Source organism: Rhea pennata, unplaced genomic scaffold (assembly GCF_028389875.1).
Source record: "Rhea pennata isolate bPtePen1 unplaced genomic scaffold, bPtePen1.pri scaffold_32, whole genome shotgun sequence".
Classification (NCBI taxonomy): Eukaryota; Metazoa; Chordata; class Aves; order Rheiformes; family Rheidae; genus Rhea; species Rhea pennata.
The window spans coordinates 3,599,815-3,736,821 of NW_026907679.1; the positions used below are offsets into that span (position 1 = coordinate 3,599,815).

Genomic DNA, 137,007 nt, shown 5'->3' on the forward strand with positions numbered 1-137,007 from the left:
CAGCACAAGAGCCCCCACCCTGGGGCTCCTCTGGCAGCTCCTGCTGCCCCAGGGACACAGCAGCCTCTCATTGGACGACATGCAGGGAAACAGATTTCTCTTTCTGACTTATTCCTCCTTTCCAGCACACAACAGCTCCTTTCCTCTTCTCTGGAGACATCCCTGCTCCCCAAAGAGCCCTTTCCCGGGGGGTGCATTGGTACTGGCCTGCCTGGCCATTCCTACACCCACCCCCATCCTCCCCATGAGGCCCTGAGCTGCTCTGCCGGTGCTGCTCTGCAGAGCAAGTGGCTGTGGGGCAGCAGGGCCACAGGTTGCCTCCACTCTGGCCATGGTGGTCATGATGGGAAGCAGACCCAGCCGGATAGGCATCATTGCACCTTACAGCCCCTACCAAGGAGTCTGTGGCCGTGGATGATGCTCTGAGCAATCACAGGGCATTTCAAATGGCTCAGGCTGTGTTTGGGTGTGTGGTTTAATGTAACACACGAATTTCATTGAAGGTGACAAGAACCACTCTCCAGGCTCTCTTCCCTGTTCCTGCAGGGTCCACACTGCCCCTCATCAGACTGCAGAGCTCCCACTAGCCTTGGGTTTACCCTTTACCTTTGGATGACTGCCCCAGATTTTGTGAAGCTCCATTCACTGCTCACCCCAAGGCACATGGTGCCCCTGGAGATGCCCTGTGCTCTCCTGGGGGCTGCATGCTCTCTTCGGGAAGCACAGGCCTCTGTCTCCCAACCTGTCATACTGGAGATAGTAGGGCCTGACCATTCATCACCTCCAGGAGCACTGAGCACCCGCAAATGAGAGCTGACTCTGGTCCTCATTCTTAGCACATCGCCGATAAGCTCATCACCTTGAGATAAGTTCATCAGCCTGGATGGCCCTGGAAAAGCAACAAGTCCTTTCAAGGTGAAAGGCCTTGAGCACATTTTAGACTGCAGCTTTGGAAGGAGAGCACAACCTTCAAGCACTGCACTGAGGAAATCTTGTTTTATTTGAGTGAAGCCAAGTCTGACACAGTGGCGGGCACATTTAAAGCAGGTATTTCAGTCAGACAGACTGAGTTCATGCAACTGGAGAAGGGAGATGAATTCAAACACTTCTGCACAAACATGATTATCACAGAGAGACCATCCAAAGCACAGGAGCTGTTTCAGAGAAATTAGAAGCCAACTGTGAAGAGGGGTGGGCAGCTTACTTCTTCTGAACTAGGACCAGCTGAATCAGTTTGTTCAGTGCATCTCTGAGCTCCTTGTTCCTCATGCTGTAGATGACTGGGTTGAGCATTAGAGGCACCACTGAATACAGAACAGCCAGCACTAGATCCAGAGATGGGGAGAAGACAGAGGAGGGCTTCAGATAGGCAAACATGCCAGTGCTGATGTACAGAGAGACCACAGCCAGGTGTGGGAGGCACATGGAAAGGGCTTTGTGTCGACCCTGCTCAGAGGGGATCCTCAGCACAGCCCTGAAGATCTGCACGTAGGACAGTACAATGAAAATGAAACATCCAAAATTAAGCTGGCAGTAACCACAATAAGCCCAACTTCCCTGAGGTAGGATTCTGAGCAGGAAAGCTTGAGGATCTGGGGGATTTCACAGAAGAACTGGTCCACTGTGTTGCCTTTGCAGAGAGGTATTGAAAAAACATTTCTAGTGTGCAGGAGAGCATTGATAAATCCACTGGCCCAGGCAGCTGCTGCCATTCTGACAAGCTCTGCTGTCCATGATGGTCCAGTAGTGCAGGGGTCTGCAGACAGCAACAAAGCGGTCATAGGCCATGATTGTAAGAAGAGAACACTCCACTTCAACTGAAAATACAAACAAGAAGACCTGAGCTGCACATCCAGAGTAAGACATGGCCCTGGTGTTCCAGAGGGAATTGGCCATAGATTTGGGGACAGTGGTGGAGATGGAGCTGATGTCAACGAGGGAGAGATTGAGGAGGAGGAAGTACATGGGAGTGTGCAAGTGGTGGTCGCAGGCTATGGCTGTGATGATGAGGCTGTTGCCCAGGAGGGCAGCCAGGTAGATACCCAGGAAGAGGGAGAAGTGCAAGAGCTGCAGCTCCCACTTGTCTGTAAATGGTAGTAGGAAGAACTCATTCAGGAAGCTACTGTTGGACATCTGCTCTGCTGTGGTTCAGGGGACTGTCCAAGGGGGAAAAGACATTGATAAGTTAGAACAGGCTTCTCTGAGCAAAACCTGCTCCACTCCTCAGAGAACCCCCCCATACTCTCTCTCCCCTTTGCCTTCATTCACTGCCCTTTCCTGATCACCGGTTCATGCTGAGCATACAGTGCCAGGGCCTCTGTCCATAGGCTCCACGGGAGTCAGCTCTGCTCTGGTCAGAGGTGCAAATGGAGGTGTCAGACTGCTTTGTGTGTTTGGTGGGGATACTTGGGAATGGGCACCATGAGCTGAGTGACGAGGACTATGTCCAGTGACTCAGTGGGAATATTCTCTTTTTTCCTGTGTGAGAGACAAATACTGCACTCATGGCAGCTGATTCTGAGAAAGAAGATCCTTGTGGGGGATTCATCTCTCCAGACCTTGCCCTCTGCAGCAGGGGTGTCTGTATCTGGATCAGTCACACCAGCTCTCACTCTGCCAAGGGAGAGCAACAGTGCAGTGAAGGCAGAAGCTGACCAAACACTTTCCAGATGTCTCCGTCACAGTGGGATGGACCCTGTCCTCATGTCAGTTGATCATCGTCACTCCTTCTCCAGGCACTCTAGTGGCAGTGGAAAGTGACTTGCTCTGAGGTACACACCCTGCAGCAGATTACATCCACCTGTTTTGAGGAAAGACTGTGAGCATTTAAACACTAATTTTCTCCAGTAAATGGGCTGCAGTGGAGGGGTCTGTTTCTGTATTTCCTGAGTTTTCAGATGTCTCCATCAAACCATGGGAACATTTTTTGATGGAGTAGAAATCTTTGGCATTACAGGTGTTCTCAGCATGACTATTTGCATATCCCGAGGGGAAGAAAGGGCTCATGTTGACATTGTACAAAGTTACGGGATCTAGTCTATCCAGGACTCTTGCCCCTCACTGCCCTGTGTTCACATCTCTCTCAGGTGAAGGACAGTCACACTCAAATTACTCTGTGAAAGAAACAAGATGGAGTTGAGAGTGGAGGAGTTCAGTTTCAAAGTGAAGATTTCCAAGTTCCTCCCTCTCAGCCCACATATGGAGAGAGTGCTCTTCAGAGCATTTGATGAGGTTTCTAACTCACATGAAGAGCACAAGGACTCTCAGCTCTCCCTCATATGTTACAGGAGAGCTGTGGTCTTCTGGAGGGCAGCTTGCAGCCTGGCAGGACACCCCAGAGAGACAGTCAAGAGTGCTAACGATGGGGCTTCTCCTTACAGGAGAGTCAGATCATTCCCCCACCAGACGAGATGGCTTGCTGCCTAGAAAGGTAGAAGGGGACTTTGACACATGCCCCTGCTATGAAACTGCTATGAAGACAGCTCCACACAGGACCCATAGGGTCAATGCCCTAAATGCAGCTGAACTCCCTCCTGCAGCCTGTAGAGCATGAGAGCAAGGACCAGAGCAGAACAGAGGGGTAGAGAAGCAAGGAATACCGTTACCCTCCTACCAAAGGGAAAGCAGTGAGAGACAGACAAGCAGTTTGGAAAGCTTTCCCCTCACCCAACTGAGCACATGACCTCCCAGATGGCAACATCACAGGACAGTTGCTCCCACTCCTCTGTTGCATAGTGGGAAATAGGCACATCACAGGAGAAGTGCACCTCTCCTCTGCTGGAGCTCAGGCTGCTGAGGAGGGTGCTCATTCCCTACACCCCTGGCCCTGAGGGCAGAGGCTCTGCTGGTGGGAGAGAAGATACAGGGGGCTTATGTAGAGGAAGATGTCTGCATTGCAGGGGATGACAGGGAGTTCTCCAAATTCCTCTCCCCCCACCCCCAACACGCACATTTCTGCTTCTTGTTTCCTCTTATTCACTGATCATATCTTAACTGCTTGGAGCTTTTCCTCCTGGGAGCTGTTTTTTTCTCTCCTAGGTCTTTTCCCAGCCAGCACTTAGCAAACAGTAGGAAAATGCAAGACCCAGGAAAGCACTTATCATTAAGGTAACCCCTGTCCCTGCCTTGATTGTCCTCTAGAAAAGGCCTTTCAGAAATACCCTGGAGGTCAGCTGGAGCTGTGAGCAGCCCTGACCCACGCAGCACCCTATCAGCAGGAGAATGAACCTGCCCTGCCAGGGGTCACTCCTCCCACTCAGAGCTTCTCCCTGCAGTGCTGTTGGGAGTCTCCTGGACAGGCTGAGCGCTGACCCTCAAGGGCAGCAGAGTCACTCTACCGGACACACAGCAGACTGAGGCACAGGGATATTGCTCTGAATTACATCGCTGGGTGGAGCTGGACGCATTCTCTGGCTTCACATCCCTGCACCAGCCCTGGAAGGAAGTAGCTGTGATGTCCTGTCCCTCTGACCACTTAGCAATGAATGCCTGCTCTAAAGCACCACTTCCTCCAAACAGCAGAAGCTGGGAGAGCTGCCCTGAGAGACCCTTTCAGCTGTGGAAGGTGTCAGCTCCAGAAGAACCCGCTAGGAACCACAGCAGCAAGGTGGCCCTGCAGCCAGAGACTCACCGTGTCAATGGCTGTGAAGATTCCTCCCTGCAGAGACTCTCAGTTGTCCTCCCTTTCCCAACTCTCTGTAGTTTCTGAGTCGCTCATCTCATGCTGGTGCCCGCAGGCAGTGCCCTTAGTCTTGTTGCTCCTTTAAGAGGAGCTGCTCCTGGACAGAGCTATCTCTCTGTAACACCTGCCAGGTTGCCCTGGGACCCATGGTCCCAGGAGCCAGACCCAGCTTAGGAGCAGATCAGCCAAAGATGTGACTTTCCCTGTCTGCTGTGCACCCTCAAGATGTTGCTTGGGCTCCAGGGCTGGCAGTTCCTGAAAGGCCAAGAGGTCACCCCCGAGAAATGACCACTGAAGTAGACTAAAGTAATCACCAATGGTCCCTGTCTAAACCGTGGGGAGAAACTGAGTCCAGCACTGCAGTTTGTCTCATACAAAACCGTTTTCCAAGAGAGGTGGAAACATCTCTCTCTAGAAGGCCCTGCTCCCATCTGATAAGAAGACAGGACACCAGCACCAGGACAAGAAGGAAGTTCATTTCCTTGTGCTTCAGGGACTGATTTACAGGAGTGAATCAATACATCTAATGCCCATTGAGAAGCCCCAGGGATAGAATGTGATTCAGGTCCCTCCCATGCACTGCACAAACTCACAGGACATGGGATTCCCCATGCACAAGTTGTAGTGTGCACTAAAATGCCTGTCTGCATGGGACAGAGGGCCCTGGACAGGCAGGAGGAAGGAGTTGCCAGGAATCTCATGAAATTCAACAAGGATAAATACCAGGTTCTTGCACCTGGGACAGACCAAGACATTGCAAAGATACAGTTTGGGGACTAGGCTGTCATGGAGCAGCTCTGCTGAAAGGGACCTGGGGGTCCTGGTGGGCAGAAGGCAAAATATGAGACAATCGTGTGCCCAGGTAGCAAGGAAGGCTGAGGGTGTCCTGGGCTGTGTGAACAGCAGCACAGACAGGAGATTGGTGGAAGCGGTGACCCCTCTCTATTACTCACTCCTTTAGAGCAAATGTACACTTCTGCATCCACTTTGGGGCTCCCTGGTACTAGAAAGATGGTGATAAATGGGAGCAAGATTAGCAGAAGGCCCCGAAGGTGGTCTCAGAGCTGGAGCACTAGATCTGTGAATGAGCAGTGCTTGTTCAGCCTGGAGAAGAGATGCCTCTGTAGGGACCTAACGGCAGCCTTCCAGTACCTAGGAGGACGAAGCGAGGCTCTCTGTCATGATTCATGCTGCAAGGACAAGAGACAATACCTTCCCATACAAACATCCCACCCATGTTTATTCGTCCCCATTGGCCCTGGTTTTGCTTGCTTTATACCCTCACTTGGTATTTCTGAGATGATTGCCCTGTTAAGTCCTATTTGAGGCAGGAATTCCATTAAACTAGAACCTCCTTTTATTACTTGTGCTGCCCTGCAATTCTATTTGTTGCTACCTTCTTAGAGGCACCGCAGGTCAGCCTGAGCCCTCTGCACATGCACATTACAAGCTGGTATACCCGAGCTTCATTCTGGAGGACGTTGAGAAACCTGTGTATTCGGCCAACAGAAACCTCATGAAGTCTTACAAGGAGAAGGGTCAAGTCCTGCACCTGGGGCAGGGTAACTCCATGCTTCAGGGCAGGTTGGGACCTTATCAGCTGAGAAGTGCCCCTGAGGGGAAGGGCCTGGGTGTTATGAGAAATGCTACATCAGCCAGTGAGGCACAGTCATTGCGAGTAAGGCCAAGTGACCATGAGCTGCATGAGGAGGAGTGTGGCCACCCACACAAGGGGAGCCATTATTCCCCCACAGCTCAGCCCTGGGTTGATGATACCTGGAGTAGTGTGTCCCTGAATGGGTCTCCCAGGCACTTTTCTTGGTAGTGAGAAGCAGCACAAGTAAGGGAAAGAGTCACAATCTGTTGCTTGGGAGGTTCAAACCAGACATTAACAGGAACCAAAGTCACTCGAAGAGCAGTGCTGTGGTGGAAAAGCTCAGCCAGAGAGAGTCTGTGATCAGCCCCTGGCTCTGTGTTTCAAGGAACAGCCAGTGAAAACAGGGAGACATAAGTTATGGGAGGGAGATCCCGAGGTGGGAGCAAGGTGGGGAAGCATCTTGAGTGTCTACTGTCTGCAGGCATCCAGTAGCAGGCGTGGGACAGTGTAGGACAGTGTGGTGGAGACAGTGGAGGGCACTGGCATGCTGAAGAGCCTGAAAGAGCAGAGGTCTTTGTTCTATGGCTGTTGTCTCTGTCACCATGGCCTACCAGGAGACTTCATGACCTCACTGTCCCCTTGCCCACCAGAGGACCCCAGGAGGTGTTGTGTCATGGTCTTGCACTTGAGCTTGCACATCTCCACCTGCGCACTGCCCCCAGGAGCAGCCCTGGGCAAGTTATAGGGGGAAGGATCTCCCTTCTCAGGAGCTGGGTGTCTGCGATCGGCCATTTTGCTTGATAGAACACGTCAAGGGGAGATTCGGCATCAGTCACCTGCACGTTGCCTTCGCCTGCCTGTAATCAGTGCCTCCAACTTTCTGCTCTAATCAGCCCCCAGGGAATCTTTGTTGCTAACGGCCCTCAGTGGGACCCATTAATGCTCTGTGTAACTTTGGGCTCTGCTTCTGACTGACTTGAAAGCTTTGTTCAGTCTCCTCTCAGTAGCTGAGGCTGGTGGACTCAGCACCAAATACACCATGGGGCTCATTAAAATGCAAAAAACCCTGGGGAACCTCGTCTCTCTCTGGAATTTTCTTCTAGTCTTGTATGGTTAATTGTAGAGGTTTCAGGAAAGGAGACTTTAACAGCATGGAAGTATTTCTACTATAAAAATTTTATTACTATCATTATCATTATTATTTTTTCAAGTTAAAGACTAAATGACAGCAACATTCTCCAGTTGATGCTGATTCACAGTGTCCCTCAATGAAGTCAGGACATGTAGGAAAAGGAGCATCCCAGAGGTCAGACATTGTTCAGACAGTATTCCTCTCCATCTCCCCAACCCTACTATTGCTCTAATCAACCACCTGGGACTGCCATCACTCTTGTTAAAGCCAAACTTTTCCCAGCAAAGTTTTCCAACTCAACTGTGCAGCTCATATGCCCCAATTCCCACCTGCTTTCCTTAAACAACTAGTTGCAGACAGACGTAGAGGTTTGCATTTTGTTTAATTGCAAACAAACAAAGAATAAAGCATGATAGAGTTTCATTAAAAAATACACTCCTCCACACGATGCTAAGTCTGAGCTGCCTCCAATGAGGTCCACATTCCACAAGGGACAGCCTTACTAGAAACCGTTTGGAGAGATAAGAAATGATAGATATGATCACAATTAAGGACGCGGCTAAAGGGACAGACTAGTGAAAGATGAGCAAGCATAAAGCTCCCTGAAGGGCAAATCAGCAGCTCACTATCAGAATGACCCAAGAGTAAGGGGAGGAGAAAAACTGGAAACAATGGAAAATTACAGCGTCCACCAGTGTGCTGTAAAGGTGATGGTTGAAATTGTCCATTTACTCAAGGGATGTGGAAAACGAAGAGAGAGCCATGCAGCTCCTGGGGGTCCTGGGTCATGCTGGGGGCTGCGCTGCTCTTGGAGATCTCTGACTGGGCTGTGCTGCTCTAGAAAAGTCTGTGCCAAGACAAGGAGAAACAGGAAGGTTGGTGGTAGGGAAGTTCCCAAGCTCCAGCAGCTGCAGAGGTGGGAGCTGGTCACCTCCCAGATTTCTGAATGAGCCAAAATGCAGGTCCTGAGGCACTGCACTGCCTTACAGGCTCTGCACTGGAGCCTGGGCAGCAACACTGCAGCGTGTGGGCATGTCCTGAGAAGCCCAGGGTCAAAAATGTGGGAGATGCAGGGAGCCAGGACTGTACAGACCCTTGAGAGAACCAGGATGCTTGGGGGGACCATGGACTGTACTCAGGAGAGAAGCACTGCCCTGAGGCAATGCTGAAAAGCCCAACTGAAGAGCAAAAATAGCTTTCTGCAGGCTCAACAAGAAGGAAATCTGGGCAAAATTCATGGGAAATGGGAAATCTCCCCCAGGTTTGCTACCTGGCCTCATCCATGGCTTTGGAGCATAGGATGCACCAGGGTCCTCAAGAAAGCCTTCTGATGGATGTGTGATAAGGACATATTTACTTTTTTTCTGGCTTATGACCACTATTTTAAGGACCCCAGACCCAGCTGAGGACTTCTGAAATGAACGAGCCTGCTTTGATGCCGGTGGAGGAAGGCTGCGTCCTGCTCCATATTGTCCTACCTCCTGCTTCTATGAGGAGAGAGCAACCCACAGCAGAAACACATGATTATGATCCTGTCCTTGGAAAATGCCAAACGCCAAACAAATCCCCCAAACCCTAGATAACTGCAGAGGTCTCCTCTGTGCAGACACTTGTCGGTGCAGGGCTGGGAGTGCTGGTGGATGACAGATTGACCATGATCCAGCAATGTGTCCTTGTGGCCAAGAAGGCCAATTGTGTCCTGGGGTGCATCAGGAAGAGTGTTGCCAGCAGGTCGAGGGAGGTGATCCTGCCCATCTCCTCAACCCTGGTGAGGCCTCATCTCAAGTACTGTGTCCAGTACTCAAGGGGGCTCAAGCCCACCAGGGAACACCAGCGCTGCCTGACCCCTTTCCTCTTGCAACCTGCAGGCACATGAAGGTCTTCAGAGGATGGGGGGGGGAAATCCAAAAGACGTGCTAGAGTTGGGGGGAAATAAATCTTTCCTGGGCCCAGCAGGGGACCACTGGGTACTCAAGGGGTTGAGTGAGAGTGATGACACTTATGTTATACAGCCTTGCTGACAGCATATCTTCATATGCCATTTCCTGCGTTGACTGGGTGCTGCATCTGGCACTGAACAAGCTATGTATGGGAGCTTTTGGAAAAGACTTCAACAGCCTTCTCCTCCTGCCAGAGGAATGACTGCAGTGTGTGAAGGACCAAGGTTACAGCCAGCTTTGAATCTGAGCCTGCTCAGAGCAGGAATTGGGTCAGACGACCTCCAGAGAACTCTTCCAACACAAATTCCTCCACCATCCTGTGGCTGCACAAGGGCTGCATCAGGTGTGAAATTCAGCCTGTTGCCTTCCCAACAGGAAATGCCTGGGCACAGTCTCCACTGCCAGAGGAATGGCTGCTGACAGCGGTGGGTGGTGTCCCTGTCCTTTCCCAGAGGAGGCATGCACAGGGCAGTGGTGCCCAGCAGTGCAGCGTGCGTACGGCAACAAACCCTGCAAGCCTGCTTGCCTTGGCCTCTTTGGGACAGCTCATCTGATGGAGCTTAGAGGAGATCTGGAGTTGGAAGATGCTTACTGTCCACTGCTTCTCAGAGAGTGAAAGCACTGCCATTGCTGTCACTTGTCTCTGTTGTCTGTGTCTCTGGAGGCATCCCAGGCAGAAGAGGAACTGCCTCAGCAGTCTTTCCGAGGCATGGTGTATGGGAAAATGCAGAAGAATGTCAAGAAGACAGGTGATGGAAGGTATCCAGCCTGTTCTGTGGGAAAGGAGCATCAACAAGGCAGGTTGACCCCTAGTCGTGATCATCCAGCTGGGCCTGTGCCAGCATGGCACTACACCTGGACTTTGAATCAGAATTCACTGTGAGCTCTGTACGTGTACAGTGCATGTGTATAGGACATAAAAACCCCTTCTAGTGCCCCCCGCAGCGTTCCTCAGCATGGACCGATGCTGAGAGTTCCTTTGGATTCCCCCACACCTTTATTGACTCAATCAGGAAGCTGCTGGGAAATCCGCATTTAGACACAGAGGTAATAAATGCTCAGTATTGACCACAGTGTGCCTCGTGTTTGTGTTTGTGTCCCTGCTGGGGGTCCAGGCATTGCCTCCATCTTGCTCTTACAATTGGTGCACTTGGCAGGATACACAACCACAATGTTGTGGCTGAGGAGAGCAAAGATAACTGGAAACCTGCTGGAAAGACAGGACAGCTAGGCACAGACAGTGCAGGAGGCCCCTGCAGAGCACTGATGATAACGTCTTGACACAGGTGGTGGAGGAGCCACCGAGGAGGGGTGTCCTACTGGACCTTGTGCTAACCAACAAAGAAGGACTGGTTGGAGATGTGAAGGCTGGGGTCAAGCTTGTCTGCAGTGACCACGAGATGGTGGAGTTCAGGATTCTACATGGAGGAAGCAAGGCAATAAGTAGGGTTGCAACCCTGAACTTCATGAGAGTGGACTTTGGCTTATTCAAGGACCTACCTGGAGAAATCCCATGGGTTAAGGCCCTAGGAGGAAGGGGTTCGAGGAGAACTGGCTAGTATTCAAGCATCACTTGATGCTTCACTTGATGCATCACTTGAAGCATCACTTCCTCCAAGCTCAAGAGCAGTGCATCCCAAGGAGAAAGAGGTCCAGCAAAGGGGGCAGAAGACCTGCATGGATGGGCAAGGAGCTCCTGACAAATCTCGAACAGAGGAAGAAAATACATACTGCCCCATCCATACAGTGACCCTGGGGGTCCGTACAGCACCCAGAGCACTAACAGCACCCAGGCCATACTGTTGCCCTGCTGGCCTGTGTGGCCCCACTGAGCAAAGGGGAAGGGGCGTGTGTGCTGGGGGGGTGGCTCTGTGCAGCTCTCCCCCTGGGGCAGATCTGTCCTCCCACCCAGGGCCAGGTTCTCCCCACCCCAGAGGGCTCTGGGATTCCCCCAGGTCATGGATCCCTTGGAGGGCTGGGGATGCCCCAGTGCTGCTCACCTAGGCCAGGTGGGCTGCAGCCTGGTGTCTCTGGCGCAAGGGCAGCTTCAGATGCTGTGGAGAAAGGGATTGTTAGGGACACATTGGGGTGAACTGGGTTGTCCTGGGAGGCAGGGAAGGCCCTGGGAGCCCTGGGGAATGGGGTCTCCGGGGAAAACACTGTACTACGTGCATGTGCACAGGGCTCCAATGGCCACACTGGGCTGCAGTGTGGTCCACTGAGGCACACTGGGTGCACGGGAGTAGCCTAGCAGAGGAGGGGAGGGGAAGGATCTTGGGCCTGCAGGAGCTGTGGTACCTACCAGAGCCCTCTCCTCTCGCACAAGGTCAACCTGAGCAGGAAAGAGACAATTAGTCTGTGCAGGACACCAGCATGTCCCCAGGTCCCAGCTGTAGACAGGGGGGACCAGACCCCCTCCAGCTCCCCAGGCTAGCTGCACCGCAAGTGCACCCTGTTACTTACTGGCACAGCAACATCTCCATCTACAAGCTGACCAGCATCTCCCACCTCCTAGGCAAGAAGCATGTGTCAGTCTGGACTGGGCTGCGGTGGCTTCCCCATTACACCCTGCCCCAAGGCTCCCCCTGGTCAATTGGGGGCAGGGATGGGCTTCCTTGTCCCTCTGCCCCTTGCACACCTGTGCCCTACCCAGGCCAAAAACAGGAATAGGGATGGGGGTGAGATTTCTGGACCCAACGGGAGGGGATCTGGCACCTGGAAAACAAGGAAGGTGGCTATCAGGTGGATGGTGTCAAGGAGATGTGATCTGGAGGGACCTAAATGCAGGGTCTGGAGTGGTGAGGGGCTAGAGGGAAGGGATTGAGGCCCCCAGAGCATGGTATTGGGGATGCTGAAGGGACAGGATTGTGGGACATTGTAGGGAGGGCAGTGGGATTCAAACAGAGGGACTTGGAGAGGGCAGGAAGGGTGACGGGGGTGAGCTGAGCACAGAGGATTGGGGGAAGCCAAACCAAGGGCTTTGGGGGACTGGAGGGGTGGGATTTGGTAGCCTAGGTGAAAGAAGGTTCATTTGAAGAGCACAAGGACCCACTGGGGGAAATCAAAGGCAGAGGACTGTGGTGGGGACTGAAAGGAGGTGTCTGGGGGAGACTGAAGGGAGGAGGTTTGGGAGTGTTGGCTGGAGGGAGATCAAAGGCACGTGGTCTTGGGGAGACAGCAAAGAGGGGATGGAGATCTCCAGAATGAAGAGATTTCTGGCCTCCCAGAGAGGGAGTTCTTGCCTCCTCTCCATCAGAAACAAGAGTCATAAGGGTGGTGAAAAATCCCACCTCTGTTCCTCACCCAGGGCTCCCCTGTGGTGTCTGGAGGGGAATCTCCAGGCTCTTTAAGGGCCCCAGGCTCCTACCTGGTATCTGGGGTGGCCATCAGGACACTTACGAGAGAGTTCAACACAACGCCTTTGTCTTCCACCTGAAGCGGCCCCACTTGCTGGAGAGACAGGAGAGGGTCAGGGTGCAAGAGGGACCCAGGAGTTTGGGCATGGGTCCATGTCCCACACTGGGCTGGGACCCAGCTGTTTGGGGGGGCACTGTGACTGCCACAACGTCCACCTGGCAGCGGAGAGCCACAGCCCCGGAGGCTATGGTAGCCACAGCGGAGCTGGCAGGGCCCCAGCAAGGATTATCCCCCTCCTCTCAGCTCGGCTCAGCTCATTGCACTCATGTCAGGGGACTGCAGAGGAGGGACCAAGCTGGAGATGGAGACCCATTGGTGAACCCCATTTTGAAGGAAATAGCACCGAAGAAGTTTCTGGCCTAGTTCCCCACCAGGCCCCTGCAGCAGCTGTGTGTCCCTCTGCCCTCCGCAGGCCCAGGAAAGCCCTGGCCCTGCAGCCACCCCCAGCCTTGAGCTCATCACCGTGGCTTTGGGGCTCACCACTGCATCTGCTGAGTAGCACAGGATGGCAAGAAGCAGGGCCACGCTAACCACTGCGACCTTCATCTTCCTCCCAGGTCTGGAGAATCCTGGATGAGGCTGCAAAGGGTGAGGAGCAAATTTATACTTCTCAGGACTCCCCGTTGCTGCCTTCCACCCCTGTCCCAAGAGCCCTGGGGCAGCATGGGTCTTGGCAGCGACAACCACCCTGGCAGCCATCCCACCCTTGGCACTGATCCCCCTGCCTCCGGCAACAACACAGCCACCTTCCCTGGCACCAATCCAATATCCTGCATGCGGCAGCCTCATGGAGAAGGACCCAGGTGTCCGGGATGGGCAGGGGACTGTGCCCCTGTGACAGCTGGACCCCCTGCAGTGGCATTCTCCTGCCCAAACCTGTTCCCTTCCTCACAGCCCCACAAAGTCACATTCCCCCAGTCTCCCAGGGCCCACATCTCCCTCCCTGCTCCTTGTCTCCCAGCACCCCTCACCTCCCAGGACAGTTCTTCCCCCCAGGGCTTCCCCAGAGCTGTCACCAGCCTCAAATCTGGGGTCTCCAAGCAGAGCCATGCCTGGCCCCCTCTCCAGATCTTTGGGGTAATGGGATGCTGAGACTGAGTCCTTTTCTAGGGGTACTGAGGACGGTGGGAAATGGGGAGCCTTTGAGGGAAGGGTACTTAGACACATGGGCAATGTGGACACCACAGTGACTGGGCACTGAAGGTCAGTGGGAGTCCTGGGAGGGGGGGCACTGTAAATGAGGAGCACGGTTGAGTGGTGGGCACTGGGAGAGCAGGGGTTGTTGGGCTTGGAGCAACTGCTGAGGATGGTCTCAGGGCCCAGCACCAACTCACCTCAGCTCCATTGCTCTGGGGACCCAAACTGGTCCCGGGCTCCAGCTGCAGCCTCCCCACAGCACAGCACAGCAGAGCACAGCACAGCAGAGGAGGAATCAGAGGGGAATAGTCTGTGTCCTGGACCTGCCACTGACCTAGAGACCGTGCCCTCCCAGACAGCCAGGTCCTTCTCTGCAGAGCTGGCCATGCCCAATGACTCCCAGCACCCTGTCTCCAACTAGGCTCCAGCACCAGCCTCTTCCCTGGATGGTGCTCAACCGGGGCTTTGTCTCTTCTCCACGGAGTGTCCTTTCAGTGCCCTGGTCCCCTGCAAAGGCCTCTGCTGTCCCCAAACAGGATGCGGCTCTTCAGAGGGCACGCAGTGAAGCAGGTGCTTGTCCCTGGGCAGCCACTCAGAGGAAATTGTGCCCATGGAGTGTCTCTGATAAGCCGTGTGTGCCCAGGGCTCCGGGTACATGGACTCTATTCAGGGAGCCGGCCACCTCTGGAGAGGGCCCATGGGCCTGACCCAGAGGTGGGTGTGGGCTGGAGGGGTAGAGCTGCCCGGATGCCTGGGTTTGTGACGGTCTTGCTCCTGGTATGCACTGCGTGCCAGCTCTGAGACATCTCACTGCAGGTCAAGGCTTGCAGAGAGCAACTGCACTAAAATTTATTTGGGAAGTATGTGAGGGAATAAGGTCACTTTCTCAGGGAAATGACTCTACAAGAAAAATGGGCAACCTTCAGATCTGGCGTAACCCTCCGTTAAGTGCTCTTGACCCTTACTTGTGAGGGTTCAAGGAGGCAAGACAAGCAGCAGCAGCTATGCCTTGAGGTTCCAGTGCTTCAGAGCACTAGAAGAAGTTGCCCAGAGAGGTTGTGGAGTCTCCTTCTCTGGAGATATTCCAAACCCGCCTGGACGTGATCCTGTACAATGTGCTCTACATGACCCTGCTTGAGCAGGGGAGTTGGACTAGATGATCTCCAGAGGTCCCTTCCAACTTCAACCGTTCTGTGATTCAGTGACTTTTAAAGTCTCCTCTCAGCTTTACATCGCTGTGAACGAGGCAACTCTTCATGTTTTACTATCCCAATATTCTACTGCAAAAAAAAAAAAAAAAAAAAAAAAAAAAAAAAAGCACACATTTTTGGATACTACTGAATTGGCTTTTGCTTCTGTCAATGTATGATGTATATGCTTATGTATCCCTAGTTCACACCAGGGCAGGGCAGACAGGGCCTCCCTGAAGAGCACTTTAAAGTCAAGTGAGGACCGAATGCAATCAGTTTGCTTTGGACTTCTCTCAGAAAGAGTCTTGCCCTCTCTTAAGGCAATATTCCTCAATTATGGCCATGCATACACTTCATTAATTATGTTCACAATAACTTCAGAAGACCAATAGTGTCACAGCCTATTTAAGTACAAGCAATAATTCAACACTTTGTAACTCAGCTTTCCAGCAAATAACGCAAAAAGCAGAGGCAGTCAAAATGAAAATTTTCCAGTCGACTGCTTCCTTTCTGGACAATTTCCAAAGCAAATATTTGAGTCAGTGCTGGGTTGCTTGAGTCTTTTCACAAGCAATCCACAGCAGCCCTCCTTGTTATGGTAAGCCTCCCATAAGGACAAGAGCAAACATCCATCCTGCAAGAAGTAATCTTGCAAAATGACATATAATGTTTCATGAAATAAGCCGACTGATTTAAAGCTCTTGTGAGCCATGTCTCAGTGTCTTTCCTTTATCTCTTTTCATCTGGATAAAACTAGACAGAGTCTCTCTGAAGTCATGATGGAGTCTGTACCATGAGGGGAACTAAAATCAGTATGACAGCTCAGATCCCTGAAACTGGGGAAAATCTCCCACTAGGTTCAAAACTTAAACCAGTTTTTAACCACCAGCCTTTGGTTCCAGTCTTGGATGTCATCAAAAGAAATTATTCGCACGCACTCACAGATGGAGCAAGCCCAGAGTATTTTACTCTCAGACAGGTGACACAGGCTGCTGGCTGTTTTTAGGAGGGAGTAAGAAATGGGAACCAGCATGATATATTGAATTACAGTGACACTTAGTAAACAGAGGAGGAGTTTACAGAGGAACGTGCAGTCTCAAGGAGGCATTCATGGCTCTGCTGTGGCAATTTTGATCTCAGGCCACTTTCCTGCAGGACAACTAGGCACCTGAGACAGTGCAGGAGCATTTTAACAGCCGTAGCCAGCACCTTCCCTGTGGAGCAATTAAGCTGGAAAGGACGATCAGGAAGAAAATCTTGGCTGGACGCAGGGGGCGGCTCTCACCCCACAAGCCATGGAGGTTGGAGGGGGCAGGGGGCTCCGCCTGGCAGATGCTCCCTGTGACAGCTGTCTCTTTGGGACCAGCAGCCTCTGCCCTCTTGTCCATCAGGACAACAAGTTGGCTGGGAGGAGAAGCGAATGGCAGTGGAGAGAGAGAAAAATCTGAGCTGATTTGTCAACGTACCTCAGTGGTTACCTTTCAGAAGGCACAAGAGGTGATCCTTGTCCTGACCTGGAAGTGGTCAAAGCTTTTGCTAAGCTGTTTAGGGTGCTCTCAGTATCCTTCCCATCTCCTTCTAGTGTGGGGTATGGGACAGCATTTGGCAAATGTAAAGGGCCCGAGCTTGCATGGAGGGTGAGGAAGGCTGTAGAGTTTCATGGTAGTTCGTTATCCTAACACCCTAACAGCACAAAATGAGCAATATTAGTGTTTGAAGAACATGCTTTATGGCTCTACTATGTTTTAGGTTCGTGCCTTAGCACAGCCTGGGTGCACTACCTGTAAATAGCCATGAAGTCATCGTGTCCTCTGGCTAGGCTATGTGTCCCCATTTATCTGACAGCTTGATGTCTTCTCTGTTTGTAACTCAGTTTCAGATCCTTGTTTCCTGCTTGATCCATTTAGTAACCGAAAAGAGACGTGCGCTGAAGACGGTTCCTCCCTCACAGGCTGGTCGGTGGCCCATTTCCCTGCAGCAGGCCAGCTAGCAGCTCCTGCTGCCCCATGGGCTGTGGTGCTGCTGCTGCTGCCTGGGTTCACTCGCAGGAGTTTCTGCCTGGTCAGGGTGTGCTCATGGCACACTTTCTAGTTCTCAAAGGCAATTGAGAAGCACCCGCTTTCCTAGTCTTTTTTTTTAAATAATAATAATATTCCTTCAGAATCAATGAACTTGACAAAAATTAAACTCCTGCTTTGAGGTATGTGGTTCAAATAACGAATATGACAAATTAAAAAAAAAGGAAAGGCCAGCGATGAAGGAGGTGGGACCTAATACAAGCAGTGGAAGAATATAGAGGTTCTAGGAGACTCTCCATTGGTAGTGTACGAGCTAAGTCTGGCACACAACAGAAGGAAATGTCACCTGTGGGAGGAAGAACTCCATAAAATGCCTTTGCTCAGAGCCCACAGTTCATTTGTTGGGCAGTGACAAACTCAGTCCATTCATTAGTCCCCACATTCGCGTAGGTTAGAAATGGATCCCTCAAGACTGCTGTGTAGAAGAAGCCACAAACCACCCCCACAGAAGGAGGGAGTTTGGAGGGGAACCACCAAACGAGGGGAGCGCAGGGCCATTGCTCCACATGCTCCAGTGGCTCAGGGTGTTCAAAGAATGGTGCACGGGGAGAGGATGGAGGCATTTGGCTGTAGAAGTTAAATGAAAAGAGTTCTCACAAGCATGAGGGGAACTAAAATCAGTATGACAGCTCAGATCCCTGAAACTGGGGAAAGTCTCCCACTAGGTTCAAAGCCTAAACCAGTTTTTCACCACCAGCCTTTGGTTCCAGTCTTGGGTGTCATCAAAAGAAATTATTCGCACGCACTCACAGATGGAGCAAGCCCAGAGTATTTTACTCTCAGACAGGTGACACAGGCCTCAGCATTACCATGTCCTACAGGATCATCCCTCCCGGGTTGCTATTTTAGTTGTTTCATGCACTTTCACCTCTTCTTTTCCAAGAAGAACTACATGAAGAAGAGGTCACTTTTGAGTGAACGTAACATTATGTATTTGCTTCTCCATTTCCAAAGCAAGGCCGTTATTCTTTGCTGCGGAGGGGAGCTGCCGTTGTGTGGAAAAGCATTTCTCACACAGCTTTTCAGTCAGCCGGGGCCGGGGACTATCTTCTCCTCTCCTTTCCTGTGTGCTGAACATAGGACTGTGGCTGAGGTAGTTTATGCAAGCGAGGAAAAAGCATTTGGCCATCTGCAAGTTACTGGAGACAGTCGGCACTTTTCTGTTCTCACAAGGGCCCAGACGCCAGCAGCAACGTGACAGAAAACGCCAGCATAGTGCTGGCAGTGTAACAGCTGGAGATTAAAGGTCTCAAAGCAGGGAAAACAATTAGCATTCTTTAACTCTGTAACTTCTGATGCACATAGGAAAACCGCAGAGGTACTGAAGAGGCCTGTTACGGGAGCAAACATCTGCATCACTCCCGAAGGAGTCCTCAGTGGTTCGGACAGGAGCCCAGCCTCCCCCTGCAAGGCTGGAGAGGAATCGAGGCATACCGGCTCCCTTTCCATTTTAAGCACAGCACCCCAGATGAGTAAAGGATCGCAGCGTCTGGGCTGCCTTGAGCCATGGGATGCAGCCCCAGTGGGGAGGAAGCCCAGCGGGATGTCTCACAAGGGCTGCTGGCTCAGGATAGGATGGGAATGAGGGCTCAGATACCTGATTCCCTCCTCTGCCCTGGCTAGGAGAGTGGGACTGTAGATAAAAACCTCCTGTTCCCCGGGCCATCTAGGCCTTCCCCACTTTGAGGGGCAAGATGAAACAGTATCCCAGCTCCTATGATCCCCCTACCCCACACAGGCCCCATACCCCAGGGAGCGTAGGCCTTTCTAGGTGATGGAAGGAACCCAGGCATCCGGGCAGCTCTACCCTCCAGCCCACACCCACCTCCGGGTCAGGCCCATGGGCCCTCTCCAGAGGCGGCCGGCTCCCTGAATAGAGTCCTTGTGCCTGGAGTCCTGGGCACACACGGCTTATCAGAGACACTCCATGGGCACAATTATCTCTAAGTGGCTGCCCAGGGACAAGCACCTGCTTCACTGCGTGCCCTCTGAAGAGCCTCATCCTGTTTGGGGACAGCGGAGGCCTTTGCAGGGGACCAGGGCATTGAAAGGACACTCCATGGGGAAGAGACAGAGTCCTGGTTGAGCACCATCCAGGGAAGAGGCTGGTGCTGGAGCCTAGTTGGAGACAGGGTGCTGGGAGTCATTGGGCATGGCCAGCTCTGCAGAGAAGGCCCTGGCTGTCTGGGAGGGCATGGTCTCTAGTCAGTGGCAGGTGCAGGACACAGACTATTCCCCTCTGATTCCTCCTCTGCTCTGCTCTGCTGTGCTGTGCTGTGCTCTGAGGAGGCTGCAGCTGGAGCCTGGGACCAGTTTGGGTCCCCAGTGCTGAGCTGAGGTGAGTTGGTGCTGGGCACTGAGACCATCCTCAGCAGTTGCTCCAAGCCCAACAACCCCTGCTCTCCCAGTGCCCACCACTCAACCGTGCTCCTCATTTACAGTGCCCCCCCTCCCAGGACTCCCACTGACCTTCAGTGCCCAGTCACTGTGGTGTCCACATTGCCCATGTGTCTAAGTACCCTTCCCTCAAAGGCTCCCCATTTCCCACCGTCCTCAGTACCCCTAGAAAAGGACTCAGTCTCAGCATCCCATTACCCCAAAGATCTGGAGAGGGGGCCAGGCATGGCTCTGCTTGGAGACCCCAGATTTGAGGCTGGTGACAGCTCTGGGGAAGCCCTGGGGGGAAGAACTGTCCTGGGAGGTGAGGGGTGCTGGGAGACAAGGAGCAGGGAGGGAGATGTGGGCCCTGGGAGACTGGGGGAATGTGACTTTGTGGGGCTGTGAGGAAGGGAACAGGTTTGGGCAGGAGAATGCCACTGCAGGGGGTCCAGCTGTCACAGGGGCACAGTCCCCTGCCCATCCCGGACACCTGGGTCCTTCTCCATGAGGCTGCCGCATGCAGGATATTGGATTGGTGCCAGGGAAGGTGGCTGTGTTGTTGCCGGAGGCAGGGGGATCAGTGCCAAGGGTGGGATGGCTGCCAGGGTGGTTGTCGCTGCCAAGACCCATGCTGCCCCAGGGCTCTTGGGACAGGGGTGGAAGGCAGCAACGGGGAGTCCTGAGAAGTATAAATTTGCTCCTCACCCTTTGCAGCCTCATCCAGGATTCTCCAGACCTGGGAGGAAGATGAAGGTCGCAGTGGTTAGCGTGGCCCTGCTTCTTGCCATCCTGTGCTACTCAGCAGATGCAGTGGTGAGCCCCAAAGCCACGGTGATGAGCTCAAGGCTGGGGGTGGCTGCAGGGCCAGGGCTTTCCTGGGCCTGCGGAGGGCAGAGGGACACACAGCTGCTGCAGGGGCCTGGTGGGGAACTAGGCCAGAAACTTCTTCGGTGCTATTTCCTTCAAAATGGGGTTCACCAATGGGTCTCCATCTCCAGCTTGGTCCCTCCTCTGCAGTCCCCTGACATGAGTGCAATGAGCTGAGCCGAGCTGAGAGGAGGGGGATAATCCTTGCTGGGGCCCTGCCAGCTCCGCTGTGGCTACCATAGCCTCCGGGGCCGTGGCTCTCCGCTGCCAGGTGGACGTTGTGGCAGTCACAGTGCCCTCCCAAACAGCTGGGTCCCTCTTGCACCCTGACCCTCTCCTGTCTCTCCAGCAAGTGGGGCCGCTTCAGGTGGAAGACAAAGGCGTTGTGTTGAACTCTCCGGTAAGTGTCCTGATGGCCACCCCAGGTACCAGGTAGGAGTCTGGGGCCCTTAAAGAGCCTGGAGATTCCCCTCCAGACACCACAGGGGAGCCCTGGGTGGGGAACAGAGGTGGGATTTTTCACCACCCTTATGGCTCTTGTTTCTGATGGAGAGGAGGCAAGAACTCCCTCTCTGGGAGGCCAGAAATCACTTCATTCTGGAGATCTCCATCCCCTCTTTGCTGTCTCCCCAAGACCACGTGCCTTTGATCTCCCTCCAGCCAACACTCCCAAACCTCCTCCCTTCAGTCTCCCCCAGACACCTCCTTTCAGTCCCCACCACAGTCCTCTGCCTTTGATTCCCCCCAGTGAGTCCTTGTGCTCTTCAAATGAACCTTCTTTCACCTAGGCTACCAAATCCCACCCCTCCAGTCCCCCAAAGCCCTTGGTTTGGCTTCCCCCAATCCTCTGTGCTCAGCTCACCCCCGTCACCCTTCCTGCCCTCTCCAAGTCCCTCTGTTTGAATCCCACTGCCCTCCCTACAATGTCCCACAATCCTGTCCCTTCAGCATCCCCAATACCATGCTCTGGGGGCCTCAATCCCTTCCCCTTAGGCCCCCACCACTCCAGACCCTGCATTTAGGTCCCTCCAGATCACATCTCCTTGACACCATCCACTTGATAGCCACCTTCCTTGTTTTCCAGGTGCCAGATCCCCTCCCGTTGGGTCCAGAAATCTCACCCCCATCCCTATTCCTGTTTTTGGCCTGGGTAGGGCAGAGGTGTGCAAGGGGCAGAGGGACAAGGAAGCCCATCCCTGCCCCCAATTGACCAGGGGGAGCCTTGGGGCAGGGAGTAATGGGGAAGCCACCGCAGCCCAGTCCAGACTGACACATGCTTCTTCTTGCCTAGGAGGTGGGAGATGCTGGTCAGCTTGTAGATGGAGATGTTGCTGTGCCAGTAAGTAACAGGGTGCACTTGCGGTGCAGCTAGCCTGGGGAGCTGGAGGGGGTCTGGTCCCCCCTGTCTACAGCTGGGACCTGGGGACATGCTGGTGTCCTGCACAGACTAATTGTCTCTTTCCTGCTCAGGTTGACCTTGTGCGAGAGGAGAGGGCTCTGGTAGGTACCACAGCTCCTGCAGGCCCAAGATCCTTCCCCTCCCCTCCTCTGCTAGGCTACTCCCGTGCACCCAGTGTGCCTCAGTGGACCACACTGCAGCCCAGTGTGGCCATTGGAGCCCTGTGCACATGCACGTAGTACAGTGTTTTCCCCGGAGACCCCATTCCCCAGGGCTCCCAGGGCCTTCCCTGCCTCCCAGGACAACCCAGTTCACCCCAATGTGTCCCTAACAATCCCTTTCTCCACAGCATCTGAAGCTGCCCTTGCACCAGAGACACCAAGCTGCAGCCCACTTGGCCTAGGTGAGCAGCACTGGGGCATCCCCAGCCCTCCAAGGGATCCATGACCTGGGGGAATCCCAGAGCCCTCTGGGGTGGGGAGAACCTGGCCCTGGGTGGGAGGACAGATCTGTCCCAGGGGAGAGCTGCACAGAGCCACCCCCCACACACACACGCCCCTTCCCCTTTGCTCAGTGGGGCCACACAGGCCAGCAGGGCAACAGTATGGCCTGGGTGCTGTTAGTGCTCTGGGTGCTGTACGGACCCCCAGGGTCAAGGTATGGATGGGGCAGGGCTCTGTGGTCTATACAGACCTCCAGGACTGCCACGTGGACCAGCAGCAGCTCTAGGTTTTCAATAGACCAAGGATATCCCAGCTCAGCCCTGGGGCCACTGGGGGCTCCAACCCCCTTCTCCTTCTCCCAAGCATTTCAGAGGGACCTGGTGGGGAGATGACCTCTCCCTTCTCCCAGCAGAATTTGGATTAACAATCTGTGCCCTGTCCTTGAAGTCTGGCATTGTGGATGACCCTCTGCCCTGTCCCCCTCCAGCGGCATGAGGAGATGGTCATCCCTGGATGCCTCACGTGATCCTCAGGAGACCGGGACCATTTTCCCCCAATGATCAATAAATGCAGTCAACAAAACTAGCCTCTGTGTGTGTGGGGGGGTGGGGAAGGGTATTTATGAGGGCAGGTGCCTCCAGGTCCCTTCTCCTCAGACAGTGACTGCACAACTGGGCTCTGCCTGGCAGCATCTCCTAGACTTGCAGCTCCCTACCAGGGCTTTGGAGAGGCAGAAGACAGTAGGCTATTGTGGGGCCTTGGTGAGTGCCCTGTCCCAAAGGGCTCAGTCTGGGGCTGGGGCAGTAGGTTGAGGAGGCCAGGCAGCTCGGGCACTGGGGTGCTGTGCCCAGCTCAGGGAGTGAGGGTGGTTTCCTGCCCCAGAGACTCAGGACCCCTGGGTTCATGGGTGCTTTTGGAGCCCCACACTGGGGCCAGGCAGCTGCTCTCCCTGAGCCCCTGCCCTGACAGGTGTGCACACACTGGGGTGCCCGTGCACAACCACAGAATCCCAAAATGGTCAATGTTGCATTGGACCTCTGGAGATCATCCAGTCCAAGCCCCCTCCTCAAACAGGGTCACCTAGACCATGATAGACAGCATAACATACAGGCAGGTTGTGAATATCTCCAGAGAGGGGGACTCCCCAACCTCTCTGGGCGACCTCTTCTGTCACTCTTCCAGGAAAGAAATTCCTCCCCACATTCACAAGGAATTTCCAGTGTTTCAGTTTGTGCGCTTTGCCTCTTCTCCTGTCACTTGGAATCATTGAAAAGAGTTCTGCCCCGTCCCCTTGACACCCTCCCTTCATGTACTTGTACACATTGGTAAGGTCCCCCCTCAGTCTTCTCTTCCCCAGGTTGAAGAGGCCCAGCTCTGGCAGCAGTTCCTCAGAGGGCAGATGCTCCAGTCCTCTGATCATCTATCTAACCCTGCGCTGGACTCTCTCCAGTAGCTCCACGTCTCTCTTGTACTGAGGAGTCCAGAACTGGACACAGTACTTGAGATGAGGCCTCAGCAGGGCTGAATAAAGGGGCAGGATCACCTCCCTCGACCTGCTGGCAACACTCTTCCTAATTTACCCCAGGAGACCATTGGCCTTCCTGGCCACAAGGGCACATTGCTGGCTCACGGTCAACTTGTCATCCACCAGCACTCTCAGGTCCTTCTCTGCACAGCTGCTCTCCAGAAGGTCAGCCCCCCACCTTGTACTGGTCATGGGATTATTTCCCCCTAGGTGCAGGAATCTGCACTTGCCCTTGTTGAACCTCAGGACGTTCCCCTCCGCCCAACTCTCCAGCCTGTCCAGGTCTCTCTGAATGGCAGCACAGTCCTCAGGTGTCTCAGCCACTCCTCCCAGCTTGGTATCATCAGCAAACTTGCTGAGGAGGCACTCTGTCCCCTCATCCAGGTGACTGATGAATGAGTTGAACAACACTTGCCGCAGTACTGAACCTGGGAAACTCATGAATTCATGCTCACTACTCCTAACCTCCTTCTCCTCTTCCACATGCTCGGAGATGATATCCCAAATGAGCTATTCCATCACCTTTACAGAAATAGAGCTGAGGCCGACTGGCCTATAGTTGACTGGGTCCTCCTTCTTGTCCTTTTTGATGACTGGAGTGACATTGGCTTTCTTCCAGTCCTCAGGCACCTCTCCAGTTCTCCACGGCCTTTCAAAGGTGATGGAGAGCGGCCACGCAATAATATCCATCAGCCCCCTCAGTACTTGTCATTGTATCCCATCAGGCTCCATGGATCTGTGGATGTTAAGTCCGCCTAAATGATCTCTAATCCAATCCTCCTGAACCAAGGGAAAGTCTCATCTCCAGGCTCCCAGATTCTTGAGGGCTTCCTTGCACATCCCTGCACACTCTGAGAACATGCCTATATTCCTGCCAAATGGCCTGTCTCCTTTTCCATTTTTTCTGTAATTTCTTCTTCTGTCGGACTTCTGCCAGGAGCTCCTTGCCCATCCATGCAGGTCTCCTACCCCCTTTGCTGGACCTCTTTCTCCTTGGGATGCACCACTCTTGAGCTTGGAGGAAGTGATGCTTGAATACCAGCCAGTTCTTCTGGAAACCCCTTCCTCCTAGGGCCTTAACCCATGGGATTCCTCCAAGTAGGTCTCTGAAGAGCCCAAAGTCCACTCTCCTGAAGACCAGGGGTGCAATCCTGCTTATTGCCTTCCTTCCTCCATGTAGAATCCTGAACTCCACCATCTCGTGGTCACTGCAGACAAGGCTGACCCCAACCTTCACATCTCCAACCAGTCCTTCTTTGTTGGTTAGCACAAGGTCCAGCAGGACACCCCTCCTCGGTGGCTCCTCCACCACCTGTGTCAAGACGTTATCATCAGTGCTCTGCAGGGGCCTCCTGCACTGTCTGTGCCTAGCTGTCCTGTCTTTCCAGCAGGTTTCCAGTTATCTTTGCTCTCCTCAGCCACAACATTGTGGTTGTGTATCCTGCCAACTGCGTCAATTGTAAGAGCAAGATGGAGGCAATGCCTGGACCCCCAGCAGGGACACAAACACAAACACGAGGCACACTGTGGTCAATACTGAGCATTTATTACCTCTGTGTCTAAATGCGGATTTCCCAGCAGCTTCCTGATTGAGTCAATAAAGGTGTGGGGGAATCCAAAGGAACTCTCAGCATCGGTCCATGCTGAGGAACGCTGCGGGGGGCACTAGAAGGGGTTTTTATGTCCTATACACATGCACTGTACACGTACAGAGCTCACAGTGAATTCTGATTCAAAGTCCAGGTGTAGTGCCACACTGGCACAGGCCCAGCTGGATGATCACGACTAGGGGTCAACCTGCCTTGTTGATGCTCCTTTCCCACAGAACCAGCTAGATACCTTCCATCACCTGTCTTCTTGACATTCTTCTGCATTTTCCCATACACCATGCCTCGGAAAGACTGCTGAGGCAGTTCCTCTTCTGCCTGGGATGCCTCCAGAGACACAGACAACAGAGACAAGTGACAGCAATGGCAGTGCTTTCACTCTCTGAGAAGCAGTGGACAGTAAGCATCTTCCAACTCCAGATCTCCTCTAAGCTCCATCAGATGAGCTGTCCCAAAGAGGCCAAGGCAAGCAGGCTTGCAGGGTTTGTTGCCGTACGCACGCTGCACTGCTGGGCACCACTGCCCTGTGCATGCCTCGTGTGGGAAAGGACAGGGACACCGCCCACCACTCTCAGCAGCCATTCCTCTGGCAGTGGAGACTGTGCCCAGGCATTTCCTGTTGGGAAGGCAACAGGCTGAATTTCACACCTGATGCAGCCCTTGTGCAGCCACAGGATGGTGGAGGAATTTGTGTTGGAAGAGTTCTCTGGAGGTCGTCTGACCCAATTCCTGCTCCGAGCAGGCTCAGATTCAAAGCTGGCTGTAACCTTGGTCCTTCACACACTGCAGTCATTCCTCTGGCAGGAGGAGAAGGCTGTTGAAGTCTTTTCCAAAAGCTCCCCATACACAGCTTGTTCAGTGCCAGATGCAGCACCCAGTCAACACAGGAAATGGCATATGAAGATATGCTGTCAGCATGGTTGTACAACGTAAGTGTCATCACTCTCACTCAATCCATTGAGCACTCAGTGGTCCCCTGCTGGGCCCAGGAAAGATTTATTTCCCCCCAGCTCTAACATGTCTATTGGATTTTTGTTGTTGTTTTATCCCATTCTCTGAAGACCTTCATGTTCCTGCAGGTTGCAAGAGGAAAGGGGTCAGGCAGCGCTGGTGTTCCCTGGTGGGCTTGAGCCCCCTTCCAGAGCTAGCTGGGAGTTACAGTTTGTTCACATGCACAGAGGACAGCTGTCTGCCAGCTGGGCAGGGGCAGAGATGAAAGGAATTTTCCCCCAGAACAGACTGACAGCAGTCTCTGGGAGGCAGGAGTCTTCTTCCTCTGTAGCACTGAGCACGGCCCATTCCCAAGGCTCCTCTGGGCCATCTCAGTCTAGGGACTGCTGCTCTTGCAGCACCAAGACACCAGCTGTGCTCTGCAGCTCAGTGTCTCTCCGTCCTGGGGCACCTTGGTAGCAGGAGCTCAGGCACTTCCATCTCTTCCACGTTCTTGGCATGTGCTGGCTTTCACAAAAAAAATGTAGTGTGAGAGGTTGAAGGCTTGAGGCTCCATCAGGAGCTGCCATTTGTCAGCTGTCCCTGCACTCATGCAATAGAAGTGCAGGGTTGTTCCCTTCTCCTAGCTGTGCTTTTTGTGTCATGCGGGTGCTGGCTGTGGCCCAAGTGCTTGGTCCTGCAGCTGTGCTGTCAGGAACTGCCGATACCCTCCTGGCTGTGGGGCTTATCATGCTCACAGAGGGTGGCCAACAAGGGTGGCCACCCTCTGCAGCAGGGTCACACAAGGGACAGGACTAGACATGGCAGCAGGCAGGAAGCACACCAGGAGTCCCAAAACACACAGAGTCCAACTCTCCTGCCCCTCCATTCCCTTCCAACCCTCCAAGGCCTTGCAGCAGGCGAAGCCCCTGAACAGCCAGGCACAGCCCTGCGCCTGCCCACTTCCCACCTCCAGGAAGCAGAGGGCAAGTGCTCTCCCAGGGGCTCACCACGCCAGTTCTCATCTCCTTCTTTTACCTCACATGCCCTCACAAGCGCAGACCCCCAGCAGGTCCCTGCTGCTGGCCTCAGGGCTTCTGAGTCATCAGTTTCCTCAAGATAACTTCCCCAGCCATTTGGCACTGTTGCCACATTAGGTACTTGGATAAAAGAGACCGCCCAGTCAACATCCATGACTGTCTGCCTGCTGCTGGGCTCTCAGGGACCCAGAAGGAGATGACCTCCCAGTTACCACCACAGACATGTCTCTATCACTGGTCAATAACCCTCTGAGACAGCAGGAACCTCACGATAACTTCCCCCTCCATGAGACAAATGCTGACCTCTCAGCTGCTCTGGCACAAGTGAGCTCCAAAGCACATGGCCCAGCCATGGACCTGCTGGTGCCCCATCAGCCACTCAGCTGCAAGTCACCTCACAGTCCCCTCTCCAGGCACAACTCTGCTGTGATCCAATCAGTTCAGCAGTCACAAGTGACCTCACCATCACCAGCCAAGCCTTGTTCCTTCAGCTGGCCTATCAGGTACTCAAGCAGAAGTGACCTCATCATCAAGAGTGGAGCCACGTGCCCCCAGCTGGCCTGGCAGCTACTGCCAAAGAACTGATTTGATACTAGTTATTTTCTGTCATAGCTCTGGCAGAGAGCTGTGACCTCCCTGCTCACACCCTGGTTACACAGGTATTGCTGCCTGCAGCTCCCCCTGCCTCCTCTGTAGCTCAATCAGCTCCTTAACAGCCTCCCTGACTCCCCTCCTGGCCTCACAATGCTCACAGCACAGCAAAACACCCTTTGGATACGAGTTACTACCCCAAGAGAGGACTACCTTCGGCCTATGCTTTGAGAGCTGCACAGGGGCTGCAGGACACGCCACCGCCACCACACTGGCCAGAGCCAGATCCCAAAGGCAGACCCACTCCCAGGGAAACCTGGCCATGGATTGCTCCCCACCCTCCACAAGAGGAGGGAGCTGGCCCCACAGGAGCCCTGGGGCTCAGGGCATCTCCAGCCACAGGACCCAGGAATCCTGGCTGCCGCCTTGTCCCCTAAGACAGATCAGACCCTCAGGCAAGGCTCTTGTGGCATCCACACCCTGTCCAGCTACTCCCACAACTCAGGAGCAAGAGCCATTTTTGCAGTTAACCATCTCTGAGCAAAACCTGGGCCAGCAGTTCCTGATGCCCTTATCCTTTGTGGAGAATCACAGGAGCATTGGGAAGAAGGAAAAATGGTCTCGGCTGATGGGCTGGGTCCTCCACCTTGCTTGCCCCCTTGCCCTTGGCTCATCTGCCCAGCTGGAGAAAAAGGTCGCCCTTCCTGTCTCATCACCCCAAAATCCTCTCCAATACATCCTTGCTCCTCTGACTGTCAACAAGAGGCCCAATGTACATCTTCTTCCCCCTCCTTAACCCTGGATCAGCTCCAACGGACAGCAGTGGGGAGCACATGAGCAGTGCTCATGTGGGAAGTAAGGACACGGCTGTGTCACTGGGGAGACCTCCCTGTGATTTGGCATATCCCATTGTGACCCCTGCTTGTGTCATTTGGGGGGGCTCAATAGGTCACTGCCATGTAGATGGCATAGCCAGGGAGAGAGCTGAGACATTTCCCCTCATGTCCTCTGGATCAGTCCCTGCTCCTCATGCCAGTCATGTTCCAAAAATTTCCAATACATCCATCAGAACGTCTCCAAATGATGCCAAAGGCTCTGAAATCTCTCAGATGGGGCACTGGAGAGGTCACTTCTGTGGCCCTGCACTGACAGGTGTCTGCACTGGGGAGACCTGTGCAGTTCCCTGGGCCTTGGGGATTGGTTTGGGGTCTGGCCTTTTTCAAGGACAAGATCAAAGGCATGTGTTTCTGCTGTGGGTCGCTCTTTTTGTAGAAGTAGAATGCGGGATAATATGGGGTAGGATATCGTCTTCCTCCATTAGGAACCAAAGCAGGCTCTTTGGTTTTAGAAGTCCTCAGCAAGGTTTCCGGGTCTGAGGCACTTAAGAGAGAGATGATAGGCCAGACAAGAGCAAACATGTCCTTAACACACGTCCTCTGAAGGGCTTTCTTCAGAACCCTGGGCAGCAAACCAGGGGACATTTTCCCATTTCCCATGAATGTTGGCCAGGTTTCCTTCTGACTGAGCCTGTGGAAAGGTATTTCTCATGTTGGACCTCAGTAGGTCGGTGGGCTTTTCAGTATCACCTGAAGGCAGTGCTTCTCCCCTGCATGCAGTCCCTGGCACCCCGGATCCCCCCCAGCATCCTGGCTCTTTCAGGGGGGCTGTACAGTCGCAGCTCCCTGCATCTCCCACTTTTTTGACCCTGGGCTTCTCAGGACATGCCCCCACGCTGCAGTGCTGCTGCCCAGGCTCCATGCAGAGCCCGTAAGGCTGTGCAATGCCTCAGGACCTGTATTTTGGCATTGTGTCTCTATCTACCATTCTCATCTATCCAAAATGTTTCTAGTAGGGCTCTGTCCCTTGTGTAACTTTTACCTCTTCAGAGGCAGCTTGGACTTAGCATACTGTTGATTATTTTTTAATGAAATTGTATTGTGCTTTATTTTATTATATTTTTGCAATTAAATGAAAAAAACAATCTGTGTCTATATGTGGCTAGTTGTCTAAGGAAAGCAGGTGGGAATTGAGGCATATGAGTTGTATTCAGCTGCTGCTTTCCATGGAAGAAGGTTAGCTTTTAAGACAAGTGATGTAAGACTCAGGTAGCTGATGAGAGCAATGGCAGGTTTGGGGAGATGGAGAGGAAGCTTGCCCATTCAGTGCCTGACCTCTGGCATACTGCTTTTCCTACATGCCCTGACTTCAGTAGGAGACACTCTAGATCAAACACAGAATTGGGAAGCTGAAGAATGATAATCATAAAAAAAAAACTTTAAAAGCATAAAGATCTTGTATATTATTGAAATCTCCATCTTTCAGCTACGCTCCTGAAACTTACTCGGTTAACCATGCAAGACTTGAAGAAAATTATAGGGAGAGATGAGGATCATCAGGATTTTTGCATTTTATTGAGCCCCAGGGTATATTTGGTACTCAGTCCTACCTGCTGTTGAGCGCTGTTTCTCTCCTCCATCTTGACTGTTCAGCACTCATTGGTGCCTCAAAACATGACCCCCCTCACTTATAGCATGAGGAACAGGGAGCTCCAGAAGGCACTGAGGAAACTTATTCGGCTGGTACTAGTTCAGCAGCAATGAGCTGCCCATCTCTCCTCACAAATGATTTCCTGTTTTTCTCAAGCAGCTCTTGTGCTTTGGGAGTTCTGTCTGTGATAGTCATGTTTGTGCACAAATATTTGAATTGATGACGCTTCTCCAGAAGCACAAATCCCCTCTGTGTGACCCAGAGGCCTTCTGTAAATCTGCCTATCACCATGTCAGAGCTGGCCTCCCAGGTAGCGTCTCTGTAATAAAAGGGGATCTCCTTACTACTGTGCCTGAAGGCTGGGCTCTTCTTCCCAACTGGAGCCAAGAATGTGCTCAGGGAATTTCACATGAAAAGGTCCTGTTGCCATACCTGGGATTCCAACGAACTAAGGGGCATCAGCTTGTCAAGTGATGTGTGTGGGAAGAGGGCTGGAAGCAGAAGCCCTGTTGTCCCAAAATCTGGGTTCTGGTACCCGGTGTGCAAGCAACCAATAGACACACAGGGTTGAGATATTTGTTTATTTCATTTCTGCACAGAGATGGGGGCTAGGTGGTAAATCCACAAAGCTAGCACACCTTCTCCCCCTCTCATTCTTCATTTATACACACTTTTCAGGGAGTGAAAAAAGATTTTTATACAAATCTTTCTATTGGTTACAGTTTCATTACCTCAGGTTATCGCTCTGCGCTTGCGCTTTCACAATCTTGTTAATTAGCATAGGAAGCGAAGAAGAGGCAGTAACATCATTCTCATGTCATTTCCATCTCATTCTTTATTTAGTGATGTGAAATTTAATAGGTTAATAAGCCTTAATGAACCTACGGTCACTTCTGGGGTATTCTGCTGTTTTTGTCTTACCTACCCTTAAGTTTATTTACAAAAGAGAAACCAGGAAAAACAGAGCAGAAAACAAGCAAGTCGGAGCCGCCAGCTGTAATTTGCCTGGCTAGAGGCCAGCACCCAGCTGTGCATGCCGTGTTCAGCCTCTGCGGGACTGTGCCCTGTGGGCAAGGGCACCGCCTGCGAGGGTGTCAGCCTCAGCCCCGGCTCACCTTCCCGTAGGGAGCAGTGAGCCTTGGGCTGCCTGTGAGCTGGGGTGCCCAGCGTGAGGGGGTGTCCCTGCGCCGTGGAAGCTTTACACAGCTCTCTCCCGCAGAGCAGGGGGCTGGAGCTGCCTCCTGCCGCGTCCTTCAGCTTTTTCTCCCCCTCTCTGATGTGCCCGTCCACTGTGCTGCTGGTGCAGCCCTGTCCATCTCCTCCTGGCCTCCGCCAGGAGCCCTGTGCCTGGAGGTTTGCTCTGTCCCCCACCCCCTGGAAAAGACCCACTTGCTCTTTACAACAGAACAACCTAGGACGTGCCCCGCTGCGTGCTGCAGTTGCTAGGGCAGCGATGACGTGCAGAAGCTGTCCCTGTTAGCTGGCTCACTTGTCTGATGACAGCACAGAGGCAATCGGTGACGTGTGGCCGATGTCACTGCCGGCTGATTGTGACCTGCCCCTTGGTGGCAGGGGGCCAGCAGCCCCTCCCAAGGCCCCGGGTTATTGCGCAACCCTGCATGGTGCTGTGCTAGCCTGCTCCCTGTTGGGCACGGTCGTCTTCTCCTGAGGTACCCTGTGTACCCCAAGGGCGCTGACGATGTCTTGTGCCTGGGACAGAAGGTCCAAGCACTGCTCAGAACTCGGGGAAGTAGCTGCTTACGTCCCCGACCTCATTTTATCTGAGGACTTGAGGCACGAAGCCCGTTGCGTTCAGAATTTTCATGGAGTACTGCTCTTTGCGGACGTCTCAGGTGGGTCCAAGGCTTGTGAAGGGTGGGGGTTGAGAAGAAGTCAGAGACACGAGGCATTGGGGCTTTCTGGGCCTTTGGGAGCCCCGGTGCCACCTCTGGTGTAGAATGCATCAGAGGAGGCCTCTTTGCTGCTGCCATCTTCCACTTTGGGGGAAGTAGAGCTCAGAGGTGGCTGACGTCAGGAGGAACAAGGGGCTCCAAAAGAGGGGAGGCCTGGAAGAGGCCGGGATTTGGCTAGTTGGGCTCAGCAGAGGTACCCAGTGCTAGGCACTCCTCCACGGGCTGCAAGAGCGCGTGGGCCAGGGGCCCCTGCTCCAGGCTGTGTGGTGTGGGAGAAGGCACGCTGCCGGGAGCAGTGGCCAATGCGAGAGTGGTGGTTTCTCTTGGGTGGTGCAGGCTTGTTGTCACAAGCCAGGTCAGGGCACGATGTAATGCGCACGCTCTCTGAGGTGGGAGCGTGAAGCTGGCGGCCAGGTAGGCACCTGCTGATTCCTCTGTGCCTGTTTGTGCCTCTTTGAGGTTTCACTGCTCTGACAGAGAAGTTTAGCCAGAGCGTCAGCCTCGAGCGGGGTGCGGACGAGCTAACGCAAACGCTCAATGACTACATGGGCGACATTGTGGAGGGTAAGTGCCGTTCTGCAGGACTGTCTGGGACGGTGCCATGAGGCTGCTCTTTGGGAGAGCAGAGAGGTGCGCTAGGCAGCCTCCTTGCGCGTGCTGGGGGTTTCTGTGGGCGCCGAGGGCCACCGAGAGCAGGTGGGCTCTTGTGATGGGGGACACTGGTGCTGAGAAATGGGTGTGTTATCTTCACTAGCTCCTTTGGGCAGTGCCCAGTACCGTAGGCACCAGTGCTGTGGTGCCTGTGAGCAGTGTAGAGGCGGGGCTGGAGCTGTGCTTTCCTGAATGGTACCCCACCAGGCACCACTGCCCTTGTGCTGCTCGGGCAGCAGAGTGGCTGCTTCCGTGGCTTGCTTGAAGAAGGTGCAGAGGCAACTCTTCTCTTGCTTTCTTTCGCCTGCAGAGCTGCTGGGCTTTGGAGGAGACATCTTGAAGTTTGCAGGTATGTCTTTCTAAATGAAACTTCTCTCTGTCTGCTGCCACTGCAGAGGCGTGCTAGGGGAGAGGACAGAGTGAGCTGTGAGCTGGCAAAGCCCAGAGGGGAGGCTCTGTTGGCACGCAGGTGCTCCTGGGGAGCTGCCATCGCAGGCCCCAAGCGGGAAGCTGCAGTGGGACAGGGCTGGTGTGGAGGTGTTGGGGAGGCAGCCTGGGAGCTTGGGGGTTGAGGCAGCATGGTAGGAAGGAGGGGATGAGAGAGGCCTCTCACCTCTGCCCTGAGTGGGACCGGCTGCGGGGTGCCAGAGTTCCTGTAGCCACACTGTGCACCTTCATCCTCTGTGGCTGCTGTTGTAGCTGGCCTGGGGGAGGGGAAGGCATCCCTGTGCCAGAGAGCTGTAGTTGAGGAGGAGGCCTTCCGACGAGTGCCTCTTCCTCAGCACGCCTGCCGGTTCCTGCTGTCCGTGCAGGGGGTGCAGCTCAGGGAGCGTCAGGTCTCACGAGAGCCTTCCCCCGTTCCCCTGCTTTCTGCAGGGGATGCTGTACTGGTGCTGTGGAGAGTGAGGGAAACACAGCTGAGAGACACCATCAGCCTGGTGCTGCAGTGCTGCCGGCAAATCCAGGAGAAGTACAGCGTCCGTGACACAGACGTGGGTCTGAAGCTCCGACTGAAGATAGGTACGGGGTGTGCTGGATTAGCTCTGCCGTGTGTGGCTCCATGGCCCTGTGCAGCGCCACAGGGTGCTTTTCCGCCTGGGGGAGAGGTGGTGATCCCTCGTGGGGCCAGTGGAAACCTTCTGCCTGGAAGGCTGTTGTGTGCTCTCAGGCAGCCGCTTATAAGCTGCCTGCACGCACCCTGAGCAGACGGCCAGCAAAGGTGCTGGTGTGCTGGGCCTCTGGGGTGCTGTGGCTGTGAAGACTTTGTCAGTGTCAGCTTCACGTGCCTCTTTCTAGGCACCCGTTTCAGGCCCCTCTGTTGGCAGGCCCCGCTTTGTACCCCCTCCCCCATCGACACTCCAGCTGGACTCCGTAATGAAGGATGGGTGCCTCCAGCTGAAGCAGCTGAGAAGAGGAGCCTGTCTCCAGGGTTGAGCTTGAAACGGAGCCTGTGGAGAGTTGCCGCTGCGGGCGGCTGCGGAGGTGCAAGTGCTCTGCGCCTCAGTCGTGCTTGTCTCTCCCCAGGGATCTCTGCAGGGCACATGTCGCTGCTGACTGTGGGAGACCGCAAGGAGCAGCACTTCCTGATCCTTGGCAAGGCCGTGGGTGAAGTCTGGCAGGCGCAAAACCTTGCAAGTGCAAGTGATATTATCCTGTCAGCCAGCTGCTGGGAGCTCTGTAACCAGAGCCAGGTGAAGAGCAAGAGAGTGAAAGGCAAAGGAGCTGTGAAGGTGGGTGAGATGGCCTCTAGAGCTGTTTGGAGCACCTGGAGCTGGGGGTGAGGGAGGAAGGTGTGCGAAGGCTGAGGAGATGGGCGTTGTGGGGGTTGTAGCTGTAAAGCGGAGGTGGAGAGCTGTAGCTGTTGCCCTTCCAGCAGAGGGTTAGCTGTGGATTGTGCTTGCTGGGTTTGCGGTGGGGTCAGGAGGGAGTGTCAGGGTTTGGCCCTGCTGGGGTTGTGGCGGTGTTCTGCAGACGTCGGGGGTGCGTGGCTGATGGCTGCGCGGCTTGTGTGCTGCTGATGCCAGCGTTTGTCCCAGTGCAAATCCAGCAAGGTGGCTTTGCTACACGGGGATCTCCTCCTCTTCTCTGGGAAGCGAGGGCGGGATGGAGGGAGGATAGGACGCGTGCCCTGGGACTCCTGGGGAGGCCGATGGCAGTGCTTCTGCTGCGTGTGCCTCCAGGTTACAGGCATGCAGCGGATGTCTGTGTCGGAGCGCGAAGACCTTTTCTCCAAGTTCACACGAGCCCAGCTGAACTGCCGTTCTCCGGAAATGCCAGGTGAGTGCCCTGGCTTTGCCTTGTTCTGTGCCTGCCCAGAAAGATGGGGACTGGCTTGCGGAGGGGCTGCTGGGGCCTGGCCTCTGCCCTCTCCCCCTTGCAGTTAGTTAGTGGTTGTGCTTGGGGCGCAGCTGCGCTGCAGCAGAGGCACTGGCTGCTTCCTGCTGCTTCCAGGGGACTGCTGTGGCTGAGCACCTGCAAGAGGAACACACGGGCAAAGGGCGGAGGATCTTGCTCCCCGAGTTGCAGTGCCAGCCCCTGCTTTGTGAGGCCCCCGTAGCCAGGCTCGTAGCGCCCTGCTGCCAGTGACCGCGTGTGTTTTCCTTGCGTAGGCGTCCTGAGGCCTGCTGTTACCTTGGCCCCTCATCGTGCTCAGGGGAAGGTGCTGAGGAAGTACATCCCAGCCAGTGTCCTGCGCAAGGTATGGCCACGAGTGCTGGGAGGTGCCTTTTGGGGGAGAGGGAGGGGAGAAGGAGATGTGTGTTGCAGAGCGGCAGTTCTCCAGACAGCAGGTAAGGCAAAGAAAATGCCCCCGTATGCAAAAACCGGGGAAGGGAGTGCTGCAGGGGCCAGAAACCTGCCGACTGTGTGCTCCTGCAGAGAGCGCCGAGGGTGAGGGCGGGGTGGATTGCCCTCTGCATTTTCCACTGGTGTTGTTCTGGCCATGGCCCTGGGGTAAGAGAGGGATGCCTCCAGAGCGGTGACAGCATTGCTGAGGGTGGCCCCTTGTGTCCATCCATGCCCAGTGCCACATTGCACCGTTGCGTATCTGCCTCGCGCAGGCTGACGCCTGCTTTGCGCTGCGAGGAGGCTTTCTGCATTCCTCTGAGAGCGCCCGCTGCTGCCGCTCTGTGCGCTCTGCCTTGGTATCTGCTGCAGGCAGGAAGCGCCCAGGGCGAGCTGGCTGGTGGAGGTGGCCCGCTGCTGTCTTCCAGATTGACGACAGACAGCCCCTGGCGTGCCTATCCGAGCTGCGGCCGGTCACCTGCCTCTTTGTGAAGCTGCAGTTTGCTGCCAAGGTCAACCTAACGCAAATCTGCAAGGCTATCCAGGACAGCAGCGTGCTGATTTCGGAGATCCTCCGTCCTCACAAGGGCGAAATCAACAAAATCTCCATGTTTGATAAGGTGAGTGTGGAGGAGCAGTGCCCCCGCGCACGAGGGCGAGGGTGGTGGTGGAGAGGAGGGAAGCGGCTCTGTCTCTCGCTCGGTGGGGAGAGGAGAAGCAGCTCTGCCTCGGCATTGGGAGCGGTACCCTGTGTCCTGGGGCTGCCCTGAAGCTCTGCTGCGGTCGGCGGAGGCTGGAGTCTCAGGGCGGGAAGGGTTTGGTGCAGGCGTTGCGGCAAGGTGTGCTGTCTCTGTCCTCGGCAGGGCTGCACGCTGCTGTGTGTGTTTGGCCTCCCTGGAGGAAAGCTGCCCTGCGAGAGCGTTTGCGCCTTGGAAAGCGCGATTAAAATCTCCACCGCCTGCTCCGGGAGGCTGGGGAAAATCGAGTGAGTGGGGAGGCATGCTGCCTGGGACGGCCTGGGGCGGGGGGTGCGGAGGGGTGCCAGAGCGCCTGGCTGCTCTGCACACGCAGCCCGCTCAAGCTGGCGTGTCCGCTGCCGGGCTCTGCCAGTCCCCGAGGCCTGTGCTGCCGGGGCAGACGGCAGAGCGCGGGGACGTGGGGAAGGGGCGGCGGTGGGCAGGCAGGACTGCGCACGGGCGCTGCTGATCCCTGCTGCTCTGCCTGCGCCTCAGGGCAGTGTCCATGGGGGTCACCAGCGGGACGGCGTTCTGCGGAGTCGTCGGCCACCGCGTCAGGCACGAGTACACAGGTACGAGGTGTCCGTCTGCGGAGCGGGTGCCCGGGCCGCGTCTCTGACGGGAAGAGGCAGAGTGTCAGGGAAGAAGCTGTGGGCCCTGGGCGCCGGGCCAGGACGAGGGCTTGGCCTGCGGTGGCGCGTCGGGACCGGCGGAGGCGGAGCGGGTCCCGCCGTACGACGGGGGACGGGCTGTGAGCCTCCTTGTTGCTCTCGCTCGTGCTCAGCAGGGTTTTGTGCTGGCCTGTGCTGCGGGGGATGCAGCCGGCAGCCTGGAAGGGTGGTGCGGGTTGCTCTCCTGAGGACGTCAACGCGTGCTCTCTCTCTGTGGCAGTCATGGGCCAGAAGGTGAACCTGGCTGCCCGGCTGATGGAGCACTACCCGGGGCTGGTGTCCTGCGATGCGGCGACCTACGCAGCATCCCGGCTGCCCCGGTCTTACTTCAAGGAGCTGCCGAAGGCCCAGATGAAGGGGGTTGGCGATCCTGGCACTGTCTATCAGTACCTGGGGATGTCGCAGAAGCTGTGAGTGTGCTCTTTGAGCAGGCTGCCTGGGGGCGTGGAGGCACCCAGGGTGCAGCTTTGGGCAAAAAGAGGAGCTGTGCAGAAAGAGGCCAAGCTGCTGCCCTCCCCAGGCCTCCCACCACTGTGGCTGGGCAGCGGGAAAGCCATAGCACGGCCATGCTTTTTGCCTGTTCACCTTGGTGCCTGTTGCTGTTGGGAAAGTAGGAGTGATGGCGTAGGGGTGGAGAGGGCTCTCGGGAGTCCGTAGGCCCAGAGGGGCCTGTCAGCCCCTGCCCAGAGGGCCTGCAACTCTGCTTTCTGCCCTGTGCTTGCTTGCTGGCACACAAGTGGCAATGCAGTGGCACTTGTGACCCACCCAGGGGGTATTATCTTGGCAGCTTCTGAGCAGGAAGCTCTTGGAAAGCACTTTGCTCCATGCTGGTCCCCTGGGAAAGTGTGGGTGGCCGGGCCTGTCTTCCTGCTTGCTTGCTGGTGAAACTGGAGCTGTTCCTCTGGGCCAGGCTTGTAGGTTCTCTTTGGATGATGTTTTGGCCTCTGTTGCTTGCACGTTGATAGCGTGTGCTGTGCCAGTGTGGTCAGAAGCCCTTGGGCTTCCATGTGCTGGCAGTTTTTGCTGTGCTTTTTTGGTGTTTGCACTCTCTGCTGAATGAGCGTGAACTTTGGTGGTGGGAGCGTGGGCAGGCTGCCATTATGCTCAAAAGAAGAGCGGGTAGGCAAGAGTGTGTCCTCAGCTGCACGCATGACTCTCTGTCCTCCAGCTTCTGCCTCCTTCACTGACTTTTGTTTTTCTCTCCCCCTGCTAGCGTATTTGGCCTGGATCTTATGGAGGAGAGGTCAGAGTACGGCCCCTTGCTCGGTAGGTGAATGCCTTGCTCTTGTGTATACCCATTTCTTGCCCTTGGGAGCTGCTAGTACCAGCCTGGGAATGGAGATGCTTTTGCAAGGGATGGTGTGGCCTGCAGTGGCTATCAGGTTTGGGCTCATAGCTCGTTCGTAAGGTTGGAGTTGGGCCAGAAGTGGAGGTGGGAATCAGAGTGAGACGCCTAGTGCTTCCTGCCTTCCTGCACCGTTAGCGTGTCAGGAGCTTTCAGGAATGCAGTTGCTCCCAGGCTCCAGCAGGAAGATGGGACTGTGAGTGCCCTATGGCAGGCCTAGCTGCAGAATTGTAGCTGTTGGGGTGGGAAGGAGCCCTGGGTGCGGGCAGGCTCGCAGGTGCGGTGGAGGGAAGGTGCAGTGGCAGCAAGAGGGAAGGCTGCCCAAGGTTGTTGGCTTTTGAGCTCGCTACAGCAGCTTGCTTTTTGTCTGCCTTCACAGGTCGCAAGGAGGAGATTGCCCTCTTTGAAAGTGCCTTGAAAGCCTACAGGACTTGTCACGAAAGCAGCATCCTAGCGTTTGAGGGTGTGCTTGGCTCTGGAAAGAGCCATTTACTCACTGAGCTCGCATCTTTGGGCCAGGCTGCTGGCCACAGGTGAGTGTTTTGGAGCGCTACCCGTGGGACACTTCCCTTGCCCATCCACTGATGTTCGTGGCATCCTCGAGCCCCTCTGCTAGTGCTGCTGGCCGTTGGCCTGCAGCATCCCTGAAAAGCCTCCTGGAGCCGCTGGTATGGAGCAGCTGCACGCTCTCCTACTATGTCTCACGGGAGCTGGAAGTGGCTTGTGGAGCCAGGGCTGTTGCTCTTGCAAACTTAGGCCAGGCTACAAGGGCTAGCAAGAGCCCAAGCTGCGTGCTTTTCATGCAGCTGGAGAGTAAAGAGAAGAAAGATGCTGGGGGAGGCGGGAGTGGTGTGGTGGAGCTGCCAGAGAAAGGCTGCTTGCCCTTGGGCTTCTATCCGCAAAGGCCACTGGGGCGGCCAAGCCTTCCCGTAGTATAGGAGGCAGATGGCAAAGCTGTGGCATTCAAACACAAAGGCCCAACTTGCTCAGCCCTTGCTTCTTCAGCTGGCAAGTTGCTGTGCAGGGGGAGGTGCTGAGAGCTGTGGAGACACAGGGTGTGGTGGTGGCTCTGCCAGGGGCTTGGCAGCCATTGCCCCTCTGTGGCTTTTCCTTGTAAGACGCGGGAAAAGCTTGGCCCTCTGTGAAGCACTTGGAGGTGTGCGGAAGAAGAGTCCGTCTGGGGCTGTGTGTCCAGAGCTCCCTTGCAGACAGCCCTGGATGACGTGCCTCTTCTCTGACAGTTTTGCCTTGGAAGTCTGCAGCTCTTTGCGTTGCTCTCTGAATCTCGGTCCCTTTTGCTTTTGCGTGGCAGGGTAGTGGCCGTGGAACTGACAGAGCTAAACCTGAAGCAGGTCTACTCTGCCCTCCGTATGGTGCTGGCCATGGCCCTGGGCCTGCAGGCATGTCAATCGTGCAGTGCCAGACAGCTTGTGCTGCAGGCAAAGCTCCAAGGGCTGATGGCAGAGAGCAGCTACTGCCTCCTCAACGACGTCTTCCTCGTTAAGGTGAGAGCGAGGCCCTCTCTGGCCCTGGCAAAGGGCTGCTTGTGAGCTTTTGTAGTTTGGAGGCTCTGGTGGGGAGTCGCTTGGCTGCCTGGAGGGAAGAGCAGGGTCATATAGCGCAGGCTTCTGTTCCTGAGCGCGGTGGGCAAAAGGCACTGAAGAGCAGCTTGGAGATGGGGCTGATGACCTTGTGTTGAGCTGAGTGCTGTGTGAGTGGTGCACTGCCTCCCGGGGCTGCCATCACAAGCGAACAAGCAGAGGGCTTCTGTTCTCAGCTCCCGGGGGTATCTGCACTGCGTTGTCTCCTTGCAGCTGTGTTGGGGAGAGGGCTGATGGTGAGGCCAGGAGAGGCATTTTGCTGGGTTGGTGTTGTGTGGTGGGTAGGTGTGCTGCGAGCCCTGGAAGGCTGTTTCTCTATGACTGTGCTTTTCTGGGCAGTTTCCCCTCTCAACGGCAGTTTCCCAGATGAGTGGCACTCAAAGGCAAATGGAGCTGGAGTTGGTTTTGAAGAAAGTGCTCCAGAAGGTGAGCTCTCCTCTCCCTCGTGGGTCAGAGGAAGACACCAATGCCACAGGCGGAGGCTTCAGGAGGAGAGTGGTGGGAGCTGGCGGGAGGACGATGTACCTGAGTCCTTACCCTTCAGAGCCCAAGCACCCCTGCCCATACCCCCGATACCTTTCCTCCCATAAAGTTGGTGGGCACGTGCTCGGGAGGAGCAACAAGGTTCTTCTGTCCTACTTTGCACAAGAGGCCTTAAAGTCTCAGAGAAAGTGCAAGTCAGTAAGATTCTGCATGCCTAAGTAGCTGGGGAGAGGAAAGAGGCTTCAGAGCGTTCTCTCCGTCTCTCTCTCTCCCTCTCTGTCTGGAGAGGGAGAGAAAGAGGCCAAAGTTGATGCTATGGAAGCTACTTGAGAACCCATCAGAATCCCCGCAGAGCAAGCTGTTTGTTTCAGACTGTTGAAGAAGATGGTGTTGTATTTGTCATCGACAACGCCCACTGCATCGACTCTCCCTCCTGGAGTCTGATGTGGAGCGTGCTCAGGGATGTCTTGATCTTCATGGTGATGAGCTTCACTGCCAGTCACTGAAGAAGACAGAGGCTTTGCCAAGCTGCCGTAGACATCCTGAAGTTGCAGAAAACCAGTTGTGTTCGTCTGGGAGAGCTGAAGCCTTCCGCTGTAGTGCAGAAAGCCTGCCAGGCGCTTGGAGTTGTCAGCCTGCCCCAGGATCTAGAGACGTAAGTCACAGGCAGGGCCTGTGAGCTCTTGCTGAGGGCTTGAAGCTGTGCAGAGAGCCAAAGGGAATGAAGCCCTAGAAAAGGCAGTGCAGAGCTTCTAGGAGGGCCAGTGCCTCTAGCCAGTGGGACATACTGGCAGTCGTGAGCTGCGAGTGGGCAGCTGCCTTGGCACAGAGCACAGGAGGTGTCCAGCCTTCTGTGTTGCACTGGAAGGCAGGAAGGAAGTGGTCCTGCATGCTGGCATGGCTCAGGGGAGGCAAAGGCATTAGTCTGCGTGGTGAGGCTTTGCGGGGTGATTCACCGGGGCAAAGGTTCTCACTGGTGCCGTAGAGCATCGAGGCTGTTGGGGACACGAAGGACAAGGCTTGCTTGGGGCTCTATCTGCACTGCTTTTCCCGAGGATTCCAGCAAAGGCTGTATCTTCCGGGTGACTCAGGCGCCAAAGCCCGTGGGAGTCGTGGCCCTTTCAGAAGTGAGGTGGAGCTGTGGTGAAGACGTTGGTTTCTGTGCTCTGCCCAAGTGGCTCAGCACCCACCTGACCTGCCTTTGCCTGTGTCAGTGAGTGCTGGATGTGCTCCTTTGCAGGTTGCTGACAAAAAGAAGCTACGGCATCCCCTATTACTGTGAGGAACTGTTGCGCTACCTTCTTGGCCATGACATGCTCTTGTTCCACCCACTGGGGAAGGATGAGAAACGAGAGGACAAGTGGGAGAGCCTCTTCAGTAAGCACCTTTGTGGCTGACTGCCTAGTTGCTGTGGTGCATTTTCCCCAGCGCATTCTTGCCCGAGGCTTCCTCTGTGAACTTGGCACTGTCAGCTCTTGCAGCCATAGAGATCGTGGTATGGATCAGGTGTGGGTTTGTACAGGCCTTGCTGCTGGGACAGCCAAAGCCGAGGCCGGGGAGTTCTGGTGTCTTTGAGAGGACAAGTAAGGGTGCTGTGGCAGCCAATTTCAAAGGAGGAGCAGAGCTGCTGCCTGCACTCAAATGAGTGCTGGTCTTGTCGTGAACTCATAGGAACACAGGTGCTTCTTCTGGGCCAGTGTGCTGAGTCCTGTGGCTGGAATGTTCCTTGTGCACAGCCACAGGGCTGGATTGAGTCCGTCAGTGACACATGGTGCCAGGTGCTGTAAGGCCTGCTAGGGGTGAATGCTGAAGGGTTGAGGTTGGAGGGAGCTGAGGGATGTGTGGTGGGAGGCATTTAGAGGACCAGACAGAGGGCCTGAAGAGTTGAGTGTGTTAGCGAAAACACTTGAGGGCAAGGGAAGGCAAATGGATGCCTGGAGTCCACAATGCCTGGTCTGCTGCTTCAAGGAGAGCTCCTGCTGGGGTCAGGCTCTTCTCTATATGGGTATACGGCATTGGTGCACTTTATGTTCCTGCCGCACACCGTGTTTGTTGGTTAGAAGAAACTTCTTCATCAGCAGGTGGTCTGAGAACTCTGGCTTTTGTGAGCCCCTGCTGTCCTTCTCCTCTGCCTGATAGGCCAAAGCGTAGTTTGAAGCCTGCCTGAAGGGGTGGGAAAGAGCAATTTCTGTCCCTGAGCACAGCTGCTTACGAAGCTCCGTGTGCGGGGCGAGGGCAGGCAGGTGCAGAGCAGCATGACCGCAGGCTGGCTTTGGGCATGCTCTGGCTAAAGAGAGCGAGAGATTAAACACAAGACCCCGGCTAGGCACAAAGCGGGGCATGCTGCTTCTGCCTGTAGCATGCCCCACGCGGGTGGATTTTCATGGGGACGTCGGAGGTGCTGCTGTCTGACCTGTGGAAAATCCCTTCTTTGGCCCTTTGAGTCACCGCCCAAATTCTTGGGATGCCCTGGAGAACTCTGCTCTCTGGCCGATGTAGGCGTGTTATTTAAGAGGCATTGGAATGTGCGAGTATTTCCCTGGGCAGAAGGCAAAGAAGGTCACTTGCCAAGAAGTCTGACATCAAACCCAGCAGAGGTGAGGCACAGGCCTTGGGAACTTGAATGCCAAAGTGTGAAGGCCCCCAAAGGTGCTACTAAGTGAAGGCGGCAGTGGTAACACGACCTAGGGATGAATGCCGACCAGCTTGCCACGGCTCTGGCAGCATCCCTGAGTGACCCCCGATTTTGCATTTGCACTGGCAAGGTGCCTGCCTCTGGGATGACAGCAACACTGCTGCCTTCTGCCTTGAGGCGTTGCCTCCCCAGTCAGGAGGTCTGGAGCCTTTGACTTGGGAGTGTTTGGGGAAACTGCCTGGCAATAGCTAATGTTAGGGAAAGGCTATGAAACAAAGGTATGCAAGGGAAGTGCTTTGCTCGTCTTAGCGAGCATGTTTGGTGCAGGCCAAGTGCATCAGCCCACCTGAGGCAGGCCTTGTTCCCGCTGAGGTGGATTTTGGAGTGTTTGCAAGCAGGAAGTCATGACATGAATTGTCTCCCTTTGCTAATCGCTTTCTCCTGCTCCCTTGTGCCGCTCAGCTTCTGTAACGGAGGCTTCAACCATCGCAGCAGCACGGAGCTCCAGCGCGGGGAAGGACCGCAGGGTGTGCACCATGAGACCGGCTGTGACCCTGCAGAACACTGTACTTCCCCCTACATTGAAAGGTGAGGGGCTGAGCCGCGCTGTGGCAGCTGGCAGCAGTGCTGGGTGCCTTTGCCAGGGCATGAGCTGGAGAGTGTGGGCCTCGGTGTGCTGCAGAGTTGAGCCTCTCCCCTCTGGGACTCTGCTGGGCAGGTTGCTTTGGTGCCGTGGGATTGTCCACAGAGAAACCTGCACGTTGTCTGCTCTGAGAGGGGGGGGTGGGCAGGGAGCGGAGAAGGGAAGGTATTGGGAGCAGACTGTTCTCAGCAAGAGAAAATGCATTGCCAGGGGATATTTGTCATGGCTCCGATTGAGCTTTGAGCTAGGCTTCGCACCTCATTGTTCTGTTTGTAATTTCTCCTGCTCATGCAGGCCTCAAGGCACTGAAGCCCAAGCAAAGCCTCTTGCGAATCTCTCTTTGGCTGTTGTTTTCTGGGCTGGCCCAGAAATCGCCCCATTTCTAGGGGGTGCTGATGGGAAGCTGTGAATGAGCATGGCTGCCCTCGAGCCAAGCCCTGTCCGAATGCGGGTGGCAGAAATGTCCCCCATGCCCAAGTGTTCTTTTTGAAGCAGCTGCTTTGTCCAAGAAGGGGAAAGTCTTGTGTGACCAAGGGAAGTGTGGGGTTGTGGGGAGCTCTGAGCTGGCCTCAGCGGTGCAGGAAAAGCTCTCTGTCTGTGTGCCCTGTGGACATAAATAGAGCGCAGAGCTGGCAAGCTGCATGCCCGGACATATGCATGTGCTGGATGCTGCCCTGCTCATCCGTGGTGGGGGAGCGTTCGTCTGAGCATCTCTGCTTTCCCGCGTCCTTGCTTCCTGTGAGTCAAGCAGGAGCAGAGGCATCTTGAAGACACGTGCCCTGGGTTGCAGTTGTCCAAGGGGCTGGGTCCCTAGGGAAGAATCTACCCTCTCGAGTGTTGCAGCTAATGCAGGCTGTGATGGTGGGGAGTGGGCAAGGGAGAGACGTGTGGCTTGCTTTTGGCAGGGATTGCGCTGGCTGAGCTGGACAGCATGAAGCCCTCGGAGCAGATGGTTCTGAAGTGTGCAGCCATCCTAGGGCCGCTGTTTAGCACGGAGCTGCTGTTCCACATCCTTCCCGGGTGGAGCAGGGCCAAGCTGAACAAGGCGCTGAATGCCCTGGTGAGATGCAACATCCTCAAGTGGCTGAATGCTGCCAAGGGGGCAGAAGAGAGCAGTGTTCCCACCGAGGGGTCAGGCACCTCTCTGGAGGAAGAGAGCGGTAAGAGGTGGTAAGGGGAGCCTGGGAGCACTGCAGGCTGCTGCTGCCGCTGTCTGTGTCCCTGGTGGGGCTCCCCAGAGAATGCTCCCTGCCCGGAGGAGGTGTGTAATGCTCATGGCACCCCGGGGAGTTAGGGATGGGTTGTTAAAAGCTCTGACAAGTCCATTTCCGAGGAGCCTGTGCTTTGTGCTTTGTGCTGGAGGGCAATATTGTAGTGAGGTGCTGCGAGTCCCTCTGCTGCCCTGCCTGCAAGCGCAGCTCATAGCCCATGTAGGAGAGGGAGTATGAAAGCCCTGACCTGCTGACCCCGCCTCCCGCTGTGTGCAGATGAGGGATTTTGTGTGCGTTGATCTTTATTGTCCCCTAGTGCCGGGGGAGTGTAGGAGGCTGGGAGTGTCTTGCAGAGTGGGCAGAAAGAGCTGGCTGTGTCTTGCTTCTGCTGCTGGCAGCATTCCCAGCTGCTGCCTGGGGCGCAGCTGCACAGCCTGTTGGCAGGGAGAGCAGGCCAGCAGCCTGTTGCGCTGGCCGTGCTAGTGTGAGGAAGGCAAGGTGGGCCCTTTTGCTGTCTGGCCCGGAGGCTCTGAGTGCAGGAGCGCTGGTTTCCTGCCAAGGGCCCACGCCAAGGCCTGTCTTTCATGGTGCAGCTATGGCATGCGTGAGCTCTGGCCCCAGCTCTGGCCCCAGCTCTGGCTGATGGGAAGCCCCATTGCCTTTCAGATGCGCAGAAGTCATCCATGGAGGAGAGCAAGAAGAGGGCGAGGCTGGAGTCTGGCGTGCTGGCCTTTTGCGCCCCGCTGCTGCAGGAGGCTGCGTACGAGCTGTGGCCGAAGGGACAGAGGGTGGCCCTGCACCACAAGTGTGCGGCCTTCCTGGAGAGGCACGCGCACAAGTGCCAGTGCTGCAGGGGAGGCGACTTTGTTGCCTTCCACCGCTTGGCCCTCGGCAGCACGCAGGAGGCCGAGAGCGGTGAAGAGCACGGCAGCGACTGCTCCTGGCGCAACTGGGAGGCCTCTTTGGCGACCAGCAAGGAGATGAAGTCGGACGAGCTCCCCGCCTCTACGGGTATGCCGTGTGCCCTGCTCTGGAGCCTGGGTCCTGCCCACTCCTACTGCACACTTGTTTCACGCAAGCGTGGGGATGCTTCCAGTGCAAGGCGGATACTGTTGTAGGACTAGTTCATTTCTCCACTGAGCACAGCTCCACAATGACAGCGATGATGTGTCCACAGCGCAGCGCCTTTCTCCCCTTGCGTGTCCACCTGCATTTTCCCAGAATTACGGGAGGGCAGCCCATGGCTCAGCCGGCTGAGGTGTATTAGCTAGTGTGTCTAGTACACTTGGTGAAGCTGGGTTAAGTCTGGAGTCGAGCCCCACAGTGGAGGCAGATGTCAGGGAAGGAGCTGGAGAGGGAGCTGCCGCCAGTGCCTTTGGCTCTGCTCTTCCTCCCTCGGTGCTACAGAATGGCAAGAAGCAGCTCTACGGCATGTGCAGTGAGGAGGTGTTTAATGCCATGCTTTCTTTGCAGATGCTTCAAGTGGTGTACCAAAAGAGAAGAGCTGCTTGGAGGAGATTTTTCGGTGAGGAGCCAAGGTTTTGAAGATGATTTTTGGGGGCAGTGGGGTGAGGGTGTGCAGAGGAGATAAGCGGAGTTGCCAGCTTGGGCTGCCCGTTGTGAGTCTAGCATTGGCAAGAGCAGGCCTGTGAGAGGCAGCTGGGTTGAGATGGCCATGGGGATGCGTATCTTTGGGGAAGCCATTGGGATCCCAGTGCTGATGGTGGTTTGGAGTGGAGCAGCCCCGGCTTTCTAGCTGTTAGAGAGCAGTGTTGCAAGCTGTGCAGGGGCAAAGCAGCCCCTGGAGGCAGGGTGGCTTGTGGAAGGGGACAGAAAGGCCAGCTGGTCTCTCTGCCTGCCTAAAAGAGCAGTGCTCCTCCAGAGCAGGGGCAGCAAAGGCGCCAACAGGACCGGTGCTCCTGCCGCTTTGTTACAGCTATGGCCAATGGAATGGCTTGCCATTGCTGAAAAGGGGAGCTGTTGCTTCTCATGCCGGTTCTGCCCTGCCTGAGTCCACTGTGCCTGTGCTCTGGGGCCCCAGGGCTCCTCAGAGTGCCCAGCATATACTGGTCAATGGGCCCGCAATGTCAGGGAACAAATCTTGCCAAAGTATGCTGTGTGAGTGAGTTGTCCTGGCTTTGCTTGCCATGCGGGGAGAGCCAAAGGTCTTGAGGGAGGAGAGAAGGTGAGAGCAGAAGGGAGGAAGGAGCACAGGGGGAATTCATAGCAATGATGGGGGGCTGCAGCCTGCTCCGGAGTCAGTGGTGTCGGTTGTAAGCTGGGAGGGCCTAGGGAACTCTGGGTGCAGGTCACTGTTGTGTGGGGTAGAAAGAAGGACTGAGCGAGCTCCCTCGGCACGCCTGGGAAGGCTGTGCAACCCACGGCTCCCGTGCGGTGCCTTCATGCATGTGGTATCGTGCTGTGCTTGAACGTGTCTTTCACGTAGGCTGAAGGAGCAGTGTTGGTGATGCTGGTGTGTGCTTTGGTGTCTTCTTTCTCCGTGATCTTGTCTCCAGAGCGGCAAAGCGGTTTCGGGCTAAGACCGAATGGATGCCCAAGGTGCCCAGCAAGACCCACTGGACGCAGGGTGTGGAGTGTTCCTGCAGCTGCAAGGCTATTGTGGACTTGGTGCTTGTGCCCTTGGCTCAGCACTACATGGCAGTGGGCAATGACGCCAGAGCCTTTTATTATCTGCTGGAGGGTGCGGCTGCCTACTTGCACGTCTCCGACAACTACCTGGTGAGTTGCCGTGCTTGCCAGAGCCCACTGCCCGTGGAGTCCTCTCAAGTGCCTTGCCCTGGGCAAGCCCATTTCCCCACTGCAACAGGGCCTGCCTGGGGGCCTGCCTTTGTGGGGACTCGGGGATGAATTGGTGGGAGGGAGACCCAGCGTTTGCCTCCTGTTTGCCTCTCCTGTGGCAAGAGAGACAGGGCTGTGAAGCAGCCCCTTGGTGCAAGGTGCACCTCCCAGGAGGTGGTGCAAAGGAGTGCTTGTGCACGTGGTGTGAGAGGCAGCGTGACTGTGCTTGGGTGGGCATCACCAGGGGCAGATGCAGGCCTCCTCAGCAAGATGCTGGAGGCACCTGGGAGTGCTGGGGCTGGGGACAGGCTTGGCAGCGATGCTCAGCTGCTCTCTGTGTGCTTGTTCAAAGGCCTTCCGGAACCTGAAGAAAGCAGAAGTGCTGAGGACCTTGGTGGCTAAGAAGGGAAACGCGCTTGCTTGCTTTGAAGAAGCCACTTTGCTGAGCCTCAAAGGAGAGGTAAGGTGACAGGGTGGTTTTGGTGGGCTCCCCCGGTGGGTGGAGTTGAATGCTTTCCTGTGGGGTAGGGTGGGGTGGGGCAGGCTCTCCCTGGCCCACCTCACTGCAGCTTCTCTCAGCCTGCTTTCCTGGGGCCCCTTTGCCCCCTGGCCCAAACCAGCTGAGGTCCTGGCCTTGATTCCGCCAGACACATGCAATTGGTTATGTGCTGAATCAGAGCCCTTTGGGAGCCTTCCCAGTATCCTTGTTCTTAGCGTTCCCAGTAGCTGGGAGGCTCGGGATTCCCAGCTGTGCCTGGGGCTGCTTGATGCACTGGGGATGAGCTTTGTGCCGAACGGGACTGCCTTCAAAGTCCTTCTGCTGTGCAGGTCTGCTACCATATGGGACAAACGGAGCTGGCGAAGACAATGATCAGGAAGGCATTGAGCCTGCTGAAGAGGAAATTCCCCACGACCTCCACTGGCGCCGCCTTGCAGCTTGTGCTGGAGAAGTCAGAGCATGCCTCTCGCAAGAAGAACAGAGACTGCTCCGTTCCTCAGGAGGCAGGGTAAGACGCAGAAGGGAAAGCAAAGGCTCTTCTAGGCAGAGGGAAAGCTGCTGAGGGAGCTGGAGGCTAATGGGTGGAGCAGCTGTGGGTTGTATTGGGCAGCTACTGGGGTGCTGGCATGGGAGATGGTGTTGGTGAGAGCAGGGAGGTGTTAGTGGGGAGCAGAGTGTGGGGAGGGGAAGGGAGTGTGCTGGCAGGAGCAGGAGGTGGGCCTGTCGGCGTAAGCGCAGGTAAGCTGTGAGAGGGAGGAAGCTCAGAGGCTGTAGCCAGGCACAGGCCTCCCGTGCAAGGCCACTTTTCCTCCCAGTGGCCAGCTTTGCTTGGCCTGCCTAGGCTGTAGTGCCAAGACACCATCTTTAGCAGTCACGTTTCCTGGGTGGTACTCCTTGGTTCTGCCGCTTGTATCGCTGCGGCCGTGCCTGCGTCAGCTGCCCCTCTGCAAGGAGGTGCAGCCGTCTCCTCAATCCCCCTGCTTCCCCTGCCCCGTGGGACTTGGCACAGTGCGCCTCGTGGCTGTGGCCCAGCAGTTTCCCTTGTGTGGCAGGAGGCAGAGGCTCCCCTGGCTGTTCCGGCAAAGCCACTGCCTGTCCTTACTGCGGCAGCTCTTCAGCCTGGAGAGCGCCTCTGGCAGTCGGAGGCTCTCCCGCCTGGCAGCACTCATGAAGGTGAACACGGCCGAGGAGTCCGAGGATGTGAGTCATGTGAGTGCTTTCTCTCTGCAGCAGCAGACCCGTCCCTGACACGGCTCCTTTTCCCTGGCCTGGCAAGAGTACCAGCAGGGCCTGCCCCCGGCAAGAAGAGCCCAAAGATGTGCGTGTGCCTGCCCTTTTCTGGATGAACTTCCAGAGGGTGTGGGTTGCTGCTGCTTTGGGTAGTCCCTCGCATTGGATTTGTTTCCTAATTGCGAGCATGGAGGTGGTTCTGGCTTTAAGGCAGCACCACTGTGTGTATTCTGTAGTTTCCTCGTGGCTCTTGATAATGCTGGTGTGCAAGGCCGGGGGCCCCTGTCTTGGCACGGCTGCAGTTAGCAGTGGCAGTAGGAAGAAGAGTTGGTCGTATGGGTGCGCGCTGTGAGAGTGGAAGAGAAGAGAGAAGCTGGCAGCTGGGTTGTGGCCTGTCCCCTCCAGGCCAGGGAATTGCCCTGGAGAGACAGAGTCGTGTGCATTGTCATGTTTGGACCCTTCTAGGTCCTCTTGTCCTACCTGGAATATGCGCTGTGCTGCCAGAACCTGGGCTGCCGGGAAGAGTGGCTGCAATACGGGCGGGCGGCCGTGCAGCTTAGTGCTGAGGTGCAGCTCTTTGGAGGAGGGGTATTAAACACAGCCAGCTTTGCCCAGGCCCTGTCCCATCTGACCCTCAGCCTGGGAAATCTGCCTCTGTCCGTCGACGTAGGTAGGTACTGCCCCCACTGCCTGCAAGAAGGCATCTCTGCCGAGAGAGCCGGTGCAAGTCTGCTTGTCCTCTTCCCAGGCTATCGTGCTGAGAGGCTCTGCATGGAGCTGCAGAAGCCTGACCTGGGCTACGTGGTTCTCAGGACCCTCTTCACGGCACTGTTTCTCCAGATGAGGTAATCCCGGTGCTGGAGAGAGTGGGGGTTGCGCAGTGTCAGGGGTCAGGGACCTTTAGGTGAGAACAGGCCTGCTGGAGAAAGTGGGACGGAGTTGGGAGGAAGAGCAAAGAAGGGAAAACGAGGGAGAGAGAGGTGCTGGGAAGGGGAGTGGGAAGTGTCTGGAGGTGCTGCCTGGGCTCCCAGCCCATGGAGAGGCTCCCTGGAGGCTCGTTGTGTTCCTCCCCAGGTACCCAGAATGTGAGGCAGTGCTGCGCAGGCTAGAGGAGCAGGTGTCTGGAGCAGATGAGATCATTGGGCAGGCATGCTTCTTCTGCTGCTGCTTAGACCTCTTGCTTGATGCTGGTAAGTGCTCAGTGAGGAGGGCCCCCGAGAGCCTGTTTGCTGGGCAGGCAAGGCTGCCCCCCTGGAGCTGGGGGCCAGAGCTGGGGGCTTTGTGCAAGGTATAAACAGGCAGAGCCCTCCCAGCACAAGCAGAAGTGCACCGTCAGTACAAGACTTCTAGAGACTGGAGTAGACAATACAAGAGTTCTGCCAGGTTTCCCTGTCCTCTGGAAACATGGAAACAGTTCCGTTGGCCAAAGCAGTTTTTCTCCTGGTAGAACAATGACCCCAGAGCCTCCAGCAATCCTTATATTTCCTCCACAGAGCTTTCCGCTGTGCGCATTTCTCTCTTCGCTTGCATCCTCGTTATTTTTTTTCCCTTTTGCGTTTCTAACATGGGAGCCAAGAGTAATTTGACAGTGCTTTTAGTTATGCTCTTTCCTAGCTGTCTTTTGAGATTGCCCCTTCTGAAAGCTCTTCTCTGCCTTGCTCTGCTCTGGCTCCTCAGGAAGCAGGGCTAGCAGTGCTGGCATGTGCCTGAGCAGGAGGCACCTAAGAGCCTGTGCTCTGGGGTCGCTGTCCTTGCTGCTCAGTGGCAGCGTGCCTTTGTGCAGTGCTAGAAAGCTGCAGATTTCTCAAGGGCAAGACGTGGTGTCAGGGGAGCTGGGAGTTCTCTTGTTTCCTTCCTGATGTTCTCTGCCCTTGCGTTCAAGGGCAGTTCTGTGCACTTGAACAGCCCTGAGGAGCTAGGGTAGAAGTGCAGCCCTTGCCTGCTTCCTGTGAGGTTTGTTGCTCTGTGTGTGCTTTGCCCGCCAAGAACTTTGCCAGCTGCGCTGGAGCTTTCTGCTGCTCTGAATGCCTGAGGCACGGTGAGGCCAGGGAGGGAGGTGCTGCTTCGCTGCTTCTCTGAGAGACATTTGTATTGCAGGGTGGCAGTATAAGTCATTTGAAGAGTGCAGGAGGTTCGTGGAGCAGAACGAAGCCAACTGCCTTCTCCAGGCGCAGAGCAGCATCCTGCTTGGACTGTATTCGTCCCTGGCTCTTTGGTAAGTTGGAGACTTGCTTTGAGCGGGGAGAGGCCCAGGCAGTGGTTGTGGCCGGGAAAGGGGGAGCTCTGCATTCATCACATGCCCCCATCCCGTGTCCACCAAGGCGGCTGCTTCTGGAGCACGGTGGTGAAAGGGGCCAGGGGGCCATGCAGGATGAGCAAGGTGGCAAGGAGCCCCAGGTTGTGCTGCTGTGGAGCCCTGCCAGGGAAGGATGCCTTGGTGGCATTCAGCCACAGACTTCCTTTTCCCCTTGAATGTTGGGGGGGGACTGGTGTGACTGTCTCTCAGCGCAGGAAAGCGATGCAGGCTGAATGCTTTCTAAGTGCAAGAGCTTGGCTCGGGGAGGGCATGAGGGCCTGGAGCAATGCTGTGTTTGTGGGAGAAGGCAGCCATTGTCCCAGTCTCCTGCCTAGCATGGCTTGTGTCTCCTGGGTGCCTGCAAGGGACTGGGTTCCAGTCCTTGCAGTTTCCCTGTGGTCTCGCTCATCACTGTGGGGGAGTGCTGAGTGCCGCTGGCTCACAAACAGACCCGCATGCGCACACGTTTATAAACAGGTCAAGCAAACTGGAGGGAAGGGGAGCGGAGAGGACCCTGTCGGGAGGGACAGCAGTAGATTCCTGCTCAGCTGTGATGTAGCAGGGAGACGAGAACACCAAGTTCACGCGGGAGAGAAGGAATTGAGCTACTGCTGCCTGATTACAATACAGTGCTCTCAGTGATGCTTATCAGGAGCAGCTACAACACGCTGCGGTTCAGCTCCCCAACCCCCCAGTACACCCCCAGTAGATTCCTTGTCCTAGAGGATGCATTGCCTCTGGAAGCCAGGTTGGGGCTGGAGCCTATAGCCTAGGAGACCTCTTGGTTACTTGCTCATCTCTACAAAATGTGCCTGAGTGTTTGTTCGTATGTGTTTCCTTTTTTCCTCTGGACAATGTAGGTTTGCAAGGCTTGGGCAGTGGGACAACTTCCAGAAGCCCTTTGAAAAGGCCAAGAGGCTGCTGAAGAGCACTGGCGCCTGCCTTGTGGCCAGCCAAGCGTGCAGCCGGCTCCTGGAGTGCCATAGCCTGGTGCTGAAAAAGGACATGGAGCAGGGCTCGTGGAGGGCCCGTGAGAGCTGCCGCAGGGCTCTAAGGGTAAGGGATGCGGAGGAAGGGGAGGGGCATGCTGCAAGGGCCCTCTGGGGAAAGCTGTGTTGCTAGCAGCAGTGGGTTGACCTGTGCAGGTAGAAGCAGCCATGACAGGATGGAGTAAGGGTAGTGCCAGAGGGTAGCGGCTTAGGGAGCAACGTGGCTAAAGACTCCTGTAACAGAGGTGTCAGCAAGAGGGGGACAAGAAGGCAGTCAGGTGAAGGCAGTCTTCCTGGGCGCATGAGAATTCCCTTGTGGGACTGCTTGGCCCAAACAGGAGAGGAGAAGAGCCTTGCTCAGCCATGAGCTAGTGAGCCCTGCTGAAATGCCTGCTCCATAGGAGGTGTCAGGGCTCAGGAGAGATTTGTGTGGTACCTCAGCCTTGCTAGCTGTGCACTCCTCCTTTCTTTGTGGCTGGTTTTTCTCTTTGGGGATTTGACGCCCTTCTCTGTGCCAAGCCATCGCTGGGCTCTCTGACTTGTCCTGATGTACCTCTCTGTTGTTTTCTCGGCAGGTTTTCTCTCGGTGCGCCACAAGCCCCGTCTTCTACCCCAGAGTCTACCACCTGAAAGCCTACATTTTCCTGATGCTGGGGAATGAAGAGCAGAGCCTGCTGTGCCTCAACCAGGGCCTCCAAGCCTGTGAAGACTATGGCAACCTGCTGGAAAATACTTGGCTGGAGATGAGCACTGTAAGTTACTCACCTGTGCCTTTGAGTTGCCTCCCAGGCAGAAGTTGAGCCTGCTGTAGCAGAAGGTGGGCTGCACTGTACTGTGGCAGGTACCCCCAGAGAGAGCCCCCCGAGAGCTTCAGGGGCATGTGCTCAAAGTCCTGTGTGAGCTGGTAGGTGCTCCTAGCCCTGCTCAAGAGGAAGGTAGAGACAGCTGTGATCTCTCTCTGCCAAGTGGGGCTGGACTGGTACGTGAGGAAGCAGTATGCCCTGCAGCTGCTCCTTTGCAGCATCTCTGCTTGGCAGAGTGGTGGTGAAGTGGAATCTTTCCCTGCTCCTTAAGGCAGCTCTGGGAGGCCAGGGTCAACGTGTGCTGAGTCTGAATTGGCCTTGCCTCTCCTTCTGCTCGCTGAGGGGTTTTGGCAGCATGGCTCATTGGCTGATGGATGGAACAAGCTGCTGAGAGAGGCCTTAGTTGCCTTCCCAGGCAGAAGTCATGGCTCTGGAGGTCACATGCTCTTCTCAGCTCTCACTGTGCCTTTTTTCCCCCCCCTTCCTTTAGGAGTGCTGGTTCACTGGAAAAGGCCGCCTGGGAGATTTGTGGCTGAAGACAGCCCCACATTTTCCACACCTGAACCAAACAAAGCCAGAGGTCTGTAGCTCCAGGTACCTGCTGAAGCGGCCAGCACTGCAAAGGGAGGATTCTTCTCCAGGAATTAAATTCTGACACTGCTAGTCCAAGCACTTCTTCCTTTCCTTCTTCCTTTAATATGCTCAGCATCATTCTTCGGCCCCCTGCTTGTATTCTGCCTCGTTCTCTCCTTTCCCACAACAATGTTTGCACAACCTGAGTCAAACTGAACCAACACCTACACAATTACTAAGGTCAATACTCAAAACAAAAACCAAAAAACAAAACAGTCTGAGCATTCTGAAGAGCTTAGCATTTAGGCTTCCATCAAGTGAGGAATATGATAAATAAGGCACAAAGCGCTCCAGAGAAGGTAAAGCTCTGGGAGGTTGGTTAATTCCTATAGATCTATAGTAGTTCCCAAGTAGTATTCATTCTTCTGGGTTCAGGTAATGCATCAGGCCATTTCAGGCCCGTCTCTGCCCAGCTCTTTGCCAGTTTGGTTCTCCTGTTGGAGTTTCTCCTTGCTGCAGCCCCACAGGATTGGGGGTGGTAGGCACAATGCAACTTCTGTTCTCTCTGCAGCCTTTATGCACAAGGGGATGTCTAGGGTTGTACCTTTGTGATGAGTTAGTAGAGCAAAATGCATGTCCTTGGTGGAACTCATGTCCTGCGGCAGTTGTATCTTAAGACGACATAGATGTTAGGTCCTTGGCAGAGAGAACATTTCAAAATAAAGACATAGTTTACAGCCACCAAAATAGGGAAGTTGGTAAGAGTATTGTGTACTCGTGTCCCTGACTAATGAAATGGTAGGTGTTCTTTTTTTTTTTTTTTTTTTTTTTTTTTTTTTTTTAAAGTAACATTCTCTGGTTAAAGGGAAACTGTATAAACTCCCTGTAAGCTGCCACAGGGCCCTCCCTTAATTGGGGAGTACCTTGCTGCCGCAGTAGTCCATGATTAATAAAGAAATATAAGTGAAGCATCCCACATACATGACTGCAGACCCATTAGAAGCCAAAGGACAAATTTCCTGTTCCCAGCCGGCTGAATTAAGATGCCCCATCGGTCACGGGGGAATTGCGGTGCGGGCATCCACTTCTCACTGGGTAGAATCTTGGGGGAAGTCCCACTGCCCAGAGCAGGGTCCACACCTTGGGGGGTGGCATTAATCTTCATAATTCACACTGTTGTTCTCCCCAGAAGTCACAGCTTAAACCAATTGCAAGCCCAATCATCTGTTGATCCAGTCAGGATTCAGTATTGCCTACAACTGCCTTGGTTTCCTTTCCATCACTCAGTTCCCCACTGTTCTACGAGCGGTGAGAGTTTCTGCAGTGCCATCTCATCTCTCATCACTCCATTCCGTCACAGCCCTGCAGTGTGGTGCCTCAAGCCGCAGGCGCCCCAGAGGTTCCCCACTGGTGGGAGGCACCAGCGCATGCTGCTGGGATCGGGGCTGTGCTATCCAGGAGGCCCACTCTTGCCTGCAAGCTGTAACACCTGCTGACTCATCAGCTCCCAGACTGTAGCCACAGGTCTTGAGTAGCAGAAGAAATCCTCAGTGTCCACTGCAGAGAGAATCAGGAAATGCTGTGAAGACAGGCAAAAATCAACCAGTTGTGAGAGGGGACAGGGGGGCTCCAGCAGAGAAGGGGCCAAAGTCCTTTGTGTCTGTGCTGTTGACCTTGGAGTGAATTTGCAGGAGCAGCAGGTGGGGGCCCTGGGGGTGGCACCTGCTGAAATTGTCTGTCTGCAGCCATGTTGTGTCATCCTATTCCTGCACGCTGCAGAGCTCCACAGCAGCTCAGGAGGTGCAAGCCTTCAGGAGAGACCTGAAGTCAGGTTCCTGCTGTTTGTGCCTAAGAAACCGGAGGAGGTTTCTTAGGAAGGCAGGGATGAAGCGCACACTTGTGGCCACAGTCACTTTGCGTGGGACGTGCTCCAGGACGTAAATCCTGGCGTTAGGCACGTCTTTGGTGAACTGCCTTGGTCTCATGTCCCTGTGAAAGAGATGCCAGAGTCCTGCTGCCTTTCCCTAGAGGCAAAGAGGATGGTTTTGGGGCCTCAGTCCTACCACCAGCTGCGAGTGGCCTCGGGACCCCATGCTTGTGTTCGTGTGATGGTCCTCGGTGGCAGTGCTGCTGCCTCCGGGCTACAGGATCTTTCGCAAGCCCAGCCTTGGTGAGGGTCTGGCCCAGGTTAGTCCCTCTCTCCCTACGGATACAGAGACACTAATTCTACACCGGGAAGAAGAGAACAAACTCTGAACTGTAACTGCCCTAAGACTACTGTAACCACCTACACACCAAGGCTACTGTAACCAACACCAAACTCTAGATCCTAATAACTAATAGCAACACTAATAATGCTAATAACACTCATACTAACTGTAACTAACACCTGTCCTCAGGAAGACAAATAGCTATGCCCTATTTGTCCCTTCTACCTAAATGTGACTAAGAGTAACTACACGCTAAGAATTCAATAATCAACGCCACGCTATCGTAATACTGTAATCCGACTAATGCTTATCCTAAATAACCCGTCCTATCCAATTACATATCCTACAGTCCAAGGAGAGCTGTGGCGGAGTGGTGGGAGGTGATCGCGGGCACTGTGTCCGTGCTGCAGGGGAGGTGGAAGGGAGTCTGGGAGGAGGGGCCGCACAGCAACTCTCTGTACCTCCAAGCCCGGTGCCTTGGGCTCGTCTTCCCCTGGCTAGGTGCCAGCACCAGCCTGGTCTTGCTGGGGGGAGGCCGTGCCCTGGCTGGTGGGCAGCGGGGGCCTCCTGCTGGGCTAGCACCTCCTCCTCCTCCTTCTTAGGCTCCAGAGCACGGCCTTGGGGCATCAGACAGGCCGCCCCCTCACAGCATCCACCTCCAGAGTCTCCCCTCCTCCTCCTTCATGGGGTCCACCTGCATGGGCTCTGGGTGCCCATGGTGGCTGCGGTGCTCTGCAGGAGGGCAGCGCGGTTGTCCCAGATGGTTGTGTCCACCTTCATCTTGGTGCACAGTGCTGCCTTCCTCTCCAACCACTGCCACTGTGACTGGCTCACGGTGGCAAGAACCGAGAGCTCAATACAGTACAGCCCCCGGAGTGGGCGGCTCCAGAGGGGGTTGCCTTTGCTTGCAGCAGCAGGTTGTGTGCTGGTACTGATCTGAGTTACAGGTAGGAGTGGAAAGCTTCTCCCCAAATCCAGGTGTTTTCTGGCAGTGCTGTGCACAGCTGCAGGCCGGTGCTGCGGCAGGAACTGTAGAGGCTGTGAATGGAGCATCAGCAAGATGCTGCTGGAGCTCCCTGCTGCCCTGGCACTGAGGGAGCTGCTCTCTCCAGACTGAGTCACTCAGAAGTTACAAAATCGATGAATTGTACCTGGGAAATGGAACTCTCTTACATTGAAGTGGACTGCTCTCAGGGGTTATTGGTGTTATTTCACGTTCTGATACCATTATTATTTATAATAATAGGACTGATTTATAGGAATACTGATTTGTTTAATCCTTTTCAGGGAGCTAATCAGATGGAAAATGAGGACAGTGTTAATTTTTGTTATGCATGCCCTTTGTTACAACTAACCTGACTGTGCAGCTTATACAGGCCTTTGGAAAGTCCATAACGTGTCTCAGATTATTGCTTGCTTGCCTATTCCCAAATCTGCCAGATCACCCATGCCGTGGGAGACACTTAGACCTAACTTAACATCCATACGGGAACTACTGAAGTTGTTTAATGAGACTTGCTAGATAAGTGATATTATCAAGTCTCAAAGGGCAGAATTGCTGGAACGATGTTGTGGAAACCCTGCAAATAGCTGCCAGGACTCAAGGACAAGGGAGAGAGGGTATCGTAAATCAGTATTGCAAAGGACCACCAGCTCCAGACGAATAACCTCGAGGAAAGCACAACACTGTGAAGAATGTGAGGAGCAGAGAAGACCAGAATAGCAGAATTAGCCGGAGTTGCCTGTAAGTTCATTAAGGCTCTATCTCGACCTTGCTCTATGCCTACTGGTTGCTTGCATACCGGGAAACAGAACCCAGTTTGGGGAAAGCAATCTGGCCCAAACTGCTGAGGGGAAGGGCGTCTCTTAGACGATGATGCGTCTCCAGCAGAGCTGAGAAAACGCAGCCACTTTGCTAGGTGGTTTTTCACTCCTCCTGAACCCCACCAAGAGAATGCAAAATACTTTTCAGTAGCACTTGGTAGGCCTGCACTTGGCCAAACTAACAGAAAAATGGCATTTCTATCCCTTGAAATCCCATAGGTCTCCCTTGGCCCTGTGCCTGCCTGGGTAGCCTTTGCCCACCTCACCCGCTCCTGGGGCTGCACACGTCTCTCCTTCCTCCCAGCCCCTCAGCCCAGACTGCTGCCTGCTGCTCAGGGCTGGCTCTGCCCAGCCTCATTTCCCAGCCTCTCTAGGTATCTCCCACAGCCGCTGAAAGGCTCTGTGGATGCTTCTCTTTCCTGATCAGCTATTTCGAGTGGAGGGGAATGCAGGAAGGCTGCTGAATGGCCAACATGCCAGGAGACACTGCCCAAAGATGGCATCAGGAAATGCTTTCCTTCCGAGCTGGTTCGGGAGGCATTTGGAAAGGAGACTTCTCCCCCAACTACGGCAAGCAGCCATTCCTTCTCAGGTATGTTTTGCTTCTGCTCAGAATTGCAAGTTTTTTCTTTCCCAAAAGACACTTTCAAGCAACAGCTCCCAGGTTTGGAAATCTCCTTGCTTTGTAGGCTTGCTAGTGCCCCCCCCCCCCCCCCACCAGGCCTTGTCCTTTTAGCCTTGCAGGGAAATGCACACCGATTTCAAACAAACAAGGAAAACCTGCCAGGGCAGCAGCTGGGCCTCGAGCTGGTGGGCGCTGATGTAAGCAAGATCCCAAGGCAAAAGCCCATCTCTTAACAGCTAAGGACCCCGAAGGGCACACAAGGTCCACCCCAAAACTAGTCTTTAGTTGCCAGTCAGTGGGACCCCTGCAGAGCAGATGAGGCCTCGATGACCAGTGTCCTGTATCCTCTCTGTGGCACATGAGGGTCCCTGGGCAGAGATGTCCTGGTGCTTGGGAGCACATGGGTGAGAGCGGCTAAACCCTGTAGAGCCCGGGGGGAGCAGGCCGGAGCGCCTCATCTGGGGAGTCTGTAAATCACTATCGCTTCCCCTTCCCTAAGGCCTTGCACTACTGAGCTTTCTGATCTTAATTTCCCAGTGTTTCTTCTGGCCAGCTGTCACGCAGGACCTCAGCTGCTGCCTGCCGTGTTGAAGGGTTCCCATTGCTCGGCAGTCCCCAGAGATCTGCAGTGACTCAGGGGAGGGCGGAGGTGACACCAGTCCCAGGACAGGGAGCCCAGGCCCAGGCTCGCTGCGGGGCCTGGCAGGGGAAGGAACTCTGATTGTGGGGCAGCGTGGGGCAGCAGGAGGCGGACAGCTTCCCCAGGCCAGCAGGGGCTGTGGCAGTCCCTTCTCCTCCATGCGTGAATTTGCTCTAGGCCGGGTCACCTTGCACAAGGACTTTGACAGGCTGCTGCTTGGCCTCTCAAGTCCTCCCTAACCTCTGGAGCTCTGTTCAGGCCCGTTGTAACCTACCTGCAAACAGCAGAGCCATCGCCTGCTGCCTCAGCCACTCGGCATCTGCATTTTCAACGGTGACTCCTAAGCATGCAGTACAGATGGCAAACATCAGTACACGGCCCTTGGAAACTCCCATTTCCAGGCCAATGTATGACACTGAGGATCTCCTCTGGGACGTGGATGGGAGGGTTATGAACATCAATACTTTCAGAGCTGTCCAGGCATTTTAGAGAACTCTAAAAAAGGCCTCCGGAAAAAGCCCATTTGCTGTCTGCCCAGTCTCTCACCGCTGGGACACACTTTTCTGTTGTCCTGGCCTAGTCATGGAGGCAGCATGTGGGGAGGCATGAGCAAGCCAGCTCTGACTCCTGCACTCCAGCCACACCAAGTTCCCGAGGGATCCAAAATGCTTCCTCAGCTTGGAGGCTGTTTTAGGGAAGAGGGCACAAGAAACCTCCCTGGCACTCTGAGGGCAGAGACCAAGCCGAGCTCCCAAGCGGTTCTTTTTCACCTGCACAGGCCTGGGAGAACTCTCCCTGGAAGGGGCTGCAGGGGAGGAAACCTCGTGGAGAAGGCTTTCAGATGGACCCAGACACAATTGAGATCAGGACAGTAAGAGGCCACTCTGGCCTAGCAAGCTTCCTCCGACTTGCACCTTCCTCAGAAGAGGCACTAAGCAGAGCTGAGCAACTCCCTGTGCTGGGGCCCAGCCTCCCCTGGAGCACTGACAACACAGCACGTTTCTGCAGGCGCTTCCAGCACTTTAAGGCCTCCACGAATGCCTTCTGCCTCCCTCAGCACTGTTTTTTTCCTATGCTTTACAAGCTGGAAGGTCAGCAGAGCATTGCAGCTTAGCAAAGAAACTTCCTTGTTTCTTTAGGAAGCAAAAGGAAAGGAAATGACCTGGACAAAGGGACACAGTGCCTCCTCAGCAGGTTTGCTGGCGATACCAAGCTGGGAGGAGTGGCTGATACACCTGAGGGCTGTGCTGCCACTCAGAGAGCGCTCACGAGGTTCAAGAAGGGCAAGTGCAGAGTCCTGCACCTAGGGAGAAATAACCCTAGGCACCAGTACAAGCTGGGGGCTGACCTGCTGGAGAGCAGCTCTGCAGAGTAGGACCTGGGTTGTTGGTGGATGACAAACTGACTATGAGCCAGCAATGTGCCCTTGTGGCCAGGAAGGCCAACGGTATCCTTGGGTAAATTAGGAAGAGTGCTGCCAGCAGGTCGGCGGAGGTGATCCTGCCCCCCTACTCAGCCCTGCTGAGGCCACATCTCAAGTCCTGCATCCAGTTGTGGGCTCCCCAGTACAAGAGAGACATGGAGCTACTGCAGAGAGTCCCGCGTAGGGCTACGAGGATGATCAGGGGGCTGCAGCACCTGCCCTACGAGGACCGACTGCGAGAGCTGGGCCTGTTTAGCCTGGAGAAGGGAAGATTGAGGAGGGATCTTATCAATGTGTGTAAGTATCTGAAGGGAGGGTGTCAAGGGGATGGGGACAAAGGCTTTTCAGCTGTCCCATGCGAAAGCACTAGAGGCAAAGAGCAAAAACTGAACCACAGGAAGTTGCGCCTGAACATGAGGAGGAATTTCTGCACTGTGAGAGTGACAGAGCACTGGAAGAGGTTGCCCAGAGAGGTCATGGAGTCTCCTTCTCTGGAGATATTCAAAGGCCACCTGGATGCAACCCTGTCTAACGTGTTCTAGGTGAGCCTGCTTGAGCAGGGGCGTTGGACTAGATGATCTGCAGAGGTCCCTTCCAAGCTAACCGATTCTGTGCTTCTGTGAAAGGGACAGAAAGGAAAGGAAAAGGGGGAGGGGAAGGGGAAGGGGAAGGGAAAGGGAAAGGGAAAGGGAAAGGGAAAGGGGAAGGGAAGGCATAGGGAACAGCTCCAAATGACTGCAGGATGCCCAGAATTTTGTGATGCAGTTTAACTGAATGATACTGGTTAAATGTTGATAACCTCAAGGAAATCTCTAACAATGAGCTTGGTCTGACTTGTGTAATATGCCCTTTTTTGGCTTATGCTGAAGTACGAGCATTCCAAACTAGAAGGGGCTAAAAGTGGAAGCTCTCAGGCTTTTCTAACCATGAAAAGGTGTGGGCTTACTATGTTTTCTTGAAAAAGGAACGTGACAGGGTTTGCATGTTGTAACTCGACTCTCCTGCGGAGGCTTCCAGTTCCTTAAAGAGTACTTTTGTGTATTCAGATTCCCTTGTACTTTGCTCTGCCTTTGTTTTCTTCCCGGTTTTCTTCTTCTTTTTCTAGAGGATTTATGGGCTGCCTTCATTGTGGAAACAGTGTGCAAGTACAGTCTTTTTCTGGAGGAAATCCGACTTCCTCTATTTTTTCACAGACAGTTCTTGCTGAAATATGTTTCTCCAGAATATTAGCAGAAAGGCTAATATTATCTTGTTCCAGCACAACGACCTTCACCCTGTGGGTCCTCCTGTCCACAAGTGGTCCAGAAGCAGCTGCCCGCAGCAGTGCAGTGCAACCAGAGCCCAGCTTGCTCCCAGCGAAGGCGCAGGCTGCCTTGACTGCCTGATGTACAAGGCTCCTGGGCACACATCCTCACAAAGGTGCACAGCTGAGCCATGACGCTGGCCTTGAAAGCCTCTGCCTGACTGCCTGGAGCTGCTGAGAAGCCAGTGAGAAGTGCTGGCAAAGTCCAGTAGGTTTCTGCCTGCCAGCAGGCTGACTGCATGCTCAGCATGGCAGCCTGCAAGGATATGCCTGGGGGTGTCCAAGGCAGCTGCCTTTTCCGTGGGTCTGCACGGTAACTGCACACTGGCCTTGCTGGTCATACCAGAGCCAGCTGGACCAGTATCATTGCTCCTGACAACTCCTCCCCCCTCCCTCAATCTGTTATGGTGGGATGGACAGAGAAGTGACAGGGCATTTCACAGAATCACACAGAAGCACAGAATGGCTGCAGTTGGAAGGGACCTCTGGAGATATCTAGTCCAACCCCCCTGCTAAAGCAGAGTCACCTGTTGCATGTTAGACAGGATCATGTTGAGGCAGATATTGAATATCTCCAGAGACAGAGACTCCACGACCTCTCTGGGCAACCTGTTCCAGAGCTCTGCTAATCCTGCAGTAGAGAAGTTCTTCTTTATCTGTGGGGGCAGAATTTCACACTGCCCAGGGCATGTTTGGGGGTGTCATTAGACCCAGCCCACTCCTTCTCCTGAGAATGAAGAGCCCTGATTTGATGCTTTCCTTTGGTTGACTTCACTTGTTTGTGAGAGTCTCTACTTACTGTACATCCCAGGCACACACTGTCCCTGGAGATGTCCTGTGCTCTCTGGGTGGCTCCAAACCCCCTTCAGAAAAATGGGCATCTTTTATCAGCCCTCCAATATGTGGCACAGTCCCCAGAAGAGACCTCTTTGACCACTCATCCTCTCGAGGGACACTGGGCACCCACAAGTGACAGATGAATACAGCCCTCTTTCCCTCACGTGTCACTCAAAAGAGTTCATGCCCCTTTATCCACAGAAAACCCAAGCACAACAACAGGATCCTTTTGGGTGCATTTCCCTGAGCACATTCTTGGCTCCAACTTGGGAGGAAGAGCCCAGCCTTCAGGCACAGAGATCCCCTTTTATTACAGAATTGCTACTTGGGAGATCAAGTCTGACACAGAGATAGGCAGATATGCAGAAGGCTTCTGGGTCAGAGAGATGGGATTTGTGCTCCAGCAGAAATGGAATGAATTCAGATATTTGTGCACAAATAGGACTATCACAGACAGAACTCCACAAAGTTTCTTGAGATAAACTGTAAATTGCTTGTGAGGAGACATGGGCAGCTCATTGCTGCTGAGCTTGCACCAGCTGGAATAGTTTCCTCACTGCCTCCTGGAGCTCCTTGTTCCTCATGCTGTAGAGGAGCGAGTTGAGTGTTGGAGGCACCACTGAGTACAGAACAGTCACCACCAGATCCAGAGATGGGGAGGAGATGGTGGGGGGCTTCAGGTAGGCAAATGCTGTAGTGCTGACAAACAGGGAGACAACAGCCAGGTGAGGGAGGCACATGGAAAAGGTTTTGTGTCGGCCCTGCTCGGAGGGGATCCTCAGCACAACAGTGAAGATCTGCACATAGGACAGCACAATGAAAATGAAACACCCAAAGACTAAAAAGACACTAACCACAATAAGCCCAGCTTCCCTGAGGTAAGAATCTGCGCAGGAGAGCTTGAGGATCTGGGGGATTTCACAGAAGAACTGGTCCACAGCATTGCCTTGGCAGAGGGGTAGTGAAAATGTATTTCCAGTGTGCAGGAGAGAATAGATAAAGCCACTGGCCCAGGCAGCTGCTGCCATTCTGGCACAAGCTCTGCTGCCCATGATTGTGCCATAGTGCAGGGGTTTGCAGATGGCAACAAAACGGTCATAGGCCATGACAGTGAGGAGAAAATGTTCTGCTGAAAGCAAGAAGAGAACCAGAAAGACCTGGGCAACACATCCAGAGTAGGAAATGGACCTGGTGTTCCTCAGGGAAATGGCCATGGATTTGGGGACAGTGGTGGAGATGGAGCCAAGGTCGAGGATGGAGAGGTTGAGGAGGAAGAAATACATGGGAGTGTGGAGATGGTGGTCACATGCTACAGCTGTGATGATGAGGCCATTGCCCAGGAAGGCAGCCAGGTAGATGCCCAGGAAGAGAGAGAAGTGCAAGAGCTGCAGCTCCTGTGTGTCCGCAAATGCCAGGAGGAGGAACTCATCGAAGGAGCTGTTGTTGGACATTTGCTGGTTTGGGGCATGGGGCAACTGTCAGAGGCTAAAAGACAGTGACCACTGATTGTCCCTGAGAAACAAAACTTTCATTTTTTTTCATAGGAATACTACACCCTCACCCATCCTGCCAACAGTATAGACAAATTTCTTTTGTCCTTCTCAGGAAGATCTTTGTTCAGCTCCTCAGCTCCAGCTCCAGCTGAGTGTGCTGGGAGGACCACAGGCCTGTCCTGCTTTATACCAGGTGGTAGATGGGGCTGGTTTGTGATATCTCTGATTTTCAGAATTGGTGTTTGAGTGCCCACCTGTAATGAAAAAGATCTGTTAATATCCTCACACACAGTTCTAAAGAGTTCATGTTGCAGCAGAGAGGTTTAGTGTGTTTTTTTTTTTTCTTATTTGTTTGCAGATTTTTAGATTCTTCCATTACATCTGGTGAGTGGTCTTTTTAGGGATAGATGTTTTTCTTGCTGCAAGGATGAACATTAGAAGACGAGAGAGGAAAACGGGCTGTCTGCTGCTTAGTGCAGGGTCAGGAGTGCTGTTGAGTCCACCTGCCTTGCTCTCAGCTGCCCTGTTCTCCACTTGTGCTACCCAAAGGATGATTTCACCCACAAGTTACTCTATAAAAAGACATTGCACTCCGATGAGATCAGGGGAGGCTGGTTTCAAAGCACAGATCTAACTCTGCTCTCTTTCGCAGCCCAAGGTGGAGATGTGATGGAGAGAACAGAACGTTGCTCCTGACATATCTGATTCGACCAACGACTCTGTGAGCTGACTGCCGAGAGTGGAGGAAACTCTCAACACTTCCATTCTAGCCGAGGAAACGCTGGGTTCACTTCAGCTGCACACATACGAAGGTGCTCAGGAGCATTTTCTGGTGTTAGTATCTCCTGAACTACTTGAAAGGGATTCAGCATTGCTAAGATCCAATGGGAGAGCTGTGTCCTTCTGGAGGGCAGCTTTCAAACCCAGCAGGACACCATAAGGACTCACTCACATGTCCTGAAAAGGAGATCTCCAAAAGGGAGAGTCCATTCATTCCCCAGACCCTCAAATCACATTTCCCAGCACCCTGGGATGAGAACAGGCCGTGGGCACCTCAGCCCTCTGCAGACACCTCCATGGGAGGACCTCAGGGTGAGTGTCTGAATTTGTAGCTGAACCTCCAGCTGACAGCAAGTACAAGAGCAGAAAGGGAGAGGGAGGACCACGGGAGAGTTGCCTGAGTCCAGCCTGCCACAGTGTTTCTGTGGGCACTTTCCTCACATTCCCTGAGCATCTCTCAGCCGCCTGGAGCTGTCCCCACTGGGAGCTCTTTCTCTGTCCCCACGTCTGTCCCCTGTCAGTGCTCCCTGACCCCATGCCACCCACGGGGCATTTGACTCTGCCCTACAGAATCCTTCTGGCAAAAGAGCCCTGCCCAGGGGCATCTCTGTGTGTGCAAGACCTAAGGAGCAGGCGAGACTAAGCATGATGAGACTGGTGAGGGCTGCAAAGGAGATATTGCTGCTGCTGGCAGGTGAAGAGGTGGCTGAAGGAGCTTTCTGGGGTTCTTGTAGACCTATTGGTCCCTCACAGGAACACTGCAGAACTCTCTTCCAGTCACCTAAGCCCAAACCATCCTTTCCAGTTTGTGCCCTGCCAAAGGTATAAAACAAAATCAGAGCCTCAGGAGAGTGCCTTCCCTTTCAGGTAAGCCTGCCATGCATGTTAGAAACCAGGAGAGTGATCCATAAAAAGCCTCCCAGGCACGGGATGGGCTGGGTTCAGAAGACCCCTCCAGGAATCTCAGTGGTGTTGTCCTGCAGCCAGAGACTTACCGTGTCAAAGGCTGTGAAGATTTTCCCACAGTGAGCTCTCCTCTGGCCTCCCACTCCACACTGCCTTTCACTTCTCATCTCATGTCCACAGTCAGTGCCTACAGCCTAGAGCCCTGCTGCTCTTTGCAGAGGAGCTGCTCCTGGACACCGCTGTCTCTCAGTAATGCTTCCAGGTTGCCATGGGCTCCCTCTGTCCCAGGAGCCCGGCCCTGCTCAGGAGCAGGGGGCAGCTGAAGACATGAATTTCTCTGTGCCTTGTGCTCCATTCTCTTGGGAAATCATCCCTGAAGTAGACTGAAATAATCACCGATGGTCCCTCTCTAAGCCCCGAAGGAAGAATGATTCCAGCATTACAATTTATTTCATCAGAGAATGGTTATCTGCAAGAGATGGAAATCTCCCACTCGGGAAGCCCCTGTTCCGTCTCTTAACTAGGCAGGACACCTGGAAAGGGGCAGGAAGGGAGCTCGTTTAGCCATGGTTCAGGTATTGGTTCTGATGAGTCTTTCAGGGCATCGCATGTCTGTTTAGAAGCCCCTGAACTGCAGTGGGACTCAGATCCCTCCCATGACCTCCACAGGCACAGAGAAGGTGGGATTCCCCTTGCCCAAGCAGAAGTGTGCACAACAGAGATGTTTGCCTGTGAACTCCTTGTCTGAACTGCCATTACAATCACTGGAGATGGCGGGTGGGAGTCAGTCCCTCATCCACAAACCTCTGGTGTTAATTAAAGGGACAGAGTTAAAGAGACAGCTAAGAGTTAAGGAGAGAGTTGAAGTATCTGTTTGCTCTGATGGAGCAACTACGAGAATCACATCCTTCTGGAGCATGAGGTGGGGGCTGGGTGGGGAATTTTCTTTCGCCATGACACTAGATGTCTAACACTGCTGGAGCCCCACTCACTACGAAGCTGAGACACAAGCCGATCCCTACAGTGCAAAATCCTGATGTGATTCAGTGCAGACTCTTGATTTAATGACGTAAAATAGGCTGGCAGGTCCATACCGGATGCCTGGGTTGTCCAGTACCACTGTGCATTTCTCGCAGATACAGCGTGGCACCTACAGGAAAATCATGCCCCTTGGGCACGCGTGCTGGGCAAGTGCCCCAGGGCATCTTGGGCTTCCTACCTTTGCCCAAACAAATGAATCCTACCTCTGCCCTTAGGCACAGTCAGTATCGTCCACATCCAAGCGTGCTGTGTAAATGGGAGGCACATCACACCGGGGTCTCCACTCCAGTCTCGGCACTCTCACACCCTTCTAGCCCTCCTGCCCCTGAACCTCTTCTCACCTGCCAGGATGATATGAACAGGGAGTGAGCTAACGATGTCCACAAAGTGGCTGGATCATGGGCTTTCCAGGGCCTGGGAATTGCTCAGTAGCACCTTGTCCTTCCTGGAGATCAGTTCACCTCTGACACAGGTCCCACGATGCTGCAGAGTCAGCTCGGGCAGCAAACCCATTCCTGCACAGCCCAGCTGTGTTTCTCCCTGGCCTCAGGCACTGCGGGGTTTGCTCTCTTAGTGGGAACATCCTTTCACCTTAACATTGCCACCTGCTTTGTATGCCAGCATGTCCCTGCTCTGAAGTGGGACCATCACGCACACTGTGTCCTTGGCCCTTGATAACAGGTTTCACCATCACCAATCTGACTGAAACATTGCTAGAATGACTAAGGTGTGGTGAATCACCCGCATGACTGAAAGGAACCAATTGTAGGGTAGAAGGTCTTCAGGAGAGAACAAGGGAGAAGATGAGGAAGGGGGATGTCCTTTGTGCGAAGGGGCAGTTCACATGTGTGGAGCTCTTCCATGGGAGAGACAAGTGTTTGGGTAAGCACCAGAGTCAGGGTGACATTGTGATGGGAACTAGACCACCTAATCAGGGTGAAGGAGTCGATGTAATGTGAGCAAATCTGTGGATCACAGGCCAAAGAGATCATGTGGGGCAGGGAGGGGGATGGACTTCAATCTCACAGACATTCTCTGGAAAGGTGAACAGCAGAGTGGAGGCAGGCCAGGAGGTTTCTGGAGGGCACCAGGGACAGCTTCTTTGCACAGTTGCACAGTGGACCGGTACTCGTACTTCCCTCTGTCTGCAATTCCAACAGGGAGGAACTGATCAAGGACGGGACAGTCAGTGCCATGCTTTCCTAGAGTGACCATGAAAAAGCAGAGTTCTATGTCCTGAGCAGAATGAGGAAGGATAGCTGCAGAGCTCAGACCCCGGACTTCAGAGAAGTAGACTTGGGCCTGCTCAGGGGACTGGTGGGGGCCCAGGAGCTCAGGAAAGCCAGCAGGTCTGTAAGGACAGCACCTGCCAAGCACAAGAATGGGCCATAGCGATACTCAGTAAAACTACTAGAAATCTTGGGAGACTGGCTTCGCTATGCTGGGAAATCAGGACTGAGCTCCAGGCAAAAAGGCCACATGTAAGAACTGGAAGGAGGGAGAAGCTAAAAAAAAAGAAGAAATCAGAAAAATTGTCCAGCAAAGCAGGGATGGTCTTAGGGAAGCCAAAGCTCTGCTAGGATTGGACTTGCAAGGTGCGTCAATGGCATGAAGAAGAGCTGCTACCTCTTCAGTTACAGCAAAAGAGGGAAAAGGAAAATGTGGGCTCACTGCTGGTTCGGGCAGGGAATCTAGTAACAGAAGATGCAGGTAGGTCTGAGGAGCTCTGTGCCTTCTTGGCCCCACTCTCCACCAACAAGGTCTCCTGGGCTGTTTTGCCTGGCGTCAGGACTTCAGAGGGAAAAAACAGCCACAGGTGGAAGAGGGTTCAGTGAGGTGTTATTGGCAAGAACTCAACCCCTGCAAGTCTCTGGAGCTGGATGGGCTGCATCAGAGGACACTGAGAGGGCTGGCCAATATCGTAACAAGGCCAGTTGTTATCCTCTTTGGAAGGCTGTGGAGATCAAGGGAGGTCCCAACGACTAGAAGAAGGAATATGCTGTGCCCATCTTCCAAAAAGGCCACGAGGACAACTTGGGGAGCTGCAGGCCCTTCAGTCTCATTTTGGTGAGGAGTGTTTCGTGGAGTGAGTCCTCTTGCATCACATTCCTGGGCATGTGAAGGAGGAGGAGGAGGAGGAGGTAATGGATTTACTGAAGATAAATCATTCCTGAGCAACCTGGTTGCTTTGATGAGAAAAGCTCTGTACTTGTGGAGGAGAGGAGTGGAGAGGAGTGGATGTTATCTGCTGTGATTTAACTAGGTGTCTGATGGTATCTCACACTATTTTCTTGTATACAGGTAAGGCGTTACACTCCACTGGGTAGACAGCCAGATGGGTAAAAAGCTGGCTGGATGATCAAGCTCAGAGGGCTTTTGTGAATGGGTTTGGCTTTACCTGGAAGCCAGTGACGAGTGAAGTATGCAAGTGTCCATACTGGGACTTATCCTGTTTAACAACTTCGTCAGTGACCTCGAGGACACAACTCTCATCACATTTGCAGAAGGCACCTAATCAGGAAAACGGTCATAAGGCTGAGGGCTGCCATCCAGATGGACCACAGCAGGGGAGAGGAACGGGCTGCCAGGAACACTGTGAAACTCAATAGCAAAACAAATGCCAAGTCTTCCGCCTGGGGCAGACCAACCCCCTGCAGTGATGTGGGCTGGGGAGTGCCCAGCCGGGCAGCAGCTCTGCAGAAAAGGACATGCTATAAACACATCCCTTAGGATCCATGTTTCTGTATTCAGGAGAGCATCACCACCAGAAGAGGAACCTGCTTCACCTTTTGAACACTCTAATGCCAACTTTCAGAAGTCTAGAAGGAGGAGGAGGTACTCCTACCGAAGTCTGCTGGTGGGAATCAGTGCAGTTGTCTTCCCAAAGTTACTGAAACACAAGAGGGAATTTAGCTTGCTAATTTGTAAATATTTGACCCTTATGAAGAAAGAACTGACTTTGCAGTTAAGGTATTGAAAAGTTAACTGTCTTTTTCTTACACACATTTTAATATGAATCTTTTGCAATGGCAGAGTGTCAGAAAGTCTGCTCTTGGTACATACATCTTGACTGCCTTGCACATTGCAAACGTTTCATGCATTTGACTCAGGATATAAATAACTGTCTTGAAATTATCTGAATTATTCTCCCAGGCAAAATTACACATCTGCCTAATAAGCCTCTGCGTGTCGTAATGGAGGGAAGGCCAAGTCTGAGTGAATCTCCTGATTCAGAAAACACTGTGGAGAAATGTTTTCAGTGCTGTTCTCTGCTGCAGCAAATTCTGGAAGATTCAGGTAGGGCACCCTCCCGACAACAGTGTCCGTTCGCTTGAGAAAACACAGCATTGAGGTGCTTCCAGGACACCTAACTGAACAGGCAACTGAAAAAGGAGAACTCCTGATAGGAACAGCTCTTTGGGGAGATTTGCATGGCCTACATCTGGTGGTGCATGCTTCAAAATCGGTGCATATGCTGGAGCATTCTGCAACAGTGTCGTAAGTGCAGCTTCCAATGCGGCTCCAACAGCATCCCAACGTGCATGGAGATGCAGAATACAAACGATAGTTGGGCTTCCCCGATGCTGGTGTCCAAGACGGTCTGCAGCACAAGAGGACAGCACAGGCAGGAAAGCTGAGGGCAGGCACTGTCAGAGGAGCCTGGTTGTGAGTCGTCATTCCAAAGTTCATTTTAGAAGCGGTGACAACCTTAGACCTGTCTGAAGAGCTCCCCAGCTCACAGCCTGCTCTCTCATTTCCAGAGGTTCCTTTGGACCAGGTTCCTTGCTCAGGAAGGTCACATCCCATTCCCTGCAGGTGGTACCTCAAGCACATAAAAATACAAACCTCTACCATGTGAACAAAGCAGCAAACATCCTTTCCCAGGGTGCATTTCTCTGAGCATTTGTCAGATGATCAACACTTAGGCAGTTCTGGTCTCCAGGGGGAAAGTGCTAGCAGTAGGTGTGGGCACTGACTAGACATTACTGGTGGGTGACCACAGAGGCCACCATCACATAACCCAAACAGAGATGATCCTCTTCCGTGACAGATGAGCGTCCAACCATGCAGCATGGCTGTCCATACTTTTAACAACTCCCAAGTACTTCACCTAACGGTCCAGATGCTGTAACACAGGGATGCCAAACAGCAGAAGACGTTTCCTGCCTAAGAGTAAAAAGGAACAGAACAGCATCAAGTCTATTCATTCTTTATTTTCCTCATTAAGAAAAAGGCACAGAGATACAAATAGAAGTGTTGAAATGCTTTTACTGCCTAAAATGGGGCATTACAGACTGTGGCATTGTTTGTCTTCGGTACCCAGCTGGAGGACATGCTTACACTACCTGACACGTGTATAATAACTGTTCCTCCTAAATAGGATGGCAGAAAGGAAACACATTTTTTTTTATCAAAAAAGGCGGGGGTGGGGCTGTGTTACAAAAAAACGAAGCTAGAAGAAGGGCATGACCTGCTGTCCGTGGGATGCAGAGCCATCTCCTGGGTGCTACAGAGTCTTACGAGGAGAAGAAAGCCACGAGCTGCATCCCACTGAGAACAGCCTGGAGTCCTTGCCATGGAGAGAGGTTTATGAGCAGCGTCTTCCCGCTGCCTGAGCTGCCAGCAACACCTTGACTATTGAATGTGGACCGGAAGCTGTGGCCATGCACAGCATCATGGTCTTTCATTCTAAAAGAAATGTGGGTGCACGTTGAACCCAGGCCACCTCCCCACCACGAGCTCCAAGGATCCTTTCCCAGGATGCATTTCTCTGTGTGTCTGATCAGATGATCAACACTCAGGCAGTTCTGGTCCTCCCCCACCCCTAACACACACACGTGAGTCAATGAAGTCTATGAGATTAAAGAAGTGAAAAGGTGCCTGTGTGCATCCTTCTCCAGGGGACGTGGTGCTACCAGACAGAGCCGACAGGCCCAGGGAAGGAGCTGCCAACTTCTCCAGAGCACGTGATCCTGCAAGGTCCAGGAGAGTCCTTTGCCTGTACCCTGGCTCTCCAGTACCCTGGCTCTCCAGCTGCAGGCTAGACAAACCCAGAGAGTGTTTTTTTGTTTGTTTTACCTAAAAGGATGGACAAGACATTTCCTTGATTTTGAGTCCCTTAAGGAATATTGTGTTTTAAACCAACATGTCCAAGAGTCTGTGTGTCTTTCTGGTGGAGGCTCAGTCCTTCCATTCGATCAGTAATAACAACGCACTTTACTGGAACGCTAGTACCAAATTTCACCTTTGTGGTTACTTCTCCCTCCCTAATCCCCCCCAAAACAATTCTGTACTCTCTTCTCTCCCACTCCTCACTTCAAGCAGACAAGGCTGTTTATAAAGACCCTGCAGTTTGAATGAAAGGGACACAGACACTTGCCTGTTGCAGTTAAGGAATGTTTCCTCCTGTCTAGTAGCCATTGGATGAGACAATTCATCTTCAGAACCCTGAAGTGATTTCTCACCACTATACAATGCATCTGCTTTTAAAATGTGATTAATACAGTCTGAAAGACAAGAGATGTTTGTTAACTTCCCCGAACAGTCCATATGCTTCATTTGCACCTAATTAGAGCTGGAATGCATTCACTGCATTTTGTGATTTAATTGGAATAGGCTATATTCTTAAGTCTTCCTCCTACCAAACAGCACAGCAGACTGTACAAGTCTCTCCTGAATATCCTGATTTGGCGAAGGTCTTTCTCCAGTAGTAAAGACATATATTCGCCCAATTAAAAAAAATAAAAATAAAATAAAGATGACGACCCAGAATGCCTTCTGTAGTTCCTAGACACAGAAAGAATACACACATACGAACACACACACACCATATATACGATAAATACATATATAAAATCTGTGATAGGTATAAATATATATCCATGTATATGTGTATATGTGTGTGTGTGTGTGTGTGTATACTGATTACACATATATATTTCCTGACAGAGCACCTCTGTAGAACAACAGACTCCCCAAACAATGGCGGGAACAGCGTCTTCATAGCTCTGTGCTGTGTGTGGTTCATTTCTACAAGCTGATCAGTGTTTCTTTCTATGATATGCAGCAACAGTCTCTTTTTTTCAGGATCCCAAAAGGTCCCAAAAAAGCTAGTCAAACCCGTACTTGCATGAACTCAGTGACGAGTCTATGCAGTGGACTCCTGGCACCCTCCTAGATCCACAGCAGCAGGAGCCCAGAACAAGCCCCTCTGTCCAGCACAGCCTGGGGGTGGCTCAGGCCTCCCTGGAGAGCCCCAGCCCAGCAGGGAACAGCCCTGCAAGGCCACCACATTTCTGGCCTGTCATCTTCAGGGACAGGAGTGTCCTCCCAAGCCATTTCGCAGCCCCGTGGCTGCTGCTCAGCTGCTCGGGCTGAAGTGGCCTCACAGCTGCTCTGCTGATGATGTTCCTGCTGCTGGCCTCTCCGGTGCTTGGGCAGAAGTGACCTCGCAGCCTACACCGAGGCCATGAACCTGCTCCTGGCCCAGCAGCAGCAGAGACACAACAAGAACATCCATGAACCAGGAGGCTGCTGGTGGCACAGAACCTCCAGAGCAGGAAGTGACCTTCACAATCGGCAGCATGGCCGTGTCCCCTCTTTTGGCCTATCAGGCACTCAGGCAGCCGTGACCTCACAACCTGCATCCAAGCATTAGGCCTGTTCCTGTCCACTCAGCAGCAGAGACTGTGGTGACATCACAAGGACCTCCCTGAAAAGGATCCTCCTTCTGGCCTATCAGCTCCAGAGAAACATGTGACTTCCAATGAGAACCAAAGCCTGATAGGTGTTAGCCTATCAGGTGCGCAGGCAGCAGTGACGTTGCAAGCACAAACTCCAGTCACATCCCTGGCCTGGTCTGGCTTCTTCTCACACAGAAGTGACCATGTCATTGACCCCCCGGGATGTGGGGAAGGTTTTTTCCTGGGATTTCCTTGCTTCTACAGTGGCTTCTCAGAGCTGGGAGAGGGCCCAGGAGGTAGCAGGGCCTTGGCCCCAGCCACGTGTCAGCACCTTCCCCTCGTGAGCAGTGGGGCCGGTCCTTCCTCCTGCCAGACCTTTGACCAGTCAACTGCTCTCCAAGAGGGTGACAAGAGCCTGAGGTCTCCTTGACCATCCTGAGGACATGCTCCTCAGGGACTCCCCAAAGCACTGCTGGCCCCCAAGCACCTGGCCCAGGAAGTGTGTGCAGGGGCAGTGTCACAGCCACAGCCACTGCAGTGCCATGAGGATCCTGCCAGGCCTGTTCTTCCAGCACTTCCTCAAACAACAGGCTTGGGAGGACCAGGAAGGGCCACATCCCACGTATGCCCATCCAGGTGGCTGAGGGAGCACCTTGGGGACTTGGTTTCCTTCAACACAAGGACATTCTGGGTGTAGCAGTTGGGCTGGCATTCGCTGGTGCCTTCCCCATGACTTCTGGAGCCGAGACCGCTCCCCAGTGCTGAGGAGCTAAAAAGGAAAATTTGGTGCACAGAAAAAAGTAGGGAAATACTGCAGGTCTCACTGAGGCCAGATGTTATGGGATCTGCTTCTGAGGGTGGTTCAGTGGTGGCTGTGGTGTCACTCAGGTCCTTTGTGAGCCACGCATTGGAGGCATCTTGTAGGCTTCAGCCACCCAGGATTTTAAGGTCTCAGATGGAAATCTTTCTTTCAACGCCCAGAAACTCCCCCTTGTCTGCAAGGGATCTCTCAAATCCTGCTGCCTTCCATCTCTGAAGGAGTGTCAGGAGAAGACTCTCCTTCCCCCAGGTTCTGCTGGTCATAGAAGAAATGGCTTTACCAGAGAGGGAGTAAATCCATCCCTATTTGCAGATGTTTACTGGGACTCTTGGCCTGAATCCCCCCTCTTTTGATTCGTTTCTACTTTCTTCCTTCACCTCTCCCACAGAGATTTATCTTACTGTGTGGGATGTGCCATGATCCCATGGCCTGAGCAGAGGGAGCCATATCCATCCCCACGGCTCAGGGCTGGGATCCTTGGCAGCTCAGGAGGGTCCCTGTCCCTTGGTTTCTCCAGGCCTTTGCTGTGAGGCCTCGTGCACACGTTTGCTTTCTCAGTGCTCTCCTCCGGCTGCCCAGATTATCACCGTGGCATTTCTCTGCACTCAGCGCTTTCTCCACAGTCTCGATCTATGTATTACACAAAGGGAAAACATGGAGTTCAGGGTAGACTGAGGTGGGACCACAGGAAGTATCACTGCAGAGCAGAGAAAGCATCGAGTAGCTCATAGTCACCCTCAGGACGTTCAGTCCTAACCCCCCATGAGCAAGCCTGGACCCACCTGGCTCCAGCCACTTGGCAGCGGGCAGAAATGCCGTTTTCATCATTGTATTTGCAGCACCTGGGCACTCTGTTGGCCACACCGCTCATTCCAGCATGGGCACGCTGACAGTTCTGCTCTTCCTTTATTTTGCTCCTCTTTTTTTTTTTTTTTTTTTTTTTTTTTTGTCAGAGCTGCGAGGATTTTTTGTGTGTCCCACTGCACTTGCCCTGCTGCCTGCACTCTTGCTAGCACAACCTGGTGTAACGGTGGCTGTCTTTGCTGCAGGAGCACCCTGCTGACTGCTGGTCACCTTCATATCCACCACAACCTTCCCCAGATCCTCTTTCTTGTCCTTCTTGAAGATGGATGCAATGTTTGGTGGAAGAGTGGGAAGGGCCGGGAACCAGGCAGTGGCTTCAGGGCTGTGCCAGCTCTTAGTGCACTGCTGGTCCTTGCAGTGTGGGGAGAAGAGATGGGAGATGGGGCAGCATGGGGGTGGCAGCAGGGCAGGGGACAGTGGGGACTGCAGCGAGGGGTCGGGGCTGGTGTTTCTGCAGCGCGATGGCTGTCACATCCATCCAACATGCCAAAGTCCTGCACTGAGCCCAGGCAGGACCAGGCCATTTCCCTGGTGCCCGTTCCACCCTCCCAGCACGATGGGGACATATGGGGCGGGCGTCCCACCTGTCCTAGTGCTCCGGGCCAGCTCCACGAGGCTGGCACAGCTTTGCCTGAAGGATCCCTTGGTCCTCGGCCTCTGCTCTGGCATGGCTGGGGCAGGGACAAGAGCTCGTGGGGCAGGGCTGGGAGAGCTCTCCTGGGAGCTTCTCTTTCGCAGGGGATTGGTGAGGAGCATCGTGCTTCCACCTGCGCCTCATCCCTGCACCCACACGTGGCCCCACAGCCCTGCTAGGCAGGAACAACACAGGGCAGTGGGGCCTTCAGGGGTGGGGAGAATCCCCCTGGCACGGTCCCCATGACAGCCCTCGGTGACCCGTCCACCCACAGCCCCACTGCTTTGGCAGCCTCCCCCAGCACCTGGCCCCTGCCCAGCCCCGGCCGTGTCCCACGCTGGGGGTAGCACACCGTCATCCTCCGGGGTCTGGCTGGGAGGAAGGCCAGCCAGGGCTGCTTGTTCCTCTCTTCTGCACCCAACATGTCTTGGTTCCCTTCCATGAGATCTGGCTCTGTACCACAACCCCCCCGACATGTGTCCTCATCTTTCCCACTCACACAGCTGAGCTGACGTTGGTGCTTTCCTCTCCCAGGCCCTCTCCAGCCCAGCCCAGCCTCTCCCCGCCTCTCCTCACCTCCTCGGCCCTCTCCCCAGCCCACCCAGCAGAGCAGCCCAGGCTGGGGGTGGACCCACAGCAGTGTTCCCCGCAGGGGGCTGCAGAGCAGGAGGTGGGTGCAGCAGCTCCGGTGGGTGAGGGGTATGTGCCAGCTGCCCCATCAGCCTCCGGGCTGGGACTGGACCTAGTGGCACAAGCAGGCAGAGGACAGTGACACTCTGTAGCCCTTCTTCTTGTGTCCAGGAGAGGTCCTACCCCCAGGCTACCTGCAGCCCACTGTGCCAGCCCCTCTCTCCAGGACAGCACAAGAGCCCCCACCCTGGGGCCACTCTGACAGCTCCTGCTGCCCCAGGGACACAGCAGCCTCTCGTTGGATGACATGCAGAGAAACAGATTTCTCTTTCTCACTTATTCCTCCTTTCCAGCACACAACAGCTCCTTTCCACTTCTCCGGAGACATCCCTGCTCCCCAAAGAGCCCTTTCCCGGGGGGGGGGGGTTGCATTGGGACTGGCCTGCCTGGCCATTCCTAGACCCTCCCCCATCCTCCCCATGAGGCTCTGAGCTGCTCTGCCAGTGCTGCTCTGCAGAGCAAGTGGCTGTGGGGCAGCAGGGCCACAGGTTGCCTCCACACTGGCCATGGTGGTCATGATGGGAAGCAGACCCAGCCGGATAGGCATCATTGCACCATACAGCCCCTACCAAGGAGTCTGTGGCTGTGGATGATGCTCTGAGTAATCACAGGCCATTTCAAATGGCTCAGGCTGTGTTCGGGTGTGTGGTTTAATGTAACACATGAATTTCATTGAAGGTGACAAGAACCACTGTCCAGGCTCTCTTCCCTGTTCCTGCAGGGTCCACACTGTCCCTCATCAGACTGCAGAGCTCTCACTAGCCTTGGTTTTACCCTTCACCTTTCAATGACTGCCCTTGATTTTGTGAAGCTCCATTCACTGCTCACCCCAAAGCACATGGTGCCCCTGGAGATGCCCTGTGCTCTCCTGGGGGCTGCATGCTCTCTTTGAGAAGGACAGGCCTCTGTCTCCAGCCCTGTCATATTGGAGATACGGCCTGACCATTCATCACCTCCAGGAGCACCTGGCACCGACAAATGAGAGCTGAATCCAGTCCTCATGCCTAACACATCACCAATAAGCTCATCACCTTGAGATAAGCTCATCACCCTGGGGAGCCCAGGAACAGCAACAAGTCTCTTCAAGGTGAATGTCCTTGAGCACATTTTAGACTGCAGCTTTGGAAGGAGAGCCCAATCTTCAAGCACTGAACTGAGGAAATCCTCTTTTATTTGAGTGAAGCCAAGTCTGACACAGTGACAGGCACATTTACAGCAGGCATTTCAGTCAGACAGATTGAGTTCGTGCCACTGGAGAAGGGATGAATTCAAACACTTCAGCAGAAACATGATTTTTCACAGAGAGAATGCCCAAAGCACAGGAGCTTTTTCAGAAAAATTAGAAGCCAACTGTGAAGGGGGATGGGCAGCTTGCTTCTTCTGAACTAGGACCAGCTGAATCAGTTTCTTCAGTGCATCTTTGAGCTCCTTGTTCCTCATGCTGTAGATGAGGGGGTTCAGTGCTGGAGGCACCACCAAGTACAGAACAGCCACCACCAGATACAGAGTTGAGGAGGAGACGGAGGGGGGCTTCAGGTAGGCAAAGATGCCAGTGCTGATGTACAGGGAGACCACAGCCAGGTGCGGGAGGCACATGGAAAAGGCTTTGTGCCAGCCCTGCTCAGAGGGGATCCTCAGCACAGCCCTGAAGATCTGCACATAGGACAGCACAATGAAAACAAAGCACCCAAAGAATGAACAGGCACTAGCCATAATAAGCCCAACTTCCCTGAGGTAGGAGTCTGCACAGGAGAGCTTGAAGATCTGGGGGATTTCACAGAAGAAGTGGTCCACTGTGTTGCCTTGGCAAAGGGGTATGGAAAATGTATTTCCAGTGTGCAGGAGAGCATAGAGAAACCCACTGGCCCAGGCAGCTGCTGCCATTTTGACACAAACTCTGCTGTCCATGATGGTCCAGTATTGCAGTGGTTTGCAGATGGCAACATAGCGGTCATAGGCCATGACAGTGAGGAGAGAACACTCCACTCCAACTGAAAAGAAAAACAGGAAGACCTGGGCAGCACATCCCGAGTAGGAAATGGCCCTGGTGTTCCACAGGGAATTGGCCATAGATTTGGGGACAGTGGTGGAGATGGAGCCAAGGTCAAGAACAGAGAGATTGAGGAGGAAGAAGTACATGGGGGTGTGGAGGCGGTGGTCACAGGCTATGGCTGTGATGACGAGGCCGTTGCCCAGGAGGGCAGCCAGGTAGATGCCCAGGAAGAGAGAGAAGTGCAAGAGCTGCAGCTCCCGCGTGTCTGCAAATGCCAGGAGGAGGAACTTGTTGAGGGAGCTTCTGTTGGACATTTGCTCGGCCTTGGTTCAGGACACTGTCCAAGGAGGAAAAGATGTTGATAAGTTAGAACAGGCTTCTCTGAGCAAAATCCATGTCACTTCTCAGAGTACCTCCCCCCTCAAACTTTCTCTCCCCTCTGCCTTCATTCACTGCCCTTTCCTGCTCACTGTTTCATGCTGAGCACGCAGTGCCAGGGCCTCTGTCCATACGCTCCTTAGGAGTCAGCTCTGCTCTCTTAAGAGGTGCAAAAGAAAATGTCAGACTGCTTTGTGTATTTGCTGGGGATACCTGGGAATGGGCACCATGAGCTGAGTGAAGAGGATTATGTCCAATGACTCAGTGGGAATGTTGTCTTTTTTTCTCTGTGAGATACAAATACATGGTAGTTGATTTTGAAAAAAGAGATCCTTGTGAGGGATTTGTCTCTCTAGACCTTGCCCTCTGGAACAGGGGTTTCTGTAGCTGTCAATCACAACAGCTCTCATAGAATCATAGAATCACAGAACTGGTAAGGTTGGAAGGGAACTCTGGAGATCATCTAGTCCAACAGCCCTGCTCAAGCAGGGTCACCTACAGCATGTTAGACAGGGTTGCATCCAGGTTGGCCTTGAAGATCTCCAGAGAAAGAGACTGCACAATGTCTCCTGGCAACCTGTTCCAGTGCTCTGTCACTCTCACAGTAAAGAAATTTCCCCTCACGTTCAGGCAGAACTTCCTGTGGTTCAATTTCTGCCCATTGCCTCTTGTCCTGTCACATTGGACAACTGAAAAGAGTTTATCCCCATCCCCTTCACACCCTCCCTTCAACTGCTTATACACATTGATAAGCAGTCCCTCAGTATTCTCTTCCCCAGGCTAGAGAGGCCCAGCTCTTGCAGCCTTTCCACATAGGGCAGATGCTCCAGCCCTCTAGTCATCTTTTTAGCCCTATGCTGGACTCTCTCCAGAGGCTCCATGTCTGCCTTGTACTGTGGAGCCCGGAACTGTGCCCAGGACTCAAGATGAGGCCTCAGCAGGGCTGAATAGAGGGACAGGATCACCTCCTTTGACCTGCTGACAACACTCTTCCTAGTGCACCCCAGGATACCATTGGCCTTCCTGGCCACAAGGACACATTGCTGGCTCATAGTTAACTTGTCATCCACCAGCACTCTCAGGTCCTTCTCTGCAGAGCTGCTCTCCAGCAGGTCAGCCCCCAGCCTGTACTCGTGCCTAGGGTTACTTTTCCCTAGGTGCAGAACCCTGCACTTGCGCTTGTTGAACCTCAGGACGTTCCTCTCTGCCCAGCTCTCCAGCCTGTCCGGGTCTCTCTGAAGACTAGCACAGCCCTCGGGTGTGTCAGCCACTCCTCCCACTTGGTATCATCAGTAAACTTGCTGAGGAGGCACTCTGCCCCTTCATCTCACTCTGCCAAGGGAGAGAAACAGTGCAGCAAAGGCAGAGGCTGACCAAACGCTTTCCAGATGTCTTTGTCCCAGTGAGATTGTCCCTGCTCTCATGTCACTTTACCTCCTTCACTCTTTCTCCAGGCCCTGGAGCAGCAGTGGAAGTGAGTCACTCTGGGGTACACATCCTGCAGCAATTACCTCCACTTGTGTTGTAGAAAGACTGTGAGCATTTAAACACTGATTTACTCCAGAAAATGGGCTGCAGTGGAGCGGTCTGTTTCTGTATTTCCAGAGTTTTCAGATGCCTCCATCAAACCATGGGAACATTTTTTGATGCAGTAGAAGTCTTTGGCATTACAGGTACTCTCAGCATGATCTCTCGTGTATCCCAAGGGGAAAAAAGGGCTCATGAGGACTTTGTATGTCTGGTCTGTGCATGAGTCTTGCCCCTCACTGCTCAGTGTTTGCACCTCTCTCAGCTAAAGGACAGTCACACCCAAATTACTCTAAGAAAGAAATGAGATGGAGTTGAGACTGGAGGAGTTCAGTTTCAAAGTGAAGATTTCCAAGTCCTCCCTCTCAGCCCACATATGGAGAGAGTGCTCTTCAGAGCATTTGATGAGGTTTCTGACTCACATGAAGGGCACAAGGACTCTCAGCTCTCGCTCATATGATACAGGAGAGCTGTGGTCTTCTGGAGGGCAGTCTGCAGCCTGGCAGGACACCCAGGAGAGACAGTCAAGAGTGCTAATGATGGGGCTTCTCCTTACAGGAGAGTCAGATCATTCCCCCACCAGACAAGATGGCTTGCTTTCTAGAAAGGTGGAAGAGGGCTTGGACACATATCCCGGCTATGAAGCTGCTGTGAAGACAGCTCCACACAGGACCCATAGGGTCAATGCCCTAAGTGCAGCTGAACTCCCTCCTTCAGCCCATAGAGCATGAGAGCAAGAACCAGAGCAGCACAGAGAGGTAGAGAAGCAAGGAATACCATTACCCTCCTACCAAAGGGAAAGCACTGAAAGACAGACAAGCAGTTTGGAAAGCCTTCCCCTCACCCAACTGAGCACATGACCTCCCAGATGGCAACATCACAGGACAGTTGCTCCCACTCCTCTGTTGCACAGTGGGAAATAGGCACATCACAGGAGAAGTGCACCTCTCCTCTGCTGGAGCTCAGGCTGCTGAGGAGGGTGCTCATGCCCTGGACCCCTGGCCCTGAGGGCAGAGGCTCTGCTGGTGGGAGAGAAGATACAGGGAGCTTATGTAGAGGAAGATGTCTGCATTGAAGGGGATGACAGGGAGGTCTCCAAATTCCTCTCTCCCCACCCCCAACACACACATTTCTGCTTCTTGTTTCCTCTTATTCACTGATCATATCTTAACCGCTTGGAGCTTTTCCTCCTGGGAGCTGTTTTTTTCTCTCCTAGGTCTTTTCCCAGCCAGCACTTAGCAAACAGTAGGAAAATGAAAGACCCAGGAAAGCACTTATCTTTAAGGTAACCCCTGTCCCTGCCTTGATTGTCCTCTAGAAAAGGCCTTTCAGAAATACCCTGGAGGTCAGCTGGAGCTGTGAGCAGCCCTGACCCACGCAGCACCCTATCAGCAGGAGAATGAACCTGCCCTGCCAGGGGTCACTCCTCCCACGCAGAGCTTCTCCCTGCACTGCTGTTGGGAGTCTCCTGGACAGGCTGAGCGCTGACCCTGGAGGGCAGCAGAGTCACTCCACTGGACACACAGCAGTCTGAGGCGCAGGGATATTGCTCTGAATTACATCCCTGGTTAGAGCTGGATGCACTCTCTGGTTTCACATCCCTGCACGGGCCCTGGAAGGAAGTAGCTGTGATGGCCCGTCCCTCTGATCACTTAGCAATGAATGCCTGCTCTAAAGCACCACCTCCTCCAAACAAGAGAAGCTGGCAGAGCTGCCCTGAGAGACCCTTTCAGCTGTGGAAGGTGTCAGCTCCAGAAGAACTCAGTAGGAACCACAGAAGCAATGTGGCCCTGCAGCCAGAGACTTACTGTGTCAATGGCTGTGAAGATTCCACCCTGCAGGGAGCTCTCAGCTGTCCTCCCTTTCCCAACTCTCTTTAGTTTCTGAGTCGCTCATCTCATGCTGGTGCCTGCAGGCAGTGCCCTTAGTCCTGCTGCTCCTTTAAGAGGAGCTGCTCCTGGACAGAGCTGTCTCTCTGTAATACCTGCTAGGTTGCCGTGGGTCCCGTGGTCCCAGGAGCCAGACCCAGCTTAGGAGCAGAAGATCAGCCGAAGACATGACTTCCTCTGTCCTCTGTGCACCCTTACGATGTTCCTCGGGCTCCAGGGCTGCCAGTTGCTGAAAGGCCAAGAGGTCACCCCCGAGAAATGTCCACTGAAGTAGACTAAAGTAATCACCAATGGTCCCTGTCTAAACCGTGGGGAGAAACTGAGTCCAGCACTGCAGTTTGTCTCATACAGAACAGTTTTCCAAGAGAGGTGGAAATGTCTCTCTCTAGAAGGCCCTCCTCCCATCTCATAAGAAGACAGGACACCAGCACCAGGACAAGAAGGGAGTTCATTTCCTTGTGCTTCAGGGACTGATTTACAGGAGTGAATCAATACATCTAATGCCCACTGAGAAACCCCTGGGATGGAGTGTGATTCAGGACCCTCCCATGCACTCCACAAACTCACGGGACATGGGATTCACCTTGCGCAAGTTGTAGTGTGCACTAAAATGCCTGTCTGCATGGGACAGAGGGCCCTGGACAGGCAGGAGGAATGAGTTGCCAGGAATCTCATGAAATTCAACAAGGATAAATACCAGGTTCTTGCACCTGGGACAGACCAAGACAGTGCAAAGATACAGGCCGGGGACTAGGCTGTCGTGGAGCAGCTCTGCTGAAAAGGACCTGGGGATCCTGGTGGGCAGAAGGCAGAATATGAGACAATAGTGGGCCCAGGTAGCAAGGAAGGCCAAGGGTGTCCTGGGCTGTGTGAACAGGAGCACAGACAGGAGATTGGTGTAAGTGGTGACCCCTCTCTATTACTCACTCCTTTAGAGCAAATGTACACTTCTGCATCCACTTTGGGGCTCCCTGGTACTAGAAAGATGGTGATAAATGGGAGCAAATTCAGTAGAAGGCCCCGAAGGTGGTCTCAGAGCTGGAGCACTAGATCTGTGAGTGAGCAGGGCTTGTTCAGCCTGGAGAAGAGATGCCTCTGGAGGGACCTAATAGCAGCCTTCCAGTACCTAAGAGGAGGCCCTGAAGAAGATGAAGCAAGGCTATTTATCATGGTCCATGCTTCAAGGACAAGAGACAATACCTTCCCATACAAACATCTCACCCATGTTTATTCGTCCCCATTGGCCCTGGTTTTGCTTGTTTTGCATCTTCGCTTGGTATTTCTGAGATTATTGCCCTGTTAAGTCCTATTTGAGGCAGGAATTCCATTAAACTAGAACCTCCTTTTATTACTTGTGCTGCTCTGCAATTCTATTTGTTGCTACCTTCTTAGAGGCACCACAAGTCAGCCTGAGTCCCCTGCACATGCACATTACAAGCTGGTATACCCGAGCTTCATTCTGGAGGACGTTGAGAAATGTGTGTATTCGGCCAACAGAAACCTCATGAAGTTTTACAAGGAGAAGGGTCAAGTCCTGCACCTGGGGCAGGATAACTCCATGCTTCAGGGCAGGTTGGGGCTTTATCAGCTGAGAAGTGCCCCTGAGGGGAAGGGCCTGGGTGTTATGAGAAATGCTATGTGAGCCAGGGAGGCACAGTCATTGCAAATAACGCCAAGTGACCGTGAGCTGCATGAGGAGGAGCTGTTATTCCCCCTCCACTCAGCCCCGGGTTGATGACACCTGGAGTAATGTGTCCCTGAATGGGTCTCCCAGGCACTTGTTTTGGTAGTGAGAAGCAGCACAAGTAAGGGAAAGAGTCACAATCTGCAGCTTGGGAGGTTCAAACCAGACATTAACAGGAACCAAAGTCACTCGAAGAGTAGTGCTGTGATGGAAAAGATCATGCAGAGGGAGTCTGTGATCAGCCCCTGGCTCTGTGTTTTGAGGAACAGCCAGTGAGGACAGGGAGACATAAGTAACGGGAGGGAGATCTTGAGGTGGGAGCAAGGTGGGGAAGCGTCTTGGATGTCTGCTGTCTGCAGGCACCCAGCAGCAGGTGTGGGACACTGTAGGACAGTGTGGTGGAGACAGTGGAGGGCACTGACATGCTGAAGAGCCTGAAAGAGCAGAGGTCTTTGTTCTGCGGCTGCTGTCTCTGTCACTGAGGCCTACCAGGAGACTTCATGACCTCACTGTCCCCTTGCCCACCACAGGACCCCAGGAGGTGTTGTGTCATGATCCTGCACTTGAGCTTGCACATCTCCACCTGCACACTGCCCCCAGAAGCAGCCCTGGGCAACTTATAGGGGGAAGGATCTCCCTTCTCAGGAGCTGGGTGTCTGCGATCGGCCATTTTGCTTGATAAAACACGTCAAGGGGAGATTCGGCATCAGTCACCTGCACGTTGCCTTCACCTACCTGTAATCAGTGCCTCCAACTTTCTGCTCTAATCAGCCCCCAGGGAATCTTTCTTGCTAACGGCCCTCAGTGGGACCCATTAATGCTCTGTGTAACTTTCAGCTCTGCTTCTGACTTTGACTTGAAAGCTTTGTTCAGTCTCCTCTCAGTAGCTGAGGCTGGTGGACCAAATACACCATGGGGCTCATTAAAATGCAAAAAACCCTGGGGAAACTCGTGTCTCTCTGGAATTTTCTTCTAGTCTTGTATGGTTAATTGCAGAGGTTTCGGGAAAGAAGATTGTAATAGCATGGAAGTATTTCTACTATAAAAATTTTATTACTATCATTATCATTATTATTTTTTCAAGTTAAAGACTAAATGACAGCAATATTCTCCAGTTGATGCTGATCCACAGTGTCCCTCAATGAAGTCAGGACGTGTAGGAAAAGGAGCATCGCAGAGGTCAGACGTTGTTCAGACAGTATTCCTCTCCATCTCCCCAACCCTACTATTGCTCTAATCAACCACCCTGGACTGCCATCACTCTTGTTAAAGCCAAACTTTTCCCACCAAAGTTTTCCAACTCAGCTGTACAGCTCATATGCCCCAATTCCCACCTGCTTTCCTTAAACAACTAGTTGCAGACAGACGTAGAGGTTTGCATTTTGTTTAATTGCAAACAAACAAAGAATAAAGCATGATAGAGTTTCATTAAAAGATACACTCCTCCACACGATGCTAAGTCTGAGCTGCCTCCAATGAGGTCCACATTCCACAAGGGACAGCCTTACTAGAAACTGTTTGAAGAGATAAAAAATGATAGATATGATCACAATTAAGGATGTGGCTAAAGGGACAGACTAGTGAAAGATGGAGCAAGCATAATGCTCCCTGAAGGGCAAGTCAGCAGCTCGCTATCAGAATGACCCAAGAGTAAGGGGAGGAGGAAAACTGGAAACAATGGAAAATTACAGCGTCCACCAGTGTGCTGTAAAGGTGATGGTTGAAATTGTCCATTTACTCAAGGGATGTGGAAGCAGAAGAGAGAGCCATGCAGCTCCTGGGGGTCCTGGGTCATGCTGGGGGCTGCGCTGCTCTTGGAGATCTCTGACTGGGCTGTGCTGCTCTACAAAAGTCTGTGCCAAGACAAGGAGGAGCAGGAAGGTTGGTGGTAGGGACATTCCCAAGCTCCAGCAGCTGCAGAGGTGGGAGCCGGTCACCTCCCAGATTTCTGAATGAGCCAAAATGCAGGTCCTGAGGCACTGCACTGCCTTACAGGCTCTGCACTGGAGCCTGGGCAGCAACACTGCAGCATGTGGGCACATCCTGAGAAGCCCAGGGTCAAAAATGTGGGAGATGCAGGGAGCCAGGACTGTACAGTCCCTTGAGAGAACCAGGATGCTTGCAGGTACCATGGACTGTACTCAGGGGAGAAGCACTGCCCTGAGGCAATGCTGAAAAGCCCAACTGAAGAGCGAAAATAGCTTTCCACAGGCCCAGCCAGAAGGAAATCTGGGCATAATTCATGGGAAATGGGAAAACTCCCCAAGGTTTGCTACTTGGCCTCATCCATGGTTTTGGAGCATAGCATGCACCAGGGTCCTCAAGAAAGCCTTCCGATGGATGTGTGATAAGGACATGTTTACTGTTTTCTGGCTTATGACCACTGTTTTAAGGACCTCAGACCCAGCTGAGGACTTCTGAAATGAACGAGCCTGCTTTGATGCCGGCGGAGGAAGGCTGCGTCCTGCTCTGTATTGTCCTACCTCCTGCTTCTATGAGGAGAGCAACACACAGCAGAAACACACGATTTTGATCCTGTCCTTGGAAAATGCCAAACCCCAAACTAATCCCCCAAACCCTAGATAACTGCAGAGGTCTCCTCTGTGCAGACACTTGTCAGTGCAGGGCTGAGAGTGCTGGTGGATGACAGATTGACCATGAGCCAGCAATGTGTCCTTGTGCCCAAGAAGGCCAATGGTCTCCTGGGGTGCATTAGGAAGAGTGTTCCCAGCAGGCCAAGCGAGGTGATCCTGCCCTTCTCCTCAACCCTGGTGAGGCTTCATCTCGAGTACTGTGTCCAGTACTCAAGGTGGCTCAAGCCACCAGGGAACACCAGCACTGCCTGACCCCTTTCCTCTTGCAACCTGCAGGAACATGAAGGTCTTCAGAGAATGGGGGGAAAAAAATCCAAAAGACGCGTTAGAGTTGGGGGAAATAAATCTTTCCTGGGCCCAGCAGGGGACCACTGGGTGCTCAAGGGGTTGAGTGAGAGTGATGACACTTATGATGTGCAACCATGCTGACAGCATATCTTCATATGCCATTTCCTGTGTTGACTGGGTGCTGCATCTGGCACTGAACAAGCTGTGTATGCGGAGCTTTTGGAAAAGACTTCAACAGCCTTCTCCTCCTGCCGGAGGAATGACCGCAGTCTGTGAAGGACCAAGGTTACAGGCAGCTTTGAATCTGAGCCTGCTCGGAGCAGGAACTGGGTCATACGACCTCCAGAGAACTCTTCCAGCACAAATTCCTCCAGCATCCTGTGGCTGCACAAGGGCTGCATCAGGTGTGAGATTCAGCCTGTTGCCTTCCCAACAGGAAATGCCTGGGCACAGTCTCCACTCCCAGAGGAATGGCTGCTGAGAGTGGTGGGTGGTGTCCCTGTCCTTTCCCACAGGAGGCATGCACAGGGCAGCAGTGCCCAGCAGTGCAACGTGAGTATGGCAACAAACCCTGCAAGCCTGCTTGCTTTGGCCTCTTTGGGACAGCTCATCTGATGGGGCTTAGAAGAGACCTGGAGCTGGAAAATGCTTACTGTCCACTGCTTCTCAGAGAGTGAAAGCACTGCCATTGCTGTCACTTGCCACTGCTGTCTGTGTCTCTGGAGGTATCCCAGGCAGAAGAGGAACTGCATCAGCAGTCTTTCCGAGGCATGGTATATGGGAAAATTCCAAAGAAAGTCAAGAAGACAGGTGATGGAAGGTATCCAGCCGGTTCTGTGGGATAGGAGCATCAACAAGGCAGGTTGACCCCTAGTCGTGATCATCCTGCTGGGCCTGTGCCAGCGTGGCACTACACCTGGGCTTTGAATCAGAATTACCAGTGAGCTCCTTACGTGTGCAGTGCGTGTGTATAGTACATAAAAATCCCTTCTAGTGCCCCCCGCAGCGTTCCTCAGCATGGGCCGATGCTGATAGTCCCCTTGGATTCCCCCACACCTTTATTGACTCAATCAGGAAGCTGCTGGGAAATCTGCATTTAGACGCAGAGGTAATGAATGTTCAGTGTTGACCACAGTGTGCCTCGTGTTTGTGTTTGTGTCCCTGCTGGGGGTCCAGGCATTGCCTCCATCTTGCTCTTACAATTGGCACAGTTGGCAGGATACACAACCACAATGTTGTGGCTGAGGAGAGCAAAGATAACTGGAAACCTGCTGGAAAGACAGGACACAGACAGTGCAGGAGGCCCCTGCAGAGCACTGATGATAACGTCTTGACAAAGGTGGTGGAGGAGCCACCGAGGAGGGGTGTCCGACTGGACCTTGTGCTAACCAACAAAGAAGGACTGGTTGGAGATGTGAAGGTTGGGGTCAGCCTTGTCTGCAGTGACCACGAGATGGTAGAGTTCAAGATTCTACATGGAGGAAGGAAGGCAATAAGCAGGATTGCACCCCTGGTCTTCAGGAGAGTGGACTTTGGGCTCTTCAGAGACCTACTTGGAGGAATCCCATGGGTTAAGGCCCTAGGAGGAAGGGGGTTCCAGAAGAACTGGCTGGTATTCAAGCATCACTTCCTCCAAGCTCAAGAGTGGTGCATCCCAAGGAGAAAGAGGTCCAGCAAAGGGGGTAGGAGACCTGCATGGATGGGCAAGGAGCTCCTGGCAGAAGTCCGACAGAAGAAGAAATTACAGAAAAAATGGAAAAGGAGACAGGCCATTTGGCAGGAATATAGGCATGTTCTCAGAGTGTGCAGGGATGTGCAAGGAAGCCCTCAAGAATCTGGGAGCCTGGAGATGAGACTTTCCCTTGGTTCAGGAGGATTGGATTAGAGATCATTTAGGCGGACTTAACATCCACAGATCCATGGAGCCTGATGGGATACAATGACAAGTACTGAGGGGGCTGATGGATATTATTGCGTGGCCGCTCTCCATCACCTTTGAAAGGCCGTGGAGAACTGGAGAGGTGCCTGAGGACTGGAAGAAAGCCTGTGTCATTCCAGTCATCAAAAAGGACAAGAAGGAGGACCCAGTCAACTATAGGCCAGTCGGCCTCAGCTCTATTCCTGGAAAGGTGATGGAATAGCTCATTTGGGATATCATCTCCAAGCATGTGGAAGAGGAGAAGGAGGTTAGGAGTAGTGAGCATGAATTCATGAGTTCCCCAGGTTCAGTACTGCGGCAAGCGTTGTTCAACTCATTCATCAGTCACCTGGATGAGGGGACAGAGTGCTTCCTCAGCAAGTTTGCTGATGATACCAAGCTGGGAGGAGTGGCTGACACACCTGAGGGCTGTGCTGCCATTCAGAGAGACCTGGAGAGGCTGGAGAGTTGGGCAGAGAGGAACCTCCTGAGGTTCAACAAGGGCAAGTGCAGATTCCTGCACCTAGAGAGAAATAACCCTAGGCCCCAGTACAAGCTGGGGGCTGACCTTCTGGAGAGCAGCTGTGCAGAGAAGGACCTTGGAGTGCTCGTGGATGACGATTTGACCATGAGCCAGCAATGTGCCCTTGTGGCCAAGAAAGCCAATGGTCTCCTGGGGTAAATTAGGAAGAGTGTTGCAGCAGGTCGAGCGAGGTGATCGTGCCCCTTTATTCAGCCCTGCTGAGGCCTCATCTCAAGTACTGTGTCCAGTTCTGGGCTCCTCAGTACAAGAGAGATGTGGAGCTACTGGAGAGAGTCCAGCGCAGGGTTACATAGATGATCAGAGGGCTGGAGCACCTGCCCTATGATGAATGGCAGCCAGAGCTGGGCCTCTTCAGCCTGCCGAAGAAAAGACTGAGGGGCGATCTGATCAATGTGTACAAGTACGTGAAGGGAGGGTGTCAAGGGGATGGGGCGGAACTCTTTTCAATGAAGCCAAGTGACAGGAGAAGAGGCAAAGCGCACAAACTGAAGCACTGGAAATTCCTTGTGAATGTGGGAAGGAATTTCTTTCCTGGAAGAGTGACAGAGCCCTGGAAGAGGTCGCCCAGAGAGGTTGGGGAGTCTCCCTCTCTGGAGATATTCACAACCTGCCTGGATGTGATGCTGTCTAACATGGTCTAGGTGACCCTGGTTGAGGAGGGGGCTTGGACTGGATGATCTCCAGAAGTCCCTTGCAACCACGACCATTTTGTGATTCTGTGGTTGTGCACAGGCACCCCAGTGTGTGCACACCCATCCGGGCAGGGGCTCAGGGAGAGCAGCTGCCTGGCCCCAATGTGGGGCTCCAAAAGCACCCATGAACCCAGGAGTCCTGAGTCTCTGGGGCAGGAACCCACCCTCACTCCCTGAGCTGGGCACAGCACCCCAGTGCCCGAGCTGCCTGGCCTCCTCGACCTACTGCCCCAGCCCCAGACTGAGCCCTTTGGGGCAGGGCACTCACCAAGGCCCCACAATAGCCTACTGTCTTCTGCCTCTCCAAAGCCCTGGTAGGGGGCTGCAAGTCTAGGAGATGCTGCCAGGCAGAGCCCCGTTGTGCAGTCACTGTCTGAGGAGAAGGGACCTGGAGGCACCTGCCCTCATAAATACCCTTCCCCACCCCCCCACACACACAGAGGCTAGTTTTGTTGACTGCATTTATTGATCATTGGGGGAAAATGGTCCCGGTCTCCTGAGGATCACGTGAGGCATCCAGGGATGATCATCTCCTCATGCTGCTGGAGGGGGACAGGGCAGGGGGTCATCCACAATACCAGACTTCAAGGACAGGGAACATGATGTTAATCCAAATTCTGCTGGGAGAAGGGAGAGGTCATCTCCCCACCAGGTCCCTCTGAAATGCTTGGGAGAAGGAGAAGGGGGTTGGAGCCCCCAGTGGCCCCAGGGCAGGGCTGGGATCTCCTTGGTCTATTGAAAACCCAGAGAGGCTGCTGCTGGTCTACGTGGCAGTCCTGGAGGTCTGTATAGACCACGGAGCCCTGCCCCATCCATACAGTGACCCTGGGGGTCTGTACAGCACCCAGAGCATGAATAGCACCCAGGCCATACTGTTGCCCTGCTGGCCTGTGTGGCCCCACTGAGCAAAGGGGTAGGTGGTGTGTGGGGAGGTGGCTCTGTGCAGCTCTCCCCTGGGGCAGATCTGTCCTCCCACCCAGGGCCAGGTTCTCCCCACCCCAGAGGGCTCTGGGATCCCCTCAGGTCAAGGATCCCTTGGAGGGCTGGGGATGCCCCAGTGCTGCTCACCTAGGCCAAGTGGGCTGCAGCTTGGTGTCTCTGGTGCAAGGGCAGCTTCAGATGCTGTGGAGAAAGGGAGTGTTAGGGACACATTGGGGTGAACTGGGTTGACCTGGGAGGCAGGGGAAAGACCTGGGAGCCCTGGGGAATGGGGTCTCCGGGGAAAACACTGTACCACGTGCATGTGCACAGGGTTCCAATGGCCACACTGGGCTGCAGTGTGGTCTGCTGAGGCACACTGGGTGCACGGGAGTAGCCTAGTAGAGGAGGGGAGGGGTAGGATCTTGGGCCTACAGGAGCTGTGATACCTACCAGAGCCCTCTCCTCTCGCACGAGGTCTACCTGCAGCAGGAAAGAGACAATTAGTCTGTGCAGGACACCAGCATGTCCCCAGGTCCCAGCTGTAGACAGGGGGGACCAGACCCCCTCCAGTTCCCCGGGCTAGCTGCACCGCAAGTGCACCCTGTTACTTACTGGCACAGCAACATCTCCATCTACAAGCTGACCAGCATCTCCCACTGCCTAGGCAAGAAGAAGCATGTGTCAGTCTGGACTGGGCTGCGGTGGCTTCCCCATTACACCCTGCCTCAAGGCTCCCCCTGGTCTGACTGGGGGCAGGGATGGGCTTACTTGTCCCTCTGCTCCTTGTATACCTGTGTCCTACCCAGGCCAAAAACAGGAATAGGGATGGGGGGTTGCATTTGGGGGCCCAAAGGGAGGGGATCTGGCACCTGCAAAACAAGGAAGGTGGCTATCAGGTGGATGGTGTCAAGGAGATGTGATATGGAGTGACCTAAATGCAGGGTCTGGAATGGTGAGGGCTTAAGGGGAAGGGATTGAGGACCCCAGAGCATGGTATTGGGGATTGTGAAGGGACAGGATTGTGGGACATTGTAGGGAGGGCTCTGGGATGCAAACGGAAGGGACTTGGAGAGGGCAAGAAGGGTGACGGGGGTGAGCTGAGCACAGAGGATTGGGGGAAGCCAAACCAAGGGCTTTGGGGGACTGGAGGGGTGGGAGTTGGTAGCCTAGGTGAAAGAAGGTTCATTTGAACAGTACAAGGACCCACTGGGGGGAATCAAAGGCAGAGGACTGTGGTGGGGACTGAAAGGAGGTGTCTGGGGGAGACTGAAGGCAGGAGGTTCAGGAATGTTGGCTGGAGGGAGATCAAGGGCACGTGGTCTTGGGGAGACAGCAAAGAGGGGATAGAGATCTCCAGAATTAAGAGATTTCTGGCCTCCCAGAGAGGGAGTTCTTGCCTCCTCTCCATCAGAAACAAGAGCCATAAGGGTGGTGAAAAATCCCACCTCTGTTCCCCACCCAGGGCTCCCCTGTGGTGTCTGGAGAGGAATCTCCAGGCTCTTTAAGGGCCCCAGACTCCTACCTGGGACCTGACGTGGCCATCAGGACACTTACCGGAGAGTTCAACACAACACCTTTGTCTTCCACCTGAAGCGGCCCCACTTGCTGGAGAGACAGGAGAGGGTCAGGGTGTGAGAAGGACCCAGGAGTCTGCGGATGGGTCCACGTCCCACACTGGGCTGGGACCCAGCTGTTTGGGGGGGCACTGTGACTGCCACAACGTCCACCTGGCAGCGGAGAGCCACGGCCCCGGAGGCTATAATAGCCACAGCGGAGCTGGCAGAGCCCCAGCAAGGATTTTCCCCCTCCTCTCATCTCGGCTCAGCTCATTGCACTCATGTCAGGGGGCTGCAGAGGAGGGACCAAGCTGGAGATGGAGACCCATTGGTGAACCCCATTTTGAAGGAAATAGCACCAAAGAAGTTTCTGGCCTAGTTCCCCACCAGGCCCCTGCAGCAGCTGTGTGTCCCTCTGCCCTCTGCAGGCCCAGGAAAGCCCTGGCCCTGCAGCCACCCCCAGCCTTGAGCTCATCACCGTGGCTTTGGGGCTCACCACTGCATCTGCTGAGTAGCACAGGATGGCAAGAAGCAGGGCCACACTAACCACTGCGACCTTCATCTTCCTCCCAGGTCTGGAGAATCCTGGATGAGGCTGCAAAGGGTGAGGAGCAAATTTATACTTCCCAGGATTCCCCGTTGCTGCCTTCCACCCCTGTCCCAAGAGCCCTGGGGCAGCATGGGTCTTGGCAGCTACAACCACCCTGGCAGCCATCCCACCCTTGGCACTGATCCCCCTGCCTCCGGCAACAACACAGCCACCTTCCCTGGCACCAATCCAATATCCTGCATGCGACAGCTTTGTGGAGAAGGACCCAGGTGTCCGGGATGGGCAGGGGACTGTGCCCCTGTGACAGCTGGACCCCCTGCAGTGGCATTCTCCTGCCCAAACCTGTTCCCTTCCTCACAGCCCCACAAAGTCACATTCCCCCAGTCTCCCAGGGCCCACATCTCCCTCCCTGCTCCTTGTCTCCCAGCACCCCTCACCTCCCAGGACAGTTCTTCCCCCCAGGGCTTCCCCAGAGCTGTCGCCAGCCTGAAATCTGGGGTCTCCAAGCAGAGCCATGCCTGGCCCCCTCTCCAGATCTTTGGGGTAATGGGGTGCTGAGACTGAGTCCTTTTCTAGGGGTACTGAGGACGGTGGGAAATGGGGAGCCTTTGAGGGAAGGGTACTTAGACACATGGGCAATGTGGACACCACAGTGACTGGGCACTGAAGGTCAGTGGGAGTCCTGGGGAGGAGGCTCTGGAAATGAGGAGCACTGGTGAGTGGTGGGCACTGGGAGAGCAGGGGTTGTTGGGCTTGGAGCAACTGCTGAGGATGGTCTCAGTGCCCAGCTCCAACTCACCTCAGCTCCATTGCACTGGGGCCCCAAACTGGTCCCAGGCTCCAGCTGCAGCCTCCTCAGAGCACAGCACAGCACAGCACAGCAGAGCAGAGGAGGAATCAGAGGGGAATAGTCCCTGTCCTGGACCTGCCACTGACTAGAGACCATGCCCTCCCAGACAGCCAGGTCCTTCTCTGAAGAGCTGGCCATGCCCAATGACTCCCAGCACCCTGTCTCCAACTAGGCTCCAGCACCAGCCTCTTCCCTGGATGGTGCTCAGCCAGGACTCTGTCTCTTCCCCACGGAGTGTCCTTTCAATGCCCTGGTCCCCTGCAAAGGCCTCCGCTGTCCCCAAGCAGGATGCAGCTCTTCAGAGGGCACGCAGTGAAGCAGAAGATTGTCCCCGGGCAGCCACTCAGAGATAATTGTGCCCATGGAGTGTCTCTGATAAGCCGTGTGTGCCCAGGGCTCTGGGCACAAGGACTCTATTCAGGGAGCCGGCCGCCTCTGGAGAGGGCCCATGGGCCTGACCCGGAGGTGGGTGTGGGCTGGAGGGGTAGAACCGCCCGGATGGCTCGGTTTCCAATGGTCTAGCTCCTGGTATGCACTGCCTGTCAGCTCTGAGACATCTCACCGCAGGTCAAGGCTTGCAGAGAGCAACCGCACTAAAATTTATTTGGGAAGTATGTGAGGGAATAAGGTCTCTTTTTCAGGGAAATGACTCTGCAAGAAAAATGGGCAACCTTCAGATCTGGCGTAACCCTCCGTTTAGTGCTCTTGACCCTTGCTAGTGAGGGTTCAAGGAGGCAACACAAGCAGCAGTAGCTATGCCTTGAGGTTCCAGTGCTTCAGAGCACTAGAAGAAGTTGCCCAGAGAGGTTGTTGAGTCTCCTTCTCTGGAAATATTCCAAACCCGCCTGGACATGATCCTGTACAATGTGCTCTACATGACCCTGCTTGAGCAGGGGAGCTGGACTAGATGATCTCCAGAGGTCCCTTCCAACCTCAATCGTTCTGTGGCTCGGTGACTTTTAAAGTCTCCTCTCAGCTTTGCATCGTTGTGAACGAGGCAACTCTTCATGTTTTACTATCCCAATATTCTACTGCAAAAAAAAAAAAAAAAAGAAAGAAAAAAAAAAGAAAAAAAAGAAAAAGAAAGAAAAAGAAAAAGAAATACGCATTTTTGGATACTACTGAATTGGCTTTTGCTTCTGTAGATGTATGATGTATATGCTTATGTATCTCTAGTTCACATCAGAGCAGGGCAGACAGGGCCTCCCTGAAGAGCACTTTAGTGTCAAGTGAGGACCGAATGCAATCAGTTTGCTTTGGACTTCTCTCAAAAAGAGTCTTGACCTGTCTTAAGCAAATATTCCTCAATTATGGCCATGCATACACTTCATTAATTATGTTCACAATAACTTCAGAAGACAAATAGTGTCACAGCCTATTTAAGTACAAGCAATAATTCAACACTTTGTAACTCAGCTTTCCAGCAAATAACGCAAAAAGCAGAGGCAGTCAAAATGAAAATTTTCCAGTCGACTGCTTCCTTTCTGGACAATTTCCAAAGCAAATATTTGAGTCAGTGCTGGGTTGCTTGAGTCTTTTCACAAGCAATCCACAGCAGCCCTCCTTGTTATGGTAAGCCTCCCATAAGGACAAGAGCAAACATCCATCCTGCAAGAAGTAATCTTGCAAAATGACATATAATGTTTCATGAAATAAGCCAATTGATTTAAAGCTCTTGTGAGCCATGTCTCAGTGTCTTTCCTTTATCTCTTTTCATCTGGATAAAACTAGACAGAGTCTCTCTGAAGTCATGATGGAGTCTGTATCATGAGGGGAACTAAAATCAGTATGACAGCTCAGATCCCTGAAACTGGGGAAAATCTCCCACTAGGTTCAAAACCTAAACCAGTTTTTAACCACCAGCCTTTGGTTCCAGTCTTGGATGTCATCAAAAGAAATTATTTGCATGCACTCACAGATGGAGCAAGCCCAGAGTATTTTACTCTTAGACAGGTGACACAGGCTGCTGGCTGTTTTTAGGAGGGAGTAAGAAATGAGAACCAGCATGATATATTGAATTACAGTGACACTTAGTAAACAGAGGAGGAGTTTACAGAGGAACGTGCAGTCTCAAGGAGGCATTCATGGCTCTGCTGTGGCAATTTTGATCTCAGGCCACCTTCCTGCAGGACAACTAGGCACCTGAGACAGTGCAGGAGCATTTTACCAGCCGTAGCCAGCACCTTCCCTGTGGAACAATTAAGCTGGAAAGGACGATCGGGAAGAAAATCTTGGCTGGACGCAGAGGGCAGCTCTCACCCCACAAGCCATGGGGGTTGGAGGGGGCAGGGGGCTCTGGCTGGCAGATGCTCCCCGTGACAGCTGTCTCTTTGGGACCAGCAGCCTCTGCCCTCTTGTCTATCAGGACAACAAGTTGGCTGGGAGGAGAAGCGAATGGCAGTGGAGAGAGAGAAATCTGAGCTGATTTGTCAACGTGCCTCAGTGGTTACCTTTCAGAAGGCACAAGAGGTGATCCTTGTCCTGACCTGGAAGTGGTCAAAGCTTTTGCTAAGCTGTTTAGGGTGCTCTCAGTATCCTTCCCATCTCCTTCTAGTGTGGGGTATGGGACAGCATTTGGCAAATGTAAAGGGCCCGAGCTTGCATGGAGGGTGAGGAAGGCTGTAGAGTTTCATGGTAGTTCGTTATCCTAACACCCTAACAGCACAAAATGAGCAATATTAGTGTTTGAAGAACATGCTTTATGGCTCTACTATGTTTTAGGTTCGTGCCTTAGCACAGCCTGGGTGCACTACCTGTAAATAGCCATGAAGTCATCGTGTCCTCTGGCTAGGCTATGTGTCCCCATTTATCTGACAGCTTGATGTCTTCTCTGTTTGTAACTCAGTTTCAGATCCTTGTTTCCTGCTTGATCCATTTAGTAACCGAAAAGAGACGTGCACTGAAGACGGTTCCTCCCTCACAGGCTGGTCGGTGGCCCATTTCCCTGCAGCAGGCCAGCTAGCAGCTCCTGCTGCCCCATGGGCTGTGGTGCTGCTGCTGCCGCCTGGGCTCACTTGCAGGAGATTCTGCCTGGTCAGGGTGTGCTCATGGCACACTTTCTAGTTCTCAAAGGCAATTGAGAAGCACCTGCTTTCCTAGTCTTTTTTTTTTTAAATAATAATAATATTCCTTCAGAATCAATGAACTTGACAAAAATTAAACTCCTGCTTTGAGGTATTTGGTTCAAATAACGAATATGACAAATTAAAAAAAAAGGAAAGGCCAGCGATGAAGGAGGTGGGACCTAATACAAGCAGTGGAAGAATATAGAGGTGCTAGGAGACGCTCCATTAGTAGTGTACGAGCTAAGTCTGGCACGCAACAGAAGGAAATGTCACCTGTGGGAGGAAGAACTCCATAAAATGCCTTTGCTCAGAGCCCACAGTTCATTTGTTGGGCAGTGACAAACTCAGTCCATTCATTAGTTCCCACATTCGCGTAGGTTAGAAATGGATCCCCCAAGACTGTTTGTACACTTTTGTGTAGAAGAAGCCACAAACCACCCCCACAGAAGGAGGGAGTTTGGAGGGGAACCACCAAACGAGGGGAGCACAGGGCCATTGCTCCACATGCTCCAGTGGCTCAGGGTGTCCGAAGAATGGTGCACGGGGAGAGGACGGAGGCATTTGGCTGTAGAAGTTAAATGGAAAGAGTTCTCACAAGCATGAGGGGAACTAAAATCAGTATGACAGCTCAGATCCCTGAAACTGGGGAAAGTCTCCCACTAGGTTCAAAGCCTAAACCAGTTTTTCACCACCAGCCTTTGGTTCCAGTCTTGGGTGTCATCAAAAGAAATTATTCGCACGCACTCACAGATGGAGCAAGCCCAGAGTATTTTACTCTCAGACAGGTGACACAGGCCTCAGCATTACCATGTCCTACAGGATCATCCCTCCCGGGTTGCTATTTTAGTTGTTTCATGCGCTTTCACCTCTTCTTTTCCAAGGAGAGCTACATGAAGAAGAGGTCACTTTTGAGTGTACGTAACATTACGTATTTGCTTCTCCATTTCCAAAGCAAGGCCGTTATTCTTTGCTGCGGAGGGGAGCTGCTGTTGTGAGGAAAAGCATTTCTCACCCAACTTTTCAGTCAGCCGGGGCCGGGGACTATCCTCTCCTCTCCCTTCCTGTGTGCTGAACACAGGACTGTGGCTGAGGTAGTTTATGCAAGCGAGGAAAAAGCATTTGGCCATCTGCAAGTGACTGGAGACAGTCGGCACTTTTCTGTTCTCCCAAGGGCACAGGCGCCAGCAGCAACGTGACACAAAACGCCAGCGTAGTGCTGGCAGTGTAACAGCTGGAGATTAAAGGTCTCAAAGCAGGGAAAACAATTAGCATTCTTTAACTCTGTCACTTCTGCTGCGCGTAGGAAAACCGCAGAGGTACTGAAGAGGCCTGTTACAGGAGCAAACATCTGCATCACTCCCGAAGGAGTCCTCAGTGGTTCGGACAGGAGCCCAGCCTCCCCCTGCAAGGCTGGAGAGGAATCGAGGCATACCGGCTCCCTTTCCATTTTAAGCACAGCACCCCAGATGGGTAAAGGATCGCAGCGTCTGGGCTGCCTTGAGCCATGGGACGCAGCCCCAGTGGGGAGGAAGCCCAGCGGGATGTCTCACAAGGGCTGCTGGCTCAGGATAGGATGGGAATGAGGGCTCAGATACCTGATTCCCTCGTCTGCCCTGGCTAGGAGAGTGGGACTGTAGATAAAAACCTCCTGTTCCCCAGGCCATCTAGGCCTTCCCCACTTTGAGGGGCAAGATGAAACAGTGTCCCAGCTCCTATGATTCCCCTACCCCACACAGGCCCCATACCCCAGGGAGCGTAGGCCTTTCTAGGTGATGGAAGGAACCCAGGCATCTGGGCAGCTCTACCCCTCCAGCCCACACCCACCTCCGGGTCAGGCCCATGGGCCCTCTCCAGAGGCGGCCGGCTCCCTGAATAGAGTCCTTGTGCCCGGAGTCCTGGGCACACACAGCTTATCAGAGACACTCCATGGGCACAATTATCTCTGAGTGGCTGCCCGGGGACAATCTTCTGCTTCACTGCGTGCCCTCTGAAGAGCCGCATCCTGCTTGGGGACAGTGGAGGCCTTTGCAGGGGACCAGGGCATTGAAAGGACACTCCGTGGGGAAGAGACAGAGTCCTGGTTGAGCACCATCCAGGGAAGAGGCTGGTGCTGGAGCCTAGTTGGAGACAGGGTGCTGGGAGTCATTGGGCATGGCCAGCTCTTCAGAGAAGGACCTGGCTGTCTGGGAGGGCATGGTCTCTAGTCAGTGGCAGGTCCAGGACAGGGACTATTCCCCTCTGATTCCTCCTCTGCTCTGCTGTGCTGTGCTGTGCTGTGCTCTGAGGAGGCTGCAGCTGGAGCCTGGGACCAGTTTGGGGCCCCAGTGCAATGGAGCTGAGGTGAGTTGGAGCTGGGCACTGAGACCATCCTCAGCAGTTGCTCCAAGCCCAACAACCCCTGCTCTCCCAGTGCCCACCACTCACCAGTGCTCCTCATTTCCAGAGCCTCCTCCCCAGGACTCCCACTGACCTTCAGTGCCCAGTCACTGTGGTGTCCACATTGCCCATGTGTCTAAGTACCCTTCCCTCAAAGGCTCCCCATTTCCCACCGTCCTCAGTACCCCTAGAAAAGGACTCAGTCTCAGCACCCCATTACCCCAAAGATCTGGAGAGGGGGCCAGGCATGGCTCTGCTTGGAGACCCCAGATTTCAGGCTGGTGACAGCTCTGGGGAAGCCCTGGGGGGAAGAACTGTCCTGGGAGGTGAGGGGTGCTGGGAGACAAGGAGCAGGGAGGGAGATGTGGGCCCTGGGAGACTGGGGGAATGTGACTTTGTGGGGCTGTGAGGAAGGGAACAGGTTTGGGCAGGAGAATGCCACTGCAGGGGGTCCAGCTGTCACAGGGGCACAGTCCCCTGCCCATCCCGGACACCTGGGTCCTTCTCCACAAAGCTGTCGCATGCAGGATATTGGATTGGTGCCAGGGAAGGTGGCTGTGTTGTTGCCGGAGGCAGGGGGATCAGTGCCAAGGGTGGGATGGCTGCCAGGGTGGTTGTAGCTGCCAAGACCCATGCTGCCCCAGGGCTCTTGGGACAGGGGTGGAAGGCAGCAACGGGGAGTCCTGTGAAGTATAAATTTGCTCCTCACCCTTTGCAGCCTCATCCAGGATTCTCCAGACCTGGGAGGAAGATGAAGGTCACAGTGGTTAGTGTGGCCCTGCTTCTTGCCATCCTGTGCTACTCAGCAGATGCAGTGGTGAGCCCCAAAGCCACGGTGATGAGCTCAAGGCTGGGGGTGGCTGCAGGGCCAGGGCTTTCCTGGGCCTGCGGAGGGCAGAGGGACACACAGCTGCTGCAGGGGCCTGGTGGGGAACTAGGCCAGAAACTTCTTTGGTGCTATTTCCTTCAAAATGGGATTCACCAATGGGTCTCCATCTCCAGCTTGGTCCCTCCTCTGCAGCCCCCTGACATGAGTGCAATGAGCTGAGCCGAGATGAGAGGAGGGGGATAATCCTTGCTGGGGCTCTGCCAGCTCCGCTGTGGCTGCCATAGCCTCCGGGGCCATGGCTCTCCGCTGCCAGGTGGACGTTGTGGCAGTCACAGTGCCCCCCCAAACAGCTGGGTCCCAGCCCAGTGTGGGACGTGGACCCATCCCCAGACTCCTGGGTCCTTCTCACACCCTGACCCTCTCCTGTCTCTCCAGCAAGTGGGGCCGCTTCAGGTGGAAGACAAAGGTGTTGTGTTGAACTCTCCGGTAAGTGTCCTGATGGCCACGTCAGGTCCCAGGTAGGAGTCTGGGGCCCTTAAAGAGCCTGGAGATTCCTCTCCAGACACCACAGGGGAGCCCTGGGTGGGGAACAGAGGTGGGATTTTTCACCACCCTTATGGCTCTTGTTTCTGATGGAGAGGAGGCAAGAACTCCCTCTCTGGGAGGCCAGAAATCTCTTAATTCTGGAGATCTCTATCCCCTCTTTGCTGTCTCCCCAAGACCATGTGCCCTTGATCTCCCTCCAGCCAACACTCCCAAACCTCCTGCCTTCAGTCTCCCCCAGACACCTCCTTTCAGTCCCCACCACAGTCCTCTGCCTTTGATTCCCCCCAGTGGGTCCTTGTGCTCTTCAAATGAACCTTCTTTCACCTAGGCTACCAACTCCCACCCCTCCAGTCCCCCAAAGCCCTTGGTTTGGCTTCCCCCAATCTGCTGTGCTCAGCTCACCCCCGTCACCCTTCTTGCCCTCTCCAAGTCCCTCTGTTTGAATCCCACTGCCCTCCCTACAATGTCCCACAATCCTGCCCCTTCAGCATCCCCAATACCATTCTCTGGGGGCATCAATCCCTTCCCCTTAGGCCCCCACAACTCCAGACCCTGCATTTAGGTCCCCTCCAGATCACATCTCCTTGACACCATCCACCTGATAGCCACCTTCCTTGTTTTGCAGGTGCGAGATCCCCTCCCGTTGGGTCCACAAATCTGACCCCCATCCCTATTCCTGTTTTTGGCCTGGGTAGGGCACAGGTGTGCAAGGGGCAGAGGGACAAGTAAGCCCATCCCTGCCCCCAATGGACCAGGGGGAGCCTTGGGGCAGGGTGTAATGGGGAAATCACCGCAGCCCAGTCCAGACTGACACATGCTTCTTCTTGCCTAGGCAGTGGGAGATGCTGGTCAGCTTGTAGATGGAGATGTTGCTGTGCCAGTAAGTAACAGGGTGCACTTGCGGTGCAGCTAGCCCGGGGAACTGGAGGGGGTCTGGTCCCCCCTGTCTACAGCTGGGACCTGGGGACATGCTGGTGTCCTGCACAGACTAATTGTCTCTTTCCTGCTGCAGGTAGACCTCGTGCGAGAGGAGAGGGCTCTGGTAGGTACCACAGCTCCTGCAGGCCCAAGATCCTTCCCCTCCACTCCTCTGCGAGGCTACTCCCGTGCACCCAGTGTGCCTCAGCGGACCACACTGCAGCCCAGTGTGGCCATTGGAGCCCTGTGCACATGCACGTAGTACAGTGTTTTCCCCAGAGACCCCATTCCCCAGGGCTCCCAGGGCCTTCCCTGCCTCCCAGGACAACCCAGTTCACCCCAATGTGTCCCTAACACTCCCTTTCTCCACAGCATCTGAAGCTGCCCTTGCACCAGAGACACCAAGCTGCAGCCCACTTGGCCTAGGTGAGCAGCACTGGGGCATCCCCAGCCCTCCAAGGGATCCATGACCTGGGATAATCCCAGAGCCCTCTGGGGTGGGGAGAACCTGGCCCTGGGTGGGAGGACAGATCTGCCCCAGGGGAGAGCTGCACAGAGACACTCTCCACACACACACGCCCCTTCCCTCTTGCTCAGTGGGGCCACACAGGCCAGCAGGGCAACAGTATGGCCTGGGTGCTGTTCGTGCTCTGGGTGCTGTATGGACCCCCAGGGTCAAGGTATGGATGGGGCAGGGCTCTGTGGTCTATACAGACCTCCAGGACTGCCACGTGGACCAGCAGCAGCTCTACGTTTTCAATAGACCAAGGAGATCCCAGCCCTGCCCTGGGGCCACTGGGGGCTCCAACCCCCTTCTCCTTCTCCCAAGCATTTCAGAGGGACCTGGTGGGGAGATGACCTCTCCCTTCTCCCAGCAGAATTTGGATTAACAATCTGAGCCCTGTCCTTGAAGTCTGGTATTGTGGATGACCCCCTGCCCTGTCCCCCTCCAGCAGCATGAGGTCATCCCTGGATGCCTCACGTGATCCTCAGGAGACCGGGACCATTTTCCCCCAATGATCAATAAATGCAGTCAACAAAACTAGCCTCTGTGTGTGTTGGGGTGGGGGTGGGGAAGGGTATTTATGAGGGCAGGTGCCTCCAGGTCCCTTCTCCTCAGACAGTGACTGCACAACGGGGCTCTGCCTGGCAGCATCCCCTGGATTTGCAGCCCCCTACCAGGGCTTTGGAGAGGCAGAAGGCAGTACGTTATTGTGGGGCCTTGGTGAGTGCCCTGTCCCAAAGGGCTCAGTCTGGGGCTGGGGCAGTAGGTCGAGGAGGCCAGGCAGCTCGGGCACTGGGGTGCTGTGCCCAGCTCAGGGAGTGAGGGTGGGTTCCTGCCCCAGAGACTCAGGACTCCTGGGTTCATGGGTGCTTTTGGAGCCCCACATTGGGGCCAGGCAGCTGCTCTCCCTGAGCCCCTGCCCGGATGGGTGTGCACACACTGGGGTGCCTGTGCACAACCACAGAATCACAAAATGGTTGCGGTTGCAAGGGACCTCCGGAGATCATCCAGTCCAAGCCCCCTCCTCAACCAGGGTCAGCTAGACCATGATAGACAGCATCACATCCGGGCAGGTTGTGAATATCTCCAGAGAGGGAGACTCCCCAACCTCTCTGGGCGACCTCTTCCAGGGCTCTGTCACTCTTCCAGGAAAGAAATTCCTCCCCTCATTCACAAGGAATTTCCAGTGTTTCAGTTTGTGCTCGTTGCCTCTTCTCCTGTCACTTGGCACCATTGAAAAGAGTTCTGCCCCATCCCCTTGACACCCTCCCTTCACGTACTTGTACACATTGATCAGATCCCCCCTCAGTCTTCTCTTCCTGAGGTTGAAGAGGCCCAGCTCTGGCAGCCGTTAATCCTAGGGCAGATGCTCCAGTCCTCTGATCATCTATGTAACCCTGCGCTGGACTCTCTCCAGTAGCTCCACATCTCTCTTGTACTGAGGAGCCCAGAACTGGACACAGTACTTGAGATGAGGCCTCAGCAGGGCTGAATAAAGGGGCACGATCACCTCCCTCGACCTGCTGGCAACATTCTTCCTAATTTACCCCAGGAGACCATTGGATTTCTTGGCCACAAGGGCACATTGCTGGCTCATGGTCAACTCGTCGTCCAACAGCACTCTCAGGTCTTTCTCTGCACAGCTGCTCTCCAGCAGGTCAGCCCCCAGCTTGTACTGGTGCATGGGATTATTTCTCCCTAGGTGCAGGAATCTGCACTTGCCCTTGTTGAACCTCAGGAGGTTCCTCTCCGCACAACTCTCCAGCCTGTCCAGGTCTCTCTGAATGGCACATCCCTCAGGTGTGTTAGCCACTCCTCCCAGCTTGGTATCATCAGCAAACTTGCTGAGGAGGCACTCTGTCCCCTCATCCAGGTCACTGATGAATGAGTTGAACAACGCTTGCCACAGTACTGAACCTGGGGAACTCATGAATTCATGCTCACTACTCCTAACCTCCTTCTCCTCTTCCACATGCTTGGAGATGATATCCCAAATGAGCTATTCCATCACCTTTCCAGGGATGGAGCTGAGTCCGACTGGCCTATGGTTGACTGGGTCCTCCTTCTTGCCCTTTTTGATGACTGGAGTGACATTGGCTTTCTTCCAGTCCTCAGGCACCTCTCCAGTTCTCCACGGCCTTTCAAAGGTGATGGAGAGCGGCCACGCAATAACATCCATCAGCCCCCTCAGTACTTGTCATTGTATCCCATCAGGTCCCATGGATCTGTGGATGTCAAGTCTGCCGAAACGATCTGTAATCCAATCCTCCTCAACCAAGGGAAAGTCTCATCTCCAGGCTCCAAGATTCTTGAGGGCTGCCCTTAGCAGCAAAGACGGAAGCAAAGAAGGCATTCAGTAACTCTGCCTTCTCTGTAGCCTTTGTCTCCAGCCCCCTCCACACCCCCCCAATTCAGGAGTTGGTCCACATTTTCCGCAGTCCTCCTTTGCTAACGATGTATTTGAAGAAGCTCTTCTTGTTGTCCTTCTCATCCCTTGCCTAACTTATTTCCAAATGGCCTTGGCCTTCCTTGCACATCCCTGCACACTCTGAGAACATTCCAATATTCCTGCCAAATGGCCTGTCCCCTTTTCCATATTCTATGTATTTTCTTCCTCCGTTCGAGATTTGTCAGGAGCTCCTTTCCCATCCATGCAGGTCTCCTACCCCCTTTGCTGGACCTCTTTCTCCTTGGGATGCACTGCTCTTGAGCTTGGAGGAAGTGATGCTTGAATACTAGCCAGTTCTCCTTGAACTCCCTTCCTCCTAGGGCCTTAACCCATGGGATTCCTCCAAGTAGGTCCTTGAATAAGCCAAAGTCCACTCTCCTGAAGTCCAGGGTTGCAACCCTACTTATTGCCTTCCTTCCTCCATGTAGAATCCTGAACTCCACCATCTCGTGGTCACTGCAGACAAGCTTGACCCCAGCCTTCACATCTCCAACCAGTCCTTCTTTGTTGGTTAGGACAAGGTCCAGTCGGACACCCCTCCTCGGTGGTTCCTCCACCACCTGTGTCAAGACGTTATCATCAGTGCTCTGCAGGGGCCTCCTGCACTGTCTGTGCCTAGCTGTCCTGTCTTTCCAGCAGGTTTCCAGTTATCTTTGCTCTCCTCAGCCACAACATTGTGGTTGTGTATCCTGCCAACTGCGTAAATTGTAAGAGCAAGATGGAGGCAATGCCTGGACCCCCAGCAGGGACACAAACACAAACACGAGGCACACTGTGGTCAACACTGAACATTCATTACCTCTGCGTCTAAATGCAGATTTCCCAGTAGCTTCCTGATTGAGTCAATAAAGGTGTGGGGGAATCCCAGGGGACTCTCAGCATCGGCCCATGCTGAGGAACGCTGCGGGGGGCACTAGAAGGGATTTTTATGTACTATACACACGCACTGCACACGTAAGGAGCTCACCGGTAATTCTGATTCAAAGCCCAGATGTAGTGCCACGCTGGCACAGGCCCAGCAGGATGATCACGACTAGGGGTCAACCTGCCTTGTTGATGCTCCTTTCCCACAGAACCGGCTGGATACCTTCCATCACCTGTCTTCTTGACATTCTTCTGCATTTTCCCATATACCATGCCTCGGAAAGACTGCTGATGCAGTTCCTCTTCTGCCTGGGATGCCTCCAGAGACACAGACAGCAGTGGCAAGTGACAGCAATGGCAGTGTTTTCACTCTCTGAGAAGCAGTGGACAGTAAGCATCTTCCAACTCCAGGTGTCCTCTAAGCCCCATCAGATGAGCTGTCCCAAAGAGGCCAAGGCAAGCAGGCTTGCAGGGTTTGTTGCCATACTCACGTTGCACTGCTGGACACTGCTGCCCTGTGCATGCCTCATGTGGGAAAGGACAGGGACACCACCCACCACTCTCAGCAGCCATTCCTCTGGGAGTGGAGACTGTGCCCAGGCATTTCCTGTTGGGAAGGCAACAGGCTGAATCTCACAACTGATGCAGCCCTTGTGCAGCCACAGGATGGTGGAGGAATTTGTGTTGGAAGAGTTCTCTGGAGGTAGTCTGACCCAGTTCCTGCTCCGAGCAGGCTCAGATTCAAAGCTATCTGTGACCTTGGTCCTTCAGAGACTGCAATCATTCCTCTGGCAGGAGGAGAAGGCTGTTGAAGTCTTTTCCAAAAGCTCCCCATACATAGCTTGTTCAGTGCCAGATGCAGCACCCAGTCAACACAGGAAATGGCATATGAAGATATGCCGTCAGCATGGTTGCACATCATAAGTGTCATCACTCTCAGTCAACCCCTTGAGCACTCAGTGGTCCCCTGCTGGGCCCAGGAAAGATTTATTTCCCCCCAACTCTAACACATCTATTGGATTTTTTTCCCCCCATTCTCTGAAAACCTTCATGTTCCTGCAGGTTGCAAGAGGAAAGGGGTCAGGCAGCACTGGTGTTCCCTGATGGGCTTGAGCCCCCTTCCAGAGCTAGCTGGGAGTCACACCTTGTTCACGTGCACAGGGAACAGTCGATTGCCAGCTGGGAGTGTGGAGGTGGAAGGAATTTTCCCCCAGGACAGACTGACAGCAGTCCCTGGGAGGCAGGATTTTTCTTCCTCTGTAGCACTTAGCACAGCCCATTCCTAAGGCTCCTCTGTGCCATTTCAGTCTAGGGACTGCTGCTCTTGCAACACCAAGACACCAGCTGTGCCCTGCAGCTCAGTGTCTCTCAGTCCTGGGGCACCTTGGTAGCAGGAGCTCAGGCACTTCCATCTCTTCCACGTTCTTGGCATGTGCTGGCTTTCACAAAAAAAAATGTAGTGTGAGAGGTTGAAGGCTTGAGGCTCCATCAGGAGCTGCCACTTGTCAGCTGTCCCTGCACTCATGCAATAGAAGTGCAGGGTTGTTCCCTTCTCCTAGCTGTGCTTTTTGTGTCATGCGGGTGCTGGCTGTGGCCCAAGTGCTTGGTCCTCCCCCTGAGCTGTCAGGAAGTGCCGATACCCTCCTGGCTGTGGGGCTTATCATGCTCACAGAGGGTGGCCAACAAAGGTGGCCACCCTCTGCAGCAGGGTCACACAAGGGACAGGACTAGACATGGCAGCAGGCAGGAAGCACACCAGGAGTCCCAAAACACACAGAGTCCAACTCTCCTGCCCCTCCATTCCCTTCCAACCCTCCAAGGCCTTGCAGCAGGCGATGCCTCTGAACAGCCAGGCACAGCCCTGCGCCTGCCCACTTCCCACCTCCAGGAAGCAGAGGGCAAGTGCTCTCCCAGGGGCTCAGCACGCCAGCTCTCGTCTCGCTCTTTTACCTCACATGCCCTCACAAGCGCAGACCCCCAGCAGGTGCCTGCTGCTGGCCCCTGGATTCTAAGACATCAGTTTCTTCAAGGTAACTTCCCCAGCCATTTGCTACTGCTGGCCAATCAGGTCCTCTGACAACAGAGACCTCCCAGTCGCCATCCATGCCTGTCTGCCTGCTGCTGGCGTCTCGGGGACTCACAAGGAGATGACCTCGCAGTCACCACCACAGACATGTCTCTGTCACTGGTCAATAAGCCCTGGAGACAGCAGGCACCTCAGCATAACTTCTGCAGCCATGAAACAAATGCTGACACGCAGAAGTGAGCTCCAAAGCACATAGCCCAGCCATGGACCTGCTGCCGCCCCATCAGCTGCAAGTTACCTCACAGTCCCCTCTCCAGGCACAGCTCTGCTGCTATCCAATCAGTTCAGCAGTCACAAGTGACCTCACCATCACCAGCCAAGCCTTATTCCTGCAGCTGGCCTATCAGGTACTCAGACAGAAGTGACCTTATCATCGAGAGTGAAGCCATGTGCCCCTGGCTGGCCTGTCCGCTCCTGCCAAAGAACTGATTTGACACTGGTGATTTCCTGGCATAGCTCAGAGAGCTGGCACAGAGAGCTGTGATCTCCCTGCCCGCACCTTGGCCATTTGGCTATTGCTATCTGCAGCTCCTCCTGCCTCCTCCGTGGCTGAGCCAGCTCCTGAATGGCCACCTTGACTCCCCTCATGGTCTCACTATTCTCATAGTGCAGCAAAACACCCTTTAGATATCAGTTACTAAGTTACTACTACTATTACAAAAAAAAATATGAAGATTAGCTTCTGCCTATGCTCTTGAGAGTCCCATGGGAGCTACAGGACACCCCTGCTCCAAGACACAGGACCCCTTTCCTGCCAGATCCAGATCCCAAAGGGGGACCCACTCCCAGGGAAACCTGGCCATGGATTGCCCCCACTCTGTACAAGGGGAGGAAACTGGCCCCACAGGAGCCCTGGGGCTCAGGGCAGACCCAGCCACAGGACCCAGGAGTCCCCTGAGCCAGAAGAGACCCTCAGGCAGGGCTCTTGTGGCAGCCCTCAGCCATCCAGCTAACCCATAGCCCAGAATCCTCAGCCATTTTTGCAGTTAACACTCTCTATGACACCTCAGGAAGGAGCTTGTGAAACCCTTATCTTTGGTGGAGAGCCACAGGAGCACTGGGAACAAGGAGCTGTCATCTGGGCTGATGGTCTGGGTCCTCCATCTCACTTGCCCCCTTGCCCTCAGCTTACCTGTCCAGCTGGGGAAAAAGGATGCTCTTCCCATCTTGTCACCCACAACTCTTCTGCAATGTGTCCCTGCTCCTCTACCTGTCCACAAGCGGCCCAATGTGGCCCTGCTGCCTCCTGTCCCCTCTCCTCAATCTGGACCAGCTGCAAAGTGCAGCAGTGGGGAGCACATGATCAGTGTCCAGCAGATCCCAGAGAAGCAGCTTCCCAGTGCCCTCGCAGGGAAGTGAGGGCCCTGCTACGTCACGTGGAGACCTCCTGTGATGCAGCTCATCCCACTGTGGCCTCAGCTTGTGTCACTGAGGGCCTCAGTAGGTCACTGCCATGGAGATGGCACAGCCAGGGAGAGAGCTGAGACATTTCCCCTCATGTCCTACAGAGCAGTCACCTCTCCTCATCTCAGTAATATTCCACGATTTTCTCATAAATCCTTCAGGAATGTCTCCAGATGATGCCAAAGGTTCTGAAATCTCTCAGATGGGGCACTGGAGAGGTCACTTCTGCAGCCCCACATTGACAAGTGTCTGCACTGGGGAGACCTGTGCAGTTCCCTGGGGGTTTGGGATTAGTTTGGGTTTTGGCATTTATCAAAGACAGGATCCAAGTCATGTGTTTCTGCTGTGGGTCGCTCTTTCTGTAGAAGCAGGATGTAGGATAATATGGAGCAGGACACAGCCTTCTTCCTTGAGGCACCTAAGCAGGTTATGAAGTTTTAGAAGTCCTCAGCTGGGTCCGGGGTGCATAAGACAGATGTGATACACCAGAAAAGAGCAAAAGTCTCCTTAACACACATCCGCCATCGGGCTTTCTTGAGGACCCTGGTGCTCGCTGTTCTCCAAAGCCATGGGTGATGCCAGGCAGCAAATGTTTTCCCATTTCCCATGAATTTTGTGCAGCCTTCCTTCTGGCTGAGCCCATGGAGATGTATTTCTTCTCTCCTGACCACAGGTGAGCCTTGATTTTTTCAGCATCACCTCATGGCAGAGCTTCTAACCTGCGTACAGTCCTTGGCACCTTGGATCCCCCCCCACAACTCCGTCCCAGCATCCTGGCTCTCTTGAGGGACTGTACAGCCCTGGCTCCCTGGATCTCCCAAATTTTGGTCCTGGGCATGTCAGGACACACTCACACGCTGCAGGGCTGCTGCTCAGGCTCTAGTAAAGAGCCTGTAAAGCTGTGCAATATCTCAGGACCTGTATTCTTGATCATTCAGACATTTGTGAGGCTATTTGTTAGTGATTTCTTTTCTTTTTTCTTTTTTTTTTTTTTTTACTGAAAGTATATCGTGCAACTAAATGAAAACGTTTCTGGGTATATTTGCAGCTAGTTGTCTAAGGAAAGCAGGTGGGAATTGGGGTATATCAGCTGTAATATTCAGTTGCAGCTTTCCGCAGAAGGTTAGCTTTTAAGACAAATGATGGAAGTCCCAAGAAGATGATGAGTGCAATGGCAGGTTTGGGGAGACGGGGAGGAAGATTGCCCATACAGGGCCTGACCTCTGGGATACTGCTATTCCTACATGCCCTGACTTCATTAGGAGACACTCTGGATCAATATCAAGTAGAGAACTGAAAAGCTGAAGAATGGTAACCATAACCCCCCTCCTCCATGACCACCGCTATAAAAGCATAAAGATCTTGTATATTATTGAAATCTCCATCTTTCAGCTACACTCCTCAAACTTACTCAATTAGCCATGCAAGACTTGGAGAAAATTATCAGGAGAGATGTGGTTCATAAGGGCTCTTTGCATTGTAATGAGCCCCAAGGTATATTTGGTACTCAGTTCTACCTGCTGTTGAGCACTGTTTCTCTCTCTTCTGTCTTGACTGTTCTTCCTCATTGGTGCCTCCAACACTGAACCCCCTCATCTGCAGCATGAGGAACAAGGAGCTCCAGCAGGCAGTGAGGAAACTGATTCAGCTGGTACTAGTTCAGCAGCAATGAGCTTCCCATCTCTCCTCACAACAGATTTCCCATTTTTCTCCAGCAGCTCTTGTGCTTTGGGAGTTCTGTCTGTGACAGTCATGTTTGTGCACAAATGTTTGAATTCATTGCACTTCTCCAGAAGCACAAATCCCATCTGTGTGAGCCAGCAGCCTTATGCAAATCTGCCTATCACTTTGTTAGAGCTGGCCTCCTAGGTAGCATCTATGCAATAAAAGGGCATCTCCTTACTGCTGTGCCTGAAGGCTGGGCTCATCTTCCCCAGCTGGTGCCAATAATATCCTCAGGGAATTTCACATGAAAAGGCCCTGTTTCAATGCCTGGGATATCCTTGTGCCAAGGTACAGCAGCTCTTTTGGGTGATTTGTGTAGGAATGAGGGCTGGATGCAGCCCTCACTTATGGGGTGCCCAGGGGCCCTGGAGAAGGTGAATGGTCAAGAGGTTTCTGCTGGGGACTGTCTCACATGTTGGAGGGCTGGTGACAGATGCCCATCCTTCTAGAAGGGAATATGGAGCCACCTGGAGAGCACAGGCATCTCCAGGGCAGCGTGTGCCTGGGATGGCCAGTGAGTGGAGACTCCCAAAACCAAGCAGAGTAACCTAAATGTAAAGGGCTGAAACAAGGAACACACCATTTTAGATCTCTACAGTCTCAGGAAAGTGGGTGTGTCTAATGACACCTCTGATCACATCCTGAGCGATGTGAAATGCCCTCTGATCACTCCATCCATCCTCCACAGCTACGGACCCTGGAGAAGGGTTGTCAGGTGCAATGATGCTGATCCAACTAGGTCTGCCCTGACCAGCACGGCCAGTGAAGAGTCACCTTGTGGCTCCACAGCCCACCTGCACTGGAGAGCAGCACTGCCATCCCAGGGCCTGGGAGAGCCCAGGGGAGGCATTCAGGAACCATCAGATAAGCCAGGCCAGCACAGACACATTGACATGAGGAAAGACTCATGACATGGGGTGATTGTTCTCCGTTTCCTTGTGCCATTGCCAACCTCCAGTTCTGTGAGCTGATGGGGAGACTGACACCCCTCTCTGTCCCCAGGAGCTTCTGTGCCCTTCAAAGGGGCTGGGGCTGTGGGATGAGTGCCCAGAGCTCTGCAACCCCCCTGCAGCAGGCTCTGGTCTGGCAACATCCCCATCCTGGGCTGCCCTGCTGGGTGGGCTGAGGAGACGGCAGTGAAGTTGCTGGACTGGACAGGGCCCAGGAGAGGAACAGTGCCAGCAGGCAGCTAATGCCTGTGAATGGCAGTGTGGGAGCAGAGCCATGTGCCTGCAGGGCAAATGCAGGTCTCCTGGGAAAGGCACCAGGACATGGAGGATGTCAGAGAGAAGAGCCCAGGTTGCTCTCTGTGTTACATGGCACAAGCTGCCCCAAGGGGAACATCATAGGCCAGCCCCTCAGACAACTGCTATCCAGCACTGGCTACTCCTCCAGCTGCGGGGGTGGTCCATGGCCAGCTCCGTCCCCCTGCAGGTCTCTGTATCCTGATGAGGGCAAAAGGGTCAGCCTGGCATGGCCTCTGCTGTGATCCAGACCCTGGCAGATCCAAGAGCATGATGTCTGCTAGCACCCACACGTGGCACAGCCCGTGCTGGGCTGGGGTGGATGCTTAGATTCCCCAGACTCTATTGGGAGGCTTGGCCAACTGGGAGGCCTCAGGCAGAGCTTGTCCTGGAAGCTGAGGCAAAAAAGTCTTTTAGTACTGCAGCCCTTCTCGTGTTCGAGGTCTCTGGTTTTAGCCCCAGCTGAGCTCTGCCTTTCTTCACACCAGTGTGCACAGACATGGTCCCAATGTTCCTCCTGGGCAGCCAGTCCTCCTCCCACCCTTGTGTACTTCCTGCCCACCACCCTGAGCGCTGGTGCTGCTGCCAGGGCAGAGGTGGAGGATCACCCAGAGCAGCTCCTCCAGGAGCTCCCCAGAGAAAAGCTGTGTCCAGCCCCAGCCTCTGCCCCTGCCCCAGCCTCAGCATGGCAGAGGGGAGCTGCCCTCTCCTGACCCACCCTGGAGGTGCCAGCCCCACCTCAGCTCACTTCTAAAAGACTCCAGCATTGCCCTCAGGGGTGCGGGAGCTGTGTCTCCTAACTGTGCATCATTGTAAGATCCACCCCAGGTGGCTGCCCTCACTTTTTTATCCAGCTGAGATTCTGCATGCAGTGTTAGCTGAGTAGGGGTCCAAATCTGAAGCTCTCCTTACTCCTTTGAATTGGCTGTCAGACAAGCATTGCTGTGCGCATATGGCCACCTCTTGTACCTAAAACTTTCTCCGGGTGCTGCTTGGGTCCTAGTATCCCTTTAGAAGGCTTTCTAGTCTGTAGTGTGGAGGCAGAGACAGGAGTCAGGTTATGAGGATGAGGACAGGGACAGGACCGGACTTGAGAGGTGCAGGGCCAGGCACAGGCATGTCCACAGCATAAGCCAGGCAAGGCTCCAGCCTGTGATGCTTCACTGCAGGAACCTTGAATCACTCTCCAGGCCTCCTTCCCTCTGCCTCCTGGCTCCCCACTGCCTCTCCTGGGACCACAGAGCCCTCGTTTCCCCATGTATACCTGGATTTAGTGCTCTGCCTCCTGGTTACTCCACCACAGGCTGTCCCTCATTTAGAGCGACTCCACTCACTGCCCACCCTAGGCACATGCCATACCTGGAGATTCTCCGAGCTTTCCTGGGGGCTCAGATTACCCTCCAAAAGGATGGGCCTCTGTCATCAGCACTATCACCTGTGGGACAGCCTCGGGCAGGAAATCCAGACATCATTCACTAGCTCCTCTGGCACCGGTCACCCAGAGATGAATCCTGGATCCAACCCTCAGTTCCTAACAGGTCACACGTAGACTCTGAGCTTGCCCCACAGATCCCATGGAGTTCACAAGCGGAGCATCAGGTCTTTTTATGGTGTGATTTCTTTGGTCATATTTTTGACTGCAGCTTCTGCAGAAAGGCCAGACTTCAGGCATGGAATGGAGACAATCCCCTTTCATTATGGGAATGTTATTGTGTAGATCAGGTCTGGCATAAATGCACCCAATGCCTGAGCCCACAGCAATGCACAGGGAAGCACAAATCTACCATCACTCCTGTTACAAGAGCACTGAGGCCACATACACACATCAGAGCACAGCAGGACACTGTGGAAATGAGGAGAAAAGCCCTGGAAAGAGAAAGTCTTGCTGCTGTTGGTAGATGTTAGATGTGTCTCCAAGAAATATGCATCTCCCACACAGAGGCTGCAGCCAGAAAATGCCTCCTCTGGCAGTGGGGGAACAGTCCTGAGGAGCAGAGGGCCTGTTCCCACAGCCTGCATCCAGACTCTCCTCCTTTCAGACTCTTGCTTTGCTTTCAGTGCGGTAGTACTGGAGAGGGAAGGGGTCAGCCCATGGTGAAAGCCGGCTGCCATCCCTGCAGGAGAGGGGTGTGAGATCACACCCTGACTGTGGCAAGAGGACCTGAGCTCTCTTAATGGACATGGGACACATGGGACAATGTTACCTGTAGTCGTCTGAGGCTGACTGTGAGCCCCTGAGCTCCCTTGGTGTCAGTGCCAAAAGAGACACTGCAAAGGGAAACTTTCCTCCTTACACTGAAGGCTTCCAAGGAGCTCAGATTAGTGACCTCTGAGGTTCTCCCATCTCTGCTGATGATAGGGGAAGCCTGGCTCTCTGCTTGAAGAGAATCTCTGGATAATATTCAAATGAGATATTCCTGAGGACAAGTGGCTGGTAGCAAAATATTTATTCTTTTAGGAGAATGTAACAGTGAAAAATATGTAAGAAAGAAAGATATGAACAACACGTAACTACATTGCCAAATGCCTTGGGAATGAGGAGCAGCTGCACATGGGACAGCTATTAGCGCTGACCCTGTACTCACTGGATCAATTTCGTTAGTGCATCTTTGAGCTCCTTGTTCCTCAAGCTGTAGATGAGGGGGTTCACTGTTGGAGGCACCACTGAGTACAGAACAGCCACCACCAGATCCAGAGTTGAGGAGGAGAGGGACTGAGGCTTCAGGGCAGCAAATACTACAGTGCTGAAAAACAGGGAGACCACGGCCAGGTGAGGGAGGCACATGGAGAAGGCTTTGTGCTGGCCCTGCTCAGAGGGGATCCTCAGCACAGCCCTGAAGATCTGCACATAGGACAGCACAATGAAAACAAAGCAGCCAAAGATTAAACAGGCAGTAACCACAAGTGCCCAGACCACCCTGAGGTAGGAGTCTGTGCAGGAGAGCTTGAGGATCTGGGGAATCTCACAGAAGAACTGGTCTACTGTGTTCCCTTGGCAGAATGCTACTGAAAATGTATTAGCAGTGTGCAGCACAGCACTGAGAAAGCCACTGGCCCAGGCTGCTGCTGCCATTCTGACACAGGCCTTGCTGCCCATGAGGGTCCCATAGTGCAGGGGTCTGCAGATGGCAACATAGCGGTCATAGGCCATGACAGTGAGAAGGGAATACTCAGCCAAAATGAAAAAGACAATGAAAAAGAGCTGTGCAGCACATCCCGAGTAGGAAATGGACCTGATATCCCACAGAGAATTGGACATAGATTTGGGGACAGCGGTGGAGATGGAGCCAAGGTCGAGGAGGGAGAGGTTGAGGAGGAAGAAGTACATGGGGGTGTGGAGACGGTTGTCACAGGCTACAGCTGTGATGATGAGGCTGTTGCCCAGGAGAGCAGCCAGGTAGATGCCAAGGAAGAGGGAGAAGTGCAAGAGCTGCAGCTCCCGTGTGTCCGTGAATGACAGGAGAAAGACTTCATTGAGAAAGCTGCTGTTGGACATTTGCTCCTTTTGGGCACGGGGGGAATGTCTGAGGAAGAAGAGACATTGACAAGTTAGGACAGACTGATCTGAGCAAAACTTTCTCAAAACCTCCCCCAAACACACCTACATTACCTTTCCCCATCTCAGTAGCACTGTCATTGAGCCCCATGGCTTGATCTATGGTTTGTGCTGGCTGAGTTTGCCATGAGGAGCAGGGAGCCTCTGTCTGTGGGCTCCACTGCGTACATGGGAACAGAGGGGATTAAGATTTATATTCCCAGTTCCAGTCAGATTTAATCCACTTTTAATGCTGAAGAATTTTTTAGCATCTTCACTCTCCCTCCTAAATAACACAGGTTCATTACTAGTTTTAAGGCTATTTTTCATCTTCTTTAGCTGAACCTGTCACACCTGGGAAGGCTTCTTGGAGATAGAAATCCTCAGCATTGCTGCTGCGCTCAGAGTGACCATCTGTGATTTTGGAGAGGCAAAAGCATTAGCTCTGGCTTTAGTGCAGAGAGACGAGAGCTGGCTGGTTCATCTGGCTTGTTCCTGGACGCCCAATTGTCCCACCTCAGAGGTGGAGGACAAATGAACTCGTGTTACCCAAAAAAGAAATGACACCACGGAGAGCAGGGGAATCCACTTCCAAAGCGTCCATCAGCACTCTTTCGGAGGGTATGAGAGGAAGGTCTCTCCTCTTCTAGCCAGCAATACGTCAGGCTCCTTCCAGCTGCCCACATCCAGCCACCCAGCAGCATTTCTCAGTATCTAGGTGCTTCTCCCTGGGGCACCTACGTTACACCCAGTTGCAAAGGGAGAGCTGTGCCCTTCTGGAGGGCAGCTTGCAGCCCAGCCAGACACCCCAGGGAAATAGCTGAATGTCCTAAGGATGGGGTGTCCTGATGAGAGAGTTGGCTTATTTCCTGCCCCACACACACTCCCACTGCATTGCCCAGAGCCCCACTGGTTAGAGGGGCATTTGGGCACTTCCCTGTCAAGGACACAGCTGCATGGCTGGACCCACAGAGTCAGTGTCTGAACTGCATCAGAAATCCCCTGTGCTCAGAGAGCCCAAGGGGAAGGACAAGGGCAGCATGGGCAGGTGGGAAACATGGAGCAATGCCATGATATTTGTGCCAAGGGAGGCAGGGACAGGGAGGGACAGAGGGGCTCTCAGGAGAGTCTCCTCTTCTGGATATCTGGCTGCAGAGGAAATGACTCATGCCCTGGACCCCATAGCCTTGAGACAAGAGGGCTGTATTGGGTGGGAGAGGAGAGGACACATTGGAGTTGGTAGTTTCCTCTCACACTCTGACCAGGACTCCGCTGCTTGGAGCCATCCCTATGGGATTGTTTCTCCGTCCCATGTCTCTCCCCTGCCACTGCTCACAGACTCCATCCCACATGCTGAGCATTCAGCTCTGCTGTGCAGAAACCTCCTGGGGGCAGGACATTGCTCACAGACAAGTGCTTTTTTGCAGAGGCTAAGGATCGGTGAGACAAACCTAGCTGAGCTGGAGAGGTGATGCTGGTCTCTTGGCTTCAGAGTGGGCAAAGGTATTTGCTGAGTCCCTCCCAGAACTGCTTCCCTCTCCATCTCACTGTCCTGGAGCCTGATTCACCTGTCTAAACCTGACAGATCCAATCCCATTTCACCCACTCAAACAGAAAATAACTGAAAGCACCAACTCATGAAAGCACCTTCTCTTTCAGCTCTCCCCTGCCTTGGCATTCCTGGTGAAAAGTCACCTCCGGATATGTCCCCCAGCCCTGACCCATGCAGTAGCCTCTCCATGGGAGAAAGTACCTGCCCTGCCGGGACTCGCTGCTTCTACCCAGAGCTTCTCCCTGCAGCATCATGGGGAACTTCCCGGGCAGGCTGAGTGCTGACCCTCGCAGGCAGCAGAGTCGCTGCCCCAGGCACACAGCTGCCTGGAGCACAGGGACACTGCTCTGAAGGACAGTTCGTGCAAACCTAGGTGCACCCCGAGGATTCACACCCCTGTTGCCATCCTTGGAAGAAAGCAGCAGGATACCCTGTACCTGGGAAGGTACGTCAGGGAATCCCTGCTCTGAAGAATCTCCCTGTCCTCCACAGTGGAGAAGTTGGAAGAGCAATTTGTAAAGAAACAATCGTGGTATGGGATGTGCTTAGAAGACCCTTCCAGGAACCACAGTAGCATTGCCCCATAACCAGAGACTTACCGTGTCAAGGGCTGTGAAGATCGCTCCCACAGTGAGGTCTCTTCTGTCCTCCCACTCACTCCACACTGCCCTTCACTGCTCTCTGACTCATCTCAGGTCAGCAGCAGCAGGCAGTGCCTGGAGCCCTGCTGCTCTTTGCAGAGGAGCTGCCTCTGCGCACAGCTGTCTCTGGGCAGTGCTGCCAGGTTGCCAATAGCTCCCTCCATCCCTGAAGACTGGCCCCACTCTGGAGCAGGGGCCCAGCTGAAGACATGTCTTTTTCTGTCCCCTGTGTTCCCTCCTCCTGGGAAATGTTCTCTTAAGTAGATTAAAATAATCACCTATTGTCCTTCATTAAAGAGTGCAGAGATTCAAACATTGCCTTTTATTTCATCAGAGCTTGGCTATCGCTGACAGGTGGAAATGTCCCACTCTGGAAGCCTAGATTTGCAGGCTCTTAACTAGGCAGGACACCCAGATAGGGACAAGAATGGGGTTAATTGGCACATGGTTCAGACATTGGTTCAGATGAGTCAATTTGGGCATCACATGCTGGTTTAGAAGCCCCTGGGCTGGAGTAGAATTCAGATCCCTCCTGAGAACTCCACAAACACACAGGAGCAGGATTCTCCCTAGCAAAAGTGAAGTGAGCAGAGCACAGAGGTCTGCAAGGGAGCTCCCTCTCTAAGCTCTCGTTCTAATCACTGGAGATTGAGGGTGAGAACCAGGTGCTCACACACAAACACCTGGTGACAGTTGAAGGGCCAGAGTTGGTCCGAGGCATGTGCCACTGCCTGCTTGCTCTGATGGAGTGCCCTGAGGCACTTGCTTTTCCTGCATGTACCAAACAAATGAATTCCAACAGTGCCTTTAGGGAAAGCCCATCCCCTCTGTGGTAGGCGAAACGGGGCGCTGCAGAAGATCACAGGATGTGACGTCCCGACGAGGCAGGGCTAAGACAGGAAAAGACAGTGCGAGCGCGTATATAAAGAATTGTAACGACGCAATAAACGCCATTTGCCGCATCCTCCTGAGGGAGTCAGTGTGGTGTGGCCCAGGGGCGGGCGGGGTTGCGGGCTCCTGACCTCACCCTAACTCTGGGTATTGTTGCGACAGCAACAAAGTGGTGACCCCGACGTGATAGGGTGAGGGTGGTCGCCGGGGCGACGGGGGTGCCATGGAAGACCATGGAAGCGGTGATTAAGGTAATTCAAAGGTGCGCGAAGGAATGGGGAACTTCTGTGAAGTCGAGCGCAATTTCGGCGTGTGTTGAACGCCTAATCCAGGAGGGTGCTGTGCAGCGCCCTGCTGACATTCTTATCTCATCAAATTGACCTCGGTGCTCCGAGGTGTTAGCAGAGTGGACTATGTCCGGCCACTCGGGAAAAGACCTTAAGACTTGGGGTGTTGTGCTTACCCTGCTTCGCTGAGCGCGGGAGGAGCAGGAGGCTTGGCAGGCAGCACGGGGCTTGCTGTATGACTCACAGCCGCAGGGCACCCAAACGGGGGACCCCTCGAACTCGCCGGGGGTATCCAAATCGGTGACGCAAGCGGCTGACAACGCCGATGAGGACCATTTGTCCCCATTGGAGCCGCAAGTTCTGCCGGTGCAGCCCGTGTCGGCTGCAGCGCCGCAAACGCGTAATCCTACACCTCCTGGTTATCCTTGCGAGGAGTTGCGAGCCGCCCATTACACTCCGGGCGAGGGAGGATTGCCTCCTGTCCGGGAAGAGCCTGAGAGTGAGGCAGACGCCTCGCGTCCATCGGCCCCCATCGACAGGCGTCCGGTGGTGCCTGCCGACGACTGGTTGCCGGGATGCTTGATTAAATCTAATTGGGGAGCCGAGGGAGCACCGGGGGGAGAGAGGAGCAGGACAGAAGCTGATGCAGACATGCAGAAATTAACGGAGCAGTTGCGGTGTATGCGCGGTCCATCAGCGGCTGCGCACTCGTCTGAGCGACAAGATGTGGGCACAACGAGGGCGGGGGGTGAAGGAGAATGGAAAGAACAACAGGACGTGGGGAGAGGTGGTAGTCAAGACAACCCAGACAGTCAAGGCCACTCAGAACTTAGCTCAGACTTGCGCAAGGTGCTCGAGGTGCTGCAGCGATTGGAGGAAGAAGTTGGGAGGCAGAAACGTATAGTGCAGCAAGGGGGTGAGAAGCGAAGCAGTGACACAATCCAGCTGCCCAATTGGGACCTTGTTGCTAAAGATGTGTTGCTATCTGGTTTGGCCGTCCGCCCGGGAGCAGCAGTACAGATGTTCCCTGTGACTGTAACCGCAGCGGGGACGGAGTGGCGGCCTTGGGATGCTAAAGTGATTACACAATTGATTAAAACAAAGGCAGAACACGGCCTGAATCACCCGCTCACGCAGGCAATGCTTGATAACCTGTTGGGTGCAGGTCCGGCCACCCCGGCGGACTGTCGCCAATTAGCGCAGATGATTTTAACACCGAATGAGAATGTCCTGTGGAAAGAGCAGTGGGCGAGTAGGCTACATCAAACGTTGATACAGGCGACGCAAGATCTGCAGAGCCCCCTCAGGCACTCCACTTTGGGGCGCTTGAAAGGGTCTGATGCAGGGCTAACCGCCCAACAGCAAGCGGCCGGTCTACGGACTGCAGAATTGAACGCCACAGCATGGGCAGCCCGTGAAGCGTTCAATGATCTGCAGCGTTATGTGAAACCCCCCGAACCATGGACACAGGTGAAGCAAGGATTAACGGAAAATTTTGCCGATTTTTGCAACCGTTTGCAGGCCTCCCTAGAATCGGCAGCAACCTTGCCGGGGGAGGCCAAGAACGCAATTATGCTGGAGTGTATTCGTCAGCAGGGCAATGAGCAGACTAAGAGCGCACTGCTCACGGCGCCAAAAGGAGCGTCGATAGGGGCAACCATAAAGCATGTCTTGGAGCATGCCCAGAATGTGCCGTCCAGAGTAACTTTTCCTCGCAAATGCATAGTGCATTTGTGCCCCACTCTAGTGTGCTAGCGGCCATGATAACGAAGATGTGGACGGTCGCTCTGTGTATGTTTGGTACCGAACCCTCCACTCTCTGGCTCCCATATAAAACCCAGTGCTGGGAGGGGCAATTATGCAACCAGGAAAAAATAGTGCTAGCTTTAGAGGGATACCCTGGGAAGATACGATGTGGGCCAACGCTCCAAGGTTGGACTCACTTGCGCATTATTCACCCATCCGCGTCAGTCTGGGTACTGACGCGACCTCAACCAGGCCAGACAGTCTTTACAGACGCCTCGTCACAAACGGGCCGAGCGGTAGTAGTATGGCAAGACAAGGGTGAATGGCAGTCTGTTTCTGCCCAGGATACCGCTCAATCAGTACAATTTTTGGAGGCAAAAGCCGTGTGCCTGGCTCTCGACTTACCGTATGAGGGCCATGTAAACATTGTCACAGATTCTATGTTTGTCTTTAAGCTCCTGGCCTCCATGGCCACGCCCGGCTGGGCGGGCACGGATATTGCCTGTATGCTTGAGAACCATCTACAGGATCGCGGAAGTACTGTGTCCATATTACATGTAAAGAGCCATTCCAATGTCCCTGGATACTACCAAAGGGGTAACGCAGTGGCAGACCAAGCCGCGACGCGGGTGTACACCCTTCAGGACGCGCGCGCACTCCATGACCACTTTCACATAGGTGCACGTGGACTAGCCAAATCGTGCAACATTTCCATCTCAGACGCAAGAGCAGTGGTAGCCACCTGCCCATACTGTCAACATAGCCCTTTGTGGGGGGCGGGTGTTAACCCTCGAGGTCTAGAGCCTAACCAGATCTGGCAGACTGACTTTACCTGGTATGCGCCCTTCCAACCGCAAGCGTGGCTTGCCGTCACCATTGATACGGCCAGCACGTACCTTGTGGCTACCTGTCACCGTAAAGCAACCGCCAAAGCCACACAATCTCACTGGGAAACAACAATCGCTGTCTTGGGACTTCCTGAGGTCATCAAAACAGACAATGGAGCTGCATTTGTTGCTCACAGTTCCCGGGAGTGGGCCAACAAATGGGGCATCCAATTAAAACAGGGAATTCCATATAACAGCCAAGGTCAGGCCATAGTCGAACGTACCCATCAAGTTCTGAAGCAACGCTTACGGGCGCTTGGGGAGGGGGACGGATTGGGCATAGGTGGGAAACGTGTCCCCTTACCCCTCCAGGCCAACCTTTTAGCTCGCGCGCTATTTGGCCTGAATCATTTTGTGCGTGGGGAAAATCGAAATGCTCCGGTCGACAAACATTGGGCCAAAGCAGTGGTGGAAGACGGCCCTCCAGTCAGGGTTTGAGATCCTGAGTCAGGGGTCTGGGAGGATGGTTGGACCTTTATAACAGGAGGAAGAGGATACGCGGCGATCCGCAAGGGAGAGGCAATACGCTGGGTACCAGCGCGGTGGATACGTCCTGATGTCCATCAATAATACTCACCTTAGTTCTCAAGTGTCTTTTGCAGGTTCCGTGAGGAGGAAATACGTTCTTGTGACCAGCTGATATCACGAGAGCAGCGTTGCGGGAAAGAGAATGATGCCGAGTTCACAAGGATTGGGAGTTGCTATGCACGCTTAGCTTTGCTTTAGGGCTTTCACCCTGGCTTGAGAATTACAAGGCTGCAGCCCGCTTACAGCACTGGCATCCCTGGCCTTGCCGCATGTGTACGCAGCTTGCGGCGTACAATTAATGAGTTACGGCGTCCTCACTCTGGGTATCAACGTCTCCTGATGATTCAAGAAACAACGACTGTATTGTAGCATGGAGACGGGGACTTGTGGTAGGCGAAACGGGGCACTGCGGAGGATCACGGGATGTGACGTCATGATGAGGCAGGGCTAAGACAGGAAGAGACAGTGCGAGCGCGTATATAAAGAATTGTAACGACGCAATAAACGCCATTTGCCGCATCCTCCTGAGGGAGTCAGTGTGGAGTGGCCCAGGGGCGGGCGGGGTTGCGGGCTCCTGACCTCACCCGAACTCTGGGTATTGTTGCGATGGCAACAGGTCCCAACCACCCTCACGAAGGCCCATAAAACCCCCTTTGTAGCCCCCCAACCCTCCAGAAGGCCCCCCAAACCTGCAGCACTCGGGGTGGGGGGCAGCAGCCTATTTCTCCCCCTTCCCCTAGGACAGGCAGATCTGGGTGTTTATTTGCCCCAGGGATGGTTGTTTGCCATGGGGGGGGGGCTATATTTACCCCCGCTCCGCGCCAATGCCACTCTCCCCCACAGCCTCACCCCAACATCAACCCATGATGTACGCCAAAACCCTGCTGCAGCTGGGCATGATGTGACCCCCCCCGAGATGACACGACCCCCTCGAGGTCACAACACCCCCCGGGGGTGACACCTTCCCCCCCCGCCGGGTGTCTCCCCTCCCCCGATGGCTTTTAATACGCTGGATTGTATTTATTCCCTCCCCACCTGCTGGGGGGGCACTGGTGGGGGTGGGGGTGCCCCACCAATGGAGGGGAGGGGCAGGGGGGACCGCCTAGGGGGCACTGGCTCAGGAGCTGCCCCCCTGGCCTGGCCCCCACTTTACTGTCTGTAATTAAAGATGTTAAAATAAAGTAATTATTGGAAGCCTCGCGGGGGGCCCAGCGTCCGAGGAGGTGTGGGGATGGGGGAGGGTGTGGCGCTGCTGGCCACAGACACCTGGGTCCTCTGTACGAGTGCAGGGGAGGGGCGGGGCGGCATGCCCGGATGCCTGGGACCCTCCCAGACACCTGAGTCCCTTGGAGAACTGGGTTGTCCTGGACTTCTTGCGTTGCCTGGACTCCTGGGCACCTCGGACGCCTGGGCCCCTTGCTCACCCGGGGGAGTGGAGTTCGGGGGGGGGTTCAGCGTGGGAGCCCCGGACGCCTGGGTCTCCTCTCTGTGGGGGAGAGCAGGGGGTGAGAAGGGCCACCCGGATGCCTGGGTCCCCAAAGGGGCAGTGATAGAACTGAGACTCGTGGCTGGATCTGATTGATCATGTCAAATAAAATATTGAATCAGCAACAAGTTTCTATTGCTTAAACCGTGGAACAAGAAGCTGCTCTGGGTCCTACTTGTGCTCCCAGCCAAGAGGCACCTTATCGCTTGCAACAAAACTTAAAAAAAAAAAAACATAGAAATCTTGACTTTTGCTGCTCCTCACTGGCGCCTTCCAACGATCAAAAAGAGAACGGATCATTTTTATCCTTCCAACGCATATGGGAAACGCCCTCTCGGTCACTGCTGGCAGGGCTCGGCGGCCGCTTCTGCTTCGGAGAGCACGGTTTAATTTAATCTAGAGGGGATTTAGCGAAATGCTAAAATGCGACATTGATCTCTAGGCGAGAGGCTGCTTTTTAAGCATGGGGGAAAGCTCGTTCTGCGACGCGTCTTTGGTGGAAAGCTTGAAGCAGATGGGAACAAAAAAAGGGAATAAATCATTTCTACTCACGTTAGACCGATGCTTTTCCAAAATCCTAAGGACTGTGAGTCATGGAAACTTCCTCAAATCTTTGCTGCATTGTAGTGTTTTCATATCGGATTTAAAATTGCGGTAAAACGAGGGGATTTTTGTTTACATGTAAGCAGTGGGATGAAGACGAGCAGATTGGCGGAGACCTACTCGGTGACCATGAGCGTGTTGAGGGTGGTTCCATCTTGGCAGCCCTTGGTGGGCATGGCTGCTGCTAGGAGAAGCTTGGAGGCAACGTGAGCAAAAAAAAAAAAAAAAAAAAGAGAGAGAACAAAGAAAGAAAAAAGAAAAGAAAGAAAAGAAACACATTTCCAAGACATTTCATGGGACGTTGAGATCCTCGGGCTGAAGGAGATGCTGCTCCGTGGAGCTGATCCCAAAGGATGAGCCAGGGACAGCAGAGCTCCTGCCCTACCCCAGGGCTCTCCGTGCCACCAGCTGCCGGCAATGACCGTCCTCTCCAAATGCAAAGGACCGGGGAGATGTTCACCCAAGGAGACCACCAGTGGTACCACCACACCTCACCAGCTGCAGCAGAAAACAGCCCAAGGCAGCTGCAGGAAACGGAGGCAAGTAGGAGTCCATTGCCCACGTCTCCACAAACAGGACTTGCACCAGATGAGAGCAGAAGAGGGGAAACGGGCATTTGCAACGGCTCTCAATCATGAACGAACGACTCCAACCAGAGAAGACCATATTGTCTCCATGAATTGTGCAAGATTCCCACTCCCAAGTTTAGGTAGGATTTCCATCTTTACGTACTTCAGCCGTAACCTCCGTGAGTTCAGCAACTTGTGGAAAATGGCAGGAAGCGGTGAGGAACAATGGAAAGGGTGGAAAATATTGGAAGACGAGGCAAAAGCAATGGAAAAATGTATAAAGAGGCAGAAAACAGGGAAAATGATGGAAATTGGGATGAAACCCCCAAAGCGGTGGAAAACACAAAAATACTACAAAATCACCTGCAAAATAAATGCCAAAAATCCCATTTAAAAAATAAAAAAACTTCAGCACAATGTCTCCCACAAAATAAAAGCTACTAAAAAGCCCCACAGAGAATGCACAAATAGCAGAAAACAGTAGAAGAATGCCAAAAAGTTGGAAATGTGAAAAGTGAAAGTAGAGAGAGCTTGAGAGAAAACAATAGCAAATGAAGTAGAAGAGAAAGAGAGATTAAAAACCCCAATATATTCAACAGAAGGCTGAGTATGCATACAGAAGATCAGAAAATGTTTTAAAAAGACACAAAAAAGGTGGATGCAATGACACAGAATGGAAAGAAAAGCAACACAAGTGTGAAAAGCACATGAAAAAGAAAAGGAATGATCATAAAGCAGAGGGAAAGAGCAGAAAATGCTAAAGAATGTGAAGACAGTGGAAAATGCAAGAAAGATGGTTAATGCGGGAAAAAAAAGGATTGAAAACAGCAGAAAATGATGGAAAAAACCATACCTGGAAAACTGCAGAAAGCATAATGACTGAAAATGCAGAAAAAAAGGCAAAAATGCAAAAAAAAAAAAAATGCAGAAAATGCTGGCACATGACATAAAAAAAAGAAAACATCGTAATACGCAAGGAATGGCAGAAAATGCAAAACCTACCAAAACCTGGCCTCCAAAATAATGGAAAACACCTAAAGCAACAAGGAACACACACACACACACACACACACACACACACACAAACTCCAAGTGGAATTGAGTGGAAAAGGTGGAAAGCAGGGGAGAATGTACCAAAAAAACAAGGAAGAAAATGCACAGAATTGCTGAAAAAAATCAAAAATAAGAAGGTGGTAGAAAAAGTAGGAGTTGATGAAAACGGGCAGAAAAAAAGCAGAACATGGTGGAAAGGACTTAGAGGAGTAAAAATGGCAGAGAACAGAAACACCAGAAAAGGCAAAAAAAAAAAAAAGAAAAAGAAAAAGTAAAAAATTCGAAGAACAACTGAAAGCATCGGGGACTGACTAAACAGCAAAAAATTCTGAAAGGGAAAGGAAAATGGTGGAAATCACAGAAGAAGATGGAGGAAACAGAAAGGATAACATGAAGAAAACGGAACACCAAATACACTTAAAATGGTTAAAAATGGTTAAAATGGTTAAGCCAGTGATGTCAGAAAGTGGAAAAAAAAAAAAAAAAAAAGTGGAAAAACTGAGAAGTGGCAGAAAATCAAAAAAAAAAGGAAAACCTGAAAACACTTCAAATGGGACAAAACGCAAGAAATAGGGGAAAATTCACACACTCCCCCAAAAAAATAATTGCCCAAAGTGTCCAACAGCAGCAGAAATCTTTGGAAAAAATATAAATTAGAAAGAAAGAAATGTGGAAAATGCAAAAAGCTCTATATGAAAACTGCTGGAAATGCAAAAAAAAAGGGGGGGGAAGTGTAAAACAGAGAAAGAATGGAAGAAAGAGGACACAAAAAAACGTTGAAAGGGGGAAAAAAAGATGGAAAAGGGGAAAGCAGAAATGGTAGAAATGGCAGAAAAGGAGGGAGAGCAGCGACAGATGATGCAGGCACGGCAGAAAAGAGATGGTGCAAAGCAAGAAGTGCAGAAAGCTGTGGAAAATGGTGAAGAGCACCAAAAGAAAGTGGAAGGTGGAGAAACATCGAAATGGAAAATGAGGAAAGCGGGTAAATTGCAGGGGAAAAAGCAAAAAGAATATGGGCAGATGGAGGTCAGAAAACAGTGGGGATGGCCGTGATGTGCCAGCAGAGGAGCTGCACCAGGATGATTGAGGTTCTCCCTGGCTCTTGGCCTCGGGGGCCTCCCTGCTGCTGGATGGGTTGCTGGGTCCACCGGCCAGCTCGTGGTGAGTCTGAGTGCACACCAGAGCTGTGCATCTTGCTGGCTTTCATCCTTCCCGGGCTTCATTCACTCTCCGGTCGAGCCATGCCAGACCACAGGTACACAACAGACCAGATGGCCTCAGCCAGGAACAGGATGGTCGACAGCTAACAGTGCGGCTGGACGGCCAAGAGAGAACCCGGTGCACAGCTCCACAGGAGCCAGGTGCTTCCGGTGTGAGCCTGCAGTGTGCAGGGGCCGTGGTGGGATTGCTGCTGGGGAAGCTGGACTGAACTGCTCCGTGTCCCTGAGCAGCTCCTATGGCTGGTTGATAGTGAAGGGACTGTTCTGCGGCACTGAATTTGCTGAAAGGGACTTGGTCACACATGGCCCCAGCGCCAGCAGCTCCGGATTACGGGGCGCCCCAGTGAATCAAAGCTGATGGCTCCTGGCTTTTGAGGTCTTTCAAGGGAAAATAGAAGCACATAGTGCTTCTATCATGGGGAAGAGGGAGAGCAGAGGAAAGAAGCAATTCCCAGGGACGGCGCAGGGTGGGCATTGGTGATAGAAAGAGAGCTGCACGGCAAACCCCAGCCCGGCCCTTGCACAGCAGATGCAAGGCCTGAGGACAGCGGGTGTCTGTAGAGGCTACAGAGCTTCTCCCGCTTGCCCTTGTGTTTCCTGGTCCAGCAGAGCAACTGCCCTCTTCCCCCTTGCCTTTCTCTCTCTCCAAAAAAAAAAAAATTACACACACATGGGCTGAAGAAACAGGACTTTATCTTTGAGGAAAGCAGAAAAAGGGGAAGAAGTGGTAGAACACTAATGGGACAGGATGCGCTTAGAGTTGTCGAGCTGTCCTGTGCTGCGGGAGACACCAGCCATGGCCCAGACCTTCCAGCACACTTGCGTGCCTGCGGCGTCCAGCCCCACAGCATTGGCACAGCTGTGGCAGTGCTGCTCAAACAGAGTCACCTCCTGGCAGAAGGGTGACACCTCTGCCATGCTCTCTGGAGCCAGTGACCCAGTGCTCCAAAGCTGAACCTTGGTGGCGACCGCTCCCGGGGAGTTCTCAGGTCCAGCACGCTCTGTGTCACCAGGCAACGGACGGAAGGTTCAGCATCAGCTTCCAGGGGCTGGAGGGCTGAGACACAAAAGATCACAGCACATAACAGACTCCCACAGTTGCAGAGCTCCCTGATATCCTGCCCAAACAGGGCCCGTCCCACCCAGCCCTTCCCAGGCTGGGCAGGCAGCACGTGGGACAAAGGGACCTGCTGCAAGTTGCTGGTCAGGAATACCCCAGGTGACCCACAAATACTCACCTCCTCTCCCCCAAAGAGGCAGACCACACCTGCCTGGCTTATGGCAGGGCCAGCAACTGGAGCTCCCTTCCAGGGCTCCCTCCTCCTCCCTGCCAGGGCCTCCTGCCACAGCTGCTCTCACTCGCCACTGCAGATCTGCTCCACCTTCTCCTTCCTCTGCTTCATTTGCTGCCCCATGAGCCCTAGGCAAACACCTCCTGTCAGCCCTCATACTCCCCATCAAGACCTCAGCAGCACAGCTCCCATCTGGCCGTGCCAGCCTGCCCACTCATCCTCTTCCCCTTGCGCAAGGCTGGCCTCAGCATGGTCCCCAGGGTGCAGGATGCAGGCATGCGGTGAGGCACTGCAGAACCTCCTCTCAGCCCACCTGCACGGTCAGGGATGCGACTGGGGTAGTGGCTCACCAAGGAACCTCACGGCTGCCTCCCGCAAGGATGCCTCAGGCTTCTCCAAGTATGGCAGGCTCTGGTGCAGGTATTGCTCCGCTCTGCTCCTGTCCCTCAGCACCTGGAGACACCGCAAGGCCGGGGGTTGGCACTGAGACTCCCTGGGGAGTCAGGCTTGACCCTCCTCCCACGGCCGGCCTCCTCTTCCTTCCTCCTCATGACCCCCGGTGGCCTAGGGATGCTGAGATCCCCCCCAAGCCTTCTGACAAGGACAGCCAAGCCAGGGGCTCCTTCAGCATCCCAGGGGGGACAGCAAGGGCAGAGGGGCCTGGAGCAGAGCCCGAGGCGGCCGGGGCTCTGGGCTGCAGCAGTGGGTGAGGGGCACAGCTGTGTGCCCTGCACACTGGGCAGCGGGGCAGGCTTCGTCCGGTCAGGGCCCCGGGACTTTGGCCTTGTCCTTACCAGGTACTCCCCGATCTTCCGTATCTCCCCTGTCCTGGCCAGTTGCTTGAGCTCCTCCCACTTGAGGAGCTGTGCAGCGCTGACAAGGGCTTTCTGAGCGGCCTGCAGAGCAGCAGAGACTGGCAGATGCCACCACAGCCAGGACAAGACACCCTGCCTCCCCCTCATCTTGGCCAGCCTTGGAGTATGTCCCAGCCCACAGTGGGGCTTAGGACCAGGGCTGCCCCTCCCTGCTGAAGGCAGCGGCACCTATGCCCTGTCCTTGGCGACTCAGCAAATTGGACCTCCCGCTGACATGCACTCAGAGGCACACTTGTCAGCAGCCCCTGCCATGGTGCTCAGGCCTCCCCCAGGTCATGTCAGCATCCCTTCCCCAAAGCACTGCTCCATGCCTGGGCCGCTCTCTGGTTCTGCTCGCTCATGTGCAGGAAGAGTGGGACCAGGCTCCTCTGCACGGGCTGCTTCATCCTCTGCTTGTTCTTCCCCACCACAATCTCCATCAGGTCCTTGAAGAGCAGCATGGAGAGCTCTCGCACTGTGCTGCAGCTCTGTGAGGAAGGAAGGAGAGCAGGGGAGGCCTCTGCAACGAATCCAGGAGCCGGGCATGAGAAGAAGGTTTTCCTTTGCGAGGCCTCGTCTTCTGCAGGCACAACTGTCCCCCTCCCTGGCCAGGGCTCCGAGCTGGGGACAAGCCTCTGCACAGGCAGCACAACTGTGGCAGGAGGTGCCAATACACTGGCCAGTGGGCACACGTGCAGAAGGACACACAGCATCCAGAGCCACGTCTACATACCCACCCACACGCCAGAGAGCCCCTGGCTCTCCCACCAGCCTTACGTCATCAAAGCGTGGCAGAAGCCTCTCTGCCAGCTGCAGAGTGATGGGGTTGGAGCCCTTCTGGTCCAGGTAGCTGAGGATGTTTCTCAGCAACAGCAAGCTTCCTGCACGCACGTCCCTGCGGGCATCCTGCAGCCACTCCACCATGTCTGGGAGCAGGCTCTGCATTTTCCTTGCCTGTGGCAAAGACACAACTTCCTTTTGTGAAGCAAGGCCAGAGCCCCCTGGCCACAAGTGCTCTGGGGGCTGATTTCCCATCAGGGCTCAGGGGCCACGGCCAGGGCTCTGCACACAGCCACGGCTGGGGCACAGAGGCTGCAGTGCACGGCAGAGATCTCCAAGGGGGCTCCGAGCACCCAGGGCTTCTCTAGGGAGCAAGGCTCCTGCCTCCAGCACCAGCAGCAGCCAACTGCATTAGCCCAACTCTGTGATCTGCCTCATCGTCCATCTCCCAGCAGGACTCTGGCCGCAGCGTTCTCACAATGGAGGCCGTTTGGAAGTGGCTTGTTGCTGCTGGGCCTGGATCTCCGCCTGGCACAGCGGAGCTCTTCCCGAGGGCCATTGGTGCCTTTCTGCCTGTGCAGCACAGCCCAGGGGCTGCCATGAAAGACTTGGGGCACATCAAGAGGGCAGCGGGGACGTGGGAGCAGCTAGCACACCTCCTGAGGGCCAGCAAAGGCCAGGCCACTCTGTGACCCAGCACCACCTGCCAAGCCCCAGCCTGCCACCATGGCTTCACCCAGCTGCCCCCCTGCTCACCATCTCGGGCCTCTTCAGCAGGCTCAGGAGGCCTCTGAATGCCAGTCTGCGCAGCTCCAGGCCCTCAGCCTGCATGTAGCGCCAGAGCAGCGGCAGCGCGGCATCGTCCATCTCGGCAAGGTCAAGGCCTTCCAGCAGCTGAAATGCACACAGCACTGACGGACTGGCAGAGCCACCAGCACTGCCTGCAGCGTGCAGCCCTGCGTCCCACCCACCATTCAGGCCAAGGGCACCAGCCCCTGACACGGCTCACGCCACGGGTAGGGGCCACTGTGGAGACACCCGCAGGCCCTGCTCCCAGCCCTGGGGCTCACAGCACACTGCAGGCACTGCTCGCCTCCGCCCCACGGCCTCGGAGCCCTCTGCAGCTTCTTGTCCTCAGCCCTTGGAGGACAAGTCCTTGGAGCCCTTTCTTGGAGAGCTCGCCCCCACCCCCCACCCACCCACAAGGAAGGACATTGTGTGGGGCACCCCAAATCCACGGAAGAGGTGCTGGGGGACAGCAGGGCGTAAAGGGCTCTACCTGGCCAGCACGGACACTCCCTTCTGAGATGTCTCTGCACGCAGAAACAGCTCCCAGCCGCCATTCTTCTCCACAGCCAGGGCTACGTGCCGATAGCCAGCGCAGTGGAAGAGACCCTTCATGGCCTCCATGGCACATCTGCATACAGAGCAAAGCCCAGGTAACACTGGCAGCCTGGGCCTGCCTCCGACTCCAAGGCCGAGACAGGAGGAGTGGGATCGAGCACCTGACGTGGCTGGGGGCACGGGACCCATCCTGCTGGCATTCCCTCAGGAAGATGTTTGCTTCCTGGCAGGTGAACCCTGCTGTGAAGACCATCTGAAAGAATAGTGCCAGGAAGAGCTGGGGGAAGAAGGTCTTCAACACCTGTGGGTTGTCGGGCTCCTGGACGATCATATGCAGTGCTCTTGTTGCCTGTGGAAAACACCCAGGGACACCTCTCACTCCTGAGTGCTCCCTGTCATTCTCCCTGAACCCTCGAGCTGGGAGCCTCATGCACAGCCTCGTGCGATGGACAATGCAGATGGAGGGCTCGGACTTGCTGCCTGACCAAGGCCAATGCCTGCAGGCTCTTTGGCCTCAACTCCTGTCCGTACACAAGGAGCCTTCCTGCGTGAGGGACACTAGGGGTTGCAGGGACAGGGAGAGATGGAGATTTCCAGGCCATGGCCAGCTTGAGTGTTTGTGTGCAGAGCAGCACTCGGCAGCCCTGTGCGCTGGCAACGGGAGGCCTGGTGCTGGGCATGTTGTAAACCCATGCAGGGGAGGTGCCTGCCTGGGGGCACACAGGCAGGGCAGAGGGGGCCCACAGAGCCAGGCGACAGCCAGGGGACCAACGAGGCGTCGTCCCATAACTCACAGCCAGGGGAAGGATGCCGCTGTTGTCCCTCTCGCAGGTGGGCTGCTTGCGCAGTGGCCATTGCTCCAGCAACCTCAGTAGCTCCTGCAGCACATCTTTTGCAACTGCGGGCTTATCCAGCAGCACCTTCCACATGGTCATGGCAATGCTGCAGGCCCAGAGCACTCTGTCAGAGCCTGGGCATGCCCTGGAGCTCCCTGGACGTCCAGCAGCCCTTACCCTGCCCACCCCCTCCTCACTGGGAGCCCTAAAGGGGGCCTGCCCATGCAGGTTGGACAGGACCAGGCTGAAGTGCCTGGTGGGGAAGGCAGGGAGCATGGCCGCTGCCTGCTGAAAGCAGGCTCCCTTGCTCAGCTCTGCCTTCTGCAGAGCTACTTGATGCATGGGGACTGGGCAGTGGTGGGACAGACAGAGGACCCTGCCCCGCAGGCGTGTCCTCGGAGTCTCCTTGGGTCTGGCCCCCTTTGCGCCCTTCTCCCCATCTGCAATGAGCCCTCGAGCCTGACGGGCCCCATACCTGTTGCAGAGCGGGGAGCAGTAGAGCAGGCTCACGGTCACCTCGTCAGGGTTCGAGCAGCACAGGTGGCAAAGGATGTTGTTCAGGGTGACCCGGGCCGACAACTCCCTGACGTACCTAAGGCTCCTGTAGAGGCACCTTATGATCCGTGGCACCTGGAAGACCCATGGGTGAGAGTGGGGCTGCTACCAGAGAGCAGCCATTACCCCACTTCCCACTGACATCCCCTTCCTTCTCCACGGCTCCCAGTGCTCCTTGCTGCCTTCCAAGGCTCTTGGGTGCCCCAGACCCCTGGCTCTGGCGAGGTAACACCATGTCCCAGAGGGCTCCTGCCCCACGCACGCCACCTGCAGCCTGCTTACATCTTCCAGTGAAGAGACAGCGCCCACCACAAACATGTTCAGCATGTGGGCACAGTGCACTGGCTCTGCAGGCAAGCACAGCTTGACGGTGGCCCTCAAGGCTGCAGCTGCTGCTGGGACTCTTGGAGTGAAGCCCCTGCCCACTCCCCACTCCGGCACATTGGAAGTGGCACTGGGGGAGAGCTGGGCTGCTACCAGAGTGCAGCCTTACACAAGGTGCCACTGAGAGCTGCTTCCCTCTCCACCACGCCCTCTGCCCTCTCTGCATGAACCACGATACCCCCTCAGCCCTGCTCATTAGGCAGCCCTCTGCTCATCCAAGTCCCCTAATGACCCCATGGCCAAGAGTCCCAGCAGGGGAGGTGCTCCTCACATGCATGATGACACTGCGGTTGCAGGTCCATGACACGCAGAGCTCGTCGTCAGCTTCCCACTCCTTTGGGTTCTCCGCATTCCCTTGATTATCCTGCAACGGCTCGCTGCCTGAGCAGGAGCGGAAAAAGAGAGCAGTCAGGAGGAGTGGAGGAGCCTTGGAGGGGGCAGACTGATGGCCTCAGGGAGAAAGCAGCCTGGCAGAGGAGAAGAGCATGCCAGTAACGTCTAGGGAGCAGGATTCCCCGGGAGGCTGGGGGCCCCTTGCAGGGGACAGAAGGGGCAACTGCTTTGAAGGCTACCAAAGGCCTGGGGGGGGGTTCAATGGGACTTTGTGGTGTGAAGCACCTCAGGATGCCTAGTGCGAGCAGGGGTTGCTGAGCAGTTTCCACAGCAGGGCAGTCCAGCACAGCCACTAACATCCTGCTGCCCTACTGCTCCATCAGCCCTCTTTACTGCTCCTGTGTCGCACGGAGCAGAGTGGCCGAGGCAGGCTGATGCCCTCCCTGGCCTTGCCAGGCTCTCCAGCTCCACGAGGATGCAGCCCACCACAGCTACTCTTATGTTTTTGTTGCACCACAAATCTGAAGAGGAAATGAAGAGCATCCGAAGCCCCACGGCTGGTCTCCACATCCTCATAGGCACAGCAAAGTATGAGACGCCCCACCAGCTGTCCCAGTATGGGCACAGAGACCCTTCCATAGCCGGTGGGGCTCTCCTCAACTCCTCCAAAGGGGCGCCAGACCTGCAGAATGCACGGTACAGCTAGAAGGACTGATGGCAGGCAGTAGCCACCAAAGCCCTGAAGCCAAGAGTCTGCCCAGGCATGCATGCCAGGTGAGTTAAAGCTCCGGAGGGCCCTGCAGGCCTGGGCTCCCAAAGCAGCAAGGCAGCACTGCCACACCTCGCCTCACATCGTGCTCCCTGCACACTCCTGCCCCGCACAGAGCTGGGGCAGAGCTGGGGCCTCAGAAAAAAACGCCTGCAGAGAGAAGCTCATGGCAAGAGGAACAAAGAGCTTTTGCCTCAGGGCAGGGCCTTGCTGAGCGCTTTGACCTCTGGCCAGGCTTCCCTCAGAGGCACCCCGGAGCTGAAGGCTGCTCTGGTCTGCAGGCAAGGGGCAAAGGCGTGGCTGGGAGGCGCCTGCCTCCTTACCTCCAGCGAGGAATAGTTGGACAGCACATTGCTCAGCCTCCCAATCCTCCCCACGGCCCTCTCACGCACAGCTGCTCTCTCCGAGTTGGTGAAGGGCAACAGGAGCTGGGAGGACAAAGCCTACTGGTCTGCCTGGGGAGCTGACACCTGCTCCAGCAGGAGCAGCTCTCCTCAGCCCCTGGCTGCACTGATACAGTTCAGGAAGGCAGGTAACCGCACACCCCCTGCACAGGCACCCTTCCCACACACCCCCTCCAGAATATCGCTCCAGAATATCGCCCTGCGTGCAATACATTCCCTGGCAGTCTGCTTGGGGAGGTTGGGCTATGGCCTCCTGGATGGCAAAAGAACCAACCTTCTCAGCTGGGCTCCCCTTCCAGGATGGGCGGGTCCTAGCAGGGCCCTGCCCAGGCAGATCTGGAGAGCAAAGGACAAGGGACGGGAGTGGGCAGGGGGATCGCAGCAGTAGGTGCCGTCTGTGTGGTGCTGAGAGAAAAAGGACGCAATTCCTCCCACATCTTTGGTGCAGGAAAGGCTTTGAGGGCAGAGTTGGCCCTGGAGTGCAGCGGGCAAGGCTTTCTCATGACCTCGGAGGAGTCCCTGGAAGGAGACGGGACTTGGGCTGCAGCCAGCACACCCCAGGATCACTGCACAGGCACCTCCCAGTCACCTAAGGGAGGTGGGCTCCCTCCCTGCACTCTGCAGCCTCCACATGGCACTGAGATAGGAAATGGCCACTTGAGGGTATCGCTTCCCCCTGAGCTGAGGAACAGTCCCTGTGAAGCCCACTCTTTGCAAATGCCACACCTGCAAGATATTCTGCAGCTCCAGGAGGCTGGAATGGCAGTTGAGCACCAGCACCTCCAGCATGTTATCCATGCTGTCCAGGGTCTGCAAGAAGGACAGAGCGTTGTGACACTCTTTCACCGCTCCCTGGCACACACCAGCCTCTGGGCTTTGCCCGTGGCCACACCCAGAGGAAGGGGTAGAAGAGAGGAGGGTGGGAAAGCAAAGCTGAGATCGGGCTCTGCCTGTGATCTTACAGGCGTCTCTCAGCACAGCCTGGGCAGGGGCAAGAGCAGAGGGGTTGATAGGCTCCCCGTCGCTCACCCAGTGCATACCTTGGAATAGAGGCAGGTGTCCAGGTTCTTCATGTCTTCTTTGGCAGGAAGCAAGAAGACACTCCTGAAGCAGGTGTGCAGGAGGATGCTCTTTTTGCCCTCCAGAACCGGCTCCACGGCACTGCAAAGAGAGAGAGGCGCTTGCTCAACACTGGCGCTGGCAGCACTGCCTTGATGCCCTGGCAAGGTGGATGTGGACCTCCGGAGCAGGAGTCCTCGGGCTGGGGCAGCCCTGCGTGTATTGGGGGGGGTGCTCCTTGCTTCCATGACACTGCTCCTGGGACAGAGGACAGTCCTGCTTGGTAGGCCTCACGCCTCCTCAACCATCTGCCTCCCCTTCTCTGGTGAAGGCCAAGGTGCCCTGGGCAGCTGCAGGTAGCCCTGTGCCCTCCCATCTGCCCTGATGACAAACCCAGGGCCAGGGAGAGCAGAGGCCCAGCGGGCAGAACCACCAGCCTCCCTACACGATGGGGGACACCTCCCAGGCAAGCACGGTGCCATCAGGACCATGCTCTGGAGAGGTCTGGGCCAAAGCAGGGGCTGACGTATGTACCTCATTGCCGTGAGAGCAAGCATGGCTTGCTGACGCACTGCTGTGCCCAGCTGCTCCATCGGCTCCTCCTCCAGCAGCACCTGGAGAGCACAACCAGCATGCCACACCGAAAGTGCCACCACCCAGCGCCAGCACTCCCAGCAGCACTCTGTGAGGCTAGCAGAGGCCTGAGGCCCCCATCCCTGCACTGCAGCCCACAATGACCCCCACTTTGAGGTCTCAGCTCGCAGGGCTTCTCAAGGCCACCCGGACACCTGTCAGCAGCAGCTCTTTGCCAGTGCTTGCTTACCCCAGTCCTCCCAGTGCCCAAGTCCTCTCCAAAGAGCTGTGCTTGCGCCCAGCTGCCCTTGAGCCCATACTCACAGCTGCTGCACGTGCCCTCACCTTGATATGC

At 54.3% G+C, this 137,007-nt stretch overlaps 4 protein-coding genes across 4 annotated transcripts; 1 reads left to right on the top strand and 3 right to left on the bottom strand.

The window, feature by feature from the left end:
• The first annotated feature begins 32,139 nt into the window (after positions 1–32,139).
• On the top strand, positions 32,140–54,385 carry LOC134154585 (adenylate cyclase type 10-like). The gene is made up of 32 exons (XM_062601259.1): positions 32,140–32,293; positions 32,813–32,917; positions 33,315–33,353; positions 33,881–34,024; positions 34,529–34,734; positions 35,185–35,281; positions 35,614–35,702; positions 36,217–36,408; positions 36,652–36,773; positions 37,021–37,097; positions 37,417–37,606; positions 38,410–38,462; positions 38,921–39,074; positions 39,854–40,046; positions 40,482–40,568; positions 40,997–41,070; positions 41,866–42,002; positions 43,723–43,848; positions 44,809–45,063; positions 45,781–46,125; positions 46,588–46,639; positions 47,631–47,853; positions 48,266–48,373; positions 48,742–48,920; positions 49,465–49,612; positions 50,108–50,312; positions 50,391–50,487; positions 50,717–50,832; positions 51,740–51,857; positions 52,799–52,994; positions 53,503–53,679; positions 54,221–54,385. Exons 1-32 carry the CDS (start codon positions 32,140–32,142, stop codon positions 54,383–54,385), a joined length of 4,623 nt encoding a protein of 1,540 aa, XP_062457243.1.
• Positions 54,386–63,680: 9,295 nt separating this feature from the next.
• Positions 63,681–64,631, bottom strand: LOC134154586 (olfactory receptor 14C36-like). The gene has a single exon (XM_062601260.1). It carries the CDS (start codon positions 64,614–64,616, stop codon positions 63,681–63,683), a length of 936 nt encoding a protein of 311 aa, XP_062457244.1. The 5' UTR covers positions 64,617–64,631.
• A 13,741-nt stretch (positions 64,632–78,372) lies between these two features.
• Positions 78,373–79,383, bottom strand: LOC134154587 (olfactory receptor 14A16-like). Its single transcript, XM_062601261.1, has one exon. It carries the CDS (start codon positions 79,381–79,383, stop codon positions 78,373–78,375), a length of 1,011 nt encoding a protein of 336 aa, XP_062457245.1.
• Positions 79,384–115,052: 35,669 nt separating this feature from the next.
• On the bottom strand, positions 115,053–115,799 carry LOC134154588 (olfactory receptor 14A16-like). Its single transcript, XM_062601263.1, has one exon. The coding sequence runs from the start codon at positions 115,797–115,799 to the stop codon at positions 115,053–115,055; it is 747 nt and encodes a 248-aa protein (XP_062457247.1).
• Positions 115,800–137,007: the final 21,208 nt, after the last annotated feature.

Coding starts and splice junctions, on each gene's coding strand:
- LOC134154585 (XM_062601259.1), top strand. CDS start 32,140: ATGTCTTGTGCCTGGGACAGAAGGTCCAAGCACTGCTCAGAACTCGGG. Junction 34,735..35,184: donor AAGGCAAAGGAGCTGTGAAG/GTGGGTGAGATG, acceptor GTGTGCCTCCAG/GTTACAGGCATGCAGCGGAT. Junction 46,640..47,630: donor TGCTTGGAGGAGATTTTTCG/GTGAGGAGCCAA, acceptor TCTTGTCTCCAG/AGCGGCAAAGCGGTTTCGGG.
- LOC134154586 (XM_062601260.1), bottom strand. CDS start 64,616: ATGTCCAACAACAGCTCCTTCGATGAGTTCCTCCTCCTGGCATTTGCG.
- LOC134154587 (XM_062601261.1), bottom strand. CDS start 79,383: ATGTCCAACAGAAGCTCCCTCAACAAGTTCCTCCTCCTGGCATTTGCA.
- LOC134154588 (XM_062601263.1), bottom strand. CDS start 115,799: ATGTACTTCTTCCTCCTCAACCTCTCCCTCCTCGACCTTGGCTCCATC.